Raw genomic sequence first — 144,179 nt, 5'->3', positions numbered from 1 at the left:
TAAAGCTAATCTGTTATTTTTACATTTTTATCCACCACATTATTTTGAACCAACACTCTACACCTTTAAACATTCTGCTCGTACTTCTCGCTTTCCGAAGTTCCGGGATCTCATCATTAACTGTCATCATTAGCTTTGCATTTCTCAGAAAAGAACGCATTCTCCCGTGGCAATTCTTGACCACATGTAGCAAATTGAGACCATCTATTAAGAATGTTACATGTGTTTGATTACCTAGAATGGCTTCCCCAAAGATTCTCTTTTGGAAGAGTACCGGCGCAATGCCCGAAATGCCAGAGGGTGGAAAGTCATGGTCTCGACGGGGAATGACTGGAGTGTTCCTGGAGACAGTGTTTTCGCATGGCTGACATTAATGACAACCCAATGCTACACACTCACTAAATGTTTTCATTTCAGAAGAGCATCAAAACCACGGAGTCCTTTCAAGTCGTCTTCATTTACTGTGAAACCAGAAACCATGCGAACAACTACTTTCAGTAATAACCTGTGTCCCAGCTACAGGCTGTATTAAACTCCTTGTCATATAATTTTCTAATTTGTGTGTAGGTAGTTGTAGCAAACAACTTAGTTTATTCCAGAGCATGACATCAGAAAGCATATTTTAATGCAGCGGTGGTAATGAAATCAGAATTTCCACAAAGTCAACTCTAATTGAACAGTATTGTAAGGAGAGATAAAATAGGAGACTCAGAGTTTCCTCCCAAAGTCATTTACATTATTAGGTAATGAGGCTGATTTTATTTTAACAAATGTACTAGAAAGGATGTTTCCACGTGGATGACACCCTTTCACAGCCAGTCCACCGGGGAGGCTGAACATCTGTGCCAAAAATGCTGTCACTTCCAAAAACTAATATGTCATCTCTCTTCTGGAATGGCTTTCCACTCCCACAGCAATAGCCTCCATCGTGGCCATTGTTCTTCTGGAAAAGCGACTTTCATTTTTTAAAATAACCAGTGGTTAATATAGTGCGTGAGGTAACAGAAGAAACCGGGCCAGGCTGTTTTTCTTTAAGAACAACGACAACAACAACAAAAGTGACTACGAAGTGACAAACTTGTCTTTATGGGCACACTGGCCCTGCGAGCAGTTGCCAGTGGAAGCGATTCAAGGAAGTTAGTGACAACGACAGCATCGCTGTTTTAAACACCAGTCATTTGGGGTGAGAGGCTGGTGCCACTAATTTTGCGGGAAGAAAATACCAGCTGCTAATTCTCTTCTTCCAGGAAATTAACATGGTGGACGGCAGCCACAAGGAAAACAAAGGACATTCCAAGGCTGTCTCTGCCTCAGCATGGAGACACGTCCACACACACAGTGCTTGTCCCTTAGCCAGATCTCACCCCCCTCCTGAGAGTGCACCGTTACAGCTGTGTCAGAATTAGTACTCCCTGACTGACAAAACTGCCCTGCGAGCAGTGAGTGTGGGAAGCCGAAGGGAGGGAGAAAGAAGGGAAACTCCTAGAATGGTGCCTTTCATTGTCATAACCTGATAGTCATCACCGGAGAATTCTGACTTCAGCCACCAGTTCAGAAATCACTAAGATGCCACCCCATTTGGCTGTGGGGCTGCTCAGTGCTTTTTCTGCCCTCGGCACAGAGCTCCCTGTTTCTGGGCTGGGCAGACCTCGCTGACTCAGCTGTAGGGGTTCAAGACCAGGGCTCCCTGGGGAATTTGATGCAAGTGGTGGTGGTGGTGGTGGTGGGACTGAAGCTTTCTGCATAAGAAGTCCTTCGGAACTACCCGTGTTTGATCCCGTTTTGCCGTTTCTTGTCTTTAGGGGCTGTAAAAATGGGTTTTCCCTAAGTTTTACTTTTTAAGGTTTATGAGATGCTGCTGAAGAATGTATAGAACTGCAACCTATTTTCTTGTCCCCAGGCCTTTCTTCTAGGGATGGTTTTGCCTTGCTGCAATTGGAGGGGAAATAGCTTCCCTGGAGTGAAGTGAGTGGTAGCATTCCCAGGGAAACCCTTCTTAGGTCTGCCCCTGGTGACCTCAGACCCCTGGGCTCACTCGCTGTTTATGCCCGTTGCTGATGTCTTTGTGACCAGTTTCCTCCAGTTTCAGCAATTGCTCTCTCACTAGACAGACTGAACATAAATTCAAATTACAGTTAATATGGGGCGCCTGGGTGGCTCAGAAGGTTAAGCCTCTGCCTTCAGCTCCGGTCAGGATCCCAGGGTCCTGGGATTGAGTCCCACACCGGGCTCCCTGCTCAGCAAGGAGTCTGCTTCTCCCTCTGCCCCTCCCCCCTGCTCATGATCTTGATCTCTCTCTCTCAAATAAATAAATAAAATCTTCCAAACAACAACAAAAGAATTTTAAAAAGCCAGTTAATATGAATTTGCATTCCTAGAATGTTAAAATGCATCATTGGTTTAGGAAATTTGTTTGTTGGCCCTTGGGGCTTTCCATTTTCTCCTTTCTTGCTCTCCATTTTTCAGTTGTAGTTGAGTAATATGTGGATCCTTGGCAAAGTCAGCATGGGTAGAGATGCCACATGGCTATTTGTCAGGTTAGGAGAAGAGTGAGCTACTGGTATCCTGTGGGACTGAGGGCTTCCCAGCCTCTTAACTCCCTGACGGTGGCTAGACTGAAGGTAGCCTGATTGCCACTTTCAAGTTTGGCTTTTTTCTCTCTCTTAATCTCTTCCTCTAAACCCCATTAAGGATGGGGTGCCTAGGTGGCTCAGTTAGTTAAGCGTCTGCTTTCGGCTCAGGTCATGTGGGACTGAGCCCCACATCCAGCTCCCTGCTCAGTGGGGAGTCTGCTTCTCCCTTTCCCTCTGCCCCTCCTCCCTGTGTGTGTTCTCTCTCTCCTCTCAAATAAATAGATAAATAAATCTAAATACTAAAACAAAGCAAAGCCATTAAGGAAAGCTCCTGGAATAACACAGATAAAAATTAGAGATTTTTAAAATCATTGCCCTCACTGTTCCTGAGAACCCTCCGCCTTATTGAGGACATTATGCTTTACAAAGTGCCGTGAACTAAGATCTCAAAGAATCTTTGTAAAATTATGCCCAAAGAAAACATTCTTTGAAATTAATTAGTAATGTCTAAGTCAAGAAAGAAAGATAATAGATTCACTCTAAAATGAACTATACCGTCTAACTGAGCAATGAAATGTCGCTCTTGAACACCATTTACCTCAATAGACCAGAAAAGGGGAAAACATTGTCCTTTTGTATATGGGAGTAATTAATGCTCAGGAAAAATTCTGAAGTGGATTGATACTTGTCCAGTAGAGTTACCTGCCTTGCTAGTGGCAATGATAAATTTTATGGTTTATCAGTTTATCTTGGCTGACAATTCAAAAAGCTGATTCCAAGAACAGGAAACTGGCTTCAGTGGAAATATTATTTGTTGATTTTAGAGGGTGGGGATGGGTAAGGACTGGTCAGACTTATTCTTGTGATATATTTTAAAGGATATTTTAAATGAACAATAATTCCTAAGAGGTGTTAGCTGTCTTTCTGATTATTGGCAGCTGTGTTTGAGGTGTGACTAGTTTTTTAAACAACATTCCAAGGTGATGCACCCGAAAAAAATCTTTTCCCATTCAGAATTTTCAGTCTGGAAACCTGCACACATATTTAAATGATTTGTTTTCTAAGTCTTAATTCTAAGTCTTAATTCCTTGAAATTGCTTTCAGCGATTGCACTGGGTTTCTTTGAATAACAGTGAAATCAGAATAAAGGCAGGTCAAGGTGAGTAGTTAGGTTGATTTTCCTGGAGCACTGGGGTGACTTCAGCCACCCCTCTGGGCATTGGTTCCCCAACATGTTACATGTTACGGGGAAGGCTCTAGCCTGATGAATACACTTTTGTCCTGCCACTAGAACCTGCCTTAGAAGTCACTTCTGTATGTCTTAATGGTCCTTGACATGACCTTGGACTTGGCCCCTGATATGAATGCCTTAGACCTTTGTAGCTGAGAATGAGGTAGCTTGAAGTCCTAAAATGCTTGGCTGTTGAAAGGTTTTGTTTTGAAAAATAAATGGGAAATAGATTTGCATGACTGATGCTCCTTGCCTTGGGCTTTGCTGCTATGGATTTAAAGCAAAAGCACACAACTACTGGGGTTGGGGAGGGAGGTATAAACAACATAACTCTGTTCTAGCACATTCTATTGAAATTGTTTACCTTGAAGGGAAAACAATACTTTATTTTCCATCAACACTACGTTAGCATTGTGTTGCCTTGTCTTCTGTGATGGCATGGTATTGAAAGGAATGCTTTTTGATAGGTAGTAGTAAACATTTGTTTTTAAAATAAGGCAAAAAAAAAAAAAAAGGAAAGAAAAGAAATGGGCATGTGTGTAGAAACAAAGTGTTCTAGCTCTGGCAAGAGCTCTGGCTGGACTTTTCCTCTGGACCTCTAGGAGAACATTTCATTATGTTCCCTTTCCTAAGCCAAAAATGAGATGAAATAGACAACTTGGTTACCAGGTGGGCTTCTCTTCCCCTTTGGATTACTGTGTTTTCCCTGACTAGATGACACTTCTGGGATCTTGCCATGAAAAAGATGTCCCTACTGTTGGAGAAATGACGGGTCAACTCAGCAGTAATCATAAAATCACAGCATAGTATAGCAGGACTGAATGGGGAAGACTATCCCGTGCAACAGTGTATCTAAGAACAGAGGAGGGGAGGGGAGCCCTGGAGAAAGATGCTGGCAGAGATTCTGGGGGTGGGGGAGAGGGGTTGGTAAATTGCACTCATTGACAGGTAGTTTTAGGTCGCTCAGGCTTTTTGCTATCTCACCACACGGCTCTTAGAAGCCTCTCTAAGGAGGCTTACTTCTTCTCTGCTTACCACCTCTCCAAGATGCCCGCCTTGCCATGGGCTTTACCTAGAAAGTGGGTCGCTGACATCATATACACTGGTCTCTTTGAGTTCTGCTTTAGATCTGCTTAGTGTTACTTCTCATCTTAGGCCTCCGCATTAGAAATAAAGCTGCTAGTGGTGCCTGGGTGTCTCTGTCAGTTAAGCATCCTACTCTTGGTGTCTGCTTGGGTTGTGATCTCAGGGGCGTGAGGTGGAGCCCCCGTCAGCAGGGAGTCTGCTCAAGATTTTCTCTCTCTTTCTGTCCATCTCCCTCTGCCCCTCCCCCACCAAAATAAATAAATCTTAAAAACGAAACAAAACAGAAAGCTGCTAAACTTTACCATGTTTTTATTTACAGGCAGTATAATGACCTGCCCTTCATTCTTCTACTAGTTCCCTCAACTCGGTTGCAGCCCTTGCCTGATACTACTGTCCTTAAAATGTGCATGAGGAGGAGGAAGATACATACTAACATTTATTAAGCACTTACTATATGCAAGGCACTGGCTCTACGGGCACTTGACCTGGGTACCCTTTTATAATGAGGTAGGAATCATTTTAAAGGAGAGGAGGAAAATAAGGCACAGAGAGAGTCAGAAAGCTGCCCACGTTCAGATGGCTAGTGAGTAACAGGACAGGGATTCACCCCCAGGCCCTAGAACTTGCACAGTTAACCTCTGCACTTGACCTTCAAGGTTATACTAAATTCTTTCCTTTCTTCTCCTTTTAAAACAATTTTCACGTTGTTCCTTGATCTGTATACAGTGACGCTAATGTGAAGAGATGAAGTGTGCTAGTGGGTTCTGCGTATCCTCTTTGCGCTCCTGGTGTCTGACTGTGCAGGTTGCCAGCGAGTAGTGGTAGGCCTTGCAGCTGGATGGACCTGTGTGTGAGCATGCGGCATGTGGCATATGGTGTGTGTGTGTGTGTGTGTGTGTGTGTGAGAGAGAGAGAGAGAGAGAAATGATTTAAGATGGTGGCAGTCATGGGCATTAAAAAGGACCTGCTATTTTGAGCTAAGGCGGTGACAGTAAGATGTGCCTAGAGCAGCTGTTAGCAATCAGAGTGTGTTTCCATCTGATGTGAAATGTGCTGCCGTCACTTGTGAAGTGGCTTTCAAACCCTGCCGTACTGAAGTACCAGAGTGTGTGAATGGTGCACTTTCACTGCAAATGAGAAGAATTCACTTATTCTGAGGATAATGTCACAACCCCTCACCCAAGCTATCTGAAGTGACAAAAGCACACATGGCCAGAGGCTGAGCAGCTGATAGGAGTCTGTCCAGGATGGTCACAGAACCTCCTCCAAAATGTTTGTCTGCAGGCAAAAGCAGCTCCTTGGCCGGTAGGAGCAGAAACCGGAAGTTGAATAAGGCCATTGCCGTGCCCCTTCCTGTGCTATTGCCACATGGCTGTGACATTCTTAACTCATCTCTGGTACATGACTCACATAAGAATAGGTGGCTTCAAGAAAAGCGCCCATGGCACACCTTTCCTTTTGTTAGGAAAAAATGACCTTTATTAGGTATTATAGTCTGTGAAATGATGCTGAGTCTGATGTGCATAACTTCTTAAAATAAATCTGACAATCTCTGAGCTTGGTCGGAACATTCCTTCCCCTCCTGCCTCCCAACTACTTAGTATCCCCAAGGCTCTTCTGCCTTTTACTGCATCTCCCTTTCCTACCAAAAAATAGCTACCAGCTCCTGCTTTCTCCCCATGGGAATAGACTTGGAAAACAACTGTGCTTCAGCTATCAGCTGACATCGTTAGCCATTCTCTGGTTGATCTTACATAATTAAGAGTGGAAATCCTTCTTTAAAAAGCAAGTTTAGAGAGCCTGCAATTAGAGAGTCAGAAAAAAAACTCCAGGTCATTTGTCTGGTCGTTCCTACGCCTGGCTGAACTGGTTGTCTAAGAAAAGCATCCTAAAAGATAATTGTAAAAAAAAAAAAAAAATACTATTGAACTGCAATCCAGAAATACATCTGTGATGTATTTGATGGCTTAGAACTTGACATATTGGTTGTTTAGATGTCATTGGCTATGTCCTAGAAATTAGAGGTGGAGAACTCAGCAGAATTTTTCTTCCAGGAGTTGGTCACTAATCCTTCAAGATCTTATAGTCTAAATATGATTAATATGACAACATCTACACTTCTGCTTCTGGCAAGTCTGAATAATTTGCTTATGATTTTTAATAAAAACCAGACATTTCCTCGGCTTGTTGTCCAAAGCTCCATCCCCTTATTAATTCTAGGCATATTTTGTAAAGTGGAGAAATAGCACAGCGGTAGAGGGGGAATCTGGACTGTGGGATAGTCCTTCTTACCATCCTCACCCCAGGACCTTGGACTGAGAAAGTTTTCATATTACCAACCTGTGTTTCTGTGGCTACGGATGTATTATCATTTTAGTCCTCTTTGGCTTACTATGGAGGGTTGTAAATATATTTCCAATGCTTAAAGTTATGAGTTATTTTCAAAATTTTGCCATGAATCCAGACTTGATTTGGTTAGAGAATATTTCTTAAATGATATAATCTACTATTCAATGAATAGTAATGGATCAAAAAAACAATCCAGGCTAATGGGAAGAAGCAGTGGATTCCTTGGCCTGGTTAACTTTGGTGATGTAATCTGGATTCTTGTTATTTTGACCCACTTCTGCACGCCTTTGTATAGCGGATTTTTGTGGTAGCACCATTGGGGTGGGGAGGGGAGTCATAGAAATTATACAATCAAAATTAGCAATCAATGACTGATTTTTTAGGCAGGAGATTTTAGCTCACTAAGGAGTGCTATGAGGCAAACAATGTTTTGATTGGCTTATTCAGTAAACTCTGATGCCATATTCTAAGGATACAGTGGATGAGACTCATAGGAAGCCATAGAATAAATAGATTTAAACAGATGTCCTGTTTGTTGTGAGATCCATTTCTTTGTCAATAGGTTGTTTCGTCCATGGACTGGTGATTAAATCAATTAAATCACCAGGTTTGTTTATTTTTGTAACATTATATGTACCTATTTAAAAAAAAAAAGTTTTGGGGCGCCTGGGTGGCTCAGTGGGTTAAGCCTCTGCCTTCGGCTCAGGTCATGATCTCAGGGTCCTGGGATTGAGCCCCGCATCGGGCTCTCTGCTCAGCAGGGAGCCTACTTCCTCCTCTCTCTCTCTGCCTGCCTCTCTGCCTGCTTGTGATCTCTCTGTCAAATAAATAAATAAAATCTTTAAAAAAAAAAAGTTTCTATATTAAAATACCAAGATTGTACAATGAGGCCAGCCTGAGGTATGCATGAGCAGGCATGAGGTTAAGAGAGCTGCCAAATGGAGTGTTGGGTGGGAGAATTCGGGGGCAATTGTGTCAAGTTAGATTATTTCATAAAATGCAGTAATTCTGATGTTTTGGGTGAAACAGACACTAGATAAGATCTCCAGATTTGGTTTGGTTTTAAAGAATGTTTTTTTTCTGTTGTTGTGGAAAACAGAACTTCGAATGATGAAAGCAAAGAGTTGACCCCATTGCTCTCAATTGCAGACAGAGGAAGATTTAACCTAAATGGGGCGCAGTTGTTCTTGTTTAGGGCAAAAAAGGAATTGGTATCTAGAGTGAGGTTGATTGCAAGTAAAGATTAGATACAGTTCTGTGAGTCAGATGACATTTTTCTGGCCTAGTATGATCCAGAAAACGTAAAGGACACACATCTGTTGTTGGAAAAGAAGTTATTAGGGGTTTACCTTGATCACAGTCTAATCACTTAGTAAAATAAAACGGATTCTTTCTCCTGCTGAGAGGAAATGACAGTCAACCCACACTGAGAGTGCAAGAGAGAAATTTTTATTAGGTATTTCTGATCTCAAGGTCCTAGAAAATCTTCAGGATTTAAATATTGAAGAAAAGAAAATGTAGTTAATTCTAGCATCTTAGAGGAACCTTATCCCAACTGAGAATAACTGGCCATTTGGCCAGTTACATTTGTCCTGGTCCCTGATGGCATATAACTCCGCACATTCTCGACAACAGGTATGTCTCACTATTTACGAAGGCAAGAGACAAGTTAGATTAGGGAAGACAAAACAGAGAGATGTATTTGTAATGCTGATACTAATGGCATCATCTTTTATTGAGTGAGCATTTATTCAGTGTTTGCCCACTTGATGAATAAAGAGAAGCTGCTTTCCCTGCCGTTCAAGTATTTTATGCAAGGTTGAGTTGATTATCAGGTAGTTACCAAAAGAGGTAAAAAGTCAGTTACCTTATATCTCGGTGTTTTGTACATTACTGTCTAGTAGGAGGGTTCTAGGTAGAACTGGGTCTAAAAATCAAAGCCATCCACTATTCCTCTGTAGGAAAATCCTGTTTCCTCTCTGATTGGACAGAATTTCCCTGTCTCGGGACGGAAGTGTTGGGCTTTCAGCAAAGATATGTGTGCATCGGGGAATGTGAGTCAGTTTCTCTGGAAAGCTTAATCTAGTAAGGATAGAAACATATTACCAAGGATTAATATTCAGTTCTCATTGTCAGAACTACCTGCACATTCACAGAAAGCCACACGAGAAGATAACGCCTGTCTTCCCCATTCTTCAGGGATTTCCTGCATACCCAGCTAAGCTCTTTCCGAATTCATAGTGGGGATTCTGGCCCAGTGTTTTAACTCTTCCGAACTGATATCATACATGTATAATGTCTGAGGGAAATAGCCAAAGCTACAAAATTCCACTTTTGACGTACTTTAGATTTAGTTGACAAACACTTGTTCTCTTGACTGTTTGAGGTGTGTTTATGTGTACGTATTTTGGCAGGTACAAGCAATACTTTTTATTTTTAAAAAATCATTCTTTGTAAAAGCTGTTAAGTTTTCAGCAGAAACCACAATCCATTTAAAGAAGTGGCTTTAATTAGTAGGTAAGATAAGGATTTTTGTTGAAAAGGGGGTGAGACTTTTTTTTTTTTTAAACTGGCTCTAATTTGGCAAGCCCCTTTGAATCAGACATCAGCTTAATACCAAGACTCAAAATGTCACAGTGTGACATGTATGTTTATGGTTTAACATGTAGGAATCCTTCCATTTCCACAGTGCCTCCGCAGGACTGCACAGGCCCTGGTGGAAGTTTCGTTTTGGTGACTGCTTGTGACAGCGGCTCTGGAGAGGTGACTTCTCCATCTATGTGTTGTTCTTTTCTTGAGACTAAGATAGTAGCATCTGGACCTATTAGTCCCTCAGGAAGGCATTTTGGGAACCAACAATTAAAAAAAAAAAGTATGTCTAGGTAGCAGATGAAAATTACAGTTCTGTGTATTTTTCTTTATTCTCTTTGTGGAGGAGCCTGTTGTGGGTAGTGAGGGCACAGCGTCCTAGTCCTTGCCAAGAATGATATGCCAAGCTTCCTAAAGCTTCCCATTTATGTAAGTCTTTTCATCTTCAAAGAGCTTTGTGAGCATTCATTTACCACCACCTGCCTGGGAGGTAAGAATTATTCCCATTTTATAGACGGAGGAAGTGGAGGTGTAAGTGACTTGCTTGAGGCCACCCAGCAAGTTGAGGGTCAGTGAGAGACTTGGAAGGATTGCCGACTCCACTTCTAGCTAAATCAGCCTGCTGCTCTTTCTCTCTCCTGTCATTTCCCCTGGGGAGCCCCAGATCAATGCTAGCATAAATCTAAAGGCATCAAATAATCCAGAATAGGGAAGAGACACCAAGTCTGTTTTATTTGTGGCTGTCTCCACCGCTGAACCTCTGGGAAATCCAGACGAGAGAAGCCATTCACTGTCTGCATCTGTAGAATGGGGATGGTAATACCCAGCGGCCTACTTCACAGCTGCTGGGAGCACCAAAATCAGAACACACTGATGAGAACAAACACTGTAAAGTCTGTTACAGAACTCTGCAAATATCAGACATTCTTACCGTTGCCAGAAATGACCGCAAGGCTGCCCTAGCGAAGGGTAGATAGGGCGTTTCTAATTAGGTGGCTAATTGCTTTGGTGCTGTTCAGTGAGGACTAAGTACTGCTATGGAAGAATCCAAAATCAGTAGATGGAAAGACTGTATCAGGGAAACATACTAGTATTATAATTAGTATATATTTAGTAGACACAATGGCAGAACACGTTGATGGTTGGTTTGGATAGTGTGCAGCTGGAATTCGGCCCTCCGCACCGCCAAGGTTCATTGATCATGCCTATGTGGAACATAGCCATGCTGTACCCCGAGCCGTTTGTCCAGGACAACTGAAGTTGCCAAACTGGTCAAAGCCCATAGCCTATTCCCCTCCCACCACTGAGATGTACGGAGAGGTGTCCACAAATCCTCTGGTGGCCTGTCGCCTCCAGCAGCAGCCCTGATAGAGTGGAAGGAAAGCATTTTGCTCCCTGAGTTGTTCACCACTAGTATGTACAGCACCTTCGCACAGTATGAAGAAGGCACCACCCCAGCATGGATGGTTTGAAAATGAGGTGCTTATCTGGGCAGATAAATTAGAATGAGGCTCCCTTACTTCAGGCTCTTCCAGCCACTCTGCAGCAGGACCAACAGCCAGGTGAATTTTGTCCACTCAGCGGGGCCCCATTGGGCAGGGCACAGTGTCCTTAGAACCAGGAGGTGGCCAGACCCAGAGTGGCCAGAAAATTCTAGAAGCTGGCAGCTTTGAAAGCCGCTCCAGGTAAGCAGGTGAAGCCTCCGCCACTCTCCCCCAGCCGGCCTTGACATGCAGGCCCGGCCACCATCCAGGCAGCTGCAGAAGCCTTTAATACCCCAGCAGTTTTAAACTGGGGATAAAATAAAGTGACTAATCCATAAAGGACTCAAGCCATTTTACTGAAAATAAAATCAAATGCCTTGGGGTTTTTCTTTTTAATCTTTATTGGTTTTTCTGCTTACAAAAGTAATACATGCTGGTTGTAAAAAAATTCAAACATTGGAGGAATATGTAACATAGCAAATGAAAAGCCTTCCAGAAGTCTCAGCCTCCAGAAGAGAGACTGTCAACAGATTGGTATAAAAGACAGTTGGTTTTGGGTTTTGTGTTCTGGGGTTTTTTTTTGTTTTTTTGTTTGTTTTTGGTTTTTTGGTGGGTTTTTTTTTTTTTTAGCAGTAGTTCTCGATTGTTTTTGCAAGACACACAAAATTGTGTAACATTCATCTGTGTCACATACTCTTTTTTTTTTTTTTTTTTTAAAGATTTTATTTATTTGACAGACAGAGACCACAAGTAGGCAGAGAGGCAGGCAAAGAGAGAGGAGGAAGCAGGCTCCCCGCTGAGCAGAGAGCCCGATGCGGGGCTCGATCCCAGGACTCCGGGATCATGACCTGAGCCGAAGGCAGAGGCTTAACCCACTGAGCCACCCAGGTGCCCCATGTGTCACATACTCTTATGGGTGTACCGAAGGTTTGGCCATTTTCTGGCAAGCCAGCAGTAACCCCGCCCTATTCAGTCCAATTCAAGAAAGTGTATGGTTATGCAAGTGAGCTAAAGTGAGAGATATTATTGGGGTAACCGTAGGTCCTTATTAGTTTATTTTTTATATGAGCCAATAAAAATTTTAATTTTTTTTTTTACTATTGTTAGTAACATTCCTTAAGACACATAACACAACTGATGGCAGTATACTGCTGGGCTGTGGCAGTTAAGGGCCAATGTCGTGAAGGATTGCTGTGGTAGCTGGTATGAACTGCCCATCATATTATTCGGAGGATAAGCAGCTTTTCCTCTATCCCCACTTTGGAAAGGGCTTAAAGTCTGGAGAAGAGAATTTCATTTCGCTATAAGGCAGGATTTCTTATCAACAATAACAATAATAATAACTACTATTTATTGAGTGCCAAATATTTCTTTTTTTTTTTTAATTTATTTATTTGTTAGAGAGAGAGAGCGAGCGAGCACAGGCAGACAGAGTGGCAGGCAGAGGCAGAGGGAGAAGCAGGCTCCCCGCCGAGCAAGGAGCCCGATGTGGGACTCCATCCCAGGACGCTGGGATCATGACCTGAGCCGAAGGCAGCCGCTCAACCAACTGAGCCACCCAGGCGTCCCGAGTGCCAAATATTTCTAACAACTGTGTGATGTGTATATATATATAGAGAGAGAATACATAAATAAAATAATCATTTCTGTGTGACATCATTTATACATTGTATCTCGGAATCTTTGGATATTAAACTGAGGCTCAGAGAAGTTAAGTAATCTGCCCAGCCTTAAAAATTGTTAAACATTGGCGTCAGTTATCTTAAGGTCAAAAACTCTACTTGGAATCTTATAAAATGGAGAAGAACAGTCTAGAAGGTTGATGATTACTTACAGTTATAAAGTACTAGTAAGTAAGGTAGCTCCCAGAAAGATATCTTAACATCAGTTCTGAGTAGTTATGTAAGTTTAACCGAATGATTTGTGCTATGTCATTTGCATCCTCGGTTGTTGGTGGTATACTAATAGCAGTCTGTTCCAGATGTGGTTATTGGAGCAATTTAGCTTGGCTGTGAAGTATGGTGGGAAAGGGGGAAAAACTGTGGAGTTAAACAAAAAGACAAAACGTCTCCAAATCCCAGCCTTACCTCTTCCTAGCTCTCTGACGTCAGGCAAGTTGTTCAGCCTCTCTGAGCTTCCATTTTCTCTTCTGAAAAATGCAGGTAATGGTGATTATGGTAGCTCCCCCCTCATAGGATACTGGAGGAACGGATATAATGCCTCGCACATTATAAACCCCAATACATGTTGCGTATTATTGGTTATCATAAATCCATTAGATTATCATGCCATCACCTTTCACCCGTGGAATGGGTACAACTCTCGTACAATCGTACTTTTTAATTCTGTGGGAAATGGGTATTTTTCTCTGGACCAAGATTATCTCCCAAAAAGGCTCTGAGGAGTATATGAGGTGTCAAGAATGCCATTGTCCATGTTCTCGTCCCTTTTATAATTAAAACTAAAAAATCCAACCTTCTGCAGAAGTACAGTGCTAAATGACAGCCCAGCCCAAGGACCACTTTGGCTAATTAGCACACTTGCATTCCAGGATTTCCTGACTCCCCGCTGCCACTTGTTGTCAGCTCCTTGAAGCTCCAGAGATTTGCCTCTGCAGGTGTGGAGAGCATGCTTGAATCACTGAGGGTGCATGAGAGAGCAAATTATTTAGGCAATAGAGCTGAAAATGTGGGCAAATTAGAATTTTTCATAGCAAGATTGTGCATTGTTAAGCCAATTCATGATTATATGTGTGTGTCTTGCTTCAGATATTCTGCTACACAATAAACCTCTTTGCTGTGATGAATATGTATGTGGACTAATTTAATCAATATACTTGTGACAGTAGTGGTGTCTGACAGAACTCATCCTTTGAAATTCTGGCTGAGTTAATGTGCGCAGTATATATATGGGCCAAGACTCATAATTTGTGTTAAAAGACAAGTATTTTGAAAAGAAACAACACTGCCTGTTAGAAAATGAAAAAGCCTGAGGGATAGGAAGCAAAGGGCAAAGGGATTTTGTCCTTTTCCCTCTTATTGGTCTAAAAACTCAAATTTAAGGAACTAAACTGCTTTCTTTTTGGAAAAAAAAAATACTGCCAGGCATTTTGTTGTTGTTGTTCTCTTTGATATATTTGACTAATGTAAATTGACGAAAAGGTGGAGGGAAGTGGCTTTTATGCATTGTTGGATTAAATGGAAGGTTGAGTGAAGTGCCCTGGTCCAATCTGCAAATGTTTGCTTTCTGGAAATATCAACACATGTGATCAGATCACATTCACAGAGTTTGCTTTTTGGAGCAGGTGAATTTTAATCATTTCCTAAAGAGCCCTTGCAACTCAGATTGTCTTCTGAGATAAGAGAGCCAACCCAGAGGGTAAGCTAGTCAAATGGTTTAATCTGACCATTCAGAATACTTGAACTTTGCTGTGGAGAACCCTCCCATCACCTTACCATGAGATTCCTAATGAAGCTTTTCTAATTCCCATTCTTTGGCCAACATTGTCCACAGGAACGAAGCACAAACACGGTGGGGGTTAAAGGTCGAAGCTCATGGCCCCTGCTTGAAAATACAGGTCAATCTACAGTGAATCCTTTCATATTAAGCATCCTAACCTCCATAAATCTTGGGAAATAAGTCTCAGCTTGAGTGCCCTCCAGATGCTAGGACCCTGGGAGCTGAAGGAAGGTGTGAAGTTTAGGAGCCTGACTCAGGCCAGCAGCCCTATCAGTGCAGCAGGTGACACCAAACTCTGGGTCTGTGCTACCATTACCCTCCCGCCTTCCCTTCCACTACCACCTCCCGCCCCCGCAGCCAGGCCATGAGTCATTCCAAGGGCAGAAGTGCCAGGCTATGATCCCAGGGCCACCGCCATCATGAACAGACCCCTCCATGCCAGATCTCCATATCACGTGTAGGATCACAGCAGTCATTGGCAGGCATTTTGGCCCTGCCTTAAACATTACCATTTCATTTCTCATGCGTAATCCACTAGGAGCCCAGGCAGAATGAAGAGCAAAACATTATTCTCCATTCGATCCAGATAGTTTTACTCAGTGTTCCCAATATGGTCTGCCCAGGGCCTTCGTAACTTATGAAGAGCTAAATAAATAGATGTGCTTGATCTCTCCATTGTTAAGCTGGAAGGAAGGTAACTCTTGAAAGGTCTGGAGCTCAGCACTGAGGCTGCTTTAATTGCCTCACATCGTTTTGATGCCTACTTAAACTGCAGGGTTTAGCCTAGTTTGTTTGTGTCTGATTTCTGTGATTACGGCTTGAGGTAAGACATAAGCAGAAGCAGCTCAGTGTCAGTCTTTTTATTTCACATATAAATTTTGTTTAATAGGTGGTCCAAGTACTTTATGTTGCCTAATTATTCTATTCCTTAGGGCTTGGGGTGGGAGAGGCTGGTTCTCATTACAGACTAGTTAATTCCTGTGGGAAAATCCAGGCCATCACTCTCAGCTGATAGCACCTTTCAGAATGTCTATACCACCGCATGGCTCTTGTGTCTCAAAAATGTTCGACGTAACTCTGTCTAAAGCTACAGACAATATGTGACACAAAACTTGGCCTTGACTCTATTAAAAGTGTCGGAGGGGGGCTATCAATGTGAAGCATCATTAGAGTTCAGATTTCATAAAGAATTTCCTTGAAGAAATCAAACAAGACACTAAGATGAGGCAGACTTAGAAATTATCATTTTTGTTTAATGCGACCTTACCACACATTGGGCTGTGGAGCTCAGAATAGACAGTATACAAAGACACCATTATTGATGTATTAGAAGAGTTACCCATTATGGAAAATATATTGGATGTGAAACTTTAAGCAGTCTCTAACTGGACAGTGAAGCTCACTATGTCAACACAAAAAGTGACTGTTGTGAGGGATGCCTGGGTGGCACAGTCGGTTAAGCGTCTGACTCTTGGTTTCAGCTCAGGTTCATAAGATTTAGCCCCATGTCAGGCTTCGTGCTCAACATAGAGTCTGTTTAAGATTCTCTGTCCCTTCACCCTGTCTCTGCCCCTACCCCCCGCCTCCGCACTCGCTCACTCTCTCTTTCTCCCCTAACTCTAGAAAATAAATAAATAAATCTAAAAAAAATGATAGACATGAAAAGGGACTCTCCGTCTAGAATAGCTTGTACTCCCTAAAAAGTCATCACAGTACTTGTACTAGGCCCCTGGAAAGGAAGTCAGCAGGTACACATGGTTTATAATGAGGCTAAATCCAATAATTTAATGTATACTGTTTCTGAGTGTTGAATGCAAACGTCACATCAAATCCAGAGTAAGTGGTTGTGGAGATTATTCCAGGATATGGGATTATACTGGAAGGAAAAGCGGGCTGTATGCATGTGTGTGTTACTCACAAGATGCAAGATATTCCTTGGATACGTCATTGCATTGTGTAAGGCATGGGGCTAGGTAGGGGCTGTATGAAAATGAAGTACACTTACGCTCTTACAGTTGTGTTTGTGTGTGTGATTTAGTAATCTGACATGATAGCCATAGTGAAAACTGTGGAAAATAAAACAGTGTAATGGGATATTCTGGGTACACTGGTGAACATTGCCACCCTCCGTATACAGCTCAGTATTGGTCTTCTTTATTTCACATATAAGTCATATTTAATAAGTGGGCCAAGAACTTCATTTTGTCTAATTATTGCTGAGGTTATTTTTTTTAATCCTTACTTATGTCCTTTCCAACCAGCTGTGCTCAAGGTATATTGTGTTTGCTTAGAAATGTGCTTTGTCATATTTGAGAACTTCGGTGTGATATCTATTAGACATTGGGCGGTCTTCCAACATGAGGCATCTTCAAGTGATCTGTTGGTTAGAAACCTATGCACACTGTACCAGGCAATCAGTTTCCAACATAAAGAACTGAGAAACTACACATACTATTTGTTAGGATTCACCATTATTAAATTCAGATAGGATATTAACTTTATGATTGAAAGGTTTTGATCGTACACAAATGGACTGATTTTTAACACATGCCAACTACATTAATTAAAAAAGATGATTAAGGCATTCTTAACTTGCCGGCATATGTAACTTATTAATATTTTGAATTGAATCATTTTCCTAAGTAGTCTTAACTTTCTGGAGTATATATATTTTTCCCTACCGGTGGAGCTATAATGCTCAGCCAAGACAGATTTATGACCTTTTAAAAATAATGATGGAAAATGAGATCGGAGGAAACATTTTAGTATCTGCTTTGCTCTGAGGCCTAAACTGCGAGCTCTCCAGTTCTTGAAGGCTTTGAAATGCTGATTCCAGTCTTCTTGTGGGTTCTTAAACACCTTCTCAAATGACCCATTTTAATAACCCGAAAGCTATTATATAACGAGCAGCCATAATTTAGTCCAGGGCTCTAGGGGGACCCTCACAGTTCAGCAATGAATAGTTAATGCAGTATAATGTTTAGCAGGTTATTAGTTTTCACTATACAAATGCTGATCAGGGAACGCTTTTATAAGGTGTTTAAAAGAAAATGTAATTAACTGGTTGCGTGCTTCTGTTGCAGCTCAAATTGAAATTATTCCTTGCAAGATCTGTGGAGACAAATCATCAGGAATCCATTATGGTGTCATTACATGTGAAGGCTGCAAGGTAAGCCTTTTTAATTGTTGTTGTTGTTTCTATTAATGTTAGAATGTGTCTTTGTGATGTGACTTCTCCTGTGTCTGAAAATTCAGCTCCTCGGCATTTTGAGTGATGAGAGATGACAGGACAGAATAAATATTTTGGTGTTAAATTACAATTAAGCATGTCATATATATTTTTATGTCTTCCGTCAAAATAACAGGAGGCTAGAGAAAAGTATTTGAGCGTTGCTTGTTTGTCACTTCCAAACCTACAATTGATAGAACAGATAAACCATCCCTTTGGTTATCTTTTTTAAAAAAGAAATGACTCTGGATTTCTGTAGTGTCCCTGTTAAAAGCTTTATAGGAAGGTATTTCCAGTAGTTTAATCAGAATGTGATTGAAAATCTTATTATTGGCCTCATATGTTGATACATCTGGCCAAATTATGGCAAAGCCATTGGAAAGAACTGGGTTCTGGTCCTAGTGCCATCCCGTGCCCCTCTTGTTGTGGGCTTGTCTTAATGTTTTAGTGGCTCAGTTTCTTCATCTATCAAGTGGGCATAACACATGTTCTTCCTACCTCTTAGAACTATTCCAAGGATAGAATGAAAAACTGTGAATAAAAGTTCCTTATAAACTGAAAAGTGCTGTTTCAAACTAAATATTATCTTTCTTATTGCTGTTGTTACTGTTTTAATTATTACGGATGCCGATCGAGGGCAATGTGTTATAGCACATGCATAATTTGAGATTCGGAATAGAGATGTTTATCCTAATCATTCAAAACCTCCAAACCCAGATTGCCTCTGTTATTCAAATCTCAATTTATTAAGATTTAAATCCTCCTGCTTATATTGGAAGGGCCTTGAGACAGCTTACAGGATAAAACAGTGCAAAATAAATAGGCGAGAAGCTATTTAAACATGCAGCCGGCCTCTGAGACAACTGATTGCCACTGAACCAGGCTTGAATTAGCCCTAAGGCATTTTGAGGCTGCGGCAAAAGAAATAAAAATAAAAATAAATAAAATAAAATCCACGCATTTGGTTAGCTTTCCTTCAGTGAAATTAGAAAATATAATGTCACAAAATACAAAATCACCCTCAGACCCAAATAACTACTGAGAGACTTCAGGGAGGTTGGCCTCGTAATTTCCTTAAGTCTTTGTTTTACTGTTAACTCATCATCACATGTGCTGCTTTGTACACGTACAGATGTTTCATACCGATCCCATCTTGGGGACACTTGGGTTTTCTACATACCTCCAAACATACTTTTTATTCATCACCTGCCTTTTAGAAATAGGGGGCTTGCTACTGAAAGGGGATTTTTTTTTTATAAGATTTTATTTATTTATTTGTCAGAGAGACAGAGCACAAAGTAGGGGGAGTGACAGGCAGAGGGAGAAGCCGGCTCCTTGCGGAGCAAGGAGTGGATGTGGGGCTCGATCCCAGGACCCTGGGAACATGACCTGAGTTGAAAGCAGTTTCTTAACCTACTGAGCCACCCAGGCATCTCTGAAAGGGGATTTTGAATTGTTCCTCTTTATAGCAGCCCTCAGGGCCTCAGGTTCTAGATTACCAAGAGAAAAAAAATGATGTACTTTTACTTGTCAGCTTACCCGCCCTGAAAATTAATCAATTAAGTAAATAATAGTCAACAAAATGAAATCAGCTGCCTGGCTTATCCCTTCTGGGGACAACTGTCATCCCGTTGACTTTCAGAGTTACTTCTGCTGATGTGGCTGGGCACCTGTCACCCCTCACCCTCACCCAGACCTTCTTGTCCAGGTGCAGGATGGCACAGCCTGTCCCGGTGAAGCGTGTACAGACACCAGGGCCCTCTAGCAGAAGTTCTGAGCAAACTTGACTCTGTGCATTGCATCTCATCTAGTTAAGCCCTTCAGTGGACGGGGTTCTGGGCATTAACCAGGTGACCTTTCATTCTGCCCCGAGAAACTGGCCACTCTCTCCGAGGCTTTTAGGAATGCCACGTGTGGTTTTAGGTACCGACTAAAGTGAGCACCTCAGGTCGGCGTCTGAGGCAGGGCCAGGGTGGGGATGAGGGCTGCTTTGTGTGAAATAACGCAACAGTGCAAAAGATTTATGAACAACATGCTGTTCAGTAAAATCGGGACTGTCTGAGAACCACTGGGCTTACATAGGCAGGAACAATGCATGTTTTCTTTTTATCCCCGGTACTTATTTATGATGAAATTTAAAGCCATAAGAAAACAAAGGGCAGGTGGCATTTTATCATTGTCATTTTCTAGATTCCTTCCCCTGATCTTGTACAGCCCCGATGCTGAAGTGTATTATGGTTATCTGTGGTTCTGTTCTTCTGTCCTATTGACTTTGTACAACAGAAATCACCAAAACAAACAATTAAAACTTAATTTTATTGACAGACTGGGCCCAGTCTTGGACCTGTACAGTGGTATGTGTTTATATTTGATGCATATAGTATTTGCTGTGCAATTATAGTTTCCCTCTGCTGTAATTAATATTTTTATTTCTGGCTGTGGTGAAGTCAAGAGACTTCTGCTTTTACCGGTGATGTTAATGATTTATCATGCTCTAACCAGGTGAAGGTGGTTATGGCATCATAAATTATAAATAATTTATCTCTGTGATAGGATCAGTAGACATACGGAAAATTTCTAATTATGTATATAAATAGATACCTAATGAAAAGAAAAGAAAGTGATTCAGTCATTTCAGAGTTCATCGTTTTATGAATGTATTTTAAATTGCATTTTAAAGTCAACCACCTGAAACCCTAAGAAACCAAAGAACCTATTTAGTTGCTGAAATGATTATTTATTTTACCACATATTTGCTCAGGTAAGCATTGCACATAAGCCTCAAAAATGATGCAAGTTTGGTAGCTCTTTTCTCTGGTTCCTGGGTGTTCCCAGCCTACCCTCTCCAAGTCCCCTTTGCTTCCCTGTAGAGAGACAGTATTGTAGCATGCTTATGCTCTGAATTTGGAACCAGACTGCTTGGGTTTGAAGCCCAGTTCTGCTTTACCAGCATGAGCATCTACCCAACCTCTCTGTGCCTCTATTTTCCCCGTCTGTAAAATGAGGATAGACATTGTAGTTACTTCCCAGTTAGGTAACGCACCGAGAAAAGTGCCAGGCATCCAGCAGTCATTCAGTAACTGTTGGCTGCTGTTAGAATCACTGCTAGCCAAATTCCATACACTTGAGTCATGCTGCGCTAGTCAGATATCATTTCCAGAGCATGTATGGGTCCAGTCTTGATTTTTTGTGTGTGACCATTTGCTATTTGTTATGTAGACTCTGCTATTAAAAACAAAAATATGAGCACCCCCTTGGGGCCAGGCACTATATAAGCACTGTAAGTGCTTATATCCAGAGGACCTGACCATGTCAAGCAATTTATGGTGTAGTTGCAGAGATGAGGTCTGCACAGGGGCAATGTAAGAACTAAATCCTAGGTTTAATAAACCAGAAGAAATTTTTAAAAAGGGAGGGGGCGGTTCAGAAAGAGATCCATGCATTTAAGGTCAATTAAATTTTGACAAAGATGCCAGGTGAATTCAATGAAAAAAAGATGGTCATTTCAGTATATGTGCTGCCGAAGCGAGCACAAAAGATGGTCATTTCAAATAATATTTCTGGAACAATTGGACAGTCATGTGAAAAAAAATTAACTTCACATTTATACCTCTCACTGAAGGCAAATATTAACTTAAAGAATGTCCTAAGCATAAAACGTGAGTCTATAATATTTCTACAGGAAATCATGTATTTTTGTAAGAGTAGACATACAAATATTGCTCAGACCACACACTGAAGTCCTCGCCTTATTTTTAAAAAGAACAAATTGGAGTTAATCGAAATTAAAAACTTGTACCTTTCAAAAGATATCATCAGGAAAATGAAAAGGCAAGCCATATACTGGAAGAAATAAAAGAAAAAACCAACAAATTTAAAAATAAACAAAACAATAAAAAGATACAGTAACTTGAACAATCTCTTCACAAAAGCTGGACAAGGAACCCGTGAACACGTGGCTATATTCTCAACATCTTTAATTATTAGGGAAACGTACATAAAACTGCAGTTTAAATACCATGCATTTAATGTATTAAATGCATTAACTTGCATTTAAATTCCATGACCTGTTCATTTGAAAGGCTAAAATTAAAATAGAACAAAACAAGAAGAAGAGCAAAACCACTGCCTAAAACAAACATGATGATGATGCAGAGAGACTGGCAAATCTTGCAGTCTCCTACACGACTTGAGGGTCTGTGACATGGTACAGCTCCTTTGAAAAAAGATGGAACTATATCAGTTATCAACCTAACATATGACCTAACGACCCATCCTAGGCGTTTCCCCAAAAGAAACAAAAGCAGCTGTCGTAGAAAGACTTTCAGATGAATATTCATAATGGCCATAAACCGGAAACAATCCAAATGCCCATCAACCGATAAATGGATAAAAGAATAAGAGCCATAGAAAGGAGTGGCGCTTAGCAATAAGAGAGGATGTACGGTACGTGCACAGAACAACATTATAGTGAATGAAAGAAGCTAGAAACAAAAGAATAGGTACTGTATGATTGCATTTCTGTGTCATTCTAGAAGAAGCAAAAATTTTAAATTTTAAATCTGTAATGGCAGACAGCAGATGTGGTAACCTGGAACCGAGGTAAGGAATGACTGCTAAGAGAAAGACACTTTTTGTGGCTTGTGGCAATGTTCCACCTTGATCATGGTGGTAGTTCCACAGGTGTACACGTTGTCAAAATTCATCAAGGTGAACTCGTCACAATGGTGCATTTTTGTATTTAATTTACGTCTCAATGAAGTGTATTTAAAACATATATATAAAAAAAGAACTAAATCCTGAAGTAAAGCTACAGTCTATGGTGTGGCACAAACAGCACATACCCAGGAGGCAGCAAGAACCTGGAGGTGGGAAAGTCTTGGTTGTCTTTTAGGGACAACATATAATCCTGGTTGACTGGAACAAGGGGTCACTTTCTGTGGATAGCGGGTATGCCATTGCCAATTTTTTAAAGGTTCTATTATACCAAGGTTTTTATTAGAAAGATACTTTACTTGTTCTTTTTTCTTTTTTTTTTTTTTTAAGATTATTTATTTGAGAGAGAGAGAGGAAAAGATTTGCATGTGAGCATGAGGGAAGTAGGGGCAGAGAAAGTCTTAAGCAGACTCCATGCTGGGCACAGAGTCCTCCTGGGGCTTGATCCCACAAGCGTGAGTCCGCAACCTAGGCCAAGAGTCAGAAGCTTAACCAACTGAGCCATCCAGGAGCCCCTACTTGTTCTTTTGAAATAATGAGGGAACAGTGTACCAGCTTTGGTCATCCCTTTAATATTGCATTTCAGAAAAACCTAAACTCCAGGCCTGCAGGAGCTTAGGTCGGTCACTAAAGTTGTTTCTGAGCTCTTAGAACAGAATTTAGTCCCAGCCCTGGGTGAGCAGTAGGAGAGGGTGTGGGGTAAGCTGAGCCAGGCCTGCCCGGGAGGAGGGGCCAGGCCATGGAATGGGCAGAAAGAGGAATAAGCCAGAAATAAAACAAGAGGCTGTAGATGTTAGGGTTGAGGTTCAGTCTTCAAAGTGGATAAAAATGCTGAAGTGCTTATAGAAAAATGACACCAGTTGAGGTTTCCTTTGAGAAATGGTCCTGTTTTTCATTTCACTTCCATTCCTGGCTTCATCATTAGATACAGTGACTGCTCATGATGATGATGAAAAATTTATCTCACAATAGAAACAGTTTTTTATGTATATCCTTTTGGATCTACAATTTCAATTTTAATTTTTTTAAAAGATTTTTATTTATTTATTCGAGATACAGAGATCACAGGTAGGCAGAGAGGCAGGCAGAGAGAAAGGGGGAAATAGACTTCCCACTGTGCAGAGATCCTGACGTGGGGCTCGATCACAGGACCCTGAGATCATGACCTGAGCTGAAGGCAGAGGCTTAACCCACTGAGCCACCCAGGCACTCCTCAATTACAATTTTTAAAATATAATATACAATCAAGTATTAGGGTTGATAGGATTGATTTCTGATACATTTAAGACCTTTTGCTCTTGGGGCACCTGGGTGGTTCAGTGGGTTGAAGCCTCTGCCTTCAGCTCAGGTCCTGATCTCAGGGTTCTGGGATCAAGCACCATGTCGGGCTCTCTGCTCAGCGGGGAGCCTGCTTCCCCCTCTCTCTGCCTGCCTCTCTGCCTACTTGTGATCTCTGTCTAATAAACAAATAAAATCTTAAAAAAAAAAAAGACCTTTTGCTCTTGATTGGGTAAGAACATTTGATTGTCAAATACTTACTCATCAGTTAATATGCTTAAGGCGATGTCTTAAAAAGTTTCCTTTTCCACCCAATGAAGGGAGAATTTGGAGTACTTTCTTTTGCATTAACTATTTACGAAACTCTTAAGTATAGAGAACAAACTGAGGGTTGCTAGAGGGGAGGTGGGTGGGGGGATGGGCTAAATGGTGACAGGCATTAAGGAGGGCACTTGAGGTAGTGGGTGTTATACGCAACTGACTGAATCACTGATGAATCAGTAAATTCTACCCCTGAAACTAATGATACACTATATGTTAACTAAATTGAATTTAAATTAAAACAAAAACAAAAACAAAAAGGAGAGGGGAATATGCTGTCTGAGATTAACCATGAAAAGCCTTGAGGCGCCTGGGTGGCTTAGTTTTAAGCCTCTGCCTTCAGCTCAGGTCATGATCCCAAAATTCTGGGATCGAGCCCTGCATTGGGCTCTCTGCTCAGTGGGGAGCCTGCTTCTCCCTCTCCCACTCCCCCCTGCTTGTGTTCCCTCTCTTGCTGTGTCTCTCTCTGTCAAATACATTTTAAAAACAACAACAATGAAAAGCCTTTTCAAAGATATCCAGAATGCAAAATTGGTACTTTTATCCCCCCCCCCCTTTTTTTTCCTGAAAGAGTTAAGTCAGTTTCTGGAGTTTGTATGTATTAGGCCAAAAAGAAATGCCCATAAATATTCCATTTAGTCTCAAATTGGTTTTTAGAGGATTCTAATATTTTTATTTCAGTCGGGAAATGTCACTAGCTTTGGACCCATTTTATCCGCTTTTTACATTGATATATTCATGCCCAACATCTTTATTTTAATGTTTTATAACCCCTGGCCCCAATATTAGAGCTAGCCATTCAATACGAAAATTAGATGTGGCTGTTCCTGCATCCTGTGACATCAGAGTTTCAGTGCCATTATATACCAGGTGATGAGAAAAATACTTCGTTTCATTCCCTCTTCCAATCCTGTGATGAGATGCACAAGTAGTAGAATGTATGAAACCCCAACGTACATCAAGATGATTTGGATTTTTTTTTTTCCTGTATTTTCTCTTGCTTTGTTTTGGTCTTAAACATGTCCCAGTAACTGCTGCCCTTCCTCAGCTCGTAGACAATGCTGGGCTTGTGGCCTTGTTGTCAGTGGGGCTCTAATATAGTGTCTGGCTCGGGGCAGGGCTCCTCATGTTTGCCTGGGGATCACTGCTGTGGAATGTGTTCATTTGGATTGAGTCTGAGTGTGGCGGATCACAGGACGGCAAAGCAGACATCTACACTTACCAAATATGACACATGAGGTCAGTTTTAATCAGAGATCATTTGCACATACAATTCTACAGGGAGGCCAGTCATTATTGAAGGGGAGAGTAGTTCAGGAGATCTATGATTCCATGATTTATTGCTGCCAGCTGTATGAATGTAGAGCCGTACCAGCTAAACTTTTGCGAATGAGCTTGCCTCTTCTTTCCGAAAGAACAAATTCCCTTCTTCATTTGCTTCCTTGAGGACTATGATTGCTGCTCCCCACCCCTTTTTAATTCTACCATTTCCTCTGCTTCTTCCTGTCTCTTGATTTTAATCTATTCATGCCCTCTCCTTATCCCTCAGTAAAATTAAATTGACAGTTATTTTCTTCCTTAACTTTAAATACTTAAATATCCAAAGATATTTCTTCTTCCTCCCCCGACCCCACGTTTCTGAATATTCTCAACAGAAAGTTCCCCAGAGAAATAAATGTGTAACAGTTCGTCGTTTACAGAAGGGATTCTCTGCTGTGAGAGGGAGACATACACCCACTACAACAGTCTCCCCAAATTCCAGTTTTTTAGTTGTATTGGAAAATACAATAATTCAGGCAGGCATAGGAACATTCATAATAAATCATAGAGTTATGAATAAATCTTGGTTGTCAAAAGCAAATGTGTAGCCGTTCCAAAGCGTCTGCCATTAGAATTCAGCAAGGCAGCTGTCAGCTGTTTTCTTGTAATTAAACAGCCAATGAACAGCTAATTAAGACATATGTGTATACAGAAGTGGAAGTGGGTATGTTAATGAACTGTAGGAATCAATTCATTAAGTGAAAATTGTCAAAAGACCAAACATCAGATCAGCATTTCAGCCTCTGCCTTACTGAGAAGGAGCCCCAAACAGGAGGGGAACCCCCCGCCCGAGAGAAGACCCTCTGAGCACCTTTCCAACCACACCCGTAGTTCTCCATCCAGCCAACCCACACTTCTGGGCAAAACTACTAATAACATCAATAGGAAATGCCATGTATATTTCAAAGCTTTTTTATTAAGTAGATCCAGCAAATGAAAATATTTTCCTACCCATATATAAACGTGGTATTTGATATTCTGTGAAATGCCACCTCCCTCTCCTATGTCTAAAACATTATATGGAACTTTGGCTACAGACCTGAAAAGTGGGACTTCGGGGCTTGTTTGGTTTTGTTGTTTATCTTGTTCTGTTCAATCTGCCCTATGTGTTTGTCTTGATGCTTTTGGGGGACTATATTAAGAAGTCTGTGGCATTTGGAATAAGGCGCATCTAGGGTTCAGTGATTCAAATCCTGCCTCTTCCCCTTATGTGCTGCGTGACTTCGGACACATGGCTTAACCTCTCTGTACTTGAAATTTCTCATTGTAAAACAGAGAAATACCTGCTTTGCAAGGTCGATATGAACTGCAGATCGGTAATGTTTGGCAAGTGTCCTACACGGTGCCTGGTATTGAATAGGTATTCAGCATATGATTGTCACCACGGTTTTTAATTAGTACTGTGATTTTTCCCTCTGGTCATTCATTCAGCAAGCATTTGTTGATTTCTGTAAGTACTGGGTTAGCTCCTGGAAACAAAGAAACAAAGCAATCAGTAAGGGAGACCTGGCCATAAGGGTGCACATGGGATGGGCCCCCCAACCAGCCCTGGGAGGGGCAAAGTCAGAGAAAGTGATTATCTCTGTGAATCCTGAAAAGAAGGGAGAGCTTCTGGAAGTGGGGGTAGAGTGGGAGAGTTGGGGGTTGCCCTTGGAGGAACCGTGAACACAGCAGTTTAGGCATGGCCCGAGTGTGTCTTTGAGTAGAGGACTAAATGTAGGAGAGAGTTGCCTGGACAGGTGGTCGTAGCCTGGTCATCAGTAGGGAGCCATTGAGGGCTAAGAAGCAAGGAAGTGACCCGATCAGGTTGATGTTTGAGAAAAGGTCTCCAGTAACTTTGTGAAAATGGATTGGAGGGAATGTGAATGGAAGCAGGGAGACCAGCTGGGGGACTGTATAGTAACCAATTTGGGAGATGGTAGGCATATAAACTTGAGAAAATTGCAATAAAGATGGAGAAGAGTAGAAGGATTTGAGAACTAGGAAGATGGCAAGAAACAGCCTAATATGGTGACCGCGTGGGTGCAGGAGGGGAGGCGGTAGGGATGAAGTGAAGCCTATCGTTCTGCCTTGAATAATTAGGATGAAGTCAGTCTTTTGACTGAGCAAGCAAACACCAGAGGAGACGAGGCCAGGAAATGGGCAGTAGGCTGGGATATTTTCTGTTTTGGAATGAAGATAAAACCATTCAGTTGAAGTGACTGAAGAATGTGTGTGTCTGTGTGGAGGGAGGGCGGGTGGTGACAGGGCTATAGAAAGTCACTTTGGGTAGAGGCCCATCTGAAGTAGGGAGGATTCATTCAGACAGCCTGATGGGTACCCGGAGAAGGCTGTGCTCAGTCCAGTCACATGCTGGTCAGTTTTTAACAACTGAGTTTGGAAAACAGTGTCTATCAGTATGTACATAACTTCAATGTATATGTCACTGATGTAATGTCACAGAATTCACAAATAGTAAAATCTACAATATCCTACCCTATAAACTTCATATAGACAAGTGATTCTCGCTAAGTGCTCTCAGTAATTTCTGCTGAACTCCTACATCCGTACCTGTGGTTGCATTTGATGAAAGACTGGTGGCACCATGAATGTTGATATTTTCATTTGCGTTAATGAGTAAGAGGAAAGTGAAATAAGGAAGATGTGTTTCAGAACTTCACTCATTCACCAGTGATGACATGAACAACCTCTTTGCTAAATCAGATAATAGTTTCTAAATACTAGAAGAATATTTCCTCACATCTGTTGTGCTGTTCACAAAGTGATGGCTACAGATATTATATACTTCTGCCTTTGACCTGCATTATTGTTTTCTTTATCATTTTTTAAATCTAGACAATAAGTGGCATAATAAATCAACTCCCAGTTTGTAGCTTTTGGCAGTTTCTATGGTACAGATACTTCCAGCACATGGTCAATTTCAGGCCTCCCAACATGACCCCTCACCGAATGCAGAGTAGGGAAAACATAGCACACCATCGTGTAGTGTTCCCACTGTCCAGATGTAACTGATGTAAATATCCTCAGGAACATGGAAAGACCAAATAATAAAATAATAATAAGTTAATTTTTAATAATGGTTATGTTTAACAATTGGTTCACGAAACTCCTGAAAAAAAATTTTTTTAAGATTTTATTTACTTGCTTGACAGAGATTACAAGTAGGCAGAGAGGCAGGCAGAGAGAGAGGAAGGGAAGCAGGCTCCCCGCTGAGCAGGGAGGATCCTGGGCTGGCCATTACCTGAGCTGAAGGCAAAGGCTTTAACCCCCTGGGCCACCCAGGTGCCCCCAAACTCCTAAAATTTTAATACTCACCTCTTGCAATCTAGAATGAGCCTTTTCCCGTACGCCATGGCCTCAGTCCCAGTCCTGGAGAACTCCAAACTAGTAGGAGTGAGGAACAATCATAGAGTAAAATCAAAAGTTAGGCATTCGAAGTTTCCAGAGGACGAAGGCAGAAATTAGAAATAAAAGTCCATGAAAGGCACTTTGAAAGGCTAAGGGAGGAAACATTGGAGAGTTCTCTTACAGTCTGTGGAAATCGATATAGATGGTGTGTATGAGGAAGTCAGGATTGTGTGATGTCACTTCTCTTGGCCCAACAGTTCAGAAGAGATACTTAAGTGAGAGGGGACTGTACTTAAAACTAGAACACTGGACTTTGAGTGTCAGCGCTTATACTTACCATTCTGAGCTTCATTTTTGTTATCTACAAATTAAGAATACTAGAGTAGATCTGTGCTTCTTAACATGGGGAGGGCAGTGGAGTCTTCAGGAAGCTTTGTTAAAATATTTATCATACAAATTGATATGCTTTTTTTTTTTTTTCGGCCTGCAAAATGGCGCCTTCATATTGTTCAAACTGTATGTATGTTCAGGACTATATTCCCCAGAGGTTCTGGTGCAGTCTATTTCAGGTGTATTTTTTTAAAGCTTCCTGCATGATTCTGATGCACCGTCTGTTTGAGAACCTTTGAGCCTGATAATCTGTCAACTTCTTCCAGTTCTAAAGGCTGCTGGTATTATTCTAATGAACCATTTGCAGTAACTGCATGTTGGTATAGCACCACTAGGTGGCGGTAGTGTGCCACAGTCCCACCAGGTTCTACTACCCTGAAATTCATCATGGTGGCTTTCTGCTCAAGCCCGCCATGTTCACAAGGGCCCATCTCCGTGTATCTCGACATCCATAGAAAGTGAACTTTTAAGAAAGCCAAAGAAGTAATTAATTAGCTCATCTTTTGGCAATAAAACTCCAAAACTGTGAACTTAATAGTTTTTTCTAGCTAACTCATAGCTTCAGCAGTTTCTCTCTTTATACATACCTTTTCAGCTCTACCCCAAACTCCAATGCACTGGCTTGTGCTGTCCCTGCCGTCTGTGTGGCCTCATTCTCCCCAAGCCCTAGAACTTGTGTCTCAGCTCACTCATTTCGCACTGGGACCCTTTCCAGGATTGCTCCCTGTCAGTAGAGATCCCGCTTCTACATTCATGAATATATTTCTACCTTTAGGTGGGAAGATACTGACCATATTTTCTACCTTTCTTCCTCTTCCTTCTTGCTCTCCTAATCCTCCTCCCTCTTATGTGTTCTTTAGCTTTAAATATTTTAGTTTAACTTCCCAAATCCTTAAGGCCCTGAGAAATCGCCAGGAATGCTGAAATGAAGAGAAAGAGAGAGAGAGAGAGAGAGAGAAGGAAGACCAAGCCCTCAGTCTGTCTGAAATGTAAAGTTCAGGGTTTATCTGAGTCATGCAGGCTTAACCTCTCTCTCCTTCATAGCTGTTACCTTATAACCCTACTTGACCCATCCCACATGGTATGTGATAGCTCTCCTCCTGGGCATGACTCTGTTGCCTCAGTCCAAAAGCCGGATCCCTTCTCTGGCTCTTGGCCACTACTAGAACTTTCAGCAGCCACTTGCTCTGCTGACTCCGTGTAGAATAAATGGTGTTGTGAAGAGCAAGGTGTGTCTGTTCGCTTGCCTACTTTCCCCAAATGCTTCAGAGCTGAGCCATCTAACGAAGTATAGTTCTCTTCCGAGCTGATAGCTTGAAGACCTTAGTTCCAGCCTCAGTGCTCAAAGCCTGTGTGGAATGCTTCGTGGATTTGTCTTGCAATTAATGGCTTAATTACTCAGACACCTCTCATGATAGAGGTCTTTAGTGATGTAGTGTCCTTGACCTAAGTTTGTTGTTGTTGGTGGTGGTGGTGGTGGTGGTGGTATTTTATTTGTTTTCCAAATGACCCCAAATAATTTAGAAATAAATAAGGTGAATAAAAGGAGACCTAATGCTATGGTCAGAAATGAGGGAAAACGGTGAGTTCGTGAGACTGTTTTTTTCCGGGGACTCCAACCGACATCAGGCCATAGAAGGAGGAATCTGGAAGATGCCTGGGCAGGGGCTGTTAGTCCTGCCAACAGGGCTAACCTGAAGGAAAACAGCACTTTCAGAGTAGATCAGTTCTGCTACTTTATTCATACCTGTCTCTGCCTAATTTAACGGTTGCCCTCTCTGAGAATAACCAAGTGGGAGTCCTTTTGACACGCAAGGACAAAATAAAAAGGATGAAAGTGTGTGTTCTAGAATTAAACCACACGAATTCATATCCTGCCTTTACTCCCTGCTAGAGGTGGGGCCTCTGAGAATGTTGCTGTACCGAAAACCAAGGAGATGGAAGTGTCTTCCTCACACTGCCCTCGTCAGAATTATGGAATGTCATCCACATAAAGCACAGGGTGCCTGGCACATAATAAGCACTGTTTTAACGATACCTGGGATTTGTTTGAATCGGGTAGGTAGAACACACAGACACAAAAATATCACGAAGGAAGAAGGCTTCCTACTCACGGGTCCCTAGAAACAGGAGGGGCCACAGTGGAAAGTAGCAGGCTCAGTCAGGAGGTAGAAGGGAGAAGGGGACAGAATGCACGGAGACTTCGTTGTGATTTCCCATAGGAAGGAATGGGCAAGGCAGGGTAAGCAGGTTTAAGATTGGCTAGATTTAGACAGCTCTGGTCTCTAGGGGCCGCCCTGGCTGTCTGGTATCTGGTACTGGAATAAAATGGGCGGGACGGTAGTGGCCCAGAGTTTGAGAACTTCCTCGAGGAGGTGGTTGGGTGTAGGGGCTCTGGATTGGTTGGTTTGTCTATGAAAAGTGTGCTTCCAGACAAGTTGCTTGTGATCTCTAGGAATTAGCTAGTCCTGGGAAATGTAATCTCTTCTGGGTCATATGGCCCCAAGATGTCAAAGCATCAAAAATATGGAATAAAAATATATGATTAACACAAGTACTAATTAAAATTTCTCTATCAGGGCGCCTGGGTGGCTCAGTGGGTTAAAGCCTCTGCCTTTGGCTCAGGTCATGATCCCAGGGTCCTGGGATCAAGCCGCATCAGGTTCTCTGCTCAGCAGGGAGCTTGCTTCCTCCTCTCTCTCTGCCTGCCTCTCTGCCTACTCTCTCTCTGTCAAATAAATAAAATCTTTAAGAAATAAATAAATAAAATTTCTCTTATCATCGTCATCATCATGCCTTTTCAGCATTCACTGGTAATAGAGCAAAGTGATGGATTTATATGGCTTCTGTGCCATTGTTCTGGAACTCATTAGTAATGGTTGATGTTAATTGGAGTTTGATAAGTAGAAACTAAAAAGTAGCATCTTTTTTGTTAATGACCCAACCATTATTCACGAGCTGTATCTAGTTCAGAATTTCATATTTTTGAAGGAAGTGGAGAAACCAGAGAGGATTCTGAGAAGAAATTCTTAATGGGGGGAAGAACCAAGGAGGAAAGGTGACAGATGCTGTGATTCGATCTGTAGGTGAGGGATCAGGAGATAGCGTGCCAGTCCGTGAGTACTGCTTCCCTTCAGATAAGAAGAGATCACTCAGACATTCTCCATATTTGATGATCATAGAACAAAATGGAGCAGGTTCATTGTGAAGCAAGCAAAATTCAGCCTCAGCTCAAGGAAAATCAAGTAATTCCTGATCCTAGGCACCTGTGGTGACAGCAAACATGGAGGGTCTGAAGAAAGGTAGAGTCTCAAGGAATAGACACTTTGCAGCTTTGACAGAGATTATGTATCTCAGACAAACTGAATACCTAGACCCTTGACCTCTAGTATCTCTTTCTAAGGATTATCTGCCTCTGTTACCATTTTTATTTTCTTGAATTCTCTTCATTAATCTCCAAAGAAAGCTTTACTTCTTCTCACTTCCTTTTTGTAGAAGAAAAAAACCACACCAAACAAACAAGAAAGCCCACAGCATTAGATATTTTGAGAAACGTAAGATTGCTTCACAGAAGAGGCCAGACTTAATACAAGGGAGACTGAAAGCACATCAGACAGTCTGAGACCCTGGACCCCCAGCCCTGTCCATGTTTAGGCTAGTGAGTAATTCGGCAGACAGCCAAGAGTGGGTGATAGGTCAGTGCCCTGCCCCCTCCCATTCTAGGCTGGCTTCCAAAACAAAGAGGTGGGAACTGATATCCTATCCATCTTAGCCATTGACTTAACCCACAGTCACCAACTCTTCACAAAGAAAGCAGATCTAGTAGATTGCTCTTCCTGTGTAGTTCACATACCTTTCAATGTACATACTGTAGAAAAATCAGAAAGCACAGATAAACAGATCCTTTATTTTTATCACCTTTTAGTATCAGTAATTGTATTTCTGAAATACCATTTTTACTGGTTTCCGAATATATGGATATCCACTATAACTCTTGCAACTCACTAATGTAGGACATTTAGCATCTTTCTAAATTATTCTTATATTTCAGACTGTACTTATGATGAACATCCTTGTAGATAAGCCTTTATACCATTCTTAATATTCCTTTAAAATATATTCCCTAAAGGATAATTACTGATTCAATAAATAGACATATTTCTAAGGATTTTGATACAACGGCCAAGTTGACCTCCAGAAAAATCTTCTGGTGAAAAAGTACCTTTGTGACTGTGCCTGCTACTCTGTCAGTTCTTCAGGATTTTACTTCTCCCCTCTCCACTGGTGTCACCTTTATTGGGGTTATATATCTTTACCATTAAGGATTTGAAGATGTGTATGTGTATACACACACACACACACACACACGTGTGTGTATGTGTACACACACACACACACACACGTGTGTGTGTGTGTATATGTGTATATATATGTGTATATATGTGTGTGTATACATTATATATATGTATGTGTGTATACACACACACACACACACACACACACATATATATATGTGTGTGTGTATATATATATATATATATAATGCTCTTTTGTACCCTTCATGGCTCTGGGTCATGGAAAGGACTCTGGTTACCTTCCTTTTCTTCAGTACCTCCCTAGCTTGCAAAACCACTAAGAGTTAAGTCAAAAACAAAAAGCAAAAAAACAAAAAAACCAACCCCCCCATATATTTAGAAATTAAGAAATATGCTTCTAAATAATGTATCAAGAAGAAGTCTTTTGAAAATTAGAGCGTGTTTTCAAATGACTGGTAATGCAAATACTATGTAGCAAAACTTATTCTAAAAGATAACCAAAAGGAAAGTGTGCAGCTTCAGGGAAAGGATGAACACGGAACATTAATGATGTAGTAAGGATCCAGCTCAAGAAGTTAGCAAGAGTGAATGAATGAAAAAGTGAATGAGTAAATGAAATCCTTGAGGTCAGTAGCTCCTCAGGCATCTTTGCATACCCTCTCATTTCCAAAACAGTGCTTAACAAGTAAGTGGAGGGTACACCTGGGTGACTTAGTCAGTTCAGTGTCAGACTCTTGATTTCAGCTCAGGTCACAATGTCCTGGGTCCTGGGATCAAGCCCGGAGTTGGACTCCATGCTCAGCAGGGAGCCTGCTTGAGATTCTCCTCCCCTTCCCTCTCCCCCTGCACCGACTCATACTTACTCAGTTTCTCTCTCAAATAAATAAATAAATCTTAAATTTATTTATTTATTTATTTATTTATTTATTTATGTGACAGAGAGAGACACAGCAAGAGAGGGAACTCAAGCAGAGGGGTAGGAGAGGAAAAAGCGGACTTCCTGCCAAGCAGAGAGCCCGACATGGGGCTGGATCCCAGGACCCTGGGGTCATGATCTGAGCCAAAGGCAGATGCTTAACAACTGAGCCACCCAGGTGCCCCAATAAATCTTAATTTAAAACAAAACAAAACAAAAAGGCAAGGAAATGGAACTCAATGAACATGGGATTGGATTTGTTAAATAAAGACCATGACTCTGAACTCAAGGGTTGACAAGTATTCCCATTCTGACTAGATAATCCATCCAAGTATCATTTGAGTTCTTGGGGCAGGAGAGTCTGTCTCAGGGAATGCAAGATGTGTGGAGTGTGGTAGACAGAGTTCAGTTGGCTAGGAGAGACAACCCAGGATATCAGGATTGCAGCCATCATGAGTTACACTGAGGTAGGATTTTCCATACCTCTGGACATTCCAGAGAAATGTTTTGTTTATTCCACTAAAAATATTTTGGAGGTAAAGATTAAAGATAAGTGCCTTTGTACCAGTCCATCAAGCACATGGTTTGCTTAGTAAAAGTCAAGAACAGGGCCTAATCACACAGGCAGCCATCTGTTGGAGTTAAAGAAAGTTTCACATGTGTAAGGGACAGAGGATTAGGCTCTAGAGATCAATTTTGCCCAAGAAAAAGAAGTGGCTTTATTGTCATTAGTGGTCTCCTGGATGATCTGCTATGACTTTAATTCTCCATTAAACATTAATGCCATTCAGTGCTTAGTGTACTGCCTTTAGTATCATACAGCTCACACTGACACTAACCTGTTTTATATTTTATAACTGAATCACAGGGCTTTTTCAGGAGAAGTCAGCAGAGCAATGCCACCTACTCCTGTCCTCGTCAGAAGAACTGTTTGATTGATCGAACCAGTAGAAACCGCTGCCAACACTGTCGATTACAGAAATGCCTTGCCGTAGGGATGTCTCGAGATGGTGAGCACTCGTAGTTTGAGTTGTACAGTAGCATGGGCTTGTGAAAGTGCCTTCTGAACCCTGGACGCAGATCTGCCCCTCCCCCACTCCACCTCACCTCTGGAGGCCTTGTGGGACCCACAACAGTTACTTCCTCCTCCGTAATGCACTGGAGCCCGCTGGGGTTGGGGGTGGCATGGCAGAGAAGCACCTGTGTGGTCAGAATACCTTCCTATTTTAGATGTTTAAGACGTTACAGGTTGATGAATTGATTGAAGGTACATGTCATCTGAGGGCCTTAATAAACATATTAAACATATCACAGACATTGTCCCCAGTAAAAAACACAAGCCAGAGCTAACTGTTAAGGCTAATTATTAATGCTTTACACTAACTAGTAAAGCTTATTGGCAGTTGGAATGAATTAGCTTTTGTGTTAACTGGATATTTTGAATCACAAATCAAAATCATGTATTTGGGGGTTTTCTTTAAATTTTTTTATTACGTTATTCAATTTTAATTCCAGTGTAGTTAACATACAGTGTTATATTAATTTCAGGTATACAGTGCAGTGTTGTGACATTTCCATACACCCCTTAAGGCTCACTGACTATTTCACCCATCTCCCAGCCCTCCTCCTCTCTGATATGCTTTATGTTAAAAGGGTACCCTCAGTTAAAGTTATTATTTCTTTCTCTGACAAGAACATTTTTTACTTAGGGCAAACTTGAGAATACACGGTTCTATAGGATATATGTAAGACATTCCGTCCAAGAAAAATAGAATACACATTTTCCTCAAGTACACGCAGAAGAATCACCTGGTGAAGTCATATAAAAGGAGACATAACAAATGTCACAAATTGAAATCACACTAAGCATATTTTCCAACCATAATGGTACAAAACTAAAGATCAACAATAAAACAAAGCTGGGAAATCCACAATGTATATATTAAATAATTAATATGTAAAAACTATACAACACAGTACTGTACAAGCAGTGGACCAGATAAGAAATCAAATGGCAAATCAAAATATGTCTCAAAACAAAAGAGAAAGTCCCATACTTGTACATACAGAATGTGTGAAAACAGTGCAAATCATGGCTCAAAGACAAATGTTCTTTTCCTTAAAAGAAGCTATTTAAAGAAATAGAGGCCATCTATCGTGCAATTGCCAAACATTTCAAGATCTTCCTGGAAAACTATCTTAAGTGAGTGGAATAATCAACACCAGATTTCAAGACAGTTACTCTTATACAAGGAAACTGGGCAGAAAGTATAGTGGGTACATTTTAGGACTTTTACGAACATACATGCTGGCTCTCTTAAGAGATCCCCTTGAAGGAAACATCTCTTCCAGTGGAATCTCAGCCTGTGGAAAATATTTCAGAATGCTGGGCAGGCGTTCTGAAAGCCTGCCTTCCGCATGATCAGATGTTCTTGGGGCCTGTAGAGTAGCCCAGGCATGAGCTGTGATATACGTCAATAGTGATGCACGGGATGGCCACTAAGAATATGTAGGAACAAAAATTAAGTTTGGGGCATTGGAAGATGCAAGTCACAGAACTTACATACTCAGAAATGCCTGTGATAGGCAATTCTGAGGATTTCATCTTTCAGAGGCACTAAACCAACAAAGTCAGGCATATCTCTTATATATGAACTTATATGCTAAGGTCACAAGTTGTGTGTGTGTTTTTAGTTGTGTGTGTGTTTTCTCAAGAACTGATCCTCTCATTTCATTTACAGTATAGTATAATTACTCTTGTTGATATTAAGGCAAAAGTTAAAACACAATTCAAAGTATTAGCAAAATGAGTTTTACCCATGGTTGTCAATCCCTCTGGGAGTTCTGGAGTAGTCTTTAAAAAAAAAAGGGGGGTGCCTTCTGTATGCCTCTTGGAGATTTAGCACAGAGGTAGCAAGGCATGTTATGGGCTTGATGTGAATGTTGGGGCTTGTACAATGACAGGCCTGAAATCCGAGCTCAGAGCAGCCTGATTGCTGCCTAACCAGCCCCAAGTTTGTTACCCGAGCTGTGGACTCTGGAAATTGATCAGGATCCCACTCATATGTTTCCTGTGTGTAAAGGGACAGCACGTTCTCCTTGGCAGGACACAAATCTCCCAGGTGGTTGTCTCTGGTTCCCAACTTCCATCTCTCTTGGCCTCCTGCCCCTAGACTCATAAAATTATAATGATGGTCAAATAGATGAGTTCATCCACCCAGTCAGGTATAAATGTGACCATAATCAATTAGGGGGTCTTTGTCCTTCTGCTGAGGCGTTATCTGCATACAGAGAATTGGGCTGAGAGACCATGGGTTAGTGGGAGAGTTCAGACCAGGAAATCACAAGGTTCTTTTATCAATTATCTCACGTTTTAGGAGAGAGCATTTGGGATTCTGAATGAACAGGAAAGGTACTACACTCATTGTTCCTCTTTAAATATGGGGACATATCACAAGGAGAAACACTGAGAACACAAATTTGCCCAACAGGGAAATTTACACAGTGCTTGCTCTTCCCCAAATTCTGATACTCTTTTTATTTGAGTGTAAATGAGAAGAGCAGAAAGTCACTTAAAGGTGGACCTAAGGGTTCCACAGTGTTCACCGTGACCCAGGAGGAAGAGAGCAGGGGATTCTTATGTCATGTAGACTCAGAGATACAAGTCAGGGAATTGGAAAGGGGCCTCATTGCTGAGGTCTCACAGCAAAGCCCCAGATTCAGCTGTTTGATTAGGAGGGAACAATGAATTAATGAAATGAATGGAAGTTGAGGTTCGGCTGCTTGTGCCTCAATGTACCCCCGTGAGTCTGCATCCCTGCACATCAGTCTGAACCCTGGGAAGAGAAAGAGGTGGTCAAGGCAGGCGGCATGGGCGGAGAACACACAAGCCCATCAAGTCACACATCAGTGGTTCCCGCTGAGCGTCGGGTTATGTGACAGCAGGAAAACATACGTGGTCATTGCCCTTGCATCAGTCCTGGGTCTGTTTCTGAAACATAGCTCCTCTGGGATGTGGAGCAAGCCTGTGTGGGGTGGGACCGTTTTCACCTCTGGATCATGTCCTTATTTTTGTGGCGATGTGGTTTTTGATTGAGATTGTCTGAGACTTAAAAGGAACCCCCAACGCATGCTGGAGAGAATAATAAAGAGAAGCATATTGTATATGGTGTGGTCTGGCTTTTCTCTTCCAGCTGTAAAATTTGGCCGGATGTCAAAAAAGCAAAGAGACAGCTTGTACGCAGAAGTACAAAAACACCGGATGCAGCAGCAGCAGCGAGACCACCAACAGCAGCCTGGAGAGGCCGAGCCGCTGACTCCCACCTACAACATCTCGGCCAATGGGCTCACCGAGCTTCACGAGGACCTCAGCAACTACATCGACGGGCACACCCCGGAGGGAAGCAAGGCAGACTCTGCTGTCAGCAGCTTCTACCTGGACATACAGCCTTCCCCAGACCAGTCAGGTCTTGATATCAATGGAATCAAACCAGAACCAATATGTGACTACACACCAGCATCAGGCTTCTTTCCCTACTGTTCTTTCACCAACGGAGAGACGTCCCCAACTGTGTCCATGGCAGAATTAGGTAATGGCCTCCACGTGTCCATTGGGATGCGTCACTTCTGCCCTTTCAAGTAAATGGGATGTGTTTGACTTTGCTCTAATGAGTTACATTATTAGAACGATACTAGGAGAGCAATTCGCCTCTACCATTTGGACCCCTTCAAAGTTCCACCCTGCCCCCTCGCTTTCAATCGTCCTCTGTTTCCCGTTGCATACCAGGAAACACGTTGACCTGTCCGTATCAGAGATGGGGCAGCGTGAACTTGAAGCAGTCTTTAAATGCCACTGAAACTGTAAACTCAGGAAATGGCCCCATTAACTTTGTTCATTATTTCCTTTAGTTATTGTCCAGGTGTTGCTTTACACCTGAAGTCATAGAAATGGCAGCCCACCCACTGTGCCTGGGCCATACACAGTTTTGGACCCATGCAGAGTTTTAGACATTTTTGAACTGGTTGCTAAAGTTTTAAACCTGGACAGTCCTGCCTCAAAGTTCAGATTTTCAGCTTCTTGTGAGAAGGGGAAAATGACCTAGTTATACTGGACCAGCAGTGGTGAATGGCAACAACCAATTGGTACCAGTAAAGCCCTAACACCTTGACATGTCTTCCCATTTTATATCGCTGCCCAGCTCCTGTAGACATCTAGGTTTTTCCAACCCTGATGTAGTCCATGAATGTTAAAGGGAAATTGGCTTCTTTATTTTCCAAAATGGTTTGGTGATGGATATTGGTAACAAAACTGATATAATTCATAGAAAACTCACCATGCAAAAACAAGCAAACAAATCTGACATCTCCTTAATCCTGTGTGACATTGTTGCTTTTTGGGAGATGTGACCTAGAAATGTTGGTAGAACACAGACACTGGAAGACTTGCATTTCCAGGAAGTTGTGTTAGCAACCCCTGTTACAACATTTGATCGATTTTTAGGTACAATGCTATTATTAGAGAAACTTGGGTAAGAAACTTTGCAGTGTTAGAATTTGACGTGCTCCTCCCCGTGACTCCTTACACAAGGTTATAGTCCTTTGGGATATTTCAATTAGTTGCTGTGGAGGTGACTAACTTAACACAAGGAGAGAATGAAGACTTCAGATGGAAAAGAACCAGCAGGTTCTGACTTGAGCACAGACACCCTTAGTTCACAGAAATAACAGTTGTGTTCTTTAGATGGTTTCTCCTCCTCTGTACTCCATAAAACATTTTTTAAGTGAAATTTATATTTCCAGTAAAATCTTTCTCCAAATAGAACAAATTGAATGTTCTTGACGGTTTTTACACAAGTACCTCTTTATGGGTCTAAATTTAAATCCTCAAGAGCAGGGACATTTTAAGCGTGGTCTTTAACCACTGAACAGCATTAAAGGTGGATTTCAGCTCTTTTGATTAACAGAGGAACCTCTGAACTAGAAGCCAAGCTGAGCAGAGGTAGGTTTGATATTTTTTTCTTGAACTAGAACAAAACCTTCCGTTTTTGTCGTGAAATCTTGGTTGGCCACGACTTAAGCAGAACTGTAATGAAAGTAAAATTTTCAGAAATGAGTAAGGATTTGATTGAAAGCTGACATGATATGAAAAATGACCTGGCTCACTTTCAGTTTGCTTCCACCTTATCATAAATACTAGCAAATCTGTCCTGTTTGCTTGTCAAACGTTCAACCCCAAAATAAATCCATAGGGCTTAGCCAAAGCATTGCCCTTAAATATGGCCCTTTGGCTAAGCGTGCACTAATACTTGAGTGGGTCCAGAAATGGAAAAGCCAATGCCCCTTGGGCCGTCTGGTCAGTGTCTCTTCCACATCTCCCACTGCAGTCTGGGAGCCCTGTGCCCTCAAATGTTCTCCATGCTCTCCTAAATTGGGAGCTTTTTACGTGTCTTTTGGCATTTTTCTGGATCGTAAAATTAATTCATCACTGGGATTAGCCCCAAACCCAAAACTAAATAAGAATTTGTCTAAAAAGAATATAATTGGATTCTAATTTTCTTTCCCATTTGCCTGTACAAAATATTTGGAGGAATTGAGCAACATAGAGGTGACCAAAGATGTTGCTGGTCCTTCTTCAAAGCCATCTGGGGTTCCCTAGTATTTCCTTTGGGGCCTCAAATCCTGCTATTTTTCCCCCCAATTCCAGTATAGTTAACATACAGAGTTTTATTAGTTTCAGGTGAACAATATAGTGATTCCAGTCTTACTGTCTTTTTAACTAACGCCATTGACTTCATTTTAGGCAAAATTTTGTCATCAGATTTTAAACCAATGAAATCAATTATACAGTTGGAAAATAAATTGTAAATTGACATATCTTAACCTCAATTCTCTGTTTCAATAATACTGTCTACAATCCATTACTTTTAGTGGCAATACATCTGCATTCCTGGCTAGGAAATTTTGCCCTTGAGGTATAATTAGTACCAGAAATATACATTCCAGATAAACAATCTTGGTTCACTTAAAAAAAAAAAAGCTAACTGCACATGTGACTATAATTGATAACTAAAGCCTTTTGCAGAAGAGTCAAGTGATTATTGGACAAAGCACTAGTCAAGAAGCCAGCTTATATGTTTTGTGGTCCTAGGTTTGCTATAGGTTGTGTAACCCACTATAAATGATGTACCTCTGCAAGCTGCAGTTTCCCTACTTACAGAATATAATGATGAAGAACAGACTGGCCCCAAATTATGTATGTTTGAATCACTTGCCAGTTGCCTGCTATTATATCTTGAAAAAGTCACTTAACCTCACTTGGTTTCATCATCTGTAAAAGGGAGATAATGCCAGCACTTTCCTCCTAGGATTGTTATGAAGATGAAGAAAATATACATATTCAGAATATATGTATATAGATATATATGTATATGTACATATATATGAGTTATATGGGGCTAGCACATAGTGAATGCTATTAAACATTATTAATGGTGTTACTATCTATAAACTGAGGAAAGGCTGGACCATCTAAAGTTCCACTGTGAAAATCTGTAACTCAGAAGTCAGGAAATTCCATCTGAAGTACCTAGACCTTAGCTGTGTTGAAGAAACAATCATGGTTGGGAAGATGAACTGATTTGTCCATCACAAAGTGAGCTTATCTGTTGAGCACAGACCAGAAACCAGGTTTCCTAACCCCTAGTTCCACGGTATTTCACTATTCCACTAAGAGACCACACTAACTTAACTTTTGCTCAGTCTGACCATATTGTCCTTTGCTGAAATGGAGATTTAAAAATAGTAAAGTGTCTGAAATCTTACACTTGCCAAATCAACTGTGAATTGTAATCAAAGGCGGTTGGTGAGAATGCAGCCACTGCCCTCTACTGGTTTGACATGTACATTACCCTATTCCTTGTCTGTCTTCCCAAAGGTGGGCTCAAATAGGTAGGGGTGGGTGGGAACAATTTTTAAGATGAAGTAAGATGCTGACCATATTAACTGGAAAAGAAGCATGATCTGGAAGGGAATACTATGTGCTTCTTACCATTCGTCACCTCATAGGATCCCCCAGCTTCCCTGCAAACACTTCATCTTCATTTTATTTCGTATCTGCAAAAATTGGTTTACTATATACACATTTGTTTTCCTGATTCTGACTCACTGTTTTCGTCTTTACTGCCCTCTTCTCTCCACAAGCATCACTGATTCTAAGACACATAAATTGCTGGCTTCTCCCTCTTTTGGTCAGTCTTTCTGTTTCTTTCTTTCCTTTAATTTTTTTTTCTGTTTGTGTTTTATTTTCCTGGTATTTATTTATATTGTGTTCATGTCTGTGTGCTGCCAAATAGGGCTGTTAAGATTTATTGTGTTTCAGTGTTTCTAAGGAGACTCTAGTTTCAAGCTTCATTTAGGTGAACCCACTCTGTTTTCACACAAACAAGTCTGAATCTGTTTGCCGAAAGCAGTGACAAATTTCCAAACAGACCCTCTTACTAGTGTTGCCAAGTTTTCATTCAGCACCATTCTTTTAAATGGGTTTTCCTGTTATGTAATCAGGACTCTAGAAGAAGATCCCTTTGGGATATGGTTTCATATTCATGGAATCCTGTCAGTTCCCCTTAAAATACTTGCATTGTCCTTCCCTTCCGTAACGTTTATTACTGACCTACCTAAAGCGCTTAGTCCTGCCCACACGGGTTGCAGCAGCCTTTCGCTGGTGCTCCCAGCTCCAGCCTCTGCTCCAGTCCACCAGTCACAAAACTGCTTGTTCTGTTGCCCCACATACAGCATTCCGTGTGCCAGCTCCCCCTGGAGAATTCCACTGACTCCTTAAGCAGGTCCAAACCTTAATCCTAATATTTGAGATTCTCCAGAATGTGGACTCTTACCTACTCATGCTTCTGTTTGGGTGCTATCACTTTATCACACATCTGCCTGTCCCCTGTAAATGCCATTATTTGCTCCTTCATCTATCATCTCTGGAATGTGGAACCAGCTCGCCTCTTCACACGGCTGTCCTCTGCCTGCTAAATCCTCCTTTCCTTCAGGGTCCACTTCAGATGTTTCTCTCCTGCCAAGAAGCATCCTCTAATTCTCTTCATCTTTCCCTTCCATGACAGAACCTGTTCTCTATTTTCTCTTCTGATGTAATTCAAGTTGATGCTTTATTGTCTAATGTCTTGAATTGTCCTTTCAGTGTTCCCATACATGTTCAGCACATTATAAGTTCCTAGAGAGGGGCACCTGGGTGGCTCAGTGGGTTGAGGCCTCTGCCTTTGGCTCAGGTCATGATCCCAGGGTCCTGAGATGGAGCCCCACATCAGGCTTCCTGCTCAGCGGTGAGCCTGCTTCTCCCTCTCACTCTCTGCCTGCCTCTCTGCCTACTTGTGATCTCTGTCTGTCAAATAAATAAATAATTAATTAGAAAAAAAATAATAAAACATATAAGTTCCTAGAGAAACTTCTTAGGCATCTATTTGTTTTAATATCCTCAAACTACCTACGTTCCAGTATAATAAGAACAAATGTTTACGTAGTGTGTACTAGGTAACCCTCACTGTTCTAAGCGCTCAACTCATTTAATTATCACCAGGCCTATGAAGTAGGTACTGTTTCCCTCATTTTGCAAGTGAGGAAACCAAAGCACAGAGAGGTTGAGTAATATACCCAAGATCATACAGCTGGTAGGTACAAGAACTGTTTCATACACAGGCTGTCTGGTGCCAGAGTCCGTCTCTTCACCACCACCCTACATGTAGTGACATAATAGGCCCTCGGTAATGCTTGTTGTACTGTTTGCTGGAAAAATAAAAGAAATAACAGTTGTTGTCACAAAAGCATGCCATTTCCTAATTTTTCAAGAGTAATCCTCCCCAAGTCAATGTCTCTTCATAAAAATGCCAAGAATAGGCTGTGTTGGTCATTTCCCACACCTATCTGGGCTAATAATTGTTCATTCCCAGACATTGGTGTAAAGCCACAGAAGAAGGTCAAGGTCAGGAGGGTCTTTGAAGTCACCGAGACTTACTGCTAAGTTGGCTTTGCCTGTCCTTCATCTTCATGTTCCAAAATAAAGAATAGTTCCACCATTGCTTATTTAAAAATGTAAAGATAATTGAAACTGGTTCAGCATGTTGCTTTGTACTTGTTACTTTTTATTTACTTTTATTTTATTTTCTTACTTGTTACTTTTTAAACCAAATATTAAGCAGGGAAAACCCTGATTATCCGGAGAAGAGCTTGGCTTTTCATGTTTATGATCTCCTGTTTTCTCCTTAGAACACCTTGCACAGAATATATCTAAATCACATCTGGAAACTTGCCAATACTTGAGAGAAGAGCTCCAGCAGATAACGTGGCAGACCTTTCTGCAGGAGGAGATCGAGAGCTACCAAAACAAGGTATATACTCTGAAGATTTTTACCCAGGATTGAGGCAAGAGTGGGAAGGGTGTTTATGCAGGACATCTGTTGAAGAATAAAGACTAGAGAGTGACTGTCTTTCATCAGATATCAGATTTCTGTTTAAAATCTTTCTTTTAGAGATGATCATATACTTGGGGCTTTGTCGTCTTACTGAGGTGCAAGTGTGTGAAATTCCAGCAATAACAAACAAATTCTCTTGGGCCGATGACTATATACACGTATCCCCTATCATTTGGCAATGGGGGGTAGAGGAAGCAGTGTCCAAAAGCCTGAATGAATTGAGAGTTGTCCTGATATCACGGTGGAAGATTTCAAGGCCTGGAAGTTGACGTAAAATAATCTCAGCCTCAGAGGTTTAGAGGATGTGTACAGAAAAAGGTTTGGAAGCTATTCTCATAACTCCAGTCTGAACCTAGCAATGTGCGACTGACAAAGGGTGCTGCTCCTTGCCATTTTCTTTGCACACCGTTCCACAAGCCACCAGAATGGGAGGGCGGGGATGGAGAAAGGGACGTTTCAGTTACCCATTCTGCCTTGGTAAAGGGAGATGCTGTGGTTTTCCCCAATAATTATAGAGATGTAGGCCTAGGAGGGGCGACAGGGATTCTTCAGGCTAATCCTCCCCTTCATTTAACATAGGAGGATATTAGCATCCCTTGGCGTATGGCAGGAGAGTGAAAATACCAGGACTAGATCATGACTTCTGGCTCCTAATTCAGTGTTTTCTTCACCCCGTCATACTGTTGGAAATAGTATTAAGATCCATATCCCCCTGTAACTAAATGGAAGTGGGTATACAAAAGCAATTAAACAGGATAGGAATCACTTCGCCTTTGAGATAGCAGGTAACACCAGCAGCCAGCCAGTATTGTTAGAAAGGGAAACAAGAAAGCAGTAAGAAACAGCAGGGCATGTGAAATGGGATTCTGAGTCAGAGATGCTAGGATTTGAATCCCGGCTCCAACACCTCCTAGCTGTGAAACCTCTAAGAGAATTTATGTCCACTTATGGAAAATGGGAAAATGAAACAAGACAAGGATGTCATACAGCATCTAGCTCAAAGCAGGTGCACGATAAATGTAATTGACTCCCCTTCTCTACCTTGCCCCCAGTAAAATGGTGTTATATTCCCCAAGGTAAAATAATTGCTCACAAGAAGATCCTACTGTGCTACTCTCCGAGGCCCAAGGGTAAAGCACTGGCATCTGCTGCTTTTCGGACTCACGTTTTCACCTGCTTATAACATCTTCCCCCTGTCCCTTTACCACCAAAATGGTAACAGAGGAATCAGAGGAGACGAGAAGGGACTGGGAAGCAATCATTATAACCCAAATGTTAATTTTTAATCCTCTAGCTTTTTTTAATCCATTTCCAAAGAAGGCTTTGACAAAATAGGGGCAGTTAAAAACCCCTTTGTCCGGTGACCGTGTGTGTTGCTGTGCTTTGCTCCTCTGCAGCAGCGAGAGGTGATGTGGCAGTTGTGTGCCATCAAAATCACGGAAGCTATACAGTATGTGGTGGAGTTTGCCAAACGCATTGACGGATTTATGGAACTGTGTCAAAATGATCAAATTGTGCTTCTCAAAGCAGGTATGTGCTTTGCAAGTGAATTTTGAGATCTCTTCCTAACCTGCTTTCACCCGCCTATTAAAGAAATGCTGGGTAAGGAAGGTGTCGGGAACAGTTTTTCCCCAATGATAATAGCTCAGGTTTCTTCTAGCAGCAACTGAGTCCTTTTTAATGGTTTTTGAGCTATCTGTGGGAAACATTTTGTTTTTCCTCTGAGTGAAACAATTAATTTGAAGGACACCCACTCCAGACCCTTGGGAGGTAACAGTAAGTTGTTAGGAATGTTCTCTGTGGAACTCAAAGGGACACCCCTGGTTTCTTGGTTTGTTTGTTTGTTTATGTTATTGTTTGTATGCTTATTAACATCTAATCTATTATTTGTTTCAGGGGTACAGGTCTGTGAATCATCAGTCTTACATAATTCACAGCGCTCACCATAGCACATAGCCTCCCCCATGTTGATCACCCAGCCACCCTATCCCTCCCACTGCCCTCCCCTCCAGCAAACCTCACTTTGTTTCCTGAGATTAAGAGTCTCTTATGGTTTGTCTCCCCCTCTGGTTTGTTTTAATAAATATGAATCAATACGTTTTCCTGGCAACTCGGAGACTCTATCGCAAGACAGAAGAATGCCAGAGGAGTAATTTGTAACCCCGCCTCCCTTCAGAAGTATAGGGCATAGTTAAGCTTGGCCATAGTTAGCTTCAGCGTAAATCTTTAATTACGCTGGTAAACTGTGCCCCTTTAAGCAGAGAGCTTAGGGGAACCTGGGTGGCTCATTCGGTTGGCATCTGTCGGCTCAGGTCATGATCCTGGAGTCCTAGGATCGAGCCCTGCGTTGGGCTCCCTGCTCAGCGGGAAGACCTCTTCTCCCTCTGCTCCTCACCCCACTCGTGTTCTCTGTCTCACTCTCTCTGTCTCTCTCTCAAATGAATAAATAAAATCTTTAAAAAATAATAATAAATAGAGAGCTGATGTGACTGAGAGCCACTGGCCACACGGCATACAGCCCCCACTGCACTGACTCAAAAAGGGGTCCCTACATTAGGGCTTTCACAGTAGATAAATATTTACCACGATAAGATAATCCACACCATTTCTGTCTTCACTTAGGTTCTCTAGAGGTGGTGTTTATCAGAATGTGCCGTGCCTTCGACTCTCAGAACAACACCGTGTACTTTGATGGGAAATATGCTAGCCCCGATGTCTTCAAATCCTTGGGTAAGGAAATCTGGGTGCTCTGTCTTTAAATCGAGGCCATAGGAAAGTGTGGGAGCCCTGCCAAAGAGTTTACTGAACAGAACGGAAACTGTTATTTGGAAACAAAAATTAAAGGATTTTATGCTTATGTTACTTTATAGTCACTACAGAAAATTCACACAGCTCAAATGGTTTTTGTCTATAGTACATTGAAAGGTTTAGCGTTTCGTTTTATCTAGTCTGTAATCGAAGAAACTTATATTGTCTAACTTTCCAGTTCCCTTGTAGATTTTAAGAAGATTTTCATTGGATAAATTATTCAGAGAAACTAGAGGATGTAATCTGATGCATAAAATCAAGCAAAGAGTACTTCTCAAATAACACCCATTAATAAGAATGAAATGTAGATATCAAAGAAATAAAGTATAGCTAAGTGAAACTGACATAGACTATAAAAATTATTTTGGATTTCTATAATTTAAGTGGGATATAATCACTAAGAAGAATGACACAGTATCCAAGATAAAGTTGTTAAGTGATTTTTAAAAACAATGAAATAAAAAAAAGAAAGAAAAAAATAAAAACAATGAAATGACAGAAGGTCTGTATATCATTACCATTTAAATGGGTATATATAATATGCAAATATAAAAGAGTAGATACCAAACTTAACCAATCCTTTTTTTTTTTAAGATTTTATTTATTAATTTGAGAGAGGAAGAGAGAGAAAGTGCGTAGGAGCAGGGGGCAGGAGTAGCAGGAGAGGGAGAAAAAGATTCCCTGCTGAATAGGGCGCCCAACTTTTGGGTCAGTCCACACCCTGATGTTATGACCTGAGCTGGAAGCAGACACTTAAGCAACTGAGCCACCCAGGCGGCCCAAAGCTTAACCAGTCTTTTGAGAATAGATTATTAATAAGACTTTCACATTCTACATTTTTAGTTCTATAATAGCTGTAATGATTTTACGACCATACTGTGTCATTTGTTATAATTTTTAAGGGTGGCTTAGATCAAATGGAGTAGAAAACAAAAAAAATCAGTGAATGTCACATTTCAGTTGGATTGTAGCTGTTCGATTCTAAGATTGTGGGTCCTAAACTCAGGCAGCCTCGTTTTGAATATCAGGCTGTTTCTTCCTACCTGTATAAACTTAAGTAATTTTTCTCTCCAGGTCTGTTTACTCACCTCTAGAATGGAATAATAATAATAATAATACCTCCCTCACAGAGTTGTTGTGAGCAATAAGGTACCCCAAGGAACCTCTTAGAGTGGTACCTAGTAACATGCTAACCTTGCAACAAAAGTTCATTCTCAGTATTTTGAATGGTGAGGACAGTGGTGATAGTGATGATGGCTAAACAGATTTTTCTTTTAAGATTTTAAACTGTTGAATTGTAGAAATGTTATTATTATCCCCTTGGATCTTCAACTACTAGATCTCTTTTCACCTTATTCCATATTTTTCTCCAAAATAGTAACCAAAATCTTAAACTGTCTTTAACCTTGGCAGGTTGTGAAGACTTTATTAGCTTTGTATTTGAATTTGGAAAGAGTTTATGTTCTATGCACCTGACTGAAGATGAAATTGCGTTATTTTCTGCATTTGTACTAATGTCAGCAGGTAAGATAACCAAAAAACAATGCAATGCTTTAAAAAGTGTTCAGGTAAAGATTTCTTAGAAGGTACATAAGTTGTAATGGCTCTAGAACATTCAGGTGCCTACCAAGAGAGGTTGCCACCCTTATTAAATCTAATTTTAAGTTTTATCAAACAGCAAAATGCGCCCCCCCCCCCCCACATTACCTGTTTAAGACCTCATGCCATTCTGACAAAATCTTAAGAAATGAGAATTGAGTAAAACCCAGTCCATAGTTAACCTCCTGATATCACGAGAAATGCTCTGGTAGAGTAGGGTTGCCCTTCTTAACACAAATCTCCAAGACAACATGGTTTTTAAGACATCCTACTTTTTTTTAAGATTTGTCTGGATGTCATCCACAAGTTTATCCGAATTTAAGCTATGTTTTCAACCAGTACTGCCTCCTGGGTATATTCTGTTTTGCAAATTTACTGTCTTCTGTTTGGAATTCTTACACATAAAGACTAAATTAACAACCCTTAAATCATTTGGAATGCTCTTGACAATCTTAGTTGCCTTGGATTCTAAGGCAATTTTCATATTTGCCAGAAGGGCTAGCAGGATTGCTATGAGTATTTTATCCAGAAATGTAATTATTAGAAAGATTTGAGCGCCCGTGGTGGTTTCATTTGCCTTTATGTATGGCCGTAGATTTAAATATCTATCCTTTTGGAAGGAGAGGACTTTCCCCTCCTTTAAGTATCAGTAAAAATGGAAAGATTTACCACTCTATTGTAGATCTGTTTTCCACTGCTTTAGGAGCAAATTTTGAACATGGAGTAAAACTGGCCTGTTGTTTTCTAATTCTCCATTGTGGCATAATAATCTGTGTCTAAGAGTCCGGAGGAATTGGGGTGTCCCAATACCACATAAGAGAAACACTAAGAAGTATCATTTTTCATGTTTAGATCGCTCGTGGCTGCAGGAAAAGGTAAAAATTGAAAAACTGCAACAGAAAATTCAGCTAGCTCTTCAACACGTCCTGCAGAAGAATCACCGAGAAGATGGAATACTAACAAAGGTAAGAGGGAAAGGTAGTGCGGTCGGCACAGCCTGAACGATCCCTTGCCACAGGTCTTGCTGCCAGCCACCCTTACAAGTCATCTTACCGGCCCCCAGAAGTACCCTATAAGCAATAGGCTACTGAAAAGAAAGAAATATCTCCATTTCAAAAAATTTGGTTGGGCCAAAATTCAGCTTAAATTCTACTTACAATCATGGGTTGTGAAGTGTCCTGCAATAATAGGGCAATGGTAGAAAAAAATTTTTTTAAGCATTAATACATTCTGGAAATCCTCCTCCTATTCCATCTAAGTTGTGCATAAAGCTGAGTTAATGTTCTACGTTGATATAAATTAGAGAAAGAATCTTTGAAATTTAGAAGGAGGAAGTTATAAAGGACTAAAACAAGCAGGATAATCACATATTCTAATATTAGTTCTATTTCCATTCCATTCATTAGTAATCAACAGAAAGTGACTTTTGTATTTTCTTCGTCTATTTCCCATTACTACCCTGTATTCAAAGCATAAGGCTTCATTTTTGCTAATTATTACTTTTTGCAATAAAAAATATAATTAGGATGTCAATTTAAAATATGCTAATATTCTTCAGTGCTTGTGCTAGTAGTATGTATTCGGTCTTCGAAAAATCAGCCGTATTCTTTCTAAAACTATTTTAGTTGTTCAAGAAGATTGATTTGAGGGGTTTGGCTTTCTTTTCCTGCTTTCTTTTCTTTTCTTCTGATAGCTAAGTTAGGTCAGAGAGAGGAAGTTGAGAGTTAGTTGCTGTTTTGTTTTTATTTTGCACCCGTTCAATGAGAGATGGAGGCAGGAATGGAAAATAGAACTTTCCAGACCCTTACCTTCTTCTCCATCTTGCCCCAGTGCAAGGATACAATTAGGTTCTTTCATTATAGAGAGCACCTAACACATGGACAAGATCTGTCACATATGTTTCTTAGGATTGTTCTGGTTGAAATAATACATTGTTTGTACAGTGTTTTGGACTTTAAAAAGCACTGTTTCAAGTTGTTATTATCTTCAGCTGCTAAATCGTTGATGCTGAGACTTCCCTCCAGGCCTTCTGACTATTTTTTCTTCTGAACCTTTTACTCAGAATTGGTTTGTCCAAGCAAAGGTCTTTCCAGGAAAAAACTTGTTGTCATTGGAGTTGGCTAGTACAGGTTCTGCATAAAATATGTAGGGGACGCCATCATCTCCATTTGCAGTGACCTCACCTGCCCATGATTGCCTCCTTGTTCTCTTCTCTGTCACCAGACGTCTTCTTTCTCCACAGCGGTGGAGGACAGGGTTGGGGATGGGAGAGCAGAAAGTATGTTTGGAATAGGAGAAGGAGGTGAGAGGCTTGGGTTCTTATCTCAACTCTGCCACTTTTGCTCATGAACATCTTTTCAGGTTATTGTATTATTTTTCTTCAAAATTGTATTTAATGTATACCTGGTATTCTATGACATGCCTAAAATTTGTCTTTACCAATCTTCCTTCTTGGAAGATCATATAAGCAGCTTCGAGTGCGTTTCACCTTTGTAAACAACGTTGTAAAGATCATCCAGATTCCCTGATTTTTGATGCTCATGTCTGTTCTTTCCTCACAACGTGTCCTTTCTTCCACTTACAGTTAATATGCAAGGTGTCTACATTAAGAGCCTTATGTGGACGACATACAGAAAAGCTAATGGCATTTAAAGCAATATACCCAGACATTGTACGACTTCATTTTCCTCCATTATACAAGGAGTTGTTCACTTCAGAATTTGAGCCAGCAATGCAAATTGATGGGTAAATGTATCACCTAAGCACTTCTAGAATGTCTGAAGTACAAACCATGAAAAACAACAACAAAAAAATTAACCGAGACACTTTATATGGCCCTGCACAGACCTGGAGCGCCAACACACTGCACATCTTTTGGTGATCGGGGTCAGGCAAAGGAGGGGAAACAATGAAAACAAATAAAAGTTGAACTTGTTTTTCTCATGCATATGATTTCCATTATGCCTACAGATATGGACCCTTTTTCTGTCTCAACTTCTTGATCATTGACCTCTGTTTACAACTGAAGGAGGGTACTAAAGTCGGAGGATTTCCTTTTCTTGTAGCTCACTGCCCACAGACTTTCTGCAGAGTCACCAATCTGTCGGTAACAACAGAGAGTCCGGCAATAATCGGTGCCCGGTGTGCATAGCGGAGGTGGCGGCGTGACTTTGCACAACCTGCTCTTTGTTTCATGAAGGAAGTTTTTATTTTTTTTCACCGATTATTGCCAGTCAGCAGGATGGCATGAAAAGGGTCCATAGCACTAGCAACAATAGCATTATAATATATTACAGGGTAAATGGGCATGAAGACTATATATAGCTAAAAGAGATATTGTTTATATATTGTTTTAATTAATATAAAATGTAGTTACTGGTGTAGCTTTTCCTGTTGAATTGATAAGGCACTTTCATTTTGCACCTTTTTCTTTAAATGAAATGCTAGCGTGTTCACTGTCGTGTCGCATGTGCACCAGAAACACAAGTTTAACTGAGAAGGCTTGGAAGGTACGTCAGGAGGTATTTATGCTGCTGTTTACAAATTACTTTGAAAAGACTGGCTGGTCATATCTAGAAATCATGATGCGGATTATTGGTTTGTTTTTGTTTTGTTTTGTTTTTTTACACTTCATTTGGTATTAGAAACAGAACTCTCCCTAAATTATACTTTGCTTTTTGGTAAGCTCAAGGATAGATGTGTTTATGCTTCATACAAAGTTGAATGGTCGATTGGTGCTATGGACTTATACCATCATGCACGTTATTTTTAAAAAGCTTTTTTAAGTGCCACCTCATGGAGGCCGGGGAGGGAGGGGAGGCTCGTTTCATACAATTCAGTAGTTACATAGACTCAGTCTCGACTTGGAATTTTTATGCTTTGAGGATAAATCAGTAACCCAAATATTTATTGGAATTCAGCTTTTATTATAAGAAGGACCCAAAGATTATATCTGGAGCAAACACACACTCCCCGTGTGAGGACATGAAACATTTACTTTGTGAATGCCTATGTTCTTGGTCTAATCTAGGAACCCTAAGAGTATATCTCAGAGTGACCTAGCTCTAGACTAGCTGCCTCTAGACGCTATAATTCTAGAATATAGCTCTCCATATTTCACAGACAATGGACAGAAGGGCGAGGGAGTTATGCAACACTGAACCGGTTTCTCTTATTTAAATATTAAATATTTTAAGCATTCAAAGTGAAGTTGATGCTAGCCGCAAACATTTATTCTTGTATTTATCTTCACTAGAAAACTGTGGACTGTAATTTATTTTATTAAATATTTAGAAGAATGTTTGGCTTTTGTGTTCAGGTGAGAAATAGTGAATGTTTTTGTTTAATTTCATGTTTCTTTAAGTTTTAATAATTCCCAGTGGGGGAAGGGAAAATGAACAGATGATACACAAGTGTGCATATTTTAAAAATAAGTGCCCTTTGGAAATGTCAGCATTTAGAAGATGATTTTAGTCAGTCGGGTGGGATTCAAACTTCTGGTCTGACACAAAGGACCATGGTTATACGGAAGAGGGAATATCCCATAGCATAATAGTGGGAGTTTCCAGGCAGCCCTTTATAGCCAAGAAAATGTCTCTACCCCCAGGCTCCTCCTGAATCTTCCCTAGGAACAGAGCCATTTACTCTGGGTTTAACCCCAACTGATTTTCTGACTTGTTTCTTGAGGGATTTGGAAAAGAGGAAGGAATTATTCACAGAAAAGTGTGTATGAAGCCTAAATAACATCTTAATTTTTTAAAAAAAATATAGTAAGGGTTTAACCATAAATAGAAGACAAGAGTAATATTTACTTAAATTTCTTACAAGTATATTAAACTTTATGTGAGTGTTTATATAGAGAGGTAAACTAAACATATAGTATTTATATTTGGGCAAAAAGGGTGAAATCAAAATTTTAATTTAAATAAGCATAGTTCCTTTAAAGATCAATAGTATTTATACTCTGTAAAGAGTACCAAGCTTAGTTCAGTTATTTATTTGTCCATTTATTTTTCCTGTTGTTTCTCCTGTGGGGGGGTAAGTAATGTGTTGGGTTTTTTTGGAGGGGGGGTTGTTTTTTGTTTTTTGTCATTCTGAGTCACTAAATTTGGGGATGGTTTTATTAAAGTGTATTAACTTCTTTTTAACCAAAGCTTTCTGAATATGACCAGCCTCAGGTGCTAGCGCATTAAAGAGCAACTAAACCTAATTCCAGTGTCCGTTTGTGAAGTGATAAGAGCTAACTGAACTTCTCTAAGGGTGAGAGAGAGCATAATGTTGAGCTTAAAAGAAATTCCTTTTCCCAGAAAGGACTTTGCATGTACCAAATGCAAAAAAAGATGCTTCATCTCAGTAGTCGTCACACCATGGTGACATTGCTTTTAGAATAAACCAACATACATTGACATGATGCTGCTACCAGGTCTTTCTGAAAGAAAAGCAAGGTGAGGAAGAGCAAAATACATTGACAGTGTAGGGACAGAGCAGGAGAGGCGTGCTCGGTGAACAGAGGGAACAACTATGATTTGGATCAAAGTTGGGATCTGAAGTTAAACAATAAATTCAGTTTAAAAAAAATGAAGTATAGAAAAGGATGTGAGAAACTTTGCATTTTTATTTTCTTCTTACAGAAACACCTGTGTGAGGACACAAACTACTTGGTGATACAGAACAGTGATTGTTAAGAGTTCTTATAATTAAAGTTTCCTAAACTTAAATATCCAATAGTCTTTTAAAGATTGGAATCACATCATTGTTATCCCAGCTCCTATGATGCCTTTAGTACAGTTTTTTCATAGAGGGTACATAAGGCTTTTTGTACAAAGCCTGAATACCTTTGGTTACAATGGTGTCAGATGGTTGCATTATATTCTGAAGAACCTGGCCTTGGTCACAGTGAAAACAAAAGTGCAGATGAAAGTGCTTTTTTGGACAGTTTGCAAATTGTGTTAAAGCTATGGATTTTTTTTAAGTGTTCAGCATCCTGATTTGCGTTAAAGCTATGGATTTTTTAAAAAGTCTTCAGCATCCTAATTCACCCTTCCTAACTTAAGGAAAATATAACTTAAGACACTGCTTCTAAGTTTGGTTGTTCTTTATAGTGTGGATACCCAGATCTCTGTGAGCGTAGGGGGGTGGGCTGAGGGCCAGGTGAGAAGGGAGTGTGTGTGTGTGTGTGTGTGTGTGTGGTTTTCGTGTGTATGATGTGTGTGTGTCGGACCGCTTCTAGGCCACTAAGTGTCAATGGAAAAGAAAATGTATTCAAAATACTTAAATCAAAACTAGAAGATGGGGGAAAAAAGATTTATTCTATACAAAGCCTTGTCTGGACCACTTTAGAGAGACTTCTATTTTTTTAACCCTTCTATAAATATTTGATGGCACTTGAAATATTCCTGCAATAAAATGTGATTTGTGTAAAGAAAAAAAAAAAAGATTTTGTAATGTGAAACAAAGAAAGAAAGTAATGTAATTTTCTAAAAAAAAAAATACAAACAAACAAACTTTGTATTATTTTCTTGATGGAATTTGTCTATCTGTCTTTGGAAAACTTTTTATTTCATTGAATGTGCCATAGTAGAAATATGTGTTTTTAGTTTTAGACTAAGGAATAGCTGTTTGTGTTCCGACATTCCAAAATGCAAAACAACCTAGTAGATTCTTTACTGAAAAGGTTTAAGTAGGATGTAAGCTTCTCTCATTGTTGCTTTTTTGCACATGTTCTTCATTCCTCTCTAGTGCAATATGTACATAGAGCACTTGCGGGTGTACCTTGATCCCTCAGGGAAAAAATACATATTTGTACAGTTTTGGTTTTTTGGTTTTTGGTTTTGTTTTTTGGGGTTTTTTGTTTTGTTTTGTTTTGTTTTTTGCCTTTTGTTTTTGGCTAAGGAATGTCGATTGAATCACTTGTTATTGTTGAGGGGCAGCCAGATAATAATCCTAAAGCCACTGTTTTCAAACATTGATTGTTTAAATCATGTGTCCTTCCAGTGCTATTATTTTAAGATAATAATAATAAAAAGTTATTTTCTGACAGTTCTTTGTGCTGATTGGTGAAAAAAAAAAGGGTAAATAAGCACCTTATGATTGACTTACTGTGAATGACAATCCATCTTGATATCAACAATAGAAGCCCTATCACTTTGGAGTTGGGGTTAAGAGTCAGAAACGATGTGCTCAGGGATCTTCTAAAACTCTTCAAACAGGGTGGCCAGTACTACTGGGACAAATTGTGTTTTTTATTATTAATAATAGTGATAATAATACTATCCCTCAAGGCACAAGTGAACTGTATAGAACTGCATGTGTGTGTGTGTATGTAAACTCTTCACTCTCGTCTCATTTTGTTGAGTTCAAAACGTATGTGTTCTTCAGTCTTGTGTGGTTTAAAACGTTGAATAACTTCCAAAGCAGTATAAAGTTATGCCAGTATGTTCACAAGATAAATTAATAGGCAGTATACCAACAGAGAACATCACTTCAAGTGCAGTCCTGCATACTCCATTTACCTTCCTCAAAATTCATAGCATTACATATTAGAAACTTCCCAATTCTACATGGTATGCAAAAAATTGTTTAAACTAGTTATGAGAGCCCTGCCTATCAGTGCAGTGAAAGAGGTAAAACTTTGAACACATTTTTTCAAATGCCAGCAAATAACTTATTTTCATTGCACTCTCCTCTAGAAGCAAACCAAAACATCCCTTTATGTAACACATAGTTCTTTTACTTCTACACTTAGTTTTCATCTCTTGAATCAATACAAGAGCTAACGTTTAAAGACAAAAAAAACCCCCACCTATGTAACAGTGCCACGAGCCAGCTTTTGGGGTTACTTTGGACATTTTTGCAATATAGCTTCGTTCTCATGTTTCCATGTATTTTCATGAGGTCAGTGAACCTCAGTATAATTGTTGGCTTTGATTGTTCCATACCTGGAATACACACTGAGAAGAAGCTTTTACTATTTTCTTAGTACCGTAGCAGAATATAATTTGAGAAAACTTTCCATGTTGTTTAGATGAAAAAGAAACTTTGACCTTGTTTTTGATAATAAAGACTATGGAAAATGGCAGAAATTTCTCTCTCTCTCCACTTCTATATATACATGTATACATATATATACATACATACGCATATATATACATACACACACACAGGTTATTGACATTTTCACATACTATAACATGTGATTGCCATGTCTTACTTATAAAGATTGCTACAACAGAACCCTATTAACAGAAATATAATTGCAACAGAAAAATCTTGATCTGTTGCTAATAATCTATGATACAAATCTTCGTTCTACCCCTAAACACTAGTATTACTAAAGAGGTTCCACCAGATTTGATTAAAGAGGCCTTCCTCCTATTTATTCTTAAGATATGAGAATGCTGATGACAATGTCCTTACAAAGTAAATGGTTTCACTTCTGGGTCAGTTGCTTATTTGTTGTAAGATCAGTTTTGTCAGGCTCTCAGAATAATTTTTTAAAAGTAATCCAAAAGCCTGGCTTTATATCAAGGAAATATAGATGGACCTCCATGTTTAACCAGACCCTCAGATCTTAGAGCAATAAATACATTCATTCAGTCATTTATAAATGAATGACAGACTATTCCATCCAAATAAACATGATGTTTATATTTATAAATGAATGACAGAATATTCCATCCAAATAAACATGATGTTTTTTCAGCAATGCAATATAACATGGGGTCTTGTATTAAGAAAATGCATATGACTATTTTAAACAGATGCCTATAGAATCCGTGTTTGCTGTTTACATTTAGTGTGTCTGCCACATTTTCTTTTACTTTTTTCCTTCTAAGAACTGAAGAAAGACAGCTTGCTATTAGCTTTGACACACTGCACACACCATTATGTTGTTCTCTAAGAGCAACTAAATTCTCTCCAGTGTCCCGTGTGTTTCCTTTCTCACTCATTATTACTTTAATGTGGATGAAAACTATTTCTGGGAACTTGGTTATTACTGAACAGATTGCATATGTAAATGCAGATAATTCTTGAGCAATATAGTGAATATGATTTCACACACAAAAAAATCTGTATGTACTGTACACATCTTCCTGAATCCAAAATTCTCTTATCCACAGTCGTTTGAAATCTCATATAAAACAGTGGTAAATTTTTAAACATTAGGACATTAGCTGGCTGCTTCTTTAAATGTACCTGTATTGTCTGCCTGCTCCTTTTGTGGAGATGTGTTTTTGTATTGGATGTTTGGGCCAATGGGAGGCTTCAAGCTACAACATATTTTCCCAGTTTAAATATATTTAACATATGACAAACCCCAGACAAGGCTTTTAATATGTATAAAGAACTGCAGTGTTAGGTGGTTTATTTGCAAACCGTTTCAATGTTGTCCATTTTTATGGCACCTTTAACAATATTCTTGTTTCCAAAGTACAAAAAAAAAATAGGTTAAATAATCTAGCCATAACTGAATGTCAAGCAATAAAACAAATGACTTTTGTGCATAGACTTAAAAAAATACAAATTTTAGACATCTGCATGTAAATGCAATCTCTTGTTTACTGCTTTCTTCAACTTGAGCAATTGATTCCTTATTTACTATTAACTTAAGAACTTGTAATGGCCTGTAAACATTTTCTCTCTTACTCTTCTTTCAAATTTACCTTTGTCCCTGCTTTTAAGTCATAATATTTAATGTTGTTCTGCACATCTCTATACAGTTAACTTTTTGGCTTTCATTCTGTATAGATAAGAAAATGTTATATTATAAACAGCCTACTCAGTGCAAATATTTATCTGTTTATCAAATCCACAATATGCTGTATAATACTGGTTTTACTATATAATCTATTTTAGACATAGCTGTTTAGAACTAGAGTGTGCTATTTTTGTGTTTTTCTGATGTGTGGTGCTAGATAAGTTACTTTTGTGAACAAAAAAATCCCTTTTATTCCTAGACAATACCACCTTTGGGTCTTGTTAATTTCACTGAGTATAACTATATATTTGTATATATATACATATATATATATATATCTCTACCTGTTCCCAACTGGCAGCTGTATCAGAGTGCTGGATTTGGGACATGCTTTTCTCTTTAAATACATAATATCATTATATAAATTATTCTAGAGTGTATTTAATTAGGATAAAATTACTTCCTTAGTATGGATATTTGACATCTATAGGGTGAATTTGCTTTTAAATATGGATATATGAAAACTTCTTAGCATTTACTTTATGTTTGCTACTTGGGTTTATACCATACCTTCTGAGCTGAAAACTAATTTGCCAGGCCTTCAAGATTCTAAAGAAACACTCTAGTTTAATGGAGTAATTTTTTTTTTCTTACTTAGGAATTATATTATTGGCACCTGACAGAATTGTGTACTTATCTCCTATTATAGATAATAGGCATTTATAGAAAATATCCTTGGTGGCTTGATGGCAGAATAAACCTTTCCCCTCCTACCTGAGCCATGAGAAGCATGGAGACACCCACTATCATGGCAGAACATGGGCCATAAAGCAAATTTGACAAGGGACATTCTGTTTCAATCTGACCTCAACCAGTTCCGTGAACTGAGCGAAAGACCTTCATTTTAAAAGTCATTTAATAATGAGCTTAGTTAAACTCTTTCACTTGTTCTCCCAAGACCTATTGGCATTGTTAAAAATCAAAGTATATCAAATATCTAACTAAGGATGTAGTTAACCTTATTAAATATTGATTAGAATTGTTCTGTAATATTACTGAATTTGTAAGATCTTTAGCAAAGATTTTTGAGCAATTTATAAATATAGAGCAAATGTTTCTGTTTACTGCACTTTTTGTAATTGAAGGTGATAAATTCTCAAGCCATGGTTATTGGCTTCCGTGCACTGCATATTTACCCACAATTCTAGACATTTTCCATTTTTATGGAAGAATTGCTGTTACCTTAATTATAAATGCAATCATGTGGTTAATGAGAGCGAATGCTAATAGTTAACCTTTTAAAGTGAATTGGCTACAGTTTAGGGAGAAATCTCTTTTACTACAAATCACATCATTCCTTATTGCTTCACTTAGAAATTGAAACCTGTTTTTCTGCTTGTTTTTTAAGCACCATTTAGTATCCTAAACTTCCTGAGAGTAGAGATTGTATCTCTTTGTGTCTACACAATGGCCAGCACATGTCAGCATTTGATAATTGTTAAATGACAACTGTGCCCAAATTAAAATTTTTTCCTGGGATTTTTTTTTTTTTTGGTAAATTTATAAAGTATGTCAAGCCTTATGGTTAACACTTTCTTCTATAACCAAGTATTAAAGCCACGTTTAAAAAGACCACATGAAATGCTGATTCTAATTGTGTGTAGGTCTTGAAGATTAAGCACACAAATTTCACAAAACTCTGTGAGTAACAAACTCAGCCTTCTGTAAATATACATGCAAGTTTGGAAACAGTAATACTGTACCTATAAATATATGCTGTCTGTTTTGTGTACAGTATGTAAAAACTCCTTTTCTGCCACACTAAAAATGCAAGCCATTTATGGGAATCCTAAAAATAGTATTGTACTAAAACTTTGCTAATGATCTTTATTGGAGGATCATCCAACGTTTCACTTACATTGGGTTTTCTTTTCAATTCACTCTTACAGTAGTCTGCTTCTTTCCAGCTGTTTGTTATTTTATTGAGTCCTCAATTTAAAAAAAATATTTTGATTCATTTTGTAAATACAAGCTGTAAAAAAAAGAGAGATTTAATGTTGTCTTTTAAATACTCCAATTTTCATTCTAATATGAATGTTGTTATATTGTACTTAGAAACTGTACCTTTAATATTACATTACCTTTATTAAAAGTGCATTGAACACATCAATTTTAGATGTGCTTTATGTACTGTTATCCTATAATAAAACTTCAGCTTCTAATGGAACACTTGCCTTGTTTTTATTCTTTTTTATTGGTTATTGAGTTGCCTTGTACATAGTTTTCTAGTCACATTTTGTCTCCAGAAAATGGGCTAGTAGAACCTTGCTACTCAAAGTGTGGTCCACAGATCAGTAGCACTGACATAACCTATGACCTTCACCTTATTAGAAATGCAAAATTCTGGGCACCTTCCCAGACCTACTAAATCAGAATCTGCATTTTTACAAGATCCCCAAGTGATTGGTTTGCATACTAAAGTTTGAGAAGTACTGGTCTGTAGTACAGTACTTTTTAAAAAATAATTCATTTTGGGGCACCAGGGTGGCTCAGTTTTTAAGCGACTGTCTTCTGCTCAGGTCATGATCCCAGGGTCCTGGGATCGAGCCCCGCGTCGGGCTCCCTGCTCAGTGGGAAGCCTGCTTCTCTCTCTCCCACTCCCCCTGCTTGTGTTCCCTCTCTCACTGTCTCTCCTTCTCTGTCAAATAAATAAAATCTTCAAAAAAAAAAAAAGTAAAATAAAAAATAATCCATTTCCATTTGCTGAAGGAAAAATGTATAGAAGGATCATGCTACCCTTTGGATCAGAGAAGTCAATGAAAGAAGTTTGAACTTGTGAGATAATATCTATTGATTGGTTGTAGCTGCCAGAAATGCAGAATTGAGCATTCTCAGGCTGCTTGCTGTCTCAAAGAAGGATGCCATGACTGGTTAGTGGTGTCTGCCCTGATGTATAGGAGGGGAGAAATCCTGAATGCACACCATACTTTGTCAAGTTTGCTTTGGAAATTATTAAAATGGAATGTCAGAAATGATGCCAAAGACTTTAAAAAATCTGACTTTACCTGAGCTGTCTTTGCCCTACCCCAGCCCAACCACCTCTTGAGTAGATTATATAGGAGTAAACTAATAAATTTAAAATCAGCTAAGTATCACACTATTTTAATGATGCAAAACACCTCATCATAAATTATTTTGAAAGTAATGTTAAGGACATCCAAATTATAAAATATCCTGAAGTCAGAATAAAAGCAACTGAGTTGGCATTTTCCTCCACAGGCATACTACAATACCTAAGTGTCTCTTGCACTCAAGAAAATAAATATTTGAACTGATCCCCAAAATTGCTTCATGTGACAGTCCCTACTCCTGCTTTTATTTCCAACTGCCTCAGAGAAGAAGAATGAGATTATGCATGTGAAATATTTCTAGACTGTCAAGTTCTATATAATTGTAAATGTTCACCACCTTCTAGTATCTCAGGAAATTGGGAATTAATGGAAATAATGGAGGTCGAGTTATGAAATCTGTCACCTCCTGGGTTTTGGCCAAACCCATGCCTAAGCTCCTTCTGATAAAAACAATGGTTTACACTCATCTCTCCATCATGGATTAACTTGCCCTGCTTCAAGAGAGATACTGTAACTGGAGCAGAAGAGGGATTTCCTACCATTCTGTACCTAACGATCTCATGGGAGAACTGGAAAGGAAAACAAATGTCAGGTTAATAACCTCTTGGGGAAAAGCAAAAGCAATAATCATAGTAAGACCTGACCACAGTGTGTCTTGGTTTGGCACTGTTACTACTAAGCTTTGTCTCAAGAGGCAAGATCAGTCTAGCCCCCCCAAATTAGACTTCCACTTTTAACATGCCCCTGGGTCAAATGGACCAATGCAGAGCTGGCCTTGGCTTCTCATGACAGGTCTCTGAAAAGACAATATGCTGTGGCATGTAACTGCTGATGTGCTGAGATGCAGCCGGGCACGTTAACTTCCCCTTTTGAACAAGAAAGTGGAGATGCGGCCCAGCACTGTTCAAAGCCATGGTCTAAAAGAGACTGTTAATATCATATAAGTTCCCAGAGACGAGAAGAAAAAAACTTTCTTACCTAAGGGATTTCAGGAACATGGGAGGAAGCAGGAAATTTTTGTCAAGAGAACACTCCTGGATTCCAGAAGAATCACACTGATGGATCCTCAACTTTTCTTAAGGCAAGCCTAGACTCTCAATATTGGCAGAGGCCTCTGCTAAATTAACATGCACTCTAATTTCACTGTACCACTAGTTGTGAGCTGGAGAAAAGTCCTTTTTTAATTTTCTAATGTCATTTATCTCTGATGTTGGAAAGAGATAAAAGAGTCTTAATACATTGACTTTGCCTCTGGATTTTTCTTTACTCCTTAGGAAGGGGACTATTATCTCCAGTAAAATACAGTCATGTCTCAGCAATCCACTTGCTGTTTATCCACTCGATGGGCTCCTCAAACAACATTATTAATTCCAGGATGATTTCCTCTTTGTGGAGGAGCAGTTGCTTCAACTATTCATTGTTCTGTGCTTAAAGAAGAAAAACTAATTTTAAGAAGAGCCTCACCCAAAATTATGGTAGTAACCTAACAAATCTCACACCTACCTTTTCTACCAATCTTTCTTTATCCCTCCAATAAAATACACACTATATTCTAAAGACAAAGCTAAATAATGGCTTGTTTATCTTACTTGAAATGATCTCTTTGGTCATCAGCCTCTCTCTGTGGGAGGATTAGAGGTCCCCTATAAAAGATCAGCATTCAGATGAACAGTTAGTTCTGGGTTGTTTGTTTTTAGTACAGGGACCATGTGATACAGTACACTATGAAATATACTTCACAAAATATGATCTTCTGAGTAGAAAATTTTGAACATGTTAGCCATTCTCTTCTGAAACCGGATAGCCTGGGCCAGAGCATTGTGTTGGTTTTCAGGAGTAATGATAATTCCCTCCCCACTTGAAATACATTTATTGCTGAAAAGCCAGGTTTGAACAAATTACCGTTGGCAACAGTATTTCCTCCAATAGCTCTCAATCAATACCTAGATCAAAACCTCTTGCCTAGAGAACTATTTCTGAATTCTCATTCTGAGAGGACCTTATGGATGACTGTAAGTTCATGAAGCAATTCCCTGAGTGAGGTAGTTGCCACACAATCAACTCTCCAAGACTTACTTCATCGCAAATCAAGCAGAGGGAGTTCACTAGGTAAACGGTAGGAAAATGACTTGGTGCTAATAAAAAATAGATGATCATGCATATTTCTGTCTTGACTTGGTCCACAAGAACAAATACAACTGGAAGCAACTGTAATAACTTCAGTTAGCTAGGTGGTTGCCATTTTAAGAGTTCTTTTTTGAAATTTGTTTCAATGAAACATTTTATAAACTCAAGTACCTACTGTTATAAATTCTTTTAAAATGAGATTGATTTCTCACTCAACTTCTGAGTTTGTTTTTCAGTTTAGGAAGAACAGAAAACCAACTCTTTCTTCTGCCTAAAAATCCACAGAATAAAATATGATCACTTTGGAAAATAGTTTGGTAGGGTCTTAAAGAGTTAAATGTAAATTAACATACAGTCCAACAATTCCACTCCTTCGTATCTGCCCAAGAGAAATGAAAATACAAAGTCCACACAGAGACTGGTAAACAGATGCTCATAACAACATTACTCATAACAGCCAAAAAGTGGAAACCATCTAATGTCTGTCAACCATTGCATGGATAAACAAAATGGGCATATCCATAAATGCACTATAATTCAGCAACAAAACTACTGACACCTACTGCAACATGGATGATCTTAAAAAATATTCTGCCAAGAGAAAGAATCTATATTGCATAATTTTACTTATATGAAATGTCCAGAAAAGGCAAATATATAGAGATGGAAAACAGATTTGTGTTTGCCTGGGGCTGGAAGGTAGGAGAGATTAACTGCAAAAAGACACAAAGGCCTTTTCAGGGTAATGGAATGTTTTAAAACATGGCAGTGTTGACTGATGGTTGCAAAACTGCACACATTTACTAAAAATTAATGAATGATACAAATAAAATGGGTGAATTTTATGATACATAGACTACACCTCAATAAACCTGTTTTAAAAGTATGCACTCACAGGGCACCTGAGTGGCTCAGACATTAGGTGTCTGCCTTTGGCTCAGGTCAAGATCCCAGGGTCCTGGGATTGAGCCCTGCTTTGGGCTCCTTGCTCAGCAGGAAGCCTGCTTCTTCCTCTCCCACTCCTCCTGCTTGTGTTCCCTCTCTCCCTGTGTCTCCGTCAAATAAATAAATAAAATATTTTTAACAAAAAAAGTATGCACTCACAGACACACACACATACACACTGGTTTCTCTATCACCCAGAGTAAAGTCCAATGTCCAAATTCTCTAATATGGCATGAAGTCTCTATCCCCTTCTCCCTTTCCAGTCCAATGGCTTTCATTTCCCACACACACAACAGTGCAGTAGCTTTCCCCCTTCCCCCAAACATGCAGTGCTGTTTCACATTTCTGTACTTTTCCCCTACTGAAAACCCACAACCCCTTCTCTACACAGAGAACTCCAACTCACCTTTCAAATTCAATGTAAATTAAACTTCTCTGAACTGGTACCTAAGCTGTCTCACCAGAATAAGTTCCTTCCTCGTTGTGTTCCCAGAGAATCGATATATTTATATGTGTGTATGTGTGCATGTGTTGTGTGCATGTGTGTATGTGTGCCATTTCTTATTTGTATTGTAATCATCTATTTACAATGCCACCTCCGCTGTGGGTTTTTGTGTTTTTAGAAGGCAGGAAAAAAAAAACTATATGCTGACTATTTTACATTGAACATCTACTCTTTGCAATGTACTTTTTACATGTTACTTCTAATCCTCACAACAACTCTGTAGGTGAGATATTACTGTCTCCTTTTACCCAATTAGGAAACGAAGGCTCAAAGAGGAGACACATGTGTAGGATCACACTGGCAGTGAGCAGGAAAACTGAGATAAAACCGATATCAGCTAGACTCTGAAAATCTCTGTTGTTTTCACTAAACTGCTTCTGGCTCACAAGTAGAGCATAAAGAAGAAAGGATACATGTATCTAATGTATTGTAATGGCAAGAGTTATAAGACCTGATTTTTAGTATCCATTCTATCACTGATCATTTAATGTTGGAAAATTCATTTGACAACCTGAGCCTCCGTTTCTTTATCAGGAAAATAGGTTGGACTAGGTAATCTCCAAAGTTCCTTCTGGTTCTAAAAATTCTCATTCTGTGGGCTATCTTGCAACCACCAGAAATCAAATACACCAAATCAGAGCATGCTCTTTGATGATAATCTGTAATCTCAACACAGCTCATGTCTGGTGATGTTACCATAACACACTACTATGGGCTGATACCAGCAGCGTTAAGTGCTTGGACAATTCTTGAGCTGTTTCTTAAGCAGCTGTTAAAGAGTAGGACAGGACTCTCAATTCTCTGACTGCATGCTTTATGAGATAGTACCCAACACGTGGAATTCTACACTGCCTTGATGTCCATCTCTGTCCTAGCACAGGCTGTCAACATCATTCACCTGATACAGGCTACCGGTACAGTGCCAACCATTGTTCCAGCTGATTTGCAAGTATTCACAAGCATTGTCTCCTAACCTGCCTCTTCCCTACAACTCATTCAATACATTGCCAGATAAACTTTCCTGAAATGTAGAAACTCCCACTGTGTCATTCCTCTGCTGATAAGCAACCTCCACTCCACAGTCCAGCATTTCATTTCTTGTACAATAAAGTCAGAATCCTGAGTCTGGCTTATATGTTCTTCTGTGGCTTAATCCCAACCTATTTTTCAAACCCTTTTCCTCTACTACTCTTTATAGTCCTTGCATTGCTGGCAAAATAAATTACCTAAGGGTCACTGTATTCAAGGAAGATTTTTAATAGAAGTATAATTTCTGTGTAAACATTATTTGAACAGTATCATAAATCATTGTAAAATTTAAAACATGCGGGGCACCTGGGTGGCTCAGTGGGTTAAGCCTCTGCCTTCGCTCGGGTCATGATCTCAGGATCCTGGGATAGAGTCCCGCATCGGGCTCTCTGCTCAGCGGGGAGCCTGCTTCCCCCCCCCCCCCGCCCCTCTCTCTGCCTACTTGTAATCTCTCTGTGTCAAATAAATAAATAAAATATTTTAAAAAAAATTTAAAACATGCCTTCCTGCTAGCATACAGACTGGACTTGTTCATGCAATAGGTTTAAGCAGTTTCTTGTGCTGGTCTCTTTCTAGAACGCCCTTTCCCATAATCTACATATTTCAAATTCTTCAAATGAGCTGCCATATCAAGTTCCCAATGTGGTAACTAACATGTAAGTGTTCATTATATATCTTCAGCTATGCAAAGCTGCTTTCTCTCCCTCTCTGAACTCATACAATCTCTCTTAAGGAGCTTACTACTTTCTATGTTGCCTTATATTATTTAATGTGAAAGAACCCCAATGATCAAAAGCTCTTGGAAACACGAGTATTGGGCCTTAGTCCTATGTGTACCCAGCACCAAACACAAATTTTAAAGTGCTCAATAAATATTTCCTTAGTGAATGAAAATAAAATTAGTGGGGAGCCACCAGAGTGGTTGCTGGTAGAAACTGACATCTAGAAATAGAGTGGGGATGGAGTGGAGGTGCTATTATATGCCAAGTACCATGCAGAGCACAGCTTCATCCATTATTTCACTTAATCCTTTCCAAAACCCTAAGGACGTGCTAATAACTCCCTTTTACAGATGAGGAAACAGAGATAGGGAAACTAATACATTTGCCTAAGGTCACGACCAAGTCTGTTCAGGTCTTCCCAGTACTGTACTTGTCGCCTGTCCCTCTTCTAACTTATCATCCCCTGAAAGTCAAGGACTTTTCTAGGACAACGCATAGCCCCTAGCCCCTTCCGCGGGGCGAGCCCCAGCAAACCCAGCCTCACAGTTTCCAGCCGAAGTACCCGGAGTACGGCAGTGAAGAGAACACGGACCCCGCCCGCCGCATCGCTGATGACGTCATTACGCAGGTCCGAGGCGGCGCGGCCACGTCCTTTAAATAAGGCCTTCCGAGGGCGCGCGCGACAGTGTGAGGAGTGGGGTGGAGCGTGTGGAGTGGGGGCAGCGGCCCGGGTCAGAGCCGCCGCGGACCACGAGGTGGGCGGAAAGGATGCCTTGCAGCCGAGACGCGGAAGGGAGAGCGCTGCCTTGCAGGCAGGCACGCTCGTGAGGGCGGGAGGAGGGAACATGGCGGCCCCCTCGGCCAGGCCAGGACCCTCCGCTCCAGGTTTTGGCGCGGCCCCCTCCCCCCGGCTTTGCTCGCCCCTTTACTTGTCTTACTGAAACCTTGTTTCTCCTTCCGTCCCCTCTCCCTCAGCCATTCCTTTTGTCTTCCTTAACTCCCCCTCCCCTACCCCAGACGGGGTCGTAATGTGAGAGGTGTATTATTTGGGGGCAGGTCAGGCCCGTCAGGAGAGACCGACTCCTAAATTTGACTGCTAGGTTCTCACATACTACTTTATCGGTACGTTTGGGGGTACCAGGAGAAGCAGAGAACGTAGAGTGGTCAAGTCAGATTTGCCATCCAGGTGATTCCTTTGTATGATTCTGTGAAATGTCATTTAAGTCACCTGGACCTCAGTCTCCTCAAAAGTGAGGTTCTTTTTGAAAGATTCTTGATTTCCAGGGAGATTTTGTCCAGCATTGCTTGCCAGAATCTTGTCCCACAACTGTATATGATTGGAAAAGCGGAAGCAAGATTTATTTGGGCAATAAGGGAATAGAGGGGAGCTGAGTTAAGACTTAAGCCCCATGCCCTTAAGTGATCTAGTTTGTAAACAATGAGAACACCGTTCAGTTTTGACTCTTCATTTCCACAGTGAGTGTTCTGAAAGTTACATTACTGGAGTAAGTTAAATGGAAAAGGACTCCTACATCAGCCTTACTGTTCTGCAAAGAACCTGGGGAGTATTCATCAGTGTGCTGTGTTCTGTTTTAGGTGTCCCTGTCAGTTGAGGGTAGGTGTTACAGGTTCTTATACACTTAAGTTAACAGCCCCTGGCCCAGCCAGTCACCTGCTTTTGATCTTGACCTTTTGTTTTTCCTCAGTTGAGTGTAGATTGTGGATAAATTCTGCCTCCGCTGGAGTCTCCACTGCCAGGCAGCAGAATTGTGAGATAGAGTGAAGCAGAAACCTAGGAATATGAGCTCCATGATGGCCATGGGTGAACCAAGGCTGAACTGGTGAGTTAAATCTGTTTGAAATCTAAAGAGGAGTGAAGTGGGACTGGTGGTTGGATTAGGAAAGGAGCGTTTCTGGCCTGGAGAAATTTGGAGGAAACAAAAAGAAGATACTAGTGGCTCAGACTATACCCTGGTCTTACTTGCACATATTGAGTACTTTTGAGTCATAGCTGATTGCACTTCCCTCCTAAAATGATAAAAGTTCATCACTCAGATTGCTACTAGATATAACTCCATCATGTTATTATTATTTTTCATTGGTCTCTTAGTGAAGGAGAGAGGCTAGGACTCTCGCGTCCCAAGAACCTTGCCCATTTCTGTACAACTAATAGAAAGACCCTCTTTAAGAAGAGACAAGCTTCATTTTATTATATGAGAACCTATATCAAGTGATAATATAAATGCATAGACTGTGTTTTAGAAGTGTATGAGAACTTCACAAATAGAAGTGTAGTTCTGTAGGGCTCTAATACATGTGCTGTTCTAAATCAATTTAACACAGATTTACTGAGCATCCACTGTTCGCTAGCCAAAGAGGAATACTAAAGTTACAAGAGATTACAAAGATGACTTATATAGTACCTGATTGAATCACAAGATTCAGTCAGTATGAGCTCAATAAGTTTTTTGTTTGTTTGTTTGTTTTTGCAAACAGTGCTCCCTTCCCCCCAAGGAGCTCACTGTCCTTGAGCCCATGAGTTTGTTTTTGTATGATACGCAAAAACCTTTTAACTGGGGTGCCTGGGTGGCTCAGTGGGTTAAAGCCTCTGCCTTTGGCTCCAGTCATGATGCCAGGGTCCTGGGATCGAGCCCCGCGGCTCTCTGCTCAGCCGGGAGCCTGCTTCCTCCTGTCTCCCTCTCTGCCTGCCTCTCTGCCTACTTGTGATCTCTGTCAAACAAATAAATAAAATCTTAAAAAAAAAAACCAAACCAAAAAACCTTATAACTTAATGAGCTTTCACAGAAACAGTACCATAACACGTAATAAGAAATTACACTTGCATAGCAAGCAAGACATTCTAATTTTTATCATTTATACTTTAACCATAGTTGTGGGGTTTTTGTTTGTTTTTTGATAAACACCTTTAAAAACAATCAGTGTGGGGTAAATAATGCTAAAATTTCCTGTGTGGGAATGGGCCAGCCAGAAGTTACCATTTAATAGATTGTTCTGTTTTAAATTTTAGGAGTTGTATATATTTAAGCTCCTTACCATAATGAATGTGTTCAGATGCTGCACAGATGCTCTTAAATGCCATTGACATTATGAAACCAAATGTAGTTTACAGCCTTTGCATAGTATTGTAGCCCTTGGAACTACGTTTTTCCACAAAATCTTAATAATCTTTGTCCTTTCTAGGTTATGGTTCTCATTGTTTTTAATTCCTTCAACCAGAATTTATTGGTTCTTTACTATATGTAATATGATATGTCTAATTATGATGTTATAGAAAATCATAGAAGACTTTAGAAGTGGTTTGCTGAGGCACACCATTTATCACATTTGCCAAGTTAATGAGAATAGGTAGGGTAGTTAGTCTTTGTAGCTGCTGTCTTGTGACCTGGCACAATAATGCATGAAACAAAATTAAGTTGAGAAGTATTTTCTTTCAGCAGCCAAACATCTTAAATGTTATGCCACAGAGCCTGAGGTGAGCCCTGCCCCTGACAGACTCTTACTCTACCTCAGTCTGTTCTATCTTAAACTCTTAAGTATCTCTGATGTTTAATTGGGTATTTTTAAAAAGATTTTATTTATTTATTTGACAGAGATCACAAGTAGGCGGAGACGCAGGCAGAGAGAGAGGGGGAAGCAGGCTCCCCGATGAGCAGAGAGCCTGATGTGGGGCTCAATCCCAGGACTCAGATCATGACCTGAGCTGAAGGCAGAGGCTTAACCCACTGAGTCACCCAGGCGCCCCTTTAATTGGGTATTAATGGAAAAAGCAAGGCTGATTATTTGAACAGGAGAGTTTCAGATTGAGCCTAGGCTAAAAGCTATCCAAGTAAAACATCTAAACTCAAACATCTGATACATGAAATTAAAATTATTAAGAGGTGATTATCTAGGAAAGGGACTGTAGGGGGCATGTAGTTGTAAACGACAATTGTACCATTATGCTGCTTAGTCTAGCATGAGATTTTGAATTTTCAAATATAAGTAAATTACTTTCTTTCACAGGGATGTTTCCCCCAAAAATGGCCTTAAGACATTTTTCTCTCGAGAAAATTATAAAGACCATTCCATGGCTCCAAGTTTAAAAGAACTACGTGTTTTATCTAACAGGTAATATGTTTATTTATTTTGTTGTTTATTTTCATATTTGACTGTTATTTTTCTGGCAATTGAAGTTTCATATCTGTATCCACTATTAAACATTCAAATTCTAAAAATGTAAAAATTTTAAAAATGGAAGAATCCAGTACCCAAGGATGACTAGTCTTTGGTATATGTGTATGTATATACATAGATATATATTAACAAATCTTTTTGGACCTTTCTCCACACAGATATAAAAACAAAAATGAGATCATACTATAAATAATGTAAAATACTATAAAACTGTTTTGCAGTTTGCTTTTTTCATTTAAAATAATATTTCATGTATCTTTCCATGCCTCTATATATAGCTTAATCTTAATTGTTGCATAATACTTCCTTATATAGATATACTTTTAACTTACTTAGCTAGTCTGATATTGCAAAATGTGTTCCTCTTTTTTGTAATTATAAATAATGCACTGATGAAATTTTTTAATTTTTATAAGATAATTTCATAGAAATTGAGTTCAATCAGATGGCATATGCATTTTATATTTTAATAGATACTGCTAAATTTCCAGAGATTTTTTTCCTCTCTGATATGAGCATGCCTATTGAATGATAATTTTCCCTTCTTACTGCTTGCTTGCCTGTAGCAGCTCTTTCCTTTGTGATTGGCTATTTCTATTCTGTTGTGGATGAGGCTTGAAACCAATTGGGTTTATTAGAATGGACTGTAAATATGCCAAGTGAGGAATGGGAAGCTTCTCTAGACGAGCTCAACATTTACTTTCATCCTTCTCCATTCATTTTGCAATTGAGGAAGCGTATTTCTAGCCTCTGTTGGAATGGGTCCCCATCCGTTCCTGCCTTCTCAGTACCCTTTCTGTCAATTAGCATCCTTCCTACTGCTATATTTTCATTCTTTCTTGATCAGTGTTTAAAGGTGCACAAATTTTTCCTGTCTCAATCCCTGGACTCTGTGTTACTTTCTTACCTCTTCTGTTATTTGTACTTAGATTTCTTGAAAAACTTGTATGTGTTTGCTAGGAGGAAATGAGGGACAAAAAACTATGACATGCAAAAAATGTTTAACAAAACGGCAATAATAGTAAGTCCCTCCCTGTCAATAATTACTTTAAATGAATTAAACTCTCCAGTCAAAAGACAGATTGGGAGAATGGATTAATAAAACAGGATAAAACACTTGGTTGCACATCTCACTACATTTGCTTTCACTGAACATCCCCCTCTAATCTGGCCTCCACCCTCACTAGTCTACTAAAACTTCCCCTCTCAAGATCATCTGTGGCCTCTTGACTATGAAGATATCTCACTCTCCTAGTTTTATGGTGATGGTGGTATTTCTCAGTCTCCCTTGCCATATTGGCTCATTATACTCTGGAGCTTTTAAGAAGTACTGATTTGGCATGGAGCACTAGGTGTTATATGCAAACAATGAACCATGACAAGAATGGAAAGCTAAATGATGTACTAAAACTAATAATGTTTGTATAAAATATTTGTACAAAAACTAATGATGTACTATATGGTGACTAACATTAAAATTTTTTTAATAAATAAAAAAGAGAAAAAAAATACTGATTTTATACTCTCAACCCATACTTTTGCATCTGAACCTTGAAGGATGTCTGTGGAATCAGTTAATTGACCCCACTGATACTCATTTATAGGTTGTTTCCATTCCTCTCTTATTAAAACACTGAGCATCCTTTTTATATATATGCTGATATAAGTAGGATAAGTTCCTGTAAGAGAAAATATGTATATATTTTTTGTTTTGATAGATGCTACCAGAATGCCATTGAAAACATTTTTTAAAAAGTGTTTTGATTCATCAGATGAATAAGTAAGTTCACATAAAAACAAGTAGATGTTGTAAAAAGAGGCGATTTTAAAAGCAACATTCTTGCCTAAGTGCATAATTATAATGTCTTTGCTAATATCACTTATAGAAGGTTGAGTAGATCCCACATAAATGCATCTATGGATTTTTAAAAATATATTTGTTATTCAACTTGTACCATTTCTTGAGGATAACTTAATTTCTTTTTTTAATTTCTTAAAACTTATTATCAAAGAATTGCCTTTGTTTATTTGAATCAAAGAGTATCTACCAATTCTAGTATCCTGGAAGATGAGGGTAAAAATGTATATCTTCACCTTTTTTTGAAAGTAAAATGAACATGTATCTTAAAAAAAAAACAGAAAACAAAAACTTCTCACCACTCTATGTACTTTTATCTCAGCCTTCATCTTTTCAGACTAAAATTTTTTAATATTAATCTTCATCCTGTACTGCTTCTTAATTATTTTATTCTCAAATTTAGCTCTAGTTAGCATGTTGTAGGTGTGGGTTATAGTCTGAGTTATATAAGGAAGATGACATCTCGCTGGCAATTGCATACAGCTTCTAAAGTATTTTCTTCTTAGATAATGCTTTGTTTTTCTTTACATTTCTGTATAGCACAAAATAATTCGTATAATTTACCTTTTAGCATAGAAAAAATAAAGACCTAAGGCACTAATTTCATAAGTTTCTAATCTTTTTTGCTCATATTGAATTTTATTGTTTTGTTACAGTAAGGAGTGGATTTTCAGATTATTAACTTACAGACATTTTATTAGTGGAAAAATTAGGAAAAATGTAAAATTTTTATTAGCCCTAATTTTGTGTTTTTTTGTGTTCTCTAACATATTTGGGAAAATACTTCTAATTATTCTGGTTTCTACAGTAGGAGTTTTTTATTCAACCCTTCTCCCTCTACTGGAAGGTAAACATTTACCTTTTTTTAAATTAAAGTTTTGGTTGCAACACTTATAACTGAGTTTTGAGCCAACAATGGGGAAAGTGGCTTCAAATAAAAATTATGAAATTTTAACATGTTTAATATGGGAAAGTATAAATCAAATTCAGAAGGTATAGGTAGACTTTAGATGGGGGCTAGAAGCACCATTTCCAAATGCTACTTAAAGAAGCAACCCAAACCAGTAGACTTGAAGCATAGGAGACTAAAAGTTTGAATTCTGCCTTTTTTTTTTTTTAAAGAAACTTTAAGCAAAAATAGAGAATAGGTGGTTGACAAAATGAAGGGGGGAAAACTTCAAACCATCAACTAAAATAAAATATAATGCTGTAAATGTGGATAGAGAAACCCTGTCAGATGCTTTTGGCTTGCACCCTGATGAAGATTTTGACAGCACTGCACTCGGAAATGATCTTGATGTGCTGCCATTTCATTCTTTGCTGAATGTAGCCAATTTAAACTGCTAGAATTTCTTGACATTCCTACTCTGGCATATCTGAGTCAGCATCTTGTTGCTGCAGCAGCTTAATTAAATTTGCCAGTTTGTGCCACAAGGACAGACATGTTCTCATATTCAGAGAGACAGCTGTGAAGCAGTATTGTTAAGAGTTGTGGACACAATACTGTTAGGTTTGAATAGCTCTCAAGACATTTTCTAGTGAGAAATCAATTTGCTGTAATACATTTCTCCCAAGATCAGCAGTTAATATTCATTTTGTTAACCTAAAATATGCTTATTTTTATACAGTTATTGAGAAACTTTAGTAGCTAAGTATGTCTTCTTTCACCTGTATTATTTTCAGAGCAAATCTAAGCTTCCTTATTTTAGTTTCCAAAATTCTTTTCCCAGTCACTAACCAGCTCTCTTGATTAGTTTTCCATCTTTAGTTTAGCTCTTAAAGGGTGGGGCTGGATATTTTGCTTTATTTTAGGGCCTTAAGTTTTATTTTTCTAAGAATCTTGGCACTTTTACCATAATTATTCTAGTATTATAAAGCTGATTTGAAACAAATTATCAGTGGTTTTGGATTGGGCTCACCCTTTGTCCAGACACAGATCTAGATTAATAATTCTCAGCCTTTTCAGACCAACACCCTCCCACTTTTCGTAACAAATATTTATGAGAAATAAGATACCTTCTTTGCTAGCTTGAATTAAAATTCATAGGTAATAATAGCCGCAAACATTATTTAAAATGTCTTAGATATATAAATGTGAAATCAAAGGAAATAATTTATATTATATATTTTAATATGTAAATGCATAGATACTATTGCACTAGAAGGTATAATGAAGTAGGCAGATGCACCAGCGAAAATGAACAAGGTTGGATTTTTTTTTAAAGATTTTATTTATTTGAGAGTGAATGAGAGCAAGAGAGAGAGCATGAGCAGGGGCAGTGGCAGAGGGAAAGGGAAAAGCAGACTCAGCACTGAGCAGGGAGCCAGATGCAGGGCTTGATTATGGGACTCTGGGAACATGACCTGAGCTGAAGGCAAACGGTTAACCAACTCAGCCACCAAGCACCCCAACAAGGTTGGATTTAAGAAAGGTTAATATAAATGATGCCATAGAAGAATAATAAAAATAAAAGAGAATAAAATGCATTGATAGGATAAGTAATAATAGACCAGATTTGTTTGTGTATGATTAAGAGAAAGCCTATGGGTGCCTGGGTGGCTCAGTGGGTTAAGCCTCTGCCTTCAGCTCAGGTCCTGATCTCAGGGTCCTGGGATCAAGCCCCACATGGGGCTCTCTGCTCAGCAGGGAACATGCACCCCCCCCCCCAACCTGCCTCTCTGCCTATTTGTGATCTCTGTCAAATAAATAAATAAATAAATAAAATCTTTAAAAAAAAAAAAAAAGAAAGCCTAAAGGAAGCTTTGAAAGTTGTGTAGTATATACTCTGATGCATTACATTACTGGCAGATAATATTCCTCACCTCTACATGCCTTTTAATTCTCCCTTCTTTTGTAACAACCAAGATACAACCACCGTCTTCTGAAATTCCCTAAAGAAATTTATACTGTCATATTTCAGAACCATAGCTCTGAATATTTCTTGCCCCTCCCCGTTATCGCTCCTTTTGTTTTTTTTTTTTAAAGATTTTATTTATTTGATAGAGAGCACAGGGGTGGAGGGGGGAGCAGCAGGCAGAGGAAGAGGGAGAAGCAGGTTTCCTGCTGAGCTGAACAAGGAGCCTGATGTGGAGCTACATCTAAGGATCCTGAGATCATGACCCGAGCAGAAGGCAGACACTTGACTGAGCCACCCAGGGCACCCTTCCCCCCAATTCACTGCTTTTCTCTTCTCCCTCTTAATCCCTGATCATGTTGTCCTAGGATTCTTGGTTACCTATTCAGTAAATTCAGTTTGGAAACCTGAGATCTCCATAGTTACACTCTATTGATACACATATTTACTTATCTTTCTTTCCTATTCGTTTGTCTGATCTCACTTGATTGTAAAGTTTCAGAGAGTACAGACTGTAGTGTTCCCATGTCCAGCATAAGCTGACACACGGTAGTCAGTCACTCATTAAGTATTGATGAACAGAGAATGAAGAATGAACCAGCAGACCTCCATCCTTCTCATTAGTTTCCCTTCCTCTTGTGTTACTGTTGCTGCTTAATTTGGAACTAAATCATAGTGAACAGTTACTCTGCTGGAAATTGGAATTATGGAGACCAAAGAAGTGTAGTTGTATGTGTGTATGTATTTGTGTGTTTTAAAACTTTCTCATTAAAAATGTAGATCACTACGGTTGAAACTAGGAATAGCGACAAATTATGAACAAGATAAGAACTTCTGTGTTCATGTGTCTCACTATTGCAGAAAGGTGTTTTGGGGTTTCTTTGTTTTTTGGGTTTTTGTTTTTTTTTTTTAGAAATTGTGGTATCGTTTCATAAATACGGTAATAGGTTCTCTAGTTACTACTTTCTCCTCTAGTGCATTTCTTTATAGATAAGCCAGACTTTTTACGTCCGTTCAAACCATAAAGACACTTCCATGGACTCAGCCATGTATGGGTGATGAAGATTGTTCAACTTTTCTAAAACCACTATTGCTTCCATAAAATATGGGATACAGTGTTGGAATTTTCATTTTAAATCTTGAAGTAATTAAGGAAACTAGAAAATTTAGAATCTCAGTGAGTTTGTGAACTTGTAACCTAAGCATATCCTACTTCGAGTGGCTTTTGTTCACCATATTAACTAAGACAGCTTACTGAAGAATTTAAGCTTTTGAAAACAACTTGCATTGTAATAAAGGTGAGCATGAAATATCTGCAATTATAATTGGCAAGAACAGTTTTCGTCTGTTGAATAAAGGAGAAAAAGTTCCAAATTGAGTAACTTATCTAAGGATTTTGCCTCTTCCTCTCTGTCAAATAATTGAAGGTAAACTTCTAGTGTGATCCTATCCTGCAGAATACTTAATTTACACCAAATGGCTAAACATCAAAATGCAGGTGGCAGAGTTAGATAATAATCCAGAATTTACTATGTTAATCACGCTATATTCTCCCTGGTGATTGAGAATCATGAAGTTCCATGATAGTAATCTTCATGTGAAAAGCACATATTTGTAAATTGTATTTTTTTTTCCAGACGTATAGGAGAAAATTTGAATGCATCAGCAAGTTCTGTAGAAAATGAGCCGGCAGTTAGTTCAGCAACTCAAGCAAAGGAAAAAGTTAAAACCACAGTTGGAATGGTTCTTCTTCCAAAACCAAGAGTTCCTTATCCTCGTTTCTCTCGTTTCTCACAGAGAGAGCAGAGGAGTTATGTGGACTTGTTGGTTAAATACGCAAAAATTCCTGCAAATTCCAAAGCTGTTGGAATAAATAAAAATGACTACTTGCAGTACTTGGTATGTATTCTATTCTTCAGCGTCAGTGAACAATATTTAAAAGTTAGGAAATTTTAACTTTGCTTTCATGTTTTTAGGTGTAGTTGTAGTCACAAAAATGAAAAATTTAAGGAGTTTAATTGACAGAGCATTGGTGCTTTCATTCTTTTGCTGGTTCTGTTATAGTCCAGGCATTTTGCTCTGGTTCTGAGCATATTTCACTCCAATTCATCTTAAGTACTAGCAGAACAATTGTACATTGCTCGTTGAACCAATTTTAAGTTTTTGTTTGATTACTTTAAGTAGTAGTTTCAAGTTCTCAGTTATATAAATGATGCTGTGTTGAACATCTTGGTTGCAAACTCTTTGTTCATATCTATAATTGTTTCCTTAAGATAAATTCTTAAAATTGCCAGATCAAATCTATACATATTTTTCAAGGCTTAGATAAGCATGGGTAAATTGTTATGCAAAAAGTTTAAGCCGATTTGTTTATGCCACTATTGCATGAAAGTTTTCTTTAAAAAAATATCCACTAACCCTGGATATTACCTTTTTGCCTCTAATTTGGTATGGAAAAAATGGTGATGCTTTGTTTTATATTAATTTACAGTGCTTACTAATGAAAACAAGCCTTTCCTTATGTTTATAGGCCATTTCTGTTTCTTTCATACCTTGCCTATTCATGTTTTTTGCACATTTTTTCCATTTGGATGTTTGTCTTTTTTATGTTAATTAAGAGCATTCTGTGCAAAAGCTTAATTCCTCAGTAGGTAATGTAATATTAGTAATTTGCTCTTCTATTTTTATGGAGTTAGGTTTTTTTTTAATTGAAGCGTTGTTGATAGACAATAGTTTCAAATGTTCCTATAGTTCACTGAGTTCCGCATAGTGATTCAAAATTTGTATACATTGTGGAGTTTTTAATAATAAGTTTGTCATTATTATATAGTAGTGTTTACTCTTTCTCTGATTTCTGCTTTGGATAGGATACTTTTATTAGCAAATTACTTGGGAAGTGTTTGTTTTTAATCAAGCTTCTTATTCCAAGACATGTCTACTTTTTTAAAAATCAGGATATGAAAAAACATGTGAATGAAGAAGTTACTGAATTCCTAAAGTTTTTGCAGAATTCTGCAAAGAAATGTGCACAGGATTATAACATGCTTTCTGAGGATGCTCGTCTCTTCACAGAGGTAAAAAAAAAAAAAAATCATTTATTTAAACTGGCAAGGAATAGGCAATAACAGCATTTTAAAATGTGTGATGCTCCTGCCACAATCATATAAAGATATCAGTATTATCAATTGAGAGATCAAATTGTGTGTAGGTCTTTTATTCAGTATACATTTTAGTAATATAAAATATTAGAACCTCAAAATCATATATACTAATAGTATATCCATATATTTTCTTCTCTTATTGATTTAACTACTAAATTTGAATTATATTTTATTCACATGGATGGTTTGATCTGATGCACTGCTTTCCCTTGTGAGATAGTGGGTGTTTAAGGCGTTACCTTGGTCCTTAAAAATCTGAATGGTCATTTAGTACTTAGTCACATAAATTTGTATTCATTATCTTCATGGTAACCAGCTACCAAATGGAAGGATTTCAACTGTGAGTTCATTTTTTGATACTTAGATCATTCATGCAAATGTGTTAGCAAAGCATGTACATCATTATGCTTTGTACCCTACCATCATTCAGTGGGCTTAGAAGAAATTCACAAGGTACTACTTAAATGGTAACTATTAGTACATATTATTGTATTAGAGTTTTTCTGCCAAAACCAATATGAATTTTTTTGAAGCCTTGAAAACTAGTCATATATAGCAGTGTGATCCACTCAACAGTATTGAACTCTGCATGTAAAAATGGTTAAGGTGATAAGTTTCGTGTGTATTATACCACAATTCAAAACAAAACAAAACAACTGTTACCTATAATTTAGGGGCAGCAGAGGATATTAGTTTTACCATTTTTTTAGACATATTTTAAGGTGAAATTTTGCTGTTAATATGAACCAGAAGAATGATTCTTCTAAATAAAAGGAAGAATTGCATTTTTATTTTCTCTGAACCTGCACATGATACACTCAAACCAAGTGTCATATTTTTCTGTATGGAAAAGGAATTGTAGCTGTTCCTATTTTAATAGAGTCTTTAAAGGGACAAGAATGATGATTTTAAAACTAAGTCACATCCCCTCGTGTCACTGGTTTAAAATGTTTTCTCAGTTCACCCAGAAAGAGAGGATCTCGGGACGCCTGGGTGACTCAGTGGGTTAAGCCTCTGCATTCGGCTCAGGTCATGATCTCAGGGTCCTGGGATCGAGCCCCGCATCAGGCTCTCTGCTCAGTGGGGAGCCTGTTTTCCCCTTTCTCTCTACCTGCCACTCTGCCTACTTGTGATCTCTCTGTCAAATAAATAAATAAAATCTTAAAAAAAAAAGAGAGGGTCTTTACAAAGTTGTACAATGCCCTATATGATCACAGTCCCTCAATCCCCTGACCCCAGCCCAGCTTGCTTCATCTTCTACATACCTCCCTCTCTGTCTGCTCCAGCCTACAGACCTCTTTGTGTTACTTGAATATTCCAAGCATGGTCCTGCTTTAAGGCCTTATATGCTCTTTCCATCTTTCTGGCAAGCTTTTCCCTAGATAAGTGCATGGATTAGTTCCTTGATTTAAGTCTCTCTGTTCAGATGCCAACTATCAATTAGGATATCCCTAATTACCCTGTAACAAATAGCATCACTTTCAGGGTTCCCTTTACCATGTTTTATTCTTTTTTATTGTCTTTCTCCACAACACCTATATGTAAGTGCTTTTTAGTGCACTGCTATATTCCTAATGACTAAATATGCCTGACACAAAATACATTCTCAAGTGCTCGTTGTAATTATTTAGCAAATATGAAACTGTTCATTAACAAAGTACATTATTTGATAGCTAACAATCAGTATTGTCTTATCTTTTAGTCAAATTGACTTGGCAGTATATTTTGTCCAATTTACATCTCCACCCTAAAGGTTCACTGATATTTTTCTGATCTTTTTTTAGTGTTTTAAAATTGTAATTTTATATTATGAAATGCTGTATATTTATAGAAAAGTATATAGAATGAATATATACAGCTTAACACATAATTGTATAGTGAACACCTATGTAGCTCTCTTCCAAGTCAAGAAATAAAACATTACCAGTAACCCAGAAGCTCCCTCTGTCCCTCCTAATAATAACATTGTCCACTGTCACAAGTTTGGTGTTGATAATGTCCATGCACTTTTTTTTGGTAGTTCTTTGAGCTCACTTTTGCCTGCCTTTGAGTTTTATATGAACAGAATTCTTCCTTCACTCATTATGTTTGTGAGATTTATCTGCATATAAGTTTGTAGTTGTAGTTCATTCATTTTCATTTCTGTGCATTATTACATTATATGAATAAACTACAATTTATTCTGTTGATCAGAGTTTGAGTTGTTTCCTTTTTGGAGCTTTTCTAAGCAGTGCTCCTATGAAAGTTCTCATACATGTCTCTTGGAATGGAATTGTTGAGTCATAGAGTATATGCATATCTTCAACATTAGTAAATGTCCAACTATTTTCCAAAGGGTTGTGCCATTTTACAGTCTGCCTGTGAGAGTTTTGTTGGTCCATATGAGGATATTAACTTGAGGAAGTTAAAACTTACATGGTGGCCATTTCAGTTTTAGGCAATCTAGAGGATATGGTATTATATATGTAATAAGACTTTGCATCTTTTCATATGCTAATTGATTATTTCTTATGAATCAGCTGTTCAAGTTTTGCCCTATATTCTACTGGATTTTCTTTTTGTTGTTGATATGTGAGAGTTCTTTCAAATTTTACAGGTTATGTATGTTGGAAACTTTTTCTTTTATTTGATAAAATGGTCTCTTTTAATCTACAAGTTCCCCCTCCATTCCTTTTTTCCTTAAACTTCATCTTTGTATAGGCGCCTAGGTGGCTCAGTTAAGCCTCTGCCTTCGGCTCAGGTCACGATCTCGGGGTCCTGGGATTGGGCCCCACGTCGGGCTCTCTGTTCAGCGGGGAGCCTGCTTCCCCCTCTCTCTGCCTGCCTCTCTGCCTACTTGTGATCTGTCAAATAAATAAATAAAATCTTTAAAAAAAAAAAAAACTTCCTCTTTCTAAGAACTTCAGTGATTTGACTGTAAAATTTCCCATGGTCTAGATTTTGATGATTGCTTATTCACAGTGACATTCAACATGTTCCTCTTTTCTCTGTATTTCTTACAAATCGTTGTTGGGATCTGGAAGCTTGAGCAGAATTAGTCTTTGCTAAATGGGTTCAACACATAGATGTTGTGTTCTTTAATCAGGTGGCACATATATCTGGTTGTTTCTTTTTTGTGGTTGCAGCTGTTCATGATCGATGCCTAGATCTATTCATTCACTGGGGTATATAAAAATCGTAGGATTCTTGTTGCATAATTTATTTATATTTATTGGTTGAAATAATTTTATTAAGATATGTTTTCCCTCATCTGTGTGGTTTCCCCATCCATGTAGCAGAAAAAAATGCTAGATTCTTTCCCTTTATATGTCAGTTTTGAAAAAATTGATTCCTTCTTCTCCAATGTTGATCAGTGTTTTCTTTTTTAAAAATATTTTGGGTTTGAGTCCACTGTAATTACTCTTTTTGAAGCTCAAATAATACCAGCTTTAGCCAGTGACTGCTCTTCATACAGGCTTTTGAGTCTTTTTGAATCACTGTGGTAGTCTTTAGGGCTTGTTTTGTACATTTCCTTTCTCAACTCTGGTATCACCAATTCTCCAGAACCTTTGTTTCTTTCAGTGGTAAGTGGTATTTCAAGACTATAGTCTGGGTAACTGGGGATGCTCATTGCTCCTGGATTGATCACTGTTTCTGAGAATATTTCAGTCAATGGAGCTAGGAAATACTTGTTTAAAGAAAAAGTACTACATGTATCTCACTTACTTTATACCACATTATACTCATAACAATCTTAGAATAATATTTCTAATACTGTCAAGCAATAGGATACTGAAAACAGTTTGGAAAAGCTTTTTTATATGTTCTCCCTATTCTCCCCTGCTTTTTTTTTTTTTTTTTTTTTTTTTAAGAAAAGTAAAGTTTTGACCTCAGGTTTCATCTTTCTTCCTGTTGATGACCCTAGTCACACCCATGCAGTTTTTTATTTTTCATATTTTTATTTAAATTCTTGTTAGTTAACATAGAGTATAACATTGGTTTCAGGAGTAGGATTTAGTGATCTGTCACTTACATATAACACCCAGTGCTCATCATTAAAAGTTCCCTCCTCAATGTCCATCACCCATTTAGCGCATCTCCCACCACCTCCCTCCATCAACTCTGTTTTCTATCATTGAATTTCTCGTGGTTTGTTTCCCTTTCTCTTTCTTTTTCCCCATATGTTTACCTGTTTTGTTTCTTAAATTCCACATGTAAGTGAAGTCATATGGTATTGTCTTTTTCTGATTTATTTCACATAGCATAATACACTTTAGCTCCATCTGCATTGTTGCAAATAACAAGATTTCATTCTTTTTGATGACTGAGTAGTATTCTTTTATGTGTGTATAGTATATATGTGTGTATATATACATAGATACGTGTGTGTGTCTGTGTGTGTTTATATATACACACACACACCACATTGTCTTTATCTCTTCATGAGTCGATGGACACTTGTGTTCTTTCCATAGTTTGGCTGTTGTTGATAATGCTCCTGTAAACATCAGGGCACATATGCCTCTTCAAATATGTATTTTTGTATCCTTTTGGTAAATACCTAGTTTATAATTGCTGGATGCTAGGACAGTTCTGTTTTTAACTTTTTGGGGAACCTCCATACTGTCTTCCAGAGTGGCTGCACCAGTTTGCATTCCCAAATACTGGTAATCTTTTTACATTTTAACAACCTCGTAGGTGTGTAGTGGAGTCTCATTATGGCTCTAGTTTGCATTTCCCTAATGAGTGATGATGTTTTAAAATCTTTTGCTGATTTTATTGGTTTTTATTTTATTTTTTTAATATTTTTTAAAAGATTTTATTTATTTATTTGACAGAAAGAGAGAGACCACAAGTAGGCAGAGGGGCAGGCAGAGGGAGAGGGGGAAGCAGGCTCCCCGCTGAAGAGCGCGCCTGATGCAGTGTTCGATCCTAGTACCCTGAGATTATGACCTGAGCCAAAGGCAGAGGCTTAACCCACTGAGCCAGCCCGGTTCCCCTATTGATTTTTATTTTTATTGAGTCTTGAAATTTTTATATATTCTGAATACAAGTCTATTATATATGTAGTTCTCTCCAGTTTGTGACGTGTTTTTTAATGTTTTTTAAGAGTGTCTCAAAGAACAGAATTCTAGTTTTAATGAAGTCTCATTTTTCAAAATGTTTTATGGTTGGTGCTTTTATGTGTCCTAGTATAGAAATCTTTGCTGACCCAAGTGGTTCCCATCTGGGATCACTTTTACTTTTACCCCTGCCCCATGGATTTTAGCAATGTCTGGAGACATTTTTTGTTGTCACAAGTGGCCAAATGCTGCTGGTATTTATTGGCTAGAGGCCAGGGATGTACTAAGCATCAGCAATGCATATGACATCTCCCACAACAAAGAATTATCCAGCCCAAAGTGTCTGTAATGCTTGTGTTGAGAAACCCTAATCTAGAGGTTTTATAGTTTTAACTTTACTATGGAACTTCATTTCAAGTTTTTATGTTATAAGATGTGAGGTTTGGATCAAAGTTCATTCTTCTTTCATATGGATATCTAGTTCGAGCCTAGTAATTCTCACCTGAGAGTGATTTTGCCTCCCAGAGGACATTCGATAATGTCTGGAGACATTTTTGGTTGTCACAACTGAGGAAGGAGTACTTCCAGCATCTGGTGGGTGGAGCCAAGGATGTTGCTAAATATCCTTCAGTGTTTGGGACAGCCCCCCACCACAAAGCATCATCTGGTCCAAAATGTGGAAAGTACCAATATTGAGAAACTGCCTAGCACTATTGGTTGAAAAAGCTATTTTTTCCCTCATTGAATTGCCTTTTCACCAATGATATGTGTGTGTGTCGATTTCCTGACTCTGTTTTATTTCATTAATCTATAAATCTGTCTTTATGCCACTACCACCTAGTCTTGTAAGATTTGAAACCATGTGAGGAAAGTCCTGCAACTTTGTTCTTTTTAAAAATTGTTTTGATTCTTTTAGGCCTTTGCATTTCCATTTGGAATCCACTTGTCAATTTCTACAGTAGAGTTAGTTGGGATTTCAATAGGATTTCTTTCCATCCTGTAGAGTTTGTATTTTACAAGTATCTTTCAAAATAGTGCTTAGCTTTATTGCCTTTCTTCCCTTTCTTTTTAAATAAAATCTGACATCTCTTGTCTTTTAACTAGAAAGATTAGTTATTTACATTCATTATGATAATTAACATGCATGGACTTGTTTGTGATTTCATTTGTCTTTTTCTAAAATTCTTTCTAATTTTACTTCTTTTGAGGGGATTGACTCCTTCTTCTTTTCTTCTCCTTATTGAGTTGGAATTTATTCTTTGTTTTTCTGTTCTCCTAATGGTTACCCTTGAATTTTTACAGTGATTTTTTTCCCCCTCATTGAATTGCCTGTCATTGATGTATGGGTCAGTTTCCTGGTTCTATTCTATTTCTATTAGTCTAGGTATCTACAGAGACCGTAGAGCATTTTGACTTTCATCCATCCCTTCTGACTGATGTTATTTAATCCTTTCTTTTTGAAACCTATTATTTAAACCTGTTATTATTTTATATGAACAGTGTTTTAATTTATCTACAAATTCTGACAATTTTTGGCTTTCCATTTCTTCTTCTCAAATACATATTCTAAGGTCATCCTTAATTGTTCCTGAAATGCTTTGTGTCCTAGATGTTGCTTTGATGACTGTCTCTTGGTGATGAGCAATCTTTAGGTTTATCTGAAAACACTTTTATTTTGTTCTCCTTTTTTTTTTTTTAAAGATTTTATTTATTTATTTGACAGAGATCACAAGTAGGCAGAGAGGCAGGCAAAGAGAGAGGGGGTTCCTCTGCCGAGCAGAGAGCCAGATGTGGGGCTCGATCCCAGGACCCTGGGATCATGACCCGAGCTGAAGGCAGAGGCTTTAACCCACTGAGCCACCCAGGCACCCCTTTTGTTCTCCTTCTTATACGATAGTTTTGCCTCATACATAATTCTAAGTTGACTGTTTCGTTTCTCAATCTGAAGATTTAATTCTGCTTTTTCTGGCTTCTGTTTTTGAAAAGTATGTCATCTGTTTATCCTTTCTTTTAGGGAATCTGTCTTTTCTCTCTGACTGCTCTTTATTTTTGGCATTTAATAGTTTCACTACAATGTTGTTTCATTATGTTTCTTGTATATGTATATTCCTATCCTTTATCAGTTCTGGAAAATTCTCAGCCATATTCTGTTATTGCTTCTCCTTCATTTTCTCAGCTCTATCTTTCTGGGATTCCCATATTCCCTAGGTTAGACCGCAGTCTGTCTTCCATTCTGTCCCCCGCCCCATCTACCTCTCTCCCCCCTTTAACTGTGATAAAATATAAGTAACATAAAATTGTAACCATTTTTAAGGACAGTTGAATGGCATAAAATACTTTTTATACTGTTATAAATAAAATTCTACCGTCCACCTTTAGAACTTTTTCATCTTCCCAAGCTGAAACTCTGTACTCATTAAATAATAACTCATCATTCCCTTTTATCCCCAGTCCCTGGAAACCACCATTCTACTTTCTAGCTCTATGAATTTGACTTTTCTAGGTACCTCACATAAGCAGAGTATGTGTTCTTTTGTGATTTTTATTTCACTTAGCATAGTGTGTTCTTCATAGTTCAACCATGTTATAGTATGTGTATTTCCTTCCCTTTTTTAGAATTTATTTTTAATTGTAGTGAAATACACATAACTTAAAATTCACTACCTTCAATTATCTTTAAGTGTGCAGTTCAGTAATAGTAAGTATGTTCATATTGTTATATAGCCGATCTCCAGAATCTTTGCACCGTGCAAAACTAAGACTCTCTACCCATTTCTGAACAGTTTCTCCTAACAACACTTTTGATACCAAATACTTGTTTTGTTCCCCACCCACTCCAACACCAACCAATTCTCCCAACTCTCTGGAAGACAGCTATTCTCCATTATCCACCAATACAAGTTCTCCAGCTCTCCTAACAGTAGGCTTAGGGTTCCCATGACCTCCTCCTCTGGTTCAGTAATTTGCTACAGAACTCAGGAAGACCCTTTACTTACTATTTCTAGTTTATTATAAAGGATACAACTCAGGAACAGCCAAATGGAAGAGAGAGATGCATAGGGCAACAAATGGGGGAAGGGGCACAGAGCTTCTATGCCTTCTCCAGGCGTATCACCCTCCCAGCACCCATGTGTTCACCAACCTTGGAGCTCTCTGAACCCTGTAGTTTAGGGATTTTATGGAGGCTTTGTTTCCTAGGCATGATTGATTAAATTATTGGCTGTTGGTGATTAAGTCCATCTCCAGCCCTCTAATCACACCCTGGTCTTTCTGGCATCTGTCCCCCACTCTGGTTATCTAGGAGCCATGAGTCATCTCATTAGCAAACAAAAGATTCATTCTTGTCATTCCAGAAATTTTTAGGGTTTTAGTGCCCTGTATTAGGAACCAAGGACAAAGACCAAATATGTATTTTTTATTTTGTCACATCCATTAAAAAATAACTCTCAATTCCCACCACTCCCAGTTTGTAGCAACCACCATTCTACTTTCTGTGAATTTGATCTTCTTTAGGTAACCCCATATAATTGAAATTTATGGTATTTGTCTCTTTGTGATATATTTTACTTAATGTAATGTCTTCAAGATTCACCCCTGTTCTAGCATTTTTCTAAATTGCCTTCCTTTTTAAGGCTGAATACATATTCCATTGTATGTATTTGGACATTTTGCTTATCCGTTCATCCATTGATGGTCACTCTGGTTACTTCCATCTTTTGGCAGTTGTGAATAACCCTGCTTTGAACATGGGTGTGCAAATACAGTTCAGATCTCCGTTTTGTGAGCCTTAAATATGAGTCTCATGTTCAGCTCCTCATCTGATCTTCCCACTGGAGGAGGCGTTTGACCTCAAGATACCTCATCTTTTATGCGTTTTCTGCACACAGCCCCTATTTCTTCTCACTGTAGGTGTGTCAGGTTTATTTATTTACTTACGGTCCTTGAGATTCTTTTTGCTTTTTACTAAGCCAAGTAATGCATTAAAGTTGTTAGTTGTAATTTATCCAGTATCTAGTGGGATTTGGATAGAAGTGCTCTCTCTGTAAAGTATGCCTACTCTATCATACTGCCATAAGTAGTGTCCATTGTTTTTACATTTCAAACATGTATAATACTATATTTTTCCTTCTTGACCCAAAATAAAATCTAGCAGAGTCATTTTCACCTTTCTTTGTAATGATAGATCTGTAGTATGTACTTGCATGTGCTTTTGGTGTGTTTAGTTTTCAAGATATTTTGAATATTAAATAACATTTGGTGGTTGGGTGATGGGAAACAGCCAGAATCTCTTTTTTTTTTTTTTTTTTTTTTTTTTTTTTTTTTTTTTCAAAGGTAAAGAAAGTTTTACATCTGACATTGTCAAAACCAAAAAATCACATATTTTACTTTCAAAGTAAAGGATATTTTATCTCAGCCTTCAATCCACACAGTTATCTACTGTGAGACAATCCATGTTAACTCCGCATAATTCTTCTCATACATAATTTACTTCAAGTGAGATGAGAGCCTAACTATAAAACATGCAATTTTCAATACACTTTGCATTATCTGAAGTATTCAAGGTTGAAAAGTAGAACTCTACAACTTATCTTAAAAGAAAGAGCGAATTCCAGGAGTTTTTTATTGTTTGGCTGACAGAACACACAAAACCAGGCAGAGAAGTCCCCAAAGAAATGTTGGTCACGTTTCACTGTTGTTTGCCCTGTGGTCCTTCATGTTCTAAGCATTTATTATATTTTCTTTTAAAGATATTAGACATTTATTTTGATCACAAATGCAATCCAACTGTGAATAAATAAATGTATTGTCTTTTAACGTCTGCGCCCCACCCCCGCAATGTTCCCTTAAATAGAAAAAAGAGCTAAATGTCTCTTCAAAGCCTATTTGGCCATAGCTGTCCCACCTGTGGTTTTAAAAACAGACTATAACTTCTCTTCTGAAATTCCTTCTTGAACTACAGCTCATTCTGTTACAGAAATCCTGGGACAGAAGTCCTACTGATATTGTCGATAGTCTCCAAAAGGTGAGGATGGTAACTGGGCTGAAGGCAGCTGAGAAGGATCTTCAGCAAACTGAGGGCCATTGGGAAACTGGGCAGAGGCAAATCTTGTCAACAAGATACCAGCTCCTTCAATTAAAGCTAGGAGAATGCCACCCATCGCTGCTGACCCAACCATGGCCACTGGTCCATTTCTTGCTGCTAGTATGGCTCCTGTTAAGGCACCACTTGTGATGGAGTTCCAGGGATCTTCTTTCCCCCTGACTTGAACCATACTGCAGTCAATCATGGAAAATAAACCTCCCCAAACTGCAAAGCTACCTCCCAACTGCGGAGCCCTGGTTTTAATAGCCGTCAAACTCCCTCGTAGTCTGTGGTTTACGCCCACTGGAGAATTTCGAAAACCTTTTATTGCCTGAAAGATACCACCGCCTATGGTACCCATTGTAAAGGCCCCACCGCAATCATCGACAATTCGCCAAGGGCAAGGTTCTCGCGCGTACTCCTCCATCTTGACTCCACCTGCGCGAGTCCAGCCAGAATCTCTTAACCTTCATAGCTGTTTTTCAAAGACAAATAAATTATTAGTTAAAAAATGATCCTTTAGTTGCTTGATACCTACTAGTTATGAAATATCTCTAATAATATACAGTAATATATCTGAATATAAGAGTAAAACTGTTAGATTTTCCTGTGACTTTCTCTTTCCCTAATTACTTATTTAAGTAATTACTAAGTTAGAAGCACTAACTTCCAACAGAGTTTTACTAAGAGAGATGTGTGAGCAAATATCTAACTAGAATAGTCTCTGTGTCATATAGTTCTTATATATTGCTTTCTTTTGCATGTGTAGGTTCAAGTTCTCGTTCTTTTAATGGCTGCTATAGGATGGCAATGTTAGGGGTGGAAGTTAACTAATATAAATGAGCAAAGATACTATGCAGATCTAACTGCAGTTGAGATTTTTAAAAACAAACCACGTTTCCATGTTAACCCACATCTGCCTTAGTTGCAAATAATATCCCAAATAAAATACCAAAGTCAGCATTGAAAAGAATGGGTGGAGGGGGAAAACGTGAAAGACAGCAGGGAGTGAGGATTAAGAAAGGGGAGAAGAGGATATGAGATTAGATGAAAAGAGACTGGAGTAAAGTTAACAATTTGTAATTTAACAAATTTTATAAATGTCTGAAGGGAAAGAGGATATAAAAATTACAAAGATATGCTTATTGCTAATTTACTTTTGTGATATAAAGTAAATTCTAAAAGCTTCAGATTAGATTCATTGACAGGAAAAATTCATTGACAAGAAAAAATATGTTTCTTAGAAGATGATATACATATTTTTTAAAAGATTTTTATTTATTTATTTGATAGACGGAGATTACAAGTAGGCAGAGAGGCAGGGAGAGAGAGAGGAAGAAGCAGGCTCCCTGCTGAGCAGAGAGCCCGATGTGGGGCTCAATCCCAGGACCCTGAGACCATGACCTGAGCCGAAGGCAGAGGCTTTATTTAACCCACTGAGCCACCCAGGCGCCCTGATATACATATGTTTTTTAATTATAACCCCACTCCTACCCCAAATCACTGTGCATCTTTGATTTATTTACATGTTATCACAATGTCATGTATTCTGCTTGAGTAAAGCTGTGAATTTTATTTCCTTCTTGATTATATTTCCTGGTAAGTTATTAGTATTTTGAAAAGTTTGGAGAGAAGAAAATACTAAGTACTCCATCATTTAATTAGTTTTAATGTTGTTATTTATTTTTTTAGACTGTAGAGTAGGGTGATTTCTTGGATAACTACTTGGTTAATTCTTTGTGCTTGGGAATATTTTTAGTGTATTGAACTTATTTATTTCTAATTAGTCATATATCTGCTTTTATTGCAAGAAAATGTGTTAAAATTTTCATGTGGCTTTATTTCCTTGACAGTTTCTTAAATAGCACAGAAAATATGATGCATCTTTTCTATTTAATTTTAAATTTTAATACTATTGCTAATTTTAGTATTATTAAATACCAATCATTTAAGAAATTAGGTTAAAAAGAATTATTATGAAAATAAGAGAGTAACTCAAGTAAGGAATATACATTATGCTTGGATTATTAGAATTTTGATTAATGAAATGAGACTAATATTCGTAATGAATAATTATATAGTCACATGTAACTAAGTTACTTTTGTTGTATTATTAGGAAAATATGGTACAAATGAATTTCTCTTCATTTTTATTTCCTAGCAAATTTTAAGAGCTTGTATTGAACAAGTGAAAAAATATCCAGAGTTCTATAGTCTTCATGAAGTCACAAGTTTAATGGGATTCTTCCCATTCAGAATAGAAATGGGATTAAAGTTAGAAAAAACTCTTCTCGCATTGGTAAGGTTTACCAATGAAGGTATAAACTTATTTTGTCTGAAACATAACCTATATTTCAGGTGGAAAATATATATGTTTAGGTTTTGAACAATAATGAGCGGTAACTTCTAAAATATGCAATGCAAATGTATCTTTTTTATTTTATAGATATTAGTACTTGATATATTTTTTTTAAATGTCACTACCAACTTTATTTCTTGGTTTTCTTTTCTTCGTTTCTTATCTTTCTTAATGTTCCAAAGTACAACAGGGAACCTTTTTTCTTTCAAATTATTTTACTCAAAATCACTGGAAGTAAGTGTGTATAGAGAGGATATTTTAGAGTTTCTGATATATTTTTACCTTATGAAATGGAAGGTTAGAATGTAAAGTGGTAAGGAAAATGGCATGGCACTCTTGTCTTGAACCTTTAAAAAAAAAAACACATGTAGGTTATCAAGCAAAATCATGGAAGTCATGGCTTTTAAGAAGTCTCTGGAGTGGAGAATTCTAAGAGTTTCATATGATGAAAAGATACTTTTCTTAGGGAAAAAAATACATGTGATATTTGCAATAAGAGATTCCCTTTTTTCTTAGGGCAGTGTAAAATATGTGAAAACTGTATTTCCCTCAATGCCTGTGAAGTTGCAGCTCTCAAAAGATAACATATCTACCACTGAGACACCAGAAAAAGCAGCTGCAGCTATGCATTATGTAAGTAGGAAAGTACTTTTGGATTTTCCCAAGTAATCTTCTGTACCTCATAAAGTACATATGATCTTATTGTTCTAAAGTCCCCTTCTTGGGGTGTCTGGGTGGCTCTGCTGGTTAAGCATGTACTTTCAGCTGGGGTCATGATCTCAGGGTCCTGGGATCGAGCCCCAGGTCGTGCTCCCTATTCCACCTCCCTACTCCCCCAGCTCATGCTTTCTTGTTCCCTCTCTCTTTCAAATAAATAAAATCTTAAAAAAAAAAAAAAAGTCCCCTTCTTAAATGTCTCCCTTCTTTTCAGTACATCATCAAAGAAATTTTCAATAAATAAAATGGTAACAAGTTATATGTTGTTTTTCAGGATATTAGTAAAGATCCAAATGCAGAGAAGCTTGTTTCAAGGTATCACCCTCAGATAGCTCTAACCAGTCAATCATTATTTACATTATTAAATAATCACGGACCAAACTACAAGGAACAGTGGGAAATTCCTGTGTGTATTCAAGTAATACCCGTTGCAGGTTTGTGATTTACCATATCAAGTAATAATCTCAAAAGAGGAGTTGGAACAGTTGTATTTCAGCTGTCTAAATATAGGTGGTCATTTGTCAAATAAAAAAAAATCTTAGGTTTTGATTTAAGGAGGATGTAAATTTTACATTTACATTTAGTAGAACTTTAAATATATAATACTACTATAGGGTTCATCCTCATATATGAGTAATTAGATATATAAAACTTGTATTCATATTGGGGGAGGTAAGAGAGAAATAGTTATGGTTTAGGGTACCCAAAAATACATGAACTAGTGAAGCTCTGTCTTTCATTGAAATGAAAAGAATGCAGTACTTTATTAGATAATCTCAAATGGTGAGTTTCCAAGACTTATTTTCTTGTCTGGTATTGGAATTCAGAATTACAACAGGTCTTTCCTTGTAAGCATAGGATTGTTTTTCCTTGGACAGTAAAGTTAATATCTTCTAGAATTCATGTTATTATATATAACAATTATAGTCAATATAGAAATATCTGATAAAATGAAATTACAGATTAGAGTTTAATATAATATATTCTCTGTGGTTAAATTTCATCACTTTTTGAAAATATAGTCCTATAAGAACTGAGTAATAATGACAGGTAAAAGTATAGGAAATGAAAAGCAGAAAATCTTTTTTAAAATTTATTAGAGAACATTTTTTTCTTCCTAGTCAAATTTTCTCACCCTTATAACTGTAGGGGACAATTAAAGATCACAGGTTCAAGGGTGGCAAATACATGAGGTGTGCTACACTTTCTTATGCTCTATTTCTTTATTTGGTGATCTTTCTGTCTTGCATCCTGTTTGTTTTGAAATAGAACTTCTAGAAACTAACCTCTTTCTTCTGTTTTTTGTTTTAAGGTTCAAAACCAGTTAAAGTAATTTATATTAATTCACCACTTCCCCAAAAGAAAATGACAATGAGAGAGAGAAATCAAATCTTCCATGAAGTTCCATTAAAATTCATGATGTCCAAAAACACATCTGTTCCAGTCTCTGCAGTATTTATGGACAAACCAGAAGATTATATGTCTGAAATGGAAGTATGTAATGCTTGCTTTTTTTTTTTTTTAAGGGAATGTTCTTCTTTATCTTTTTGAAGCATAAAGTTTTATTACAAGTCTTTGAATCTAGTAGTTAAAAATAAAAGCTTTAGATTGATACTTAAATTTGAACCCCAGGTCAAGCTAGACTTTAAGCAACTAATTTAACTTCCCTCAACCTCAGTTATCTCCTTTTGTAAAAGAAAGATGATGATATGTACTTCAAAAGACTGTGGTAAGGATTAAGTTTGATATTATATGTAAAATGCTGAGTACAGTCTTTAGTATATACGTAAAAACTTAGTGGTGGTGGTAATCATGATAGTGGTTTTATTTAATTGGCCTCATTCATATTCAAGAGTTTTTAAGTATGAAAAGGAATAGATGAGTTTGATTGGTACAGAAAAGTATTTGGCCAGATTGTTAATCTTTTTCCGTATACTCAGTAGCTGCGTGACCTTAGGCAAGCTTCATAATTTCTCTGTCTCTAGTTTGCTCATCTGTAAAATGGGTTTCATGACAGTACCTAACTCAGGATTATTTGGGATTAAATGAGTTAATACAAGTAAAGCATTTAGGACAATGCCTGGCACTCCATAAATACTATTTTTATTATTTCATGTTTCGACAAAACTTTATTCATTTTACTCATTTTACAAATACTTATTGAGCAGATACTGTCCTATGCACTGAGGATACAGCAGTGAATAAAACTAAAGTCTCTTTTTCTCTCACAGTTTATATTAGTGATAGAGAATGCAGATAATTAATAAAACCTCAGGGAACAAGCAGTTAGTGATAAATGCTATTCAGAAAAATAGAGTAGGCTAAGGGTAAAGAGATGGGAATGAGACTATTTTAAATTGATGACCAAGAAGGTTTTTCCAAGGAGAGAAAATTTGAACAAAGACTTGAATAAAGTGAAGGAGCAAACAAAATCAGAAAATAAAATAGAAAAACTTTTTAGTTTATTTTATTTGTACCTAGGAACTCATACTATTTTAAGAATATTGGCCTTTTGTGTTCCATATTTGTTTTTCTCTGCTGTTAGCCATTAATTTATTTATGGTGTAATATCATAAAGTACTTCCAAAGTTTGAGTTTTCTTTTTTTACATTTTTTTTAAAGATTTTATTTATCTATTTGACAGACAGAGATCACAAGCAGGCAGAGAGGCAGGCGGAGGGGGGTGGTTGGGCAGAAGCAGGCTTCCTGCTGAGCAGAGAGCCCAATGCGGGACTGGATCCCAGGACCCTGGAATCATGACCTGAGCCGAAGGCAGCGGCTCAACTGACTGAGCCACCCAGGTGCCCCAACTTTTTTTACATTTTTAAATCTATCTTATACTTGGTGTGAGGTGAATGTCAAGAAGTAACAAGCACTATGAAGAAACATGAAGTAGGTTAAAAGGGATAAAAGTGACAGAGTAACTTCTTTCGGTAATGGTAAACAAAGTAATTTGGACCTTTACCATTACTGATTACAACTTAAAAAGCTGGACAAAATATTAAAATTTCTTTCTTAGAATCATCAAAGAGCTAACAAGATAGTGAGGAATTACAGGGCTGAGATACTGGAGAAGACCAGAATCCAGAGAGTTAGTCTTAGAGTCATTTTTGTCCTGAATGGATTTGCCGTTTCTGAAAGGGCAGCAAAAAAAAAAAAAAAAAAAAGAACTATGCTTTTGGCAACATCACAAGACTAGGGGGACAAAAGTCAAAGTTTGATTTTCTACCAAGGGCTTGAACCCTGCAGAGCTGCACCCCAGGAGTAAGGGTGAACTAGAAATAAATCCACTTTCTCAGAGATTGTAATTGTTTTCAGGCCTTGAACTTGGATCGAGATGCTTTTGGATTGCTAGTGTCTCTAGACATATAGTAAGAAAAAAATGAAAATGATTCTTAGAGGAACATAATGTCATTTTGAGCCATAAATTATTTCTATAGTTAACTCTTTAAATAAAGTATCCAGAAAGCATAAGGATAACTGAACTGGATATTGTGAGCAAGAACCATCAGAAACAATGGCCAAAGAAATTGACTCATGGAAACAGATCCTACAGTTATCAGTCACAAACTGTTAGCTAGCTCTGTTTAATTATACAGTGTTCAAGGAAATTAAATACATGCTTAAAAATTTCAATGAGGAGCTAGGAACTTTAAAAGAGATGATAGATTTGGAAAAGAACTAAAGAAAAAATTATCAACTGAAAAATACAGCAACTTAAGAATTTTGTAAATGGGGTTATTAGCGCCTTAAATAAAGCTGAAAAGAGAATTGATAAACTGGAAGATGGTTCTGAAAAGACTATCCATAATGAAACACAGACAAAAATTTAGAAAAAAGGGAGAATAGGGCAAGAGATGCAGAGGATATAGTGAACATCTAACATATGTGTAGTTTTACCCAGAATAGTATAAAAGAGATAATCAGACCAAAGCAATAGTTGGAAACAAAGAAGAAACCCTTTTTTTTTTTTTTTAAGATTTTATTTCATTTATTTGACAGAGAAGGAGAGAGATCACAAGTAGGCAGAGAGGCAGGCAGAGAGAGAGGAGGAAGCAGGCTCCCTGCTGAGCAGAGAGCCTAGACACGGGGCTCGATCCCAAGACCCTGAGATCATGACCTGAGCTGAAGGCAGAGGCTTAATCCACTGAGCCACCCAGGCGCCCCAAGGAAGAAACTCTTAAAAGCCACCAGAAACCAGGTACCTGGGTGGCACAGTTAGTTAAGTGTCCAACTCTTGATTTCAGCTCAGGTAGTGATTTTAGGGTCATGAGATTGAGCCCTGCATTGGGCTCTGTGCTCAGCTTGGAGTCAGCTTGAGACTCTCTCTCCCCCTTTCCCTCTGCTTCTCCCTGCCTCTTTCTCTCTCTAATATAGATGAATAAGTAAATCTTAAAAAAAAAAAAAAAAAAAAAAAACCACCAGAAAAACAAAAGGCACATTACCATTATAGGACTAAGAGACTAGCAAGTAATTTGTCAACAACAACAATGGAACCCATAAGACACTGGTATAATATATTGTGCCAAAATGACCCATACACTAAAATTCTTAATCAGGGGAAATACCCTTAAATAAAAAATTAAAGATATTTTCAGATAAAAACTGGGTTTGCTACCAGAAGACTGCCTCTATGGGATGTTCTTCGGGCACAAGGAAGATAATCCCAGACAGGAGGAGAATGGTACAGATGCAAGAAGGAATAAAGAAAAACAAGTGAAAATAATATGGGTAGGTTGTAATTTGTAGATGAGTCCAGGGACACTCAGAAAATTAAGAGAGTTCTGAGATGACCTGAGCCATAAAAAGCCTAGAAACTAACCAACCAAAGCTCCTTCCAAAACAAAAGCCTTCACTCAAACTAAAAGAGTTCATATTGAGCAAAACAAGAACATTAAAGGAAAGGAAAAGAGAAGTTTTCATATAACTGAGGGAGAGGAGACTAGAGAAAGCAGATTTCAGAATGTACTTAAGATTTTAAACACATACACACACACAAATTTATATACATACATACATACCTACCTACATACAAAAATACATACCTTGTGGTAACTTGGAGCATGAGCTTAGAGCCATGAAGTTCAGAAAGCTCTCTTGGCATGCCCTTACACAGGATTGTCCTGCCATAGGGGCAGGAGAACCCATCAAATTTAAAGACAAGAAACAGAAGAGGATTGTTGATGGAAACCCTTATAAAAGTACTAGAGAAATAAAGATAACTGCTGTAACATTTCCACAGACAAGTGAAGAAGGATGTACCAACAAAACATGAAATGAGTTCATCCTTTGCTGTAGAAATCTCAATTCTAGAAATATAGCTCAGAAGTACACTAGGGAGGGGTGCCTTGCTGGCTTTAATGGTAGAACATGACTCTTGATCTTGGGGTTGTAGGTTCAAACCCTGCTTTGAGTGTAGAAGTTACTTAAAATCTTACCAGGATGCTTAAGTGGCTCAGTCAGTTAATTGTCTTCAGCTCAGGTTGTGACCCCAGAGTCCTGGGATTGAGTCTGGAATGAGGCTCCTTGCTCAGCAGGGAGCCAGCTTCTCCTTCTGACTGTCCTGGGATTGAGTCCCAAACGGGGCTCCCTGCTCAGCGGAAGTCTGCTTCTTCCTCTGCCCCTGCCCCCCTGCTCATGCTTTCTCTCTCTCTGATGGATAAATAAATAAAATCTTCAAAGAAGTTGAGTAAAAAGCCTTATCATAATAATGAGATAGTCTCAAAAAGATGCCAGAGCCAGCTGGAGGGTTTCCTATTGACCAGAGATGTGTCAGTTTGACATGACATGGAATGACTGCAGTGGATTAAAACATGTGAAATATGTTAAAACCCCTGAACTCATAATGATACTTAAAAAAAATTACTAGTCACCTTTGGAGGGTGCTAGTGCATATAGTCATTCTAAAAACTGTTTATAAAAAGAAAAGATACCAGATATTTGTCTTGCCTTTCTAGTACAAACTATATTTTAGGGTAATGTTAGAATATGACTGTCACCATTTTGCAGCTCCTAATGAAATAGTGAATCTGAGCAATAATCATCAGTGGTGGCTATTTAAAATCATCAGTGAGGGTTTTCATAATGGACAGATTAAGTTGTGGACACTTGATGAACCAACAAATCGATTGTAATATCACAAGAAGAAAGACAACCAGACATCATTAGCCTCTTGGCTGAAGTAGGAAGTACATAGTACCACCATATTCAGGTTAAAAAACAACAACAAAAAAACTATACCTGAATCTAATAAAGCTACTAGATTGTTTTAATAGGAAATTTAGGGAATAGAAGAATGTGTTAAATGACAGAGGGATAAAGAAGCTAAAATCCAGAATTGGACATTTTTGCAGGATAACTAACTTATTTTTTCCTATAAATATATGGTAATACGGGAGTTGGCAGAATATGGGGGGGAGGCATTTGACAAATTAAAGAAAATTGAGAGCTTTGTCAACCAAATACAGTGTGGGGATCTTGATTAGATCCTGGTTCCAATAAACAATTGTAAAATATATATATATCAGACTTGGAAATTTTAACACTGATTAGGTATTTTATGACATTAAGGAATTATTTTTATTGATATAACTAATGATATGTTTTAGAGAAGAATCCTTCTACAACTGCATACTGAAGTATTTACAGACAAGTGATACTTAAAATTTTATTTAAGTTCTGTTAGAGATGAGACCATTGTTTTCAATTCATTAATTTTTGGTTTTGTAATTATTAAATTTATTCATTTTATTATATAATTATATTAGTGTTATTTTCTTATTTCTTGAAAAGGCTGTGAATGGTATTTCTGATCTTCAGTGTTCTATTTTCTGTTCCGTTTTAACTATTCTGCAATTATTTGTATTTTCTTCTTTTATCCAACAATTTGGAGGGTTTTTTAGGGTCCAAGTGCTTGGCTTTATTGTTGTTTGTTTGTATTTATTCTTAATGATTTTTAATTTTATTTTCTTCTAAACAGAGAGTAAGATCTTAGCAGATTCTGCTTTGTGCTATATTGATGTTTTCTTTATATGTTAATTTATAGTCCATCTTTGGAAATGCCCCTTGGATTCTTGGGAGGGAAAAGGTATATCTTTGTAGTCTATATATGTGTTTTCAGTCATTCATATATATTGGTTTCATTTAATAGTAAATGTACTTCCTATATCCCTATTTTACTCAGAGACAGTGTACTGTTGACTAAGTGCAGTTGTGTTTCTGTCAAATTTTCCTTTTATTCTTCAATTTTGACTACCTGTTTTAAAGTTATTTGGCATGTCACAATTCACTATTCATGGATTTCATCTTTTTTCAATGTAGGATTCCTTTGATGCTTTTTGCATTGAATTCTGCTTTGTCTAACACTTTATATTGCTCTCTTTTACTTCCATTTCTTAATATTATGTCCCATTGTTTTGTTTTTAACCTTTCTGTGTAAGAATGCCTCATGTAAACAGCATATGGTTTTCTTTTCTTTCCTTTCCTTTTTTTTTTTTTTTAACTAAATTTCGTGGTCTATTTTATAAGAGTTACATTTACTGAGAAGTTTTTTACTATGTGCCAGGGACTATGCCAAGAAACTTTCTATATACAAGTTCTCATTTAATCCTTAGAACAAATCCCAGAAGATAACCCTATCATCACTATTTAGAAATGAGGAAATTGAAGTTCAGAGAGGTTGAATAACTTAATGGGTTTTTCTTTCTTACTCATTATGTGATTGCTGTTAGACATTTCCTCCCTCAGATCCTCAACTGTGTGACTAGTGGGTGTGCATAGCTTGTAACCAGATTTTTATAGTATTTATCTAAAGTCCTTTGCTAGATTGAGGAGAGATCTATTGCTGCTTGGAGAGAGGACAGTTTATTCTTGAACAAATTAAAGCTGTCTGTAGTTCTTCCTTTACCAAAACAGTACATGAAAAACTACAGCCTCAATGGCTTCATGTCCCAGAAGACAATAAAATCATTTCCTGTCCATATTACTAGGAGTTGTTTTTTGAGTAGGTGTAGAAAATCACTGATGATGTTAGGAATACATCAGAGGCTGGTGACCCTTCCCAAGCTGCATTAAAAAGCAGCTTCCTCACAGTGGCAAAGAGGCTTTCCTCCTGGTCAGCTAAGTACAGGTGTCTCTGCAAGAGTGTAATGGAGTGGTTATCATTGAAAATCTACTGCCTTCCTATTTGACCCCACACTGGTTCTTTGTGGTTCTATTTTCTGATGAGTGGAAATTCCTTTTGGGATATACAGGTTCACAAGTATTCCCTATTTCCTATGCTGTTACAACTTGGCATATTTGTCTTGTGTTTCATCAGCATTTCAGTGGGAAGGCTGAAGGGGAGGAGGGTGGGGGGATGGTGTAACCTGGTGACGAGCATTAAGGAGGGCATGTGATGTAATGAGTGCTGTGTGTTATATACAACTGATGAATCACTGAACTCTGCCTTGAAACTAAAAATATACTGTATATTAATTGAATTTAAATTTTAAAAAATTATTTGAAAACAAGAAAAAAATAGTGATCCATTAAACTCTTGAATTCTAAAAAAAAAAAAAAAAGAATTCAATGGGAAGGTAAGATTGAATAAATTAGTTTCTAGTAGTTTATCATTATCTTAAGCAAAAACCTTTCAAAACCATTAGACATTTCTTTCTGCTTTAAAGAGTATGAACATCGTTATGAGGGGTAGGGGCATTAAGCGATAGATGAGGGGTGTCCTGGAATACCTGCTAAGAGTTTACCAATATATTTTCTTAAGATGTCTTATGAAGTTAATGAGTGCCGAAAAATTGAGACCCTTGAAAATTTGGACCTGGATTTTGATGGTGACGTCACAGAACTTGAAACTTTTGGAGTAAACACCACCAAATCATCAAAGTCACCAAGTCCAGCAAGCACTTCCACAGTACCCAACACAACAGATACTCTCACAGTTCCCAGCACAGCAACAGCATCTGTGGTACCAACCACACCAGACATTTCTGCTCATTCTAGAAGTTTATCTCAGATTCTGATGGAACAGCTGCAAAAGGAGAAACAGCTGGTGACTGGTATGGATGGTGGCCCTGAGGAATGCAAAAATAAAGATGATCAGGGATTTGTACCATGTGGTGAAACGGCATCAAATACTGACAAATTTTTGGTGCAGGATAATGACTTGAAAACATCTGATTCCTTGCAGTTAGAAGGTTCTACAGAAATTGAAACCTCTCATAAAAATGATTTGGCTACTGATACAGTATATGCCCCTGAAAAACTAAATGTTCTGGAGAACTCAGACAGTTCAAAGGAAAAGCTTGTTACCTCAGAAGCAGTAAGAAGTGAAGATGTCATTCTTTGCAATAGTGATACAGATGAAGACTGTTTAATCATTGATACAGAGTGTCAAAATAATAGTAATGGAAAGACAACTGATAGGAATTCTAATTTAAGTTCTAAACCAGCTAGCCCCAATTCTTCTTCAGCACAGGCTTCTGTAGGAAACCAGACTAATGCTACTTGTAGTCCTGAAGAGTCATGTGTTTTAAAAAAACCTATCAAACGAGTATATAAAAAATTTGATCCAGTTGGAGAAATTTTAAAAATGCAAGATGAACTCCTAAAGCCAATTTCCAGAAAAATACCTGAATTGCCCTTAATGAATTTGGAAAATTCTAAACAACCTCCTGCTTCTGAGCAATCCTCTGCTCCTTCAGATGCCTCTAGTTGGCCAAAATCTGTATGGCCTTCTGCGTTTCAGAAGCCAAAAGGACGTAAGTAAATATTTACAAAGACCTTTATATTAACTGTTCTGCCTCTTCCTTATCCTTAGGTTTTTCTCCTTTATTCCCTTTCTTTCTCTTTGCTATGACCTGTCTTATAATATTTACATGGTCATTGATATTTTATTTTTCAAGGTACTGATCAATGTATCAGCTTCCAAAATCTTCTCTTTAAATATGTACGCAAAGTTATATGGATTTTTGTAACCTGTGTTTATCCAACATGTACAGTGGCTACTGTAACTACAGATAATATGGCTCACTGAACTGATGAAGGGGAAGTGATCAAAAATAATCATAAACATTTATGAGTCCAAAATTTACTAATTCATGGTGTGGGACTCTAGTTTTATGCTTTTTCACTTTCTGAAAGAAATATAAAGCTTTACCCCAGCTCTATGTAGATTAGAAAAAACATCACTTTTTAAAAACTTTTTTTCTTCTTCATTTGTTGTCTCATGAATTTAAACTTTGTCTAGAGTTATGGAAAGTGGTAGTTGAAGCTTTGACCTCAGCTCTTGGCTGCAGTTGCAGTAAAAGTAAACAGAAATGGTAATAGTGTAAATGTTCAACTCAGAGAAAATAGAAAGTTAAAGTTGATAGAAATGTAAAAATAAATAATTGAATTGTTTTATCTTGAATTATGGATAAAGAGCTAATGTATTTTAAAATAAAAATGAGAAATATAATTATTTTTAAAGGATTGCCATATGAACTACAGGACTATGTTGAAGATACATCAGAATATGTAGCTCCCCAGGAAGGAAATTTTGTTTACAAGTTATTTAGTCTGCAAGACCTGTTGTTACTTGTCCGATGCAGTGTCCAGAGGATAGAGACCAGACCGCGTTCAAAAAAACGGAAGAAAATCAGAAGAGTAAGTTGTTAATTGGGAATTTAGGATGTGGATGTGGTAGTATAAGTAGATAATCACAGATATTTAACATGCCATTATTATGAAGTTTAATTTTAAACTGTTGATCACTATCGGAGTTTTTCAGGTTGAGCTGGAGCTTTTTGTTTGTTTTTTGTGGGGTTTTTTGTTTTGTAAAATACTGAAAACACTTTTAATAAGGGGAAGTGGAAAGTGTTAAATATAAAGTTCTTGAATGGTGGTAACATTCTTATATGGAATTTATAAACGTAATGAAAAATGGCACCATCATAGATTTGACCTGGACCTGGTTTCTATAAATTTGGAATTCCAGTGTGACATATTAGCCCCTTTTTCTCTTACTTTGGGGATCTTCTTAACTAATTTTAGAGGTCTCAAGTTTTCAAAGGTGGGCTTACACATGCATTTGAAGTCTTCCCAGAATTGTTAGAAGACTAAATGTTTTCCTTTCCTTTTCCCCCTGTTGTTTTGCGGGGGTGGGGTGGGGGGGGGTGATATAAAAAATTTTTTCAGTTAAAAAGTTCTTGCTCCAGTTAGAGTAATTGGTTCTTTAAACAGTTTTCCGTATTTGATGTTTAAAGTTCTCATTCAGATTAATTTGCTTTTTGTGTGTGTGACCACTGAATTCTGGTCAATAAAGAGGAGCCTTTCTGTAATAAATGATTATAGTGATGTCTTTCCTTTCATTTTTACTTAAGAGAATTTTTTCCGTTGTGTACATTTGTCATTGTGTGTATGTTTATTTATATTTTTATATTATTATTATTTTTTAAAATTTTGATGTCTCTATCTCTTGCTTCCTAATCTATAACCTGATAAGAATCCTCAGGGCCTTCTTTAAAATGTTAGTATATTTGGGGCTAGGAATCAGATGATCAAAAATAGTGATGTTCCAGCATTGAGCTTGTGGATCAATGCTAACTGCTGCTTTGTCATGTTAAGGAATAACTTGGAAAAGAAAGGAAGGAAGGAAAGAAGGCAGTGTGGGCTGGCAGTCCAACCTTCCTTAGCTGCCAGTAGCTGGGTCTATCATGAAAAAACTCTGAAGCCAACCCATCAAGATACAGGATCTTTGTCCACCAGAATCCAGTGGACCTGGAGGATATTTTGCTTGATGATGCTGTTATCCTTTGTTAAATAGAAGGAAGATTGTGAATACAATTTTAAATTCTTAATTCTCATAATTTGGGTTTTATCAGTGGCTCGGACTTTAAATTTTAGAAACCAAATGTTTTTGAATTATAATGTACGGGGTAGTGTTTTCTGTAAGAGAAAGTCAAGAAATAACAAAATACCAAAGATTTTGTATTAATCTGCTCCTAAATAAATGCTAATAGTCTCTGAATTAAAAGATTTTACTTTATTTGCTAATTTTTCCCATCTCATTTATATTTCATTATGATCAATTTGATGGCTTATTGCATGAACACTTTAAGTATATATAGTGTCAGTGCTATGTATTTTCTTTTCAGTGTTTTATTTCTTTAATTTTTACTTACTATCTCTCTCATTTATTTGGGGCTAACCTTATTTCTTTGACTTTCTACTCTTAGAACCCATACCACTTTATATTGATCTGCCAGTTCACAACAGTTAGAGACTTTTTTTTTTTTTTAAGATTTTATTTATTTATTTGTCAGAGAGAGAGAGAGAGAGTGAGCACAAGCAGACAGAATGGCAGAGGGAGAAGCAGGCTCCCTGCAGAGCAAGGAGCCCGATGTGGGACTCGATCCCAGGACGCTGGGATCATGACCTGAGCCGAAGGCAGCCGCTCAACCAACTGAGCCACCCAGGCGTCCCGAATTAGAGACTTTTGATGGCCAGTGTCTCTTAAGAAAGAATAGCTTAGGGAAATATTGGATACTGAATTAATTCTTGAAACAGCTGTTAAAGACATTGTTGTTCAGTTCACTGAAGTGCAATTTGTAAGTGTTGAGATAAACCCTTACTGGAGATAATTTGCTCTTCATCAAAATCTATCAAAACAGTCGAACCCCAGAGAATATCTAAATAGGAGCCTTATGTTTTTTATTATGTCAAACCCAGAGTAAAGTTTTAAAATTTCTAGTGAATGGTTATCATATTGTACCTTTTATTATATGTAATAGTTTAGTACACATAAATCCCTTAGTAGAATGCATTTCTCTTGGAATCATGTCCTATTTATCTGTTTCTCCCAAATGTTTTATATCCTAGAAACAAACAGGTATTAACTAAATGAAAGAGCTGAGGAGTGAAGAGAGAACAGGGAATTACTAAGGAAGGGAACTTTAGGATAATTTAAGCACTAGTTTGAGAAATTTTAAAGTAGCACTATTTAAATTCTCCATAAGAAAGCATTCCCTTAATATTTACTACTTAAAAACCAACTTGTTTAGGTAAAGCTTTAAAATACTTAGAAGTCTCAGGGCGCCTGGGTGGCTCAGTGGGTTAAAGCCTCTGCCTTCGGCTCGGGTCATGATCCCAGGGTCCTGGGATCAAGTCCCGCATCGGGCTCTCTGCTCAGCGGGGAGCCTGCTTCCTCCTCTCTCTCTGCCTGTTACTTGTGATCTCTGTCCGTCAAATAAATAAATAAAATCTTTTAAAAAAAATACTTAGAAGTCTCTTCAACCTCTGATACTAGCTATGAAATACCTATTTAGGGATGTATGGAAAAGTTTGAAAGGTTTATGTGAAAAATTGGAAGGCAGAAACAAAAAATGTTTTTAGTTGGGGAGATTAGGAGTTAACCATTCAAGGGAGAAAGGAAGAGTAAATTTAATTTTTATAGTTTGAAACTTTGATTGAATTTAAAGTTTCACTTTAATTTTAGAATATTACCATGAAATATTGACTTTTTTTCTTTCCCTTGGCTTCCTGGAGGTGGCAGTAGAATACATACAGAAATTAAAACCAGATTCAGGTTTTAGTTTCATAGATACAAGGCAGTATTATCAAGGAAAATCTACTCTTGATCCAAAAAGGGTATCTTCTTTATCAATTACTCAACTCTGCTATAAACTGGCTCTGTCCCTGAGCAAATTTCTTAACCTTCTTGACCTCCATTTCTTTATCTCTAGCTTACAGTTGTTAAATGCAGAGTACCAGTTGCTTAAGAGTTATTATATAATAAAAAGCTTTTATGAGTAAAATTATCTTAATCTCAATTTAGCTTTTTAAATTGAGAAGATACCATAGAGGCCTTGTACTCAAGGTTTGGCCCCTGGAACAACAGCTTATCAAATATGCAAAACCTACTGTATAGAATTACTGAATTATTGTATTGTACTCTTGAAACTAATATAAAACTGTATGTTAATTGTACTTCAGTTTTAAAAAGAGCAAATCCTTGTTCTTCACCTCAGATTCTGCATTTTAACAAAGTTATTACCAGGTTATTCATACACATATTGAAATTGAAGAAATACTGCTTTAAAAGAGTTTTACACCATTCACAGGTAATTATGTGAATCGAGTTTACTGTTGACAGAAATTTTACTGGATTTGAATTGTTCTTACCACCATCATTGTTCCAACCCCACTAAATTTGCCACTTTGTGAAAATCAGGAATTCTGAAACATTTATGAAATATTTTCAAGTATATGAATAGTGGCAACTTAGTATAATTTCAGAAGTAGGAACTAGCAATATCACTTTGAATAAATTTCTTAAATCATGTATTTCTCCTCCAGCTGGAAATGAAGAGACTACTATTAAGAGTAGAATATTCTTTGACAGAAATGAGATAACATGAGCACAGTGAACATGACTCACATTATTTCATAAGCATGAATTTCCTTGCATATCCTCCTTTACACGAGTAATGGCCACAGTTACTTTACTTAATCTGTTTAGTGTCCTGACCAGTAAGCTCTGATTGGCTACTTTACCAGGTACTTAGTGTTTGGAACAAAGCCTTTGTATTAATCAAGATAAAGACACAGGTGTTAATGTAGGTATTAATGCTTATATGTTCATTCTTAGAATGAAAACAAGCTGCTCCGATTATTTGAACCTGAGACCATGTGTCATGCTTTAAAGGGGCAAAAAAATTCTTACCTTTTTTTTAATCCTCTAAGAATTACTAGTATAACAGTCTTTGCTTCCCAGCATCCAGCTTTAAACCTTTGGGCAATTACGTATCATAGGCTCTGTTCCAAGGGTGCTGCTGTCAGTTACATTCCGTGATAAAATGTGTACATGTGTAGGGAGGTATGTGAATTTTAAGTGGATGTGAGGGAGAGCTGTTGGTTCAGGATCTCTATCCACCTCTTGCCCACATCTAACAAGGGTTCTTTCGATCTTTCTGTCTGAATTCTACTGTATTTGAAAGGATAAAATAAGACTACCTGAAAGCATTTTGAAGGGGCAAAACTATATAGGTAAATGTATTTGCTATTAAGAGTAAATTAATGGAGCTTTGAAAAAGTATAACTCTGCATTTCAGCAATTTCCAGTTTATGTACTACCAAAAGTGGAATATCAAGCTTGTTACGGAGTTGAAGCTCTGACTGAAAGTGAACTTTGTCGCTTATGGACTGAGAGTTTATTGCATTCCAACTGCTCATTTTATGTTGGTAAGTTATGCAAGAGTACTTGATCTCCCTTTTAATGTCATTATAAATACATACTTTTGATCAACTATAAATACTTCCATTTCTTTCTATTAAAGCACCATTCTTACTGCATTTAGATGGTGGAGTGAGACTAGTGAGATCAGATATTTTCATTTCCCTCTTATTCATTTTGTTTAGTTGTGCTTGATGTCAACATCATTGTTTTATTTTTTAAATACTTATTTTACAGGGTAATAAGCTAAAACTATAGAAGTGTTTTCTGACAAGTTTATTTTAAACTAGTGGTGTGAACATATTCTGAAATTTTCTTAAAATCACAATGAAATTTAAAATTTTTCAGTTTTTCTTTGTTTCTGTTTTGGTGTTTTTTGGAGGAGGAGGTGGTTAGGGATTTGATTTCTCTTATCTGGGTTCATATACAGTTAACATATTTCATATGAAGGATTACTTTCCAGTTGTTTCTGGTACTGCTCCCTCCCAATGGAATGCCTCATCCCATACTTTTTAATTCATCCCATATGTCTCAGTCCATCCCACTATCTCAAGCTGCCCTTATACCTAACATAATGTAGACTTAATGGTTTTGGTTTTAGGAAGAGTGCCAGTCTACAGATAGTCAAGAGTTAAAGAAGATGGGTATAAAATACTTAGATATCTCACTTCAGAAGTATTTATTACTGCCCTCTGACATCCAAATAACAGACTAAATTGGTAATTATGAGTTGCTAGGTAGATATGAGTTACAGTATACCCTTAAAAGCAGTAATGTATTTCTTTTCAAATATTCTATTCTTTGAGCTTCTCTGTAATATGTCAGTTTTCCTTTCTGTATTATACTCCTCCTCCCAACTTCGCCTCCTCCCACTCTTGCAAGGTACAACTCACAGAATATTGTGGGTTTTTTTTTTCCATTTGGTTCATTATGTATGTACCACTCAGAAACCAAGTTGTATGATGCACTTGAAATGTTCCAAAATTATCTTTAGAAATTATTAAATATATGTGTTTATGTATGTGTGTATGTGGGTGTTGGGTGTCTATAAACTAATAGAACAATATTTCTATTTTTTTGTTTTAAAAGTTTTGTTTTTTAGAGAAAGGTGTGGAGAGAGCACATAAGCAAGGAGAGGGACAGAGGGACAGAGGGAAAGAGAGAGAGAGAATCTTAAGCAGGCTCTACTGGTTGTGGAGCCTGACACAGGGCTCAATCTCACTGCCTCACTGAGATTATGAACTGAGCTGAAATTAAGAATCAGACACTTAACCAACTAAGGCATTCAAGTGCCCCATAACAATATTTCTGACTTATTTATGAAATATGTAATATGGGTCAATGACTATATATCCATTGTTGCTAATCCTCACTATTCTATAGAATAGGTGATTGTTTATCTTTGTTCTATAGAGGAAAAAACTAAGGTTCTCTAAGTTTATTGCTCAAGAGTATCCATATCTTTTCTGATTCCACAGCCTGTGCTTTTTTTCCTTATAATGGAATAGTGAAAATCATGCTGAATGTGGAAGTCAGATGATATATGTAGGATTACTATACATTTTACAATTCTTTTACCTTGGATAGAATCATTTAACCCCCTTGGCTTGAGCATTTTCACCTATACATAATACAATAATATTTTGTTCAAGGACTATATATACAGATCTTTTAAAATTATAATTATTACCTAACATATTGCCCCCAAAGTAGACTTTTTCTTGATGAAAATAGATATCTCAGGACAGTGAAGTAATATTTCATATATTTTTGTACTGAGGAAAAAAGCTGTTAACCTAGAATTAGGTGAAAATATGAAAAATCATCTTTATGTTAAAGAGTTAAGGAAGGATTTCTTTTTATTTATTTATTTATTTATTTGAAAGAGAGAGAGAGAGCCATGAGCAGTGGGGTGAAGGAGCAGAAGGAGAGGGAGAAGCAGACTCCCTGCTGAGCAGGGATTACCACTCAGGGCTCTGTCCCAGGATCCCAACCAAGATCATGACCTGATCTGAAGGCAGACACTTAACCAGCTGAACCACCCAGGCGCCCCCTCTCCATTTAACTTTAGGAATCTGTTTAGATTGTTTCCATTTTAATGCAACTGAAAATTCTTGTAAATGCCTGTTAATACACTGCACACATATTGCTGTTAGGGCATATACTGAGGAGTGGAATTATTGGGTCATATTTTAGGTATACACTCAAATTTAGTAAATAATTTCAGAAAGTTTTCCAAAGTGATTTAACCAGCTTACATTTATAATAGCAATATGTGATGGTTGCAGTTTCTTCACATCCTTACCCACACTTGGTCTTATCAGTTTATTTAATTTTAGCCATGCTGGTGGGTAGGTATTATTAATATTTCTCTGGTGGTTTATGAAATTGGGCACTCTTTCATGTGATTAATCATTTGGATACTCAATTTTGTGAATTGCCTATTTAAACCTCTTGCTCATTTATCTTTTGTCAGGGGTTTTTTGTGTGTTTTTGTTGTTGTTGTTGTTGTTACTGTTTTTTAAGTAGGCTCCATACCTGGCCTGGAACCAAAATTGGACTTGAACTCAAATCTCTGAGATCAAGACCTGAGCTAAGATCAAGGGTAGGACGCTTAATTGACTGAGCCATGCAGTGCCCCCCTATTGTCAGATTTTTGTTTGTTTGGTCTTTCTTTGTTGGTTTTAAATTTTATAAATGTTTTTCTCCCATTCTGTAATTTACCTTTTCAGTCTCTTAATGGTATCTTTTGAACTTACCAGTTTATTAGTCATTTCCTTTCTGATTCATGCTTTTTTTTTTGTCCTATTTTAAAAACTCCCCCCCCCCCCCAGCAAGATCATAAAGATACTCTCCTATATTATCTTCTAGAATTTTTATTTTTTTCTAGTCCTTATTTTTAGGTACACAGTTTGTGTGGCATTTAATTTTACATGGTCAGAGGATTTTGTTTTCAGTTGTGGGTACTGTTTATTAAAAAGACCACCCTTTCTCTGCTGCTCTTCAGTGCTACTTGTGCTATCAATCATGTATGTGACTAATTTATCCTTGAGGCAGTACCTGTTTTATTTATTCTAGCTGGAGTAATTACTTAGTTTTTCTAGGTACTCTAGCTAGACAATTAACACTGTATATTACTCTACTGTTTCATAACGTGAATCTTGTCAACTTATTTTTCTTCAGGAGTTTCTTGGCTGTTCTTGGCCCTTTGTGTTTACAAATTTTGGAATCAGCTTGTCAGTTTCTATGAACAACAACAAGAAAATTGGGATTTTTGTTAGCAAGTGCAGTGACTCAATGTGGAGCAAATTGATAGCTTCACAATAACATCTTCTAGTTTGTGAACTTTATATATTCCTTTATTAATATCTTTAATTTCTCTCAGTATTTTATGATTTTCTATGTAGAGATCTTGTACATCTTTTGTTAGGTGTATTTTGTGGTATTTGATATTTTTAAACTATTACAAATGGTATTTGTGACATTTTATTTTCTTAAGGTTTGTTTCTAAAATATAAAATTTATTTACATACTGATTTCGTATAGTGATCTATCTAGCAACTCCACTAAAGTCACTTACTCATTCTAATAATTTATTTTTTTTTAAGTAACCAATCATGTCTTCTGCAAATAATGGCCAGTTTATTTCTTCTTTCCAATCTATATACCTTTTTTTCCTTGCCTTCATTGTCTATCACTTGAATACAAGTTGAATAATGGTCCTTTTTGTCTTAGTTCTAATCTTAAAAGGGAACATTCTCAATAATTCGCCATTGTGTTTGGTATTTTGTGTAGGTTTTTGTAGATACCTTTAATTAGAATAAAGAATCCTTTTTATGCCTAATTTAAGAATTTTAAGCAGGATGAGCAAAAAAAACACCCTTATCAGATATTTTCTTTACTTTTACTGATATGATGGTATGAGTTTTCTCTTATTCTACTAATGTGATGACTCCTGTTGATTCAGGATGTTAATTCTAAAATGTTAATCGAACCTTGTGTTCCTGCAATAAACCCAGCTTGATCATAATATATTGCTCTTTTTCTGTATTGGTAGATTTAGTTTAATATTAATATTAATTTTGTTAATAGTAATTTTGCCATCTTTGTTTATGAGTGAGATTGGCCTATAATACCTTGCTTACATATTGGTGTTAAGGTTATATTTATACCATAAAATGAGTTGGGATGTATTCCTTCTTCTTCTCTTATCTGGTAGAATTTCTGTAAAACTAGTGTTATTTCTTCTACAGATGTTTGATAAAAGTTACCTAGGAAGCATGTGGACCTAAGTTTTCCCTTTTGAGAAGCTCCTAATTATCAGTTCTGTTTTTAAATTCATTTTAGAGCCATTCAGATGTTTAATTTCTTGCATCAGCTTTGTAACTTGTGTGTATGTTTTTAAGAAATTTGTTCAACTTTTCTAAATTATTGGTATAAAGGTATAATATCCTCTTATGATCTTTTAATGTCTGTAGCATCTGTAGTAATTACTATTCATCCCTAATAGCTTGGGTTTATATCTACCATTTTAATATATATTTTCTATTTGACTCATTGTTTTAAGAACCTTTTTTTTTTGTCCTAGTGCCTTCTTATGAACTGAGTTTTTTTATTCCATTTTTTCCCCTTGTTTAACAGGATAGTTCTATATTAACATAATTGTATACTCTTTTACTTCTCTTTAAAAGGTTATTCCAGAGGTGTCCTAACATAGTAGCTCCTAACCACAGGTGACTATTTTAAATTTATTAAAATTAAGTAAAACTTAAAATTCGGTTTCTCAGTCATATTGGCCATATTTCAAGTGCTTGAAAGCTGCATCTGGTTACCATGTTGAACAGTACAGAGATTTCCAGCTTCACAAAAATTTCAATTGGACAGTGCTGCTCTAATAATTATAACTGACTCATATTAAACAGTATTTTACTTTTTCTTTATATTATTATTTATATTATTATTAGTGTATTAGTATATAGTGTATACATTTGATATTCATTTATATTTATTCATATATTTATTCATATATTTACCCTTTTCATGCTTTTCTTATTATTTATATTATTATTAGTGTATTAGTATATTATTATATAGTGTATACATTTGATATTCATTTATATTTATTCATATATTTATTCATATATTTACCCTTTTCATGCTTTTCTTCTATGTCTCTAAGATTCTAACTAATATCATTTTCCTCTGCCTTTAGTATTTAATATTATCTTTATTACAGATATCTTAGTGACAAAGACTCCCAGTTTTTATTCATCTAAAAGGTTTATTATTATTATTATGCTTTTATTCTTGAAGGATAGATATTTCAGTGTCTTCTGGCTTCTTTTGTTTCTGTTGAAAAGTCAGGTGTCCATCTTTTTTTTTTTCCTCTTTTAACAGTAATACATCTCTCTGCAGATTTAAAATTTTATCTTTCTGCTTTTCAGCAGTTTTCTTCAATGTACTTACATTAGGCTTTCTTTGTAAATACTTCTTTTGGGGTTTATATTGCTCCTTGAATATGTGACTTGATGACTTCTAACAATTTTGGAGAATTCTCAGTGATTATGTCACTAAATATCACTTCTTCCTCATTCTCTCTCTTTCTCCTCTGGGATTTTCATTGCATTCGAGTATTTCTTACTGTAACCCTAATGTCCTTTACATTCTTTATTATCTTTCCTTTGACTCTTCGTGTATTATTTTTGATATTTTTTTTCTAGCTCATTAATTCCTAATTCTTCACCTGTCTCTAATACACTATTTAAACCATGACTTTTGTCCCTAATTTCAATTATTGTATTCTTCAGTTCTAGATTTTTCCATTTGGTTCTTTTTTATAGATTAGAGTTTTTGACAGAAATTCTCAATCTTTCCTTTAGAATATTAGGCAAAACTCTTTTAAAGTTTGTGTCCAGTACCTTTGTTATCTAAATTTCCAGTGTGTCTTTTCTATTATCTTTTGTGTGTTCATTTCTTAGGGCTGCTGTAACAAAGTGCCACAAACTACGTGGCTTAAAACAACAGAAATTTCTTGTTTCACTGTTCTAGAGGCTAGAAATACAAAATCAAGGTGTCACCAGGCCATGTTCCCTCTGAAGCCCAAAGGAGAGAATCCTTCATTGCCTTTTCTATCTTCTGGTATCTGCCAGTAATTTTTGGCATCTTTTGACTTGTAGATGCATCACTCTCATCTCCTTTTCTCTCATCATGTGGCATCTTCTTCCTGTGTGTCTCTCTCCTCTTCTTAGAAGGACACCAGTCATATTGGATTAAGGGCCTACCCTGCTCCAGTATGACCTCATCTTAATCTTTAAGTATGTTTGCTATGATCCTATTTCCAAGGAAGGTCATGTTCTGAGGTGCTATGGGTTAAGGCTTCAATATATCTTTTTCAGGGGAACAAAATTCATCTCATAACATGTTTCTTTCTTTTTTTAAACATACTATTTCATTGTATGCCAGGATGTTCTTTAACAAGGGCCAGCTACTGTATATGAAAAATTGTGGAGATAATGAGAAAGTTAAAATGTTATCTTCCTCTAGACAAGATTACTTTTGACTAACCTTAATTCCATTACAGGGATTAGATAATTTTGAAGCTTGACTTTGGACCCTAGAAAGAACAGTCTGTTTCCCACTGAATGCTAGTGTGTTGCTATTCAGGGTCTGTGCAGATCAGAGTTGATGTAGCTGGACTGACACTGCCAGTCATTGAAAAGACCTATTTGCAAAGCTGGCCCTTAATGCCTATCTGGGAACTTGGCTAGTAAACTGTTCCTGTACTGATGTAAGACTTTCTTTAGCTGATAAGGATGGCTTCTAGTACCTACACTGTACAAACAATGTGGCTTATTCTAAACATCTGCTTTCCTTTTGAGAGTCTTTGGTATGTGCTAAGTGGAAGACACCTGTGTAATGAGCCTTCAGTAAAAAAACTTGAGTGCTGAGTTTCTAAGAAACTTTTCCAATATACAAAAAAACTGTTGCTAGAAGAATTAAGTGCATCTTACGTGACTTCAGTGGGAAGGGCCTTTTTTTTTTTAATTGTAGTAAAATACATGTATTTTAGAATAACATAGAATTTAGCATTTTAACCATTTTGGTGTACAATTCAGCGTGCATTTTTAGTACAATTCAATGATACTAAGTAGATTCAGAAAGTTGTGCAGCCATCACCACTATCTACTTCCAGAACCTTTTCATCATCCCGGACAGAAACTCAGGAAAGACTCAGAGATTTCATCTGGTTTCCTTTGGACTTTGCTCCATACATCTTTTCCTTTTACTCTTTATTTTTATTTTTCTGCTTTGTATACTTTTGCTGTAGTAAGTCTTAGCCATGAGTATACCTGTATGCTGAATCCTTGAGCTCTTTTAGAGAATCACCAAATCCAGGGGACCCCTTGTTACACAAGGTCCCTTAGGTGTTTAGTTTGTTGATAGATCCTGAAATGAATTTCATTCATTCATTCCATCTGAATGCACCTCCCAAAGAGTCGTGCTATACATCATCCTTAGGTCTGTTAAGTATGATTTTGTTGCCAAAAATGAAAGATGCCACTATTTTAAACAAACAAACAAACAAACAAAAAAACTTTTACATCTATGTACTTTACAAACTTGGAATCAGTTTAGGAAAAAAAAAAACCTTTTTAAAATCTTCCAGAGAGGGGCACCTGGGTGGCTCAGTCGTTAACCATCTGCCTTCCTCTCCTGTCACGATCCTGGGGTCTTGGAATCAAGCCCTGCCTCGAGCTCCCTGCTCAGGAGGAAGCCTGCTTCTCCCTCTCCCTCTCTCCCTGCTTGTGTTCCCTATCTGCCTGTCTCTCTCCAAATAAATAAATAAAATCTTAAAAAAAAAAATCTTCCAGAGAGCCTCAGGGATAGGAGTGTAGCCCCTGTCTTAGGGGGCTTTAACCAGAAGAACTGGTTAACATCAGGGAAGATGGCCTTTTACTAGTAGGATTTAGAGAAAAACCTTTGTGTTATTGGTATATGATACCAAAAACAATCCTGTCACTCTAGTAAGCCCAGCAATGAGGCATTTATTGCATGTGGATCTTTGTATCATTGTATCTTTTTTAGCTACAGCAACCCCTAAAATGTGTTACAGAATGAACTTTGAATCCATCCTTCAAAGAGTTGTATCACACAGTTTTAAACCAAGATTTCTCAAAACAAAAAGCATAGTTAACCATACATTGTACATTTTTTCATTTTTCAAAAAAATTTGGTCTGTGTTAAGTGCTATTAATGAACAGTTTTTAATGTGTGTAGACTGCTGCTATAAGCAATAGGGGAAAGTAAAGTTCAGAATAAATAAGTAACTTATTCATAGATAGAGAGTTTATCAGTTGGCAGGACCAGAATTGAGTCACAGTTTTTAAGTGTCAGTAACTTTGCCATAAAACTAAAAAGAGCTAGAGAAGAATTGAGGGAGGAGCGGGGAGGTGTCAGATGTAACAAAAGGGAAGCAGTAGTGTGACAGTAGTAATCAGTGTAAATTAAAACAAATGACTTTACTGTTTAGAAATCAGATTCTTAAAGTCTTGACCAGAAACATTCCGAGTGGTATGTTCTCCTTCCCGTGCACTCATGCACCCTAGTCCTTCCTCAACTGTGGCCTGTTTTCCTCTCAACCAGTGCTAGGCACTCTTGTGTTTAACTTAAGCATTTTGTTATCATTTTTGCCTGTCCAGACTATGATCCCAAGATTTAAAGGAAATGTAAAATAATTTCTCCTCAAAAATCAAATTTGGGGGTCAATAGGTTAGATCCTTTAAAGTAAACAGTGAGGATAGAGTTTATCTGCATGATTGAGCAATTCAGATAAAACATGTCTTAGAAGATAGTGATAGATCTCAGTTGGTTTCTTTAGCTGAGGAGCCCATTGGTTTGTAGGACCTAAATTCAGTAATTCTCAAACATTGTAGTTCATCAGAATCACTTACAGGGCTTGTTAGAGTAGAGAGTGCTGGCCCTGACCCTACAGTGTCTGATTCAGTAGGTCTAAATCAGGACCCAAGATTTAGCATTTCTGGCATGTTCTCAGGTGCTGCTGATGCTGCAGTCTAGGGACTGCATCTTGAGAACCACTTTTGTAGTTCATAGTCTGTTTTTCAGGTAGAATAAATGTACTTTTTTTGTTGTTAATGTTTGTCTGTTTCACTTTACTATGAACATGTTCTCTTCCCCTCAATTTAGTACTCTTTTTATCCTTAGGTCCCATAAAAACATTAAGAAATACTCCTAAAGAAAATTCCCAAAGTGGAGCACCTGGGTGGCTCAGTTGTTAAGTTGCTGTCTTCAGCTCAGGTCATGATCCCAGGGTCCTGGGATTGAGCCCTGCATCAGGCTCCCTGCTGAGTGGGAAGCCTGCTTCTCCCGCTGCCTCTGCCTGCTGCTTCCCCTGCTTGTGTGCGTGCACGTTCCCTCTTTCTGTCAAATAAATAAAGTCTTTAAAAATAAAAAAGAAAGAACGAAAAGAAAATTCCCAAAGGAATCTTATTGCAACTTCTTTATCTGCCTTCTGATCCTTTAATATATATCAGTTCTATATAGTTGACATAAGACCAGCCTTGCTTTTGCACAGTTCTGAGTTTCAGTTACTACAGAGTACTATGACTAATTTCATAAAGTACAGACTTCACGGCTGACTCTTCAGTCCACATATCACTACATAAATAACAGATGGACATCATCACCAGACATGTCCCATTTTCCAAACTCTGTCAGTGGTCACCTGTTACTGAGTTCATAAACTAAAAACAAAGTGTATATTTGTGTTCCATCCCTGTCTCCCACTGATAAACTCGTGTAATTTTATAAAAGTGGATAATCAAAGAGTTGGCACACAATGATTAAAACACAGCAAAGAAATAAAAAGTGATACTGCAGGAAGTAAAATTCGAATTGAACATAAATGAAGTTATGGGAAAAACAGCTGACAGTAGGAACGTTGACATTGTTGATGTTCAAGAGACTCTAGATATGCTGCCACAGGAATTTAGTGAAGGCGAACTTAGGGACATAAATGAGGAAAGTGGTTGTTATGTAAAGGATGAAAAAGTGATACCTGCATAAGATTTTACTTGAAAGGAACTCTTAGAGATATTTCCTGACATTTAAAGCCCAGAGGAGGTGCTCCTGGGTGGCTCAGTTGGTTAAACATCTGCCTTCGGTTCAGGTCATGATCTCGGGGTCCTAGGATCCAGCCCTGCATCTGAGCTGAGCAGGAGAGCCTGCTTCTCCCACTCTCTCTCTGCTGCTCCCCCTGCCTGTGCTCTCTCTCTCTCTCTCTCTCTGTCAAATAAATAAATAAATAAAATCTTTAAAAAATAATAATAAAGCACAAAGGATACAATGTTGGAAGCTGATCCCAACTTAGAAAGGAGTTTGACAGTTCATGGCATAGAAAAGATGCTTGCTTCCTATCATCATAAGTTGTTCCAGAAGAAGGTGACAACCCGTGTTCAAACTGCTCTTGATGAGTTTTTTTATAAAGAAATAAAATACTTTAATTTTCAGTGTTTTTAGTGTTTTATAGTATACTAAATAAATATTAGTTTTGCTTTTTTTCATTTCCCTGTACATTTACAATTGTTGGAGAATTCATAATGTTTTGACAAAAAAATTTTTTTTAAGATTTTATTTATTTATTTGACAGACAGTGAGAGAGGGAACACAAGCCACAAGCAAGAGGGTGGAGAGAAAGAGAGAGGTAGAGAGAGGCAGGCTTCCCGCTGATCAGGGAGCCTGATGCAGGGCTTGATCCCAGGACACTGGGATCATGACCTGAACTGAAGGCAGACGCTGAACAACTGAGCCACCCAGGCACTCCTTGACAAAAAATTTTTTTCAGATTTATTTATCTATTTATTTTAGAGAAAGAGCATGGGGTGTGCGGGTGGCAGAGGAGAGAGAGTCTTAAGCAGACTTCTGAGTGCAGAGCCCAATAGGGACTCTATCTCACAATCCCAAGATCGAGATCAGGACCTGAGCCGAAACCAATAGTTGGAGGCTTAACTAATTGCACCTTCCAGCTGCCCCAACCAAAAAAATGTTTTTAAGATAGATTTATTTATTTATTTATTTATTTATTTGAGAGAGAGAGAGAGAACGCACGCATGTGCACAAGTCAGGGGAGTAGCGGAGGAAAAGGGAGAGAGAGAGAATCTCAATGAGACTCCCCACTGAGTGCATAGCCTGATGTGGGGCTTGATCTCATGACCCATGAGATCATGACCTAGGCTGAAATCAAGAGTCAGACACTTAATTCACTGAGCCACCCAGGTGTCCCTTGACAAAAAATTTTAAAGGTTATGGAACAATTGTAATTCTTCACATTGATCATTAAAATTGCTTGCATGGTTTCAGCTTGTATGATTACTTTTATCATCCCATACTGCATGCAAAGCAAGAACTACCTGTTTATGTGTATATATGTGTGTATTATGATTGGATACATGTATATAAAGCCTTTAATTGTATTGTATAAAGGCTTTATTTGTACTCTGTAAAGCAGTTTCTCAACCTGACACATGAAAAATACTTAGATAGCACACTCATATACAAAAGAGATACCTCATGACTGAAGGGCAGTGGCCGGGAAACTTTCCATCCCAAGCCTTTCTCAGCTGCCCAAGGGCCGGGGAGATAAATATCTCAACACACATATGAGTCATCTAAGGCCCCCAGGTGAAAATGCTCCAATATTGAGAGAATTGTTTATTCCTTGAGGAAGTAGGCCTCATAGCACTTAGTATGGCATTCTCTATATAGTTATTTTTGGCTGACCATATTTGACATATACCATAATACATATTTTTTATTGAGATTTCTTTAAAAAGCTAAGACTTGTTAATCTCCTCAAAGGCATATTTAGTAAATGTCTAAATATGTTTTATTGTATTTAATATTCCCTTTCTACAGTTATTAAAGCATTAAAATATGTCTTTGTTATTAGAAATGTCACTGTATAATGAGTGTTAGAAATGTAGAGGTGAAACTAAAACTTGGCATAGGAAATAACAAGTAGGCATGGGAAAAATAGATTTGTTGTTTTAAAGAAAAGCATCTTGTGAAAATGTTTCTAATTCTTTTTATGGGATAAAAGCCAATGAAAGGGGGCTTTATATGAAAATGAGATATTATGTGCATTTATTGTTGTCCCAGTGATTAGCATCAGCTTCACAGGTAATGTGTTTTGATAACTAAATATTGCAAGTTCAAAAATAAAAACAAAAAATGGTATTATTTCAGCGTTGGTAAGTGTTATACTCTTGTCATACTAATGTTTTTAAGTCTGGTTTTTGTATTGACTTGAGTATATAACATTTAATGTAGGGCTGTCTTTTATATCATTCTTCCTCAGTATATTTCAAGGCCTAAGTGTCCTGTCTTAACCTATGTTGTTGTAGTACATACACATTACTTTTTAAAATGGAAGTGTCAACATTTGCTACTTTGTTTCTTGGAATTCTAGAATTATGTCATATTTGTAAGGAAGTAAGACTTTAAGCACTGTTTTTTTTAACCGTGTGGAATCTCGTGTGCTTTAATTAAAAGCTGGATTTTCTTTTTGAGCTTTATTGTGGTATAATTAACAGATCAAATTGTAAAATATTAAAAGTGTACATCATGATGATTTGATAGACATATACATTGTGAAATGATTCCTCCCATCCAGGTAATTAATACCTCCATCCCCACACATTTATGTTTTTCCTTTTTTTTTTTCTTTTTTTTTAATGAGAACATTTACGTTCTCTCTTGGCAAATTTCAGTCATACGATATAGTGTTATCTTCTGTAGTCACCATATTATACATTAGAATCTCAGACTCTGTATGGCTGAAAGCTTTTACCCTTTACCACCTCTCTCTATTCCTTCCTCCCCTAGCCTTTGGGAACCACTTTTCTACTCTGTTTCTGGGAGTTTGACTTTTATTTTTAGATTCCACATGTCAGTGATACCATGTAGTATTTTCTTTCTCTGTCTTACTTCATTTAGCATGATGCCCTTAAGTCTTTGTTGTTATAAAAAGCAGAATTTCCTTCTTTCTTTTGGCTGAGTAATATTCTATTGTATATATACACCACATCTTCTTTATCCATTCCTCTGTTGTTAGACACTTATGTTGTTTCCATATCTTGGTTATTGTAAATAATTAAGCTTGATTTTTATAATCTAATTTTTATCTTAACCAGGTGTGGGAATGCCTGAGTAGCTCAGTTAGCTAAGCATCTGACTCTTGAGCGGGGAGTCTGCTTCAGGTTTCTTTCCCTCCCTCTGCCCCTCCCCCTGCTCATGTGTAGCTCAGTTGGCTAAGCAGTTGGCTAAGCAGCTAAGCAGCTGACTCTTGAGCAGGGAGTCTGCTTCAGGTTTCTTTCCCTCCCTCTGCCCCTCCCCCTGCTCATGTGTGCGGGCGCTCGCTCTCTCTCTCTCTCTCTCCCCCAAATAAATAAATAAATCTTTAAAAAAAGAACCAAGTGTGTCTTAGGTGTGTGTAGAGCATACCCATACTATAAATTGGACTGTCCATTTGTGTCAATAATAGGTACATATTTCTCTAAAAATGTCATCTCTATGAAAATGCAACTTAAACTAATAGGAAACAGATACACCAGTATTTTAACAGTTGTTTTTCTTTAATTTAGCTCTTAGAGATTATTTTTTGGTGTGCACATGTGTAAACTTTTCCATATTCAGCAAATATTTTAGAACTAATACTTTTGTGTCATTTTAAAATACAGTTTTGGGGCAGCTGGGTGGCTCAGTCGGTTGAGCATCTGACTGTTGGTTATCACCTAGGTCATGATCTCAGGGTTGTGAGATTGAGCCCTGTCTCAGGGTCTGCGCTCAGCACAAAGTCTGCTTGAAATTCTCTCTCTCCTTTTCCCTCTGCCCCCACCCCCACTTACTCTCTCTCTCAAATAAATAAATAAAATCTTTTAGAAAAATAAGTAAAATACAGCTTTACTTAATAAACTTAATAAAATGTGTAATTCTCCTCTTTTTAGAATGTAAAGTTCCTTTGAGGTTGTTACAATTTTGTAAAAACAACTTTAAGAAGACTGTATAACCTTTTCTTCCCCCCAAGTACTGCAATTGTTCTTTTTAAGTTTGATACTTTATTTTAGGGCATATCGATGCATTTACTTCAAAACTTTTTCTGTTAGAAGAAATTACCTCAGAAGAATTAAAAGAAAAACTTTCAGCACTCAAGTAAGAAAGTTTACTTTGTGGTGGGATTTTTTAAACTTGCTAATGTAATCACTAATTTTTGTTTATTTCTAAATATTTGTTAAGTTTAAATCATTTATTTTCTCAAGACTTTTAATCCTTTTATACACTGAAGCTTCCTCTAGCCCAGTTTGTGATCCATCTATATTAACTATGTCCATTTTCAAATTAAATCAAATTCCAGTGATACCAGTCTTTCTACTTCAAACAAAGGAGGCTAGAGCAAGAGTAGTAGCCCACCATCTGGGAGGTGAATGGGAGCACTCCTTTGTAGGGATGGGAAAGAATAGGACAGTGATATAGACTCTTAGCTCTAAGGATTGTATACAATCATTTAGACAATCCTAACTTCTAAAAGTTTCCCCTGTGCCACATGTTACTATACATCATACTGAAGTGAGTTTCTTGGGCTCAGGACTCCAAATACCTAAATGCAAAGGAAAATAACATACAAACATTATCTAATTTATATATGACAGCTTTCTGTGAAAGTACTGGTGGGAGTATTATCCCTATTTTATGTGTGGGGAAAACTGGGACTTAAAGTGACTTGTTCCAGAGCACACAGCTGAGCTAGAGTGGCTGGTAGTAAGTTTGATTCATGATTAGAATGAGCAATTGTCCTGACTTAGACTGCTTGCATAGTTCCAGCTTTGGGGCTTGACGCAATTTTTGGAGGGTCTCAGGTTCAAGCTTGAATTCTCTGCTTGTTCTTAAAAATGTCCACTTCTATTATAAGGACTGCCTCCTTTGAAGAGTAAATTTTTCTTTACATGAATTAAAAAAGCTTTTCTGTGCATTACTCACTGCCTGTCCCACCTTTCCCAGTGAAACCCATTTTTAAATGAATTGTAGGGGGAATGAATTTCAGGTAGAATAGATACTAAAGAAATATATTTCATTTCCCTTTAACTATCCTGTCACCAGTCAGTGGCTTCTCTGGTATCACATATTTAAAATACATCTCAGTTTCTTTGGAAGCTAATTCACCACCATCTCTAAAAGGCAAACTCTTTCACAGATTAGTTCTGCTAAAGACTTCTTGAACATTTTAAAAAGTTTATAATTTGAATATAAAATAGTGATCTCTTTACAACTGCTCTGATTTACACAGACCAAGTACTTTATGATTTTGAAGAAAAATCAGGAAGTGGCAAATATTAAGTAAACAATAATTTAATCAAATGATTTTGGTATTCTGTTTTCTATTTCATATTTTTTTTGTTAGGGTATTTCTTTTCCTGAAGAGCTATAATTGTTAAGAATAACTTTTTTGTTATTTAATTTTACAAGAATTTCTTCTGTTTAATAGGATTTCAAGTTTATTTAACATCCTCCAACACATTCTGAAGAAATTGAGTAGGTAAGTTTTTTTGGATCTTCTGCATTGATATATGTGATTTCTTGGGTGAAAATTCATAGAAAATTTGAATATATGTTACTAGAGGTCGTAGAATGTAACCCAGAAATGCAAGATTTACTCTCTTTTGTCAAGGTTGAAATTGTGAAGATAATAAATAAGAAGATAATGTGGTAGTATCTGGCTTGCTTGCAATTAAACATTTTTTCTGTAAGCCTCTGCTGTATTGGTTTCCAATTGACATTGTAACAAATTACCACAAACTTAGGGGCCTAAAACAGCACAAACTTACTCTTTTTCAGTTTTGGAGGTCAGAAATCCGAAATCATTTTCACTGGACTAAATTTGTGTTAGCAGGGCTGATTATTTTTGGAGACTCTAAGGGAGCAGTCATTTCCTTGTCCTGATTTTCACCTTTTAGTGGTTAACCTGTATCCCTTGACTTGTGGCCTCTCTCCATCTTCAAAGCATATTACTCAAATTTCTGCTTCCTTTATCACATGTACCTTAATCACATTTGGAAAGCCATTAAACATTCAAAAGTTCTGGAAATTAGGATGTGGATATCCTGGGGGCCATTATGGAGCCTAGCATAGATATATTGTTTACATTTTCAGGATGAGAAAGCAACATAGAGCTAATGTTCAAAATCATTAAGTCTATGAGAAATCTTAGAATATGGATTCTCCATCTGGTGATTTATCAGACTGTTTGTTTTATTTTATTTTATTTTATTTTAAAGATTTTATTTATTTATTTGACAGAGGGATCACAAGTAGGCAGAGAGGCAGGGGGAAGCAGGCTCCCTGCTGAGCAGAGAGCCGGATGCGGGGCTCCATCCCAGGACCCTGAGATCATGACCCGAGCTGAAGGCAGAGGCTTTAACCCACTGAGCCATCCAGGCGCCCCTATCAGACTGTTTTATTATGTGAACTTTTGTACTCCTTCTGTTACACCTTTACCAAAAGAAAAACTAAAAAACAATTCAAGAGTCTGAAATAAATGTGAAAATCTCAAAGTTCTAACTCTCCTACCTGTGATGCAACTAGATGTTCGTTTCCTTATTTATAAAATGATGGTGTTGAGTTCATTGATTCCCTAGGTACTTTTAAGTTCAGTGATTCTGTGGCAGAAATTCTATTTTGTATATCATGTTCTTCATGATATACAGTACTTATACTTGAAATTTGTTAAATGCTTTTTGAGATCTTATTATCAATATCTTAGTTTGTGTGTTCATTTTCTACTGCAACTATAGCAAATTACTATAAAATTGGTGTTTTAAAACAACACAAATTTACTATCTTTCAATTCTATAAATGTAATAGGTCTTCTGGGTTGAAAGCAGTGTGTCAATGGGACTGATTTTTTTTTTTTTTTTTTTTTTTCCTGTAGGCTCTGGGTATGGTCTCTTTTCTTGACTTCTGTAAAGTTTAGAGGCCATCTGCATTCCTTGGCTTGTGGCCCTCTTCCTTTTTCAGAGTTTCAGAAGCATGTTGAATCCTCACATCACTCACATTGTTCTAACTCCTTTCATAGTTGTATCTCCCCTCTGCTTCCCTCTTCTACATTGAGGGACTCGTACGATTATAGTGGGCCCACTGAGATAATCCAGGAAAATCTTACCATTTTAAAATCAGCGGGTTAGGAATTCCATCTTAACCCCTTTGCCATATAATGTAACATATTTATAGGTTCTAGGGTTTAGTATCCAGGCATCTTTGGAAAGTCGTTATTCTGCCCACCATAGTTAGTATCCATCCGTGTACTTTGCCCTATAATGGCACTTCTAAAATACTCTTCCTTGGGGCGCCTGGGTGGCTCAGTGGGTTAAAGCCTCTGCCTTCGGCTCAGGTCATGATCCCAGGGTCCTGGGATCGAGCCCCATATCGGGATCTCTGCTCAGCAGGGAGCCTGCTTCCTTCTCTCTCTCTGCCTGCCTCTCTGCCTACTTGTGATCTCTGTCTGCCAAATAAATAAATAAAATCTTTAAAAAAATAAAATAAAATAAAATAAAATACTCTTCCTTGAAGTTTCTCCTTCTCCATGAATTCTCTGTAAACCAGAGCTTTCTTCATTTTTAGTAAAGGTAGTTAAAATATGATTTTCATCAATAAAAGCTCAATCTTTGAAATGTTATTTATTCCTACTACCAAATTCATTATTACTCATTTCCTTATATGAAAATATGAAAGTGGTTGTTCCAAAAAGAAAGTTCTCCAGAAGGTAACAGTAATTCTCTGAACCTCCTTTGTCAACACCTATTACTTTTCTGCTTAAAAAAAAATAAATAATGGAAATGTAACTTACCAGGGTTGTAGGCAGATGGGTATAACTGAAGTGTGATTAATCCTTATTTTAAATGATATGGGAAAGAACTGAGATTTTTCTTGGCACCTTTGAGCTAGAGGAATGTAAAATCCTATGAAAGCACAAAATATTAATCCTGCCCTTTTAGCTCTTTATATTGATACACTGAATTCCTTAAACCTTTGTAAGGAGAAAAGGAAAAGGTAGATTTGATATTTGACAGAAGTGATTATTATAACAGTAGGGGATCATGATTAAGGGTATGGCCTGTAGATTGAACTACCTGAGTTTATAGCTAAGCCCTACACTCAGAACTTTGGGCAAATTGTTTAGTATCTCTAATTTCTGTTCACCTGTAATATGGGGTGAATTACTAATATTATGCCTTGAAGATTTGTTGTGGAGGATTTAATAATAAAATAGATATAAGCAGTATGACAGTAAGGTCATGATAAGCATTCAGTACCTATCAGCTGCTATTGTTATTATTATTCTCATAGGACCTTGTATTGTGATCCATTTTTTTCTTCTACTTTATTTTAAGCTAAGTGTAGTGAATGTGCCACATTCCCTTTTATATCTCTTAATCTCTGTCTTACTGGATACAAAGCAAGAGCTATGTTTGTTGAATGGATTAAAATGGTCTGTATAGAAATACTGTGTATGTACACTCATGAGATGCTTTTCAGTATATGTTGTGTGTGGATTAGAGAATTAACAGACTGTTTGTTTCCCATTAAATTACTGACTACTTAGAAATTGACTGAGATAACAGTAAAAAGAAAGTAATTATGTATCCTGAACTTTTAAATTAAAATCAGTTGCCTAAAAATCATGAAAATTGTTAAAAATAAGACTTCTTAAATCTTGTTTGCTTATAAAATATTTTTAGAGGTGGTATTCCATTCCCAAAATTGTTTTTGATTTCGCTAATAGATCATGATAAGAAAATATTGTTGAAATTGACACCATGAGCCAGTGAGTTGAAATTTCCTTACATGATTTAGCTTGCAGGAGGGTTCCTACTTGTTGTCTCATGCAGCAGAAGATTCTTCACTCCTGATCTACAAGACCTCTGATGGAAAAGTTACTAGGACAGCCTACAATTTGCATAAAACACATTGTGGCCTTCCTGGTGTGCCTTCCAGTCTGTCAGTTCCCTGGGTCCCTTTAGATCCCAGTCTGTTATTACCATATCATATCCATCATGGAAGAATACCTTGTACTTTTCCGCCTAAATCACTAGGTCCTACACCACAACAAAAGGTAAGATCTTTTTTGTAGTTAAATGTTCCATTAGGTTGTTAATTATTCATCTGTGTCATTGACAATATAATATTTCAACTTCATATCCACCTTAATCACATCATCATCTAAAAACTGCATCCATAAGAAGGGTGGATAAAGTTGTATGCTTTACTGGATCCAGTCATTGTCGGTGGAAGTTTCTGTTTTTGTAATGTTTATTAAGTCAACTAAAGAAAATTCTATTAGCTTCCCCAGTGGGAGCATGAGTAATACATCCACAGAGTTGTATCCCTGTGTTCTTGTGAAAAGCAAAGTAATATTTTTTTGTGATTCTTATTTATGTGTACTGTTTCATTTCATTAAATATTTGAGGCAATTTGCAGAAGAATACTTACAATAAAATGATGATACAATTAAAAATTGATAAGTAGGATATAGAAAAATTAAAAAGTAAGTGTTAGTAATTAGTGAATGCAGTACCTTATTAAATGTACAATAAACTGTTAAGGACTAAATTGCTTGCTAAGTATTGTATAACTCAGTATTTATTGAGTTATAATTAACATTATTCTCTTTATTGAATCCTTCCCAGAAATACCAGTTGAGTGGTTTTTCCCTGTCTGAAACTTTTGTAAAGCCATGGCTAGAGATACTCTTCATGTCACTCATTCTTTATATCATGTAAGATAATTCCATTTGGGTTTTAGCTGTAGGAAAAGTTTTGTTCTATACAAATGAATCTGAGTGTTCAGAAAATAAAAACTAAGTGTATTTTCCTTCTGGGCTGCCAAAAATCTTGGAGTCAAAATTATTGTCTGACTTCCATAATCTTCTCAATATGTGTGTCCCAGAACATCTGTCAGTCGTGTATCCTGTGGATATCTTTTGTTCTTTTTTTTCTTTCTGTGTTATATTAATCCATAAATGTTTTCAAGTCCTTTTAGAAATAGCTGGAATGCAAATGTTGAGGACTTTTTAATAATTTACCTTGAATGAAGTTGTTTACGTTTTTCAGTTCTTTACCCTAATGTTACTATTTGGGAGGCTCTTTTTAGAAATGAGAACTCCTTGCACATTCTTAGCTAACTTTGGCCATTAGAATATATATGGTTAACTAGTTGCTACAAATGAAAGAGTGGATGAAGTTGTTAATATTTTAGACCATCTTATCTACTGTTTTGGTTGGTTATTTCCAGTTTAAATTTCATTTGAGTAGTGATTATTATAATTTATTAAGGCAAAGTTTTTTTCACTTATGTAAATATAATAATTGAAAACTACTTTTGGAAGATTTATGTTCTTTCTAGGATAATGATTTCTTTTTAATTTAGAAATTCTGCAGGGCACCTGGGTGACTCAGTTGGTTAAGTGTCTGCCTTTGGCTCAGGTCATGATCCCAGGGTCCTGGGATCGAGTCCTGCATCGGGCTCCCTGCTCAGCCGGGAGCCTGCTTCTCCCTCTACCAGCTGCTCCCCCTGCTTGTGCTCTCTTTCACTTTCTCTCTCTCTCTCTCTCCCTCTCTCTCTCTCTCTTAAATAAATAAAAACCTTTAAAAAAAATTTTTTTTAAAAGAAATTCTGGTTATGGTCTATTTCCTGTGACATATAATTCTGTATCAGGATGACTTACTCCTTTTTGGTTTAATACTTTGATACAATGCCATATGTTCAGGGTTTGGCCACATAAATACAAAATCAAACAATTCAATTATATATATGCCACTGAGCAGTTGCTGATTTGAATTTTTTAAGACACTTCACACTTTCAGTTACAGAGACAGATCCTTAGTGAAATTATCTAAGACCCAGCTGTTAGGTAGAGTAAATGGGTAGATAATTAATGTTTGGTTTGGTATGTTTTTAAGCCCTTGAAAGTTTTTGGTGATTTCTTATATACCTCCCTACAGTCTAGCCCTATGTTCAGTGAGAATTACCCAACCTTCCTCCCTTACTTCCTCCTAGCTAGGCCATGGGAATGGGACTTGCTATTCCAGTCAGGGTAAGCACAGATAGGATTTCTAGCCTTAGCAGCAGTAGGAAAAGACTGAAGTTTCAGGAAACCTGAGGAAGTAGGACCCTATATGAAACAAAAATCATCCACATATTTCGTGGTGTCAAAACTCATATAACAGGGGCGCCTGGGTGGCTCAGTCGTTAAGCGCCTGTCTGCCTTTGGCTCAAGTCATGATCACAGGGTCCTGGGATCAAGCCCCACATTGGGCTCCCTGCTCAGCACGAAGCCTGGTTCTCCCTCTCCCACTCCCTCTGCTTGTGTTCCCTCTCTCGCTGTCTCTGCCTCTGTCTCTAAATAAAATCTTTTAAAAAAACAACTCATAAAACAAATGTATCTGTCTCGGATACAATCCTTTAGTTCCTGTCCACTTCAACTCATTTCTCATCTTTGTGTAGTGCCTTAGGTACTAACCCTGAGACACACCCTAATAGAGTCCGTGTCTGCCTCCTACTGCAGGGAGAAGAGATTAATAGGAGAATCTCATTTGTTTCCTATGCTACTTTTGACTTCTTCCACTTCCAGTCCTTTTGCAAAGTCTCTGTGCCCGTCCCTTTTCTCCTTCTACAACTTCTATAATAAACATTCATTTTACACACATACACACACACACACACACACACATAATCTTACAATGGAAGCTTCAAAATGCTTTCCTCAGCAATAAAATAGATAAAATCAGGGTGGTCAGTGTAATCTTATGGTAGATACCAGCTGAGTGGGCAGTAGTGTAGATAATCTAAAAATCACAGCTTTTTTCTAATTGGTGTGTTAGAAAAGTTCATCAGATTCAGACAAACACACTGGCACACTCAAATCCCAGCTGGACTTTTTCCTTTATGGTCACCTGATTGTAAACCAAAAAATGCCTCTGAAGAGATAACATATTAGGTTAGGGAAGCTGGAGTCTGATTCATTCTTAGTGAGCCAGTAGCCCGGTGGGGCAATATTAATAATATGTCTGATATATTAGGAAATGTGAATGTGTTTGGAGTAGCAATATCACCCATCACCATCAGGTCTGTAATTCAGTAGACAGGATGTAAAGAAACAAAGGGTGCAAGGTGGCTGGGGAAAATAGAGGCAGAAATGGACAGGTTCTGGGCAAATGATTTTAGGCTGTACAGCTTTGGCCCTTCTCTCCAAAGGCTGACTTTATCCATTACCCCTTTTAAAAACTATCTGCTCTCAGTGGCCAAGGAGATGATAGAATTTCCAGATCTCATCTTCAGTAGCACTACAGTTAGCAAGGGATTGTATCCTAAGAATATGCCTTCCCATTTCTGTAGTCTGTGTGGGCTAGAAAGTGAGGGTGGGCAGCTACTTGTGCTGAGGAGGAGTCGATATTAAGATAGAACCAGCACCCTAACAAACTTTCTTCTTCCCACTTCTCTTCCTTTTTTCCTCTGTAGCCTCCTTCCAGTTTTTTCTCACCCTTTCTCTTCCTTCTTGCAAGAATCTTCTCTTTTAGTCCCTCAACTTTTCCTTTTTACTTGAGTTATTTTCTCTTTTGCCTTCCTGTTTTTCACATTTATTTCCCCCCTTTTTCCCTATAGACTCGTCTGTCTTACTCTTTGTCCCTTTCTCCAGTTTTGTAATTTTTTCTCCCTCTTTACCACCCCTGACCTGTTTCTTGTATTTCCTTTCTCTCCCTTCGTATTTTTCATTTCTTGCTTTCTCCTGCCCTTCAGTGTCATTATTGCAAACACATTGCTCAAAAGTACTGTCCTTCCATCATTTTCTAATTTAACATTTCAGCCTCTTCCAGATTTAACACAAAGAGTGGTTTTTTCCCCTGCTTCTCTCTGTCTACCCATACCTCTTCCTTCCCTGATTGCTGTTTGAAAGTTTAGTACCTTAAACTGTGTCAGATTAAAGCTTGTTTAGAAGCAGCCAGATAGCTGGAGATTAAAAACATATAAAGGACGAGTTGCAAGGTAATTAGTACATATATAAATAATACAGAGCAGAGTTAACTGTATATAAATATTTTGTAAACATGTTAAACCATTCTTTGCTTCATCTCTTAGGTTGGTGGAACAAGAATGCCTACACGCAGCCGCAGGAATCCAGTTTCCATGGAAACCAAAAGTCTGCCTATTCAGCAAGTTGAAAATGAAGGAGAAGCTCCAAATAAAAGAAAAATAACTTAAGGACTCTATCATGGAAAATGAAGAAAAACTAGTTGTAACAATGTTCAAATTAGAAAAGTTTGAGGGAAAATATGCCTAGAAGATCAGTGGACAAGATGAACATTTTTATTTTAGTGTCCTTGAGAGTTCTTAGAGTGCCTTGAAAAAATATATTGGCTACGTGAAGGAATGTTTCAGCTAAAATGGAATGTTATACTTTTAACGGTTGATGTTTGAGGAGAATCTAGATATGTTTTAACATTATCATGGCAGGGAAACAGAGAAGAGAAATATTTTTATAGTAGACCTTTTCCAAAAACTGTAAATAGGAAAATAATTTGCTTTTTTCAAGAGCAATATTTATCATTGCGTGTTATGTTAATAATTTGAACTGTATCACCAGTCTGTTAAGATTGGCTCAAAAAGTTGAATCTTGCCACTGTCAGAGTTAATTTAGAGCCAACGTAAACCTTGCTTCTGACCCATTGCGACAGTTTTTATATACTATTTTAAAATGATTGTTGCAAGTTAATAAAGTTATCTTTAAAAACTTGATGAAATTCCATTGCAAAAGCCAAAAATTAAGATTAAAAATAAAAAATCCATGCTTCTGAAAAGTCACAAGTTAACAGTTCCTTGTTGGTCAACCATCAGTTTGTTTTTAAAAAGACAAACCTTCTGTGGTTTTATAGGTTTGGGGATAGATCCCCTATCTCTTGGCACAAATTTCAACTGAGTGTTGAAATATGCTACTAAAAGCAGAGATGAGAGTGTTTTCCAGAAAAATCTCATTATTTCAACTGAAAAGGTTAATGTGTGATAAAACATAAGTTATTTTTCTCATCTATACTGATTAAATTTCCTAGGACCACATAGATCAATTTGGAAAAGTTGTTATCACCTGATGTTGCTGTAGCCAATTTGGACTTAAGAAAAAATTGACTTATTTAATTTGTGTCTCTTTGTCCTTTAATGTGGATTAAAAGTTTCAGAAATACGTGCATCATTTGTAAAATATAAATTTTGTTATCCAAAGTAGTAACTTCTTTGAGTTTTTGGAATTTTTTTTTTAAAGATTTTATTTATTTATTTGACAGAGAGCACAAGTAGGCAGAGCAGCAGGCAGAGGGAGAGGGAGAAGCAGGCTCCCCACTGAGCAGGGAGCCTGATGTGGGACTCGATCCCAGGACCCTGGGATCATGACCTGAACTGAAGGCAGCTGCTTAAATGACTGAGCCATCTAAGCACCCCATGTTTTTGGAATTTTTTAATGTGTTTTATATTAATATAAGAAACTAGTCCAAGAAATCTTCTCAACTATTACCACTAACAGTTGAATATTTTTATCTTCAACTACCAAGTTTTGTTTTCAATTATTTTAGTCCATTATAAAATTTTTTTAATTAATGAATAATTGTTAAAACTATTTTATATATTTTAATATATGATTTCCTCCTCATGCCAGTCCCTTTTTAAACATTGAACTTTTTTTTTAAATGGACATGATTTTTTTTTAACTTTGTCCCATATTCCCATATCCCAGAAATATTTTAGTTATGAATCATTTGGCAGTGAACCAAGGGAGAGGCAGGGTTTCCTTTGGAATTTGCTCTTTTAAAAAAGCTAGACAGTGATTTCTTCAGACTTCTGAATCCCAGAACGACTTGGCTTTTGATTTTTTAATACTACTTTTTATTTAGTAAAATTATAGTGTTGCAAGTAATTATTTTGAAATTATCTTAGCCATATATTTCAGTAACCCTGATTATGTATATATAAATCTAGTATTAGTTTTTTACTTGTGCTTAATCAGGCCTGTTTTATAACGTGTATTTGATCATGTCTGTGGTTTTATTCCTTGATTTTTAGTACAAGCATACCTCATTTTACCGCACTTTACTTTGTTGTACTTTGCAGATACTACATTTTTTACAAATCGAAGGTTTGTGGCAACCCTGTGTTAAGCAGAGTCAATGTTGGCAAGGATGTGATGAACCTGGTCCACTTATACCTATTGTGAAGTTATAATTTATATATACCTCTTAGAAAACATTTAGTTCAATAAATGTTTGCATTTGTTTGACGTACAACCTAAAGTAGGTCCCCATTTTTACTCTCATAATCTTTTGTCACATATCACAGTATTTGCTTATTTGACTTACTGTTTTTCTTCTTGACTATATTATAAGCTATGCAAGGGCAGGAACATAATTGTTTTGTTCACAGTTGTGTAACAAACACCTAACCTGGTTTACTGTCTTGTAGTTGCCTAGTAAATATAAGTTGGATGTATATATAAATGAATGTCTAGATATCAAGGATAGATTTTATTTTTTCCAGGAGCTCACATTCTAATGGAGGACAGAATACTGATCATTGGGTAAGTGCTCTGATAAAGTAATATAAGAAAGCCATATAACCTGAATCTGATAATTAAGGAGAGTTGAAATGAAGCATGAGGTAAGTCTTTTTAAAGTGTGTAAGAGTTATAAGGAAAGAATGAAAGATCTATATGGAAAGAAAAGAGCATATGCAAAATTGAAAGATGGAGACATTGTAGGCTCTAACTTGGGTTTGAGAGAAAACGCTCTAGGACAGGGACAGACATGCCATGCTATGACATTTGAATGTTTTCCTGTGCAATGTGGGAGGAAGTAGTGAATTTAAATTTAAAAAAATAAATAACATAATCAGATAGGCTTTTGAAGAAGTTCTTGTTAGCATTAATCTAGAGAATGAAATAGAATTCGGAAAGACTGTAGGGAAGGAGAAAAGTTGGAAAGCTGTGTTATAATAATTGAAAAATTGTAAAGGCTTGGAATTAAAGCAATAAGAGTGATGGGCTCAAGTAACAGGAGAAAAAAATGGTAACTTAGTGTAATGGTTGGTAGGAAGTGTTAAATAAGGCTTCCAGAGAAATCCCAATTCTTCATTTCAGATACTGGGTAAATAGCGGTGTTACTCATTGAGAAAGTAGGAGGATGAGTGTGGATAGGGTGGGAAGGGTTAAGTGAAAGTGTTCATTTCCTGGGTGGCTGGAAGGTCCAGTTGGTTAAGGGTCTGCCTCTGGCTCAGGTCACAATCCCAGCATCCTGGTATCTAGCCCTGCATCAGGCTTCTGGCTCAGCAGGGAGTCTGCTTCACCTTCTCCCTCTGCCCTGACCCCACCCCTCTCTTGTTCTCTCTCTCAAATAAATAAAATCTTTTAAAAATAAAAAAATTTAAAATGTTCATTTCCTTTCACCATATTTGTTCCTTGGATTCTAGGTTTGGATGCAATATTGGTTATATATTGCTGTATAATAAATTACCCCCAAATTTAGTTAAAACAACAAACATTTATTATCTTAGAGTTTCTCTAGGTCAGAAGATGCAGCTTAGCTGGGACTCTGGTTCAGGGTCTTTCACAAAGTTACAGTCAACTTATTGGCTGGGGCTGCATTCATCTCAAGGTTTAACCTGCTGGAGCATCTAACTTTCTAAAGGGTGGAGCCAGTCTTTCACTGATTGTTGGCTGGAAGACTTATCCTCGCTGCATGTACTTCATGAGTCTGCTTGAGCATCCTCAAGACATGGCAACTGGCTTACCCCAAAGTGAGCTATTTAAGAGGAAGAACCAGAGAAAACCACAATGTCTTTTCATCTTGAAGGTCAAATACTGTCCCTTCTGCTGTATTTTCCTCATTAAATATGTTAGTAAGTGCACACCCAAGCCCCACCTCTTGAAAGGAGGAATAAAGAAAGAATTTGTGAACATTTTTTAACTACCACAAATGCCATGAACATTTTAAGGATATAGAAGAAGAATTAGGGTTAGGGTAGAAAAGAAAGGACACTCTGTTTAATGTCTTATTACCGATATGCTGAATCTGATAGAGGTGGTTGATAATTTGAGTTTCGAACTCAGAAGCCTGATTTCATCAGTACAGATTTGGGAATTGTTGGTATGTCTGTGGTAATTGAGAGAAATGGAAAGGGTAACATAGCAGAAATTAGTAGAATGAGAGAAGGATCATGAATGGAGCCCCAGAGAAAACCATATGACTTCACCCAAAGAAGTTTCATTTAAGTGGCCAGTACGGAAATCATGTTTATAAACATTAAGGAGTGAGTAGAAGATGAGGTGGAAACAATGATATTTTTCATTGCCAACTGATCAATAAAACTTGGAAATAGTTTCACTATTTAGATCTTCTTTTGCAACTGCAAAGGAAGTTAACCTGTTCCTTTCCATTTCTACTTGGATTCTAGTTTTGGACACTATAAACATTTTGGATATATTACAAGGAAGCATGGATTTAGGGTAGAGTGGGGAGAAAACACTTTAATATTTTATTATGAGCATACTAAATTTGGAGTTTCTGACTGATACACATATTAAGATGTTTGTCATGTGTTAAAGGTATGTGGTACCTTTTAATCAAACTGTAAGAGTATTTGATATCAAGATTTATTAAGTTTCTCATTGAGATGTAGGAATAAAGATGTATTTCATTGATCCTTCCAGTCTTGCCATGTTCCCCTTGGGTAATGTCTAGACTTAACCAAGGTATGTAGGGGCAGACAAAAAAAGCATCTATCTGGGGATTGAATCTGATCTTCCAGGTTAATCTTACTGAAGGAGTTGAGGCCCAGCTGTCTATTTCTAGGATGGGACTTTGAGATTGCCTCCTCAAAAAGAAAGATTCAAACATCACAGGCATAATGTACTATTGCCTTGGCATACATGTTTGCTTTCAATATATGAACTGCTGGGAAGTGATCAAGCAAGGAGCTACAAAAGGGTTGTGTTTTATTGCTATACATGCATGGTATATTCTAGTTCTCCAGCGAATGGAAGGAAAAGCCACAGAATGAATTAATTGCAGTTTTAAAATTGAAGAAACCTAAAGAGTCTGTGAATAGTGGGTTTTATTCCTCCTTCCCTTTTCTTGAGAATATGCATTTCTTGGAGGGGAAAAGGAGGAAATCTTTTCTATACTCCCTATCCTAGGTTTGGCTTGCCCAAAAATGTACAGCACGGGAGGGTAAGTGCATATTAATCTTAAGAGTCACAGTGCAGCAAGGCAATGCCACACTGAATCCGTGGGTTTCACCTCTCTTCCAAGCACTGCATTAATGCAACATCCACTCCAGCCAGGTTTTACCAACACAGAGATTAGCCATTCTAGACCCTACCTGCATGGTTTCGCTCATAAAGCTATATCTTGGATTATTATTATTATTAAAGCTATATCTTGGATTATTACTACTATTATTATATTCTTGAATTTATTATCACCTGTAGAAGTTTCTAGTGGCTAGTATGAAAATCAGATTTATAAGCAGTAAGGACTAAGGAGAAGGTGAGGTGGAAACAATGGAATTCTTCATTGCCACTTGATCTGCAAAACTTGGAAATGAATTGATAATGCTTTTTTGAGCATGTCTGATTATAGTACATTATGCCAATTTCTTGGGATGTAAAGATAAATAAGATTGTTTTCTGTCTTAAGGGTATTCTCTAATCTAGTTGGAGAGATGGATATGTGCATGTAGCTATAATACAGAGCAGAGTTTAAGTGGCGCAGTAGTGCACAGGAGTAAGAAAAGGGGGTGCATGGAAATAAGAGAAACTCATGGTAAAAGTGACCTTTAAGCTTGTTCTGAAAGACAAGTAAAATATTAATAGGGACAATAAGGAGGGGGAACATTACAGCATGAGGGAAAATCCTGTGAAAAGTCCTGATTTTCAAAAACAGCAAATATGCTCTTATAACAAGCATGGGGTTAAAAGAAGATAGATGGGAGATGAAGAGATAAGTTAGAGCTTGATAGTGGAAGGTATTGATGATTATTCCCAAATAGTTTGATTTGATTCTAAAAGCAGTGAGGAGACATTGAAGGCTTTTCGAGCAAAATGACATCAATTTTAGGAAACTTATAAATAATTATTTAGAGAGAGGAAAGACGTGGCAAGGAGGTGATAACTCTACAAATAGAAAGTGGATGGAAAAGGTGTCGATTGGAAAACTATTTAGTTAGCAGCTACGAGATTTTATCCTATCCCCCAATGAATGTGTGCCTCATGTAACAGAGTCGCAGGTAGGTTAAAGAGGTGTTGAGAGTACAAGGAAGAACTAAAGCTCATGGGACATGACGTAGCTTGTGTGTGTGGAATTATGAAGTAGAGGTTTCAGAGACAACTGAAATTTTTAGCCTGAGTGCTGCCACTGACTTAAATGAAAATATTAGAGGAAGAGTATAGATGGCCTAAAAAGACTACTCGTGTTCAACCAAATGTCAGCAGTTACAGTTAAGGTGATAATGTCCTATGGAATCTGTACACTGAAAATGTGGGTCTATAATTTAGAGGAGAGAAATAGGAAGGTTGGGTCCCACCTTTGGGCTGATAAACCAGAAAATTGGGCCAGGCATGTCTGGGACCACACTGGCCTTTTCTTTCCTCTACTTCCCCTGTACTGTGGCCAGTGGACAGGGAGTTTGGTTACATACCAGATTAACTGAGCAAATACACTGAGAATAATGGGAAAGAGGAAGGCTAGAATAAACCCCATGGTATTAGATTGGAATTGGAAGTATCAGAGTGAATTTGTTATACTTAATATATATGGAGATATATATATACACACACACATACACACACACACACACACACATATACATACATATGTTATATATGCATATATAACATATGTAATATATATATATACTTAATATATATGGAGAGAGATGGAGAAACATATAGAGCTGTGTGTATGTGTACATATGTATACGTATTTCCCAGTTCTGCCGATAGAGCATAGAAGCAGTAACCCTCACATAGCAATGCACAAACCTAGCACCCAGGTTTCTAAATTGGTTTCTTGGTTTCCAAATTCCATTCTTCACTAAAAGAAATTAGTGTTCCTTGGAGATATTATCTCGAGGCGGGGGCAAGGAAAATATAAGATGAACCTGGAACATTGTCTTACACCAAAAAGTAAGAAAGTGCTCAAAGAGTGATGGATGCATGTTAAAAGAACATAAAGACTAGCTTAAAAGAGTTCCTAGGTCTGGGAGAATTTGAGCATGAAAGAGTGAAAGTAACATTATAATGCTTTAAGTAAAATAGTAATCTACAAGCTCATGCTGGCATAAATGAATAAATGAGGAAGATGGAAATATTCTGTTCTACAGTAGATTGCCAACCAATAAATCCAGAGGGAATGATGGAATTAGAAAAATCAACTTGCAGTCATTATAGAGAGAATTACTTAGCTGAGAATCCTCAAAGGATGCTAAATATGGTGGGTGAAAATTTGATGGCAAATAGGAATATTCACATAGCCTTTTTTTTTTTTTTTAAGATTTTATTTATTGGAGAGAGAGCACAAGCAAGGGTGAGGGGTAGGGGGAGAAGATTCCCCACTGAGCAGGGAGCCTGATAAAGGACTCCATCCCAGGGTCCTGGGATCATGACCTGAGCTAAAGGCAGACGCTTAACTGACTAAGCCACCCAGGCACTCAGTAGTATTCACATAGTCTTATTAAAGAATCTCCCTAGGAGATAGTTATTAGGTATAACATACTTGTTTGTTTACTTAATCCAGAAGAAATCTGGCAGAAACTATCTTAACTAAATGATTAAAACTAGTATCACCAGTAATAAGACAAATCAACAATGTGTGTTTCTTGCTATGCACCAAGAAAAGCACATTACTTAGGTGGTATATTACTGTCTGACTCACCCATTGTTACTCTATTTCAGAACAACAAAGGACGTACAAATTCAGATTAAACAATCTGAAAGATACCATATTTCAAAACCTCTTGAAAACATTCTACATGGCAACCAAAACTTGTCTGGACAAACCTGTTACTCTTTCTGGTGTGCACCCCCCCCCAAAAAAAAGCCTTTTCTTTCAAACAACTTTTGAGGTCTCATCATCTACAGGTAATATTCTCCAATGCCAAGTAAACGTAAGTCATCCACGGTTTTTCAAATTGGTCTTTCAACCACTGCCCAACTTAGGCTCTGGAAATAAACTGTAGGGGTTTTTGGTGTAACCTGTTAGATAGACTCCAAATAAGTAAAGAGGATATTGTGTCCAGAGACAGTCTTACTGACTGCATTTTTCTCCATGAGATATTTAAATTTGCTCCTGAAGTTTTCAACCCAAAGTGAGAAATGAGTCCTGGACAAATGATCAAGTGATTGCAGTCCGTTCAAAGTTAACATTTCTAGACAACTAAGACATAGAATGTATTTTACAGAGTTTGTGTTTTATATTTAACTATTTAGTCATGGGTCCTAACAATATGCAAACAGCAGTTTTACTAATGTGAAAAAGAAATAATGGAATACGATTTACAAGTATAATGTCTGCCCTCTGTCTCATGAAAAGTGATGCAGATTATAGTTTCCCAAGTCCCACAACGGGCAGCTGGAAGTGGTCTCTGTCCAACTCCAAAACGCAATCTCGTAGAACTGCACAATGAGTTCTTCTGAGTTCAGGAGGGGGATTGAAATCACAGTGCATGAGGCTTGAATGTCTCTGTACATGTGTGCATGTTGGGAGGCTGATAAAGTGGTGGGTCAGTCCCTAATTCAGTTTGGCTTTTTTTTAATGCTACACTCTAGTGCCTGAAAACTTTTACTCTTAAGGAGCAAGGACTGTGTAACTTACTAAATGCCTAAGGCCAAAATGTCATTTTGCATATAAGGGAGAGCTGAGTTAGCTGTCAGCCAAGTCTTCTGTCTCCCAGGAGCCTGTGCTAGAGTTAATTCACATCCGGCAGTTGGAGAAGTCTTTAGAATGTTAAGACTGTCTGCTACAACTTGGAGAGAATTATGAGAGGTTGAGTCTCAGAAGTAGGCAGCCCAGATTTGGAGTTTAATGGAAGAGGCATGTGGTTGGGTAGAGGGTGGGAAGTGGGGAGTATGGAGTCTCAACTCCTCCATTTGCTAAGACCGTGTCTCTCCCCTCTTTGCTCTTTGGTCTTTTCATCTGTGAATGCAGATATGTATACCTTGCTAGCATACTCTATAGGCTCTTGTGACCTTCCAGTAAATAATGGATATAAAAGTTCTTTTTAAACTGCAAGTCCTTGGGGGCACCTGGGTGGCTCAGTGGGTTGGGCCTCTGCTTTCGGTTCAGGTCGTGATCGTGGGGTCCTGGGATTGAGCCCCACCTCGGGCTCTCTGCTCGGCAGGGAGCCTGCTTCCCCCTTTCTCTCTCTGCCTGCATGTGAGCTCTGTCTGTCAAATAAATAAACCAATAAATAAATAAATAAACTGTGAGTCCTTGCGTAAATGTGAGGTATTGTCAGATCAAATCAGTGAGTAATGTCATCTGAGCTAAAACTTGAAAGGAGTTTGCCAGATTGGAAGGGAAATTTCAAGCTCAGGGACAAAGCATAGTCAATGTTCAGAGGCGCAAACATGCATAGCATGTTGGAAGGGCAGATCATCAGTGTGGCTAAGACATAACCAGTGTGCCTCTGGGCACAGTGCTGGGGAGAACTTGTCACTAAAAAGCTGTGATTGACTTAGAGACTGTGGCATTGTGTTGAGGTGGGGAGTGAGGAGAAGCTTGTTAATGGGGGGTAATAATAGAGATAAACAACATGGTTAAACTCCCATAATGGAAACCATGGCAATGTAAAATATGTAGGCTGGATCGAGGGGCAGAATGGAAACTAGGAAAGTCTGAAAGCAGGGAGATCGGATTAGGCTATTTTTCAATCTAAACCAAAGCTTCTTGTGATCCATCTTACTTGGCCATCTGTCACTTCTGTTCTTGCAGTACCAAATAATGCCTGCCACATATTTGAGAATGTGGTCAAGCCTGTGAGATGGAAGGTGCCCATTGTTAATCTGCTAGAGTTGGACAAGTCAGAAATGGAGTGGTAAATACTGCAGACCCTCATGCAAGCTGGGTCAGGTGCCTCCCCTCCCTCCACAGCCCAAAGTTAAATGGAGTAAGGGTTCCTTTGCAAAAATTGTTCTTTGGGGAATTAAACTATGATTAAATTATCATTTGGAAGCACACTCTAAATCTGGAAAAAAGATTGGTATCCTCCCAAGTAAGTCACTTAAAAAAGGATAGTTAACTCTTTAAATGTCACTTTTACCTAGTTGGTCTCTTTCCTAACCTTTTAAAACTTGGACTCTGGGGTATAAGAAGGAAAAATAAAATGAGCCAAGTAGCTGAGCCCAGAAGCCTAAACTCAAACCTAATTTGCCTCTCTTCAGAGATTTGAGGGTCAGAGTAAGTCATGCCATGAGCTCCTCCCCAGAATATTTTAATGTTTGTGATAATTATGTTAATGTTTAGAAGTTTGAAATGAATACTATAGCTTTGAATGAGAAAACTGGCTTACCCAGTTAAGACGAAATATGTAGACCAGCATTGCCAGCCCATGTGGGTCTCAGGGCATGTCTCCTGCCCCTCATTCCTTTTCAGTTTGATACCTGAAAAGGGTATAAAGGCTTCCTGTATTTTTTTTTCTCACAATACAGAGCAGGTAGTTTTATTAGGTACATAACTTACTAGCAGACTAGTTTGTGAAGACGTAACAGAAGCAATGTTAGTGACTCTGAGAAAGGATTTCTGTTTATGAAGGAAGAGTAATTGCCACTCCAGGAGAGTGGTCAGCCTTTGTGAGGAGTGGCTGGCAAGGGTCTCTAGACACACTCTACATCTGCTAACCCCGTGGCTTTTCCTTTTTCCTCTTCAGCTGTGTGGTTCATGTCTAAGTTTGTTTCACTTATCCAGAATACTCAACAATGCCACTGGGTCTGAAAAGGGACTGAGGTGTTAATCCATTTTGATAGAGACCTACATGATGCTGATGTCATTCATGGGAAACTGTAACCAACTTGGTTGGCTATTTCCTTGGCCATAGAGTATAGGTTTTTGAAACTCTTTTTGATGTGTAAGTACTTCATCCATAGGTATGTCATTATTGAAAATTCCATTTCAGTTAATTCTACTTTTGGATATTTTCACCAAAAAAAAAGTACCTTTAAATTGTATTACATGATTTTGAATATTTAGTATCTTAGGAACTCCAAGAAGTTTGTTGGACTGATAGATATTTACTTCAAACATCATATCAAAATGATCAAACTTCCCTAAAACCAGAAAATCAATACTGTTGATTCCATCAAACAGTATAATCAAATGAGGCCCTATTCATGGCTTCATGTATTTTTAACCCCTGTTGAAACTCCTACTATCCTCTGCCCACTTAGTCATGAGCCTTGGCTCAGAATGACCTTTAGCAGTTGCTTAGAACTCCTCTCAGTTAACCAAGATTTGCCTTAGGCTCTGAGGGAAATAAGTAGAGGAGTTCCAAAAATATTCTCAAGTTTTCACATGAGTAGCATTAACCAAATAATATATCTTCTCCAGTGACTATTCCTATTTACCTGTTTTTATACTGGAGTGGCTTGTTTAAAAAAAAACAAAACAACAGTCACACCTCTACACTGACACTGTCTATGGATATAGAATACATTGGTGTATGTTACATTTCCTCTCAAATGGTTTCACAATGACTTCAGATAGCTATGAGTAACTGAATGCATTGGCCAAGACAGAATATCTTACTTCCTTTCTCCAATGGTTCACTGCCCTTCAAAAAATTAGTCATTCTGTTACTGGGTTCCCCTGCACTTTGATTTTATTTCTGATACATTTGTTGAATTATAATTAATTATTTACCTCTACTAGACCTTGAGGTCAGAGTTACCATGTTTTTGCCTATTAGGCATCTGCTGTACAGTCCTGCCCTAGCGCCTGGCATATGGTGAATACAGTGTTTGTTAAATTGAGTGCATTTGTCTTGATTTTTATAGTTAGATACTAGCAGCTTTTTCAGAGACATGGGTAATCAAAACAACTTGGCATTTATCTGTACTACAGTAAGCATTTTACGAATTTCATAGGAAAAGATGTGTAAAACGTTTGATGAACAAAAATGTTCATGTAAGTGAATTTAAAGAGGAGAGATCAGGGCACTGGATGTAATGACACCTCCTGGGAACAATTTCTGAGTTAGGAGTATTGTGAGCTATATTTTTTTTTCATTCTCTTACACTCTTAGTAGTTTTTCTTAGATTTCTTCCTTTTGAGCTACAACATAACCTGGATATTAGAATTGTTTTCTTTACCCCACCCTAGTTGCTATAGCTGATGAATCATAGAAACCAGAGAAGGGAAAGACCAGTGAAGTCATCTGGTTCATCTCCAAATTAGGGAGTGGAGTCTTGGGATTTGGGGAAGACTAACCTCTCATTTAAAAAGAGAAAATAAAAAATTGCAACTAGTGCTGCTTAGAGCAGCTCACCCATCTGTTCACCTTTTGGTTTTTGTTTTTTAAGATTTTATTTATTTATTTGACAGAGAGAGATCACAAGTAGGCAAAGAGGCAGGCAGAGAGAGAGGGGGAAGCAGGCTCCCCACTGAGCAGAGAGCCTGATGCGGGGCTCAATCTCCTGACCCTGAGACCATGACCTGAGCCAAAGGCAGAGGCTTAACCCACTAAGCCACCCAGGCGCCCCTTGCCTTTTGTTTAACAGTATCCTGAGCTCTACCCTATTAGAACACAAACTGGAATGCTTTTCAAGGGCCCTAGAAGCACCAGATGCCAAAGTGTTAGGGAGTTGAACTAAAATTGTACTACCTGAGTAATAATCTTCCAAAGATTGTTTTAACAGTCTTAAAGAATTTGAAACTCTGTTTTAGCAAGACCTT

At 37.8% G+C, this 144,179-nt stretch overlaps 3 protein-coding genes across 5 annotated transcripts in view; 2 read left to right on the top strand and 1 right to left on the bottom strand.

Moving 5' to 3' along the window:
• The window catches only part of RORA (RAR related orphan receptor A), a 700,343-nt gene extending 647,898 nt beyond the window's left edge, over positions 1-52,445 (top strand). For both annotated transcript variants that reach the window (XM_080807980.1, XM_080807981.1), the window contains 9 exons: positions 17,855-17,940; positions 35,474-35,615; positions 38,799-39,194; positions 44,887-45,008; positions 46,490-46,622; positions 47,715-47,822; positions 49,314-49,424; positions 50,352-50,464; positions 52,084-52,445. In XM_080807980.1, the coding sequence (XP_080664106.1) occupies positions 17,855-17,940; positions 35,474-35,615; positions 38,799-39,194; positions 44,887-45,008; positions 46,490-46,622; positions 47,715-47,822; positions 49,314-49,424; positions 50,352-50,464; positions 52,084-52,248 (1,376 nt within the window). In that variant the 3' untranslated portion in view covers positions 52,249-52,445. The remainder of the gene's footprint in view (positions 1-17,854; positions 17,941-35,473; positions 35,616-38,798; positions 39,195-44,886; positions 45,009-46,489; positions 46,623-47,714; positions 47,823-49,313; positions 49,425-50,351; positions 50,465-52,083) is intronic.
• A 15,842-nt stretch (positions 52,446-68,287) lies between these two features.
• Positions 68,288-132,438, top strand: ICE2 (interactor of little elongation complex ELL subunit 2). Of its 2 annotated transcripts, XM_080808318.1 has the most exons (17): positions 68,340-68,410; positions 69,133-69,270; positions 69,362-69,496; positions 71,679-71,783; positions 78,200-78,461; positions 79,517-79,636; positions 92,010-92,147; positions 92,724-92,840; positions 93,199-93,358; positions 94,237-94,418; positions 101,686-102,679; positions 103,390-103,565; positions 108,011-108,140; positions 122,274-122,358; positions 123,689-123,739; positions 127,054-127,312; positions 131,335-132,438. In XM_080808318.1, exons 3-17 carry the CDS (start codon positions 69,456-69,458, stop codon positions 131,455-131,457), a joined length of 2,943 nt encoding a protein of 980 aa, XP_080664444.1. In that variant the 5' UTR covers positions 68,340-68,410; positions 69,133-69,270; positions 69,362-69,455; the 3' UTR covers positions 131,458-132,438. The 2 variants fall into 2 exon arrangements, with proteins under 2 accessions (XP_080664445.1, XP_080664444.1); XM_080808319.1 differs by lacking the exons at positions 69,133-69,270; positions 92,010-92,147 and having other exon boundaries at positions 68,288-68,410.
• On the bottom strand, positions 89,099-90,280 carry LOC308345807 (mitochondrial import inner membrane translocase subunit Tim17-A). Its single transcript, XM_080808320.1, has one exon. The coding sequence runs from the start codon at positions 90,273-90,275 to the stop codon at positions 89,760-89,762; it is 516 nt and encodes a 171-aa protein (XP_080664446.1). The 5' UTR covers positions 90,276-90,280; the 3' UTR covers positions 89,099-89,759.
• Positions 132,439-144,179: the final 11,741 nt, after the last annotated feature.

Source organism: Martes martes (genome assembly GCF_963455335.1).
Source record: "Martes martes genome assembly, chromosome: 7".
Classification (NCBI taxonomy): Eukaryota; Metazoa; Chordata; class Mammalia; order Carnivora; family Mustelidae; genus Martes; species Martes martes.
Note: the sequence above shows the minus strand (reverse complement) of the source record. Positions and strands in the feature narration are given on the sequence as shown.

Coding starts and splice junctions, on each gene's coding strand:
- ICE2 (XM_080808318.1), top strand. CDS start 69,456: ATGAGCTCCATGATGGCCATGGGTGAACCAAGGCTGAACTG. Junction 92,148..92,723: donor AAAAAACTCTTCTCGCATTG/GTAAGGTTTACC, acceptor CTTTTTTCTTAG/GGCAGTGTAAAATATGTGAA. Junction 102,680..103,389: donor GTTTCAGAAGCCAAAAGGAC/GTAAGTAAATAT, acceptor TTATTTTTAAAG/GATTGCCATATGAACTACAG.
- LOC308345807 (XM_080808320.1), bottom strand. CDS start 90,275: ATGGAGGAGTACGCGCGAGAACCTTGCCCTTGGCGAATTGTCGATGAT.